This window comes from Ammospiza caudacuta, chromosome 26 (assembly GCF_027887145.1).
Source record: "Ammospiza caudacuta isolate bAmmCau1 chromosome 26, bAmmCau1.pri, whole genome shotgun sequence".
Classification (NCBI taxonomy): Eukaryota; Metazoa; Chordata; class Aves; order Passeriformes; family Passerellidae; genus Ammospiza; species Ammospiza caudacuta.
The window spans coordinates 3,232,261-3,373,956 of record NC_080618.1 but is presented as its reverse complement, the minus strand read 5'-3'; the positions used below and the strand labels follow the sequence as shown (position 1 = coordinate 3,373,956).

At 47.7% G+C, this 141,696-nt stretch overlaps 3 protein-coding genes across 3 annotated transcripts in view; 2 read left to right on the top strand and 1 right to left on the bottom strand.

The window, feature by feature from the left end:
* Positions 1 to 4,702, top strand: part of NEFM (neurofilament medium chain) — a 4,913-nt gene extending 211 nt beyond the window's left edge. The window contains exons 1-3 of the mRNA XM_058820175.1: positions 1 to 851; positions 1,257 to 1,381; positions 2,745 to 4,702. The exon at positions 1 to 851 is cut by the window's left edge and continues 211 nt beyond it. Of these exons, the coding sequence (XP_058676158.1) occupies positions 1 to 851; positions 1,257 to 1,381; positions 2,745 to 4,137 (2,369 nt within the window). The 3' untranslated portion in view covers positions 4,138 to 4,702. The remainder of the gene's footprint in view (positions 852 to 1,256; positions 1,382 to 2,744) is intronic.
* Positions 4,703 to 10,298: 5,596 nt separating this feature from the next.
* NEFL (neurofilament light chain) lies at positions 10,299 to 15,000 on the bottom strand. The gene is made up of 4 exons (XM_058820162.1): positions 13,941 to 15,000; positions 12,588 to 12,712; positions 11,562 to 11,878; positions 10,299 to 10,852 (listed from the first exon to the last, which is right to left on the bottom strand). Exons 1-4 carry the CDS (start codon positions 14,988 to 14,990, stop codon positions 10,665 to 10,667), a joined length of 1,680 nt encoding a protein of 559 aa, XP_058676145.1. The 5' UTR covers positions 14,991 to 15,000; the 3' UTR covers positions 10,299 to 10,664.
* Positions 15,001 to 60,092: 45,092 nt separating this feature from the next.
* On the top strand, positions 60,093 to 140,625 carry DOCK5 (dedicator of cytokinesis 5). Its single transcript, XM_058820236.1, has 49 exons — positions 60,093 to 60,285; positions 76,089 to 76,172; positions 83,469 to 83,509; positions 84,366 to 84,421; positions 85,204 to 85,300; positions 90,000 to 90,148; positions 90,835 to 90,970; positions 91,119 to 91,276; positions 91,918 to 91,999; positions 93,055 to 93,184; positions 94,378 to 94,450; positions 95,979 to 96,121; positions 96,720 to 96,845; positions 97,351 to 97,475; positions 97,565 to 97,663; positions 98,423 to 98,495; positions 99,282 to 99,385; positions 99,661 to 99,853; positions 100,622 to 100,719; positions 101,892 to 101,981; positions 102,340 to 102,440; positions 103,876 to 104,010; positions 104,716 to 104,827; positions 105,227 to 105,297; positions 106,637 to 106,743; positions 107,370 to 107,506; positions 108,166 to 108,261; positions 110,233 to 110,331; positions 112,692 to 112,786; positions 114,724 to 114,802; positions 115,753 to 115,853; positions 117,029 to 117,087; positions 117,538 to 117,692; positions 120,455 to 120,540; positions 122,627 to 122,783; positions 123,739 to 123,779; positions 123,874 to 123,964; positions 124,761 to 124,880; positions 125,877 to 125,966; positions 126,718 to 126,822; positions 128,604 to 128,745; positions 131,816 to 131,897; positions 132,088 to 132,172; positions 133,184 to 133,270; positions 133,707 to 133,883; positions 136,383 to 136,466; positions 136,870 to 137,007; positions 138,581 to 138,747; positions 140,418 to 140,625. The coding sequence occupies exons 1-49, from the start codon at positions 60,243 to 60,245 to the stop codon at positions 140,614 to 140,616; spliced, it is 5,298 nt and encodes a 1,765-aa protein (XP_058676219.1). The 5' UTR covers positions 60,093 to 60,242; the 3' UTR covers positions 140,617 to 140,625.
* Positions 140,626 to 141,696: the final 1,071 nt, after the last annotated feature.

Genomic DNA, 141,696 nt, shown 5'->3' with positions numbered 1-141,696 from the left:
CCGAGAGCCTGGACGTGAGCCAGTCCTCGCTGCTCAACGGCGCGGCCGAGCTCAAGCTGAGCCGCTCCAACGAGAAGGAGCAGCTGCAGGGGCTCAACGACCGCTTCGCCGGCTACATCGAGAAGGTGCATTACCTGGAGCAGCAGAACAAGGAGATCGAGGCGGAGCTGGCGGCGCTGCGGCAGAAGCACGCCGGGCGGGCGCAGCTCAGCGACGCCTACGAGCAGGAGCTGCGGGAGCTGCGCGGGGCGCTGGAGCAGGTGAGCCACGAGAAGGCGCAGATCCAGCTGGACTCGGAGCACATCGAGGAGGACATCCAGCGCCTGCGGGAGCGCTTCGAGGATGAGGCGCGGCTGCGCGACGAGACGGAGGCGACGATCCGCGCCCTGCGCAAGGAGATGGAGGAGGCCTCGCTGATGCGCGCCGAGCTGGACAAGAAGGTGCAGTCGCTGCAGGACGAGGTGGCCTTCCTCAGGGGCAACCACGAGGAGGAGGTGGCCGAGCTGCTGGCGCAGCTGCAGGCGTCCCACGCCACCGTGGAGAGGAAGGACTACCTGAAGACGGACCTGACGACGGCGCTGAAGGAGATCCGCGCCCAGCTCGAGTGCCAGTCCGACCACAACATGCACCAGGCCGAGGAGTGGTTCAAGTGCCGCTACGCCAAGCTCACCGAGGCGGCCGAGCAGAACAAGGAGGCGATCCGCTCCGCCAAGGAGGAGATCGCCGAGTACCGCCGGCAGCTCCAGTCCAAGAGCATCGAGCTCGAGTCGGTGCGCGGCACCAAGGAGTCGCTGGAGAGGCAGCTCAGCGACATCGAGGAGCGCCACAACAACGACCTCACCACCTACCAGGTACCGGGGCGGCGGCGCGGGGCTGTCCCGAGCCCGCCGGGGGAATCGGTGCCGGCTCCGGGGGCGAGGATGCGGGAGGTGCCCGGTGTGGCGGGAGGAGGAAATGTGGGAGGTGCCCGGTGATCCGGGAGGAGGGTGCGGGAGGTGCCCGGTGCCGGCTCCGGGAGCAGGAGATGCGGGAGGGATGCGGGACGCGCCCTGTGCCGGCTCCGCAGCGCGGGATGCAGGGATGCGGAGGTCGGGGGGACGATGCGGTGGGAGCTGGCGGGTCCTGCTCTGGTGGCAGCCCTGCCTCCCCGAGCGGCGGGAAGAGTTTCTCAAAGTGCCCTCAGAGAAGTTGTGCCCGCTCTGTCCCCGCGCGCGGCTCTGCCTGTGTCACAGGGGTTTTCTGCGACTCCCTTGCAGGACACGATTCACCAGCTGGAAAACGAGCTCAGAGGAACCAAGTGGGAAATGGCTCGTCACTTGCGGGAGTACCAGGACCTCCTCAATGTCAAGATGGCCCTGGACATCGAAATTGCTGCATACAGGTACAGTGGGATCTTTGCAGACGCGTCTGGAATATTAATAGCACTGCGGATGCTGCTGGCTCAGGAAGCTTTACCACAGCTAAGCAATATCTGCAGGCAGTGAACACGGGTGAAATGAGAGCTCGGCTGCATCCCTGCAGCCATTAGAGAGCCCAGAAGGTCATTAGGGATCAGCAGAGCTGCCAGCGAGCCCCCGGGCACGGCACAGCGTGACTCAGTGCCGGCTCCCGTGCCGCATCCTGTCCTTGGCTGCAGAGCAGCAGATGCAGCGAAAGACGAGGTTATTTTTAATTCCCGTCTGCTTTGCAGATGCCAGGCATGCAGGGCTTGTCACCAGAGCTCCCTTTTATCGCCTGCGAGAGACAGTGAATTTGCTTGATCATGGTTTGAGGCAGTGAGTGCTGATCTGTCTGTCACAAACACTTTTACTTTTCTTGCTCAACTTTCCTTCAGAGGCATCTGCTCTAATCTCGAGCTGAGCGCTGCTTGCTGTTGCCATCACCTGGCAGGTTTTTTTAGTCTCCTCTGTATCACTTCAGAACTCTCACTGGAGAGCTCCTGATTTTTCTGGGTCACAGGCTTAGATGAAAAACATTTGAACAGAAGAAAAGTAAAAACAACAAAAACCCACCCCCATCTCGAGATCTGTTGAAATTTCTGAGGTTGCTCAGACACACAGACATGCCAGGGGCTGTAGCTGCCTGCTGCCAAAGTCAGCTGAAGCCTCAAGTTCTCATATTCCCACAAAGAAAAGGTGGATGCCCAAATTATGAAATTAGAACACGTGCTCTAATCAGCTGTGACTGTCTCAGACACAATATTTGATTTGGGTCTGTTGGCTGTGTCAAGTTCTGTTTGCCTAAGTCATAATGAATCCTATTAAATTACCTAGTTTGTCCTAATCCCTGCTGATTTACACCACAATGAAGCTTTCTGACAGTAAAGATGAATTTTAACTGATCACTGAAGGAATCACACTAGTCATAAGCAATACCAAGCTAAAACCTGCTGAATGTGAGTTTGCAAAAAGAGCAGATTCAAGGAAAGCTGGGCTGGGGCTGTGAGCAGGGGATGGCCCTGGACAGTTCCAGCACATTCCACAGCAAACTGGTCCCATCCTGCTGGCAGGGGAATAGTACAGCAGGGAAATGTTATAGAATCCTGGAATGGTTTGGGATGGAAGAGACCTTAAAGCCCATCCCAAAGCGGGGACACCTTCCACGATCCCAGGCTGCTCCAAGCCCCGTCCAGCCTGGCCTTGGACACTTCCAAGGATGGGACAGACAAAATTATTCCCATAGCTGTCCCTTATTTTGGTTTTTTATGCTCATTTTCTTTTTTTCTCTCCTCCTGATTCCCTTAGGAAGCTGCTGGAGGGTGAGGAGACAAGATTCAGTGCCTTCTCTGGAAGCATTACTGGTCCCATATTCACACACAGACAACCATCTGTCACAATAGCATCCACCAAAATCCAGAAAACAAAAATCGAACCACCAAAGCTGAAGGTCCAGCACAAGTTTGTAGAAGAAATCATTGAAGAGACGAAGGTGGAGGATGAGAAGTCTGAAATGGAAGATGCCCTGGCAGCCATCGCAGAAGAAATGGCAGCCAAGGCACAGCAAGAGGAACAGGAGGAAGAAAAAGCAGAAGAAGCTGCAGAGGAAGAAGCTCCTGCAGAACAAGAAGCTGCAGCCGAGGAGGAAGAGAAGGAGGAAGAGGAAGCAGAGGAGGAAGAAGAAGCTGCAAAATCTGACGCTGCAGAAGAAGGTGGCTCTGAAAAAGAAGAAATCGAGGAAAAGGAAGAAGGGGAGGAAGCTGAGGAAGAGGAGGAAAAACCTGAGGCCAAGGGCAAAGCTGAAGAGGTACCAGCAAAGGCAGAGAAGGTCAAAACACCTCCCGTAAAGTCCCCCCCCAAATCCCCTGTAACAGAGCCGGCCAAGGCTGCCCCCAAAGAAAAAGCCGCGGAAGCAGCGAAGGAACAGAAGGTGGAGAAAGTGGAGAAGGCGGCCAAGGAGGAGGAGAAAGCTGCATCTCCAGAGAAACCTGCCACACCAAAGGTGACCTCCCCGGAGAAACCTGCCACCCCCGAGAAGGCTGTGACCCCGGAGAAACCTGCCACCCCAGAAAAGGCTGCGACCCCCGAGAAAGCTGCCAGCCCCGAGAAGGCCGTGGCCCCGGAGAAGCTGGCACCCCCGGAGAAGCTGGCACCCCCGGAGAAGCTGGCACCCCCGGAGAAGGCGCGCTCCCCCGAGAAGCCGGCCAGCCCCGAGAAGCCGCGCACCCCTGAGAAAGCCGCAAGCCCCGAGAAGCCGCGGTCCCCGGAGAAACCTCCCTCCCCAGGCAAGGATGCCAAGGCTGTGGTGGAAGAGACCATCACTGTCACCAAGGTCACGAAAGTGAGCGCCGAGGCCGAGAAGGAGTCCAGGAAAGAAGACATCGCGGTCAACGGGGAGGTGGAGGAGAAGAAGGAGGAGGAGTCCAAGGAGAAGGAGGAGGAAGACAAGGGAGTGGTCACTAACGGCCTCGACGTGAGCCCTGTGGATGACAAGGCTGAGAAAATCGTAGTAACCAAAAAGGCAGAGAAAATCACCGGGGAGGGCGGGGACAGCGGCACCACGTTCATCACGAAGTCGGTGACCGTCACTCAGAAGGTGGAGGAGCACGAAGAGAGCTTTGAGGAGAAGTTGGTGTCCACCAAGAAAGTGGAGAAAGTCACTTCACATGCTGTAGTAAAGGAGATTAAAGAGAGCGAATAAAAACAACCATAGCTAAAATTCAAACCAATTCAAGAGCTTGGGTCGGTGCAAAAGGTTAAGCCATAGACAGCTGCAAAATGCATGTGGGTGACGGCTTCAAAGCAGATCGGGTTCTCTCACGGAGGCTCCAGACACACAGTATTTTACTTTTTCGTGCAATATAGGGAAGGGGGGGGGAATGCATGCAGGCTCAAGATGTACTCCCTCCACAGAGCTTGGGGATCTACAAAAAAATACTACTACTACTAGTGCATGAGATGAAATGTGCAGAGGAAGCTTTTCTGAATTTCCTGAGCTGTTGGAGGGACATATCTGAGGAGCGAGTTCAGATGTATTATGCAAAGAACCAACTGAGCCAAAACCAAACTGAAAACAGTCATAGAGTATTCATGAGAACCAGAACTCTCCTAGCCTTAAAAAATAAAAAAAAGCTACTTATAACTAATTATGTTTACCTCACTGGTGCAATTAGGGTGGACTTTTGCTCCTGGGAGAACCTTGTTGACATGCACAGTACGCAACCTTTTGTTGTTTGATGTAAAACAGTCACAGCAGTTCTTGCTCAATAAAGGTCAATATGAAAACATGACTTGTTCTGATGAGTTTTTCCCAGTTTAAACCCCTCCCTAAGCTGGGTGCTCTCTCCTGAATGGGAATGCAGCTGCATGGGTTGGTAATTGGTTGAGGTTCTTTTCCTTGGTGTTCTCTTTTGTCTAGAGTTGGGCTTTGATTGTCCTTGGGGGTCCCATTCAGCTCAGGATGTTCTGTGCCTTGGGAATTGGATATGATGGACAAATTTCCTCTAACAACACAAAGGCTCAATTAGGAAAATAAGAGCTACATCCCAAATTTTCTAGAGGAAAGAGGAATCCATAGAACACCTCTGCCTGGCCTTGAGGTGCTTAGAGGGGTTGCAATTGTTTTTTTTTAGGAAGGGGAAGACTCTAAGCCCCCAGTCCTGTTTGTGCTGAGCCAAAAAATGTTAAAATCTGCTGCAAGTGTTGTTGTCCTCCTTACACCCCAACATCCACACACAGAGAGCCAATTTCCAAATGATTCCTGGATTTTCCTGGGGAGAGAGGCTGGGTGTGGCATCTTCTGTGGCACCAGTTTGTCACTCAGCTGAGCAAAAACCCATTAAGGGACTCAACCAAGCCCTCAGAACAGGCTTGGCACTGGTTATTTTACCCCCTCTTGCCTTAATTTTATTGGAACCTCCTTATTTATTCTCTGGGTCCAATGATCAAAAAGTTTAATTTGCCTCTAAACACAAAATTCTAAAACCAAAAATTAACCCAAGGGGGTTAATTTGTTCTTTTGTTAAGAACAAAGCCAATCAAAAATTGCTCTACGTGGAAAAATAAATGGAAACAAAGGAAAAAAGGGGAGAAGATAAAGCCCCAACTCCAATGTGAGAATTAATTGGTCATTATAGGATTAATTTTGGTTTTGCTTCCCATTTCAAAAGGAAAATGAAGAGTGCAGCTGCTGCCCCACCTCCCACAACTCACAAAGAAATGCAAATAATTTTCATGCCTGGATTCAGGCCGTGGACTACCCTGAAATCTGTTGCCTGACTGAGGGTCTGATCAAAATCTAGAATTTCCACGTGCCTTCACCCCATCAATAATTGAAGATCAAGGAGTTTTTAATTGAAAGTGTTCAGCACATTCTTCACTGGAGAAGTGGTGGAGAGCCTATAGCAGATAAAGCTTCCAAGTGAATCTGGGTGTCTGTGGAGCAAAGCAATGGAAGTTTTCCTGCTGCTATCAATAATGGGAATCTGTGCTCCACAGCTTGGCTGCTGAGTGATGTTTAATTAAAGCAGAGTTAACAAATTAAACAGGAGCTTCTCCATAGTCCTGTGTGGGTGTGACACAAAAATAACTTTACCTTTAGGAACAAGGAGTGTAGTATTCCCCTGTTTTTTGGTATCTACATCAAATTGTGTAAAAGCACAAAGTGCCCAAAGGCTTGTGAGAATCAAAGGTGTTTTCCCCTTAGATTTAAACAGTTTCCAAGAGAACACCGGCACTAAACCAGAGACCAATATTTAATGTGGAATTATGTGTTCCACAACATCCTCATTCCACCCCTTTCACCCTCACAGCTTTCAGTTATTACCCACAAGTGTGTTTTCCCCCTGCTCCAACACATTGGATTTGTGTGTTTAGCCCATTTCCCACTGCAGATGTTCCCAGCAAGTCCTAAGAGGAACAAGCAAGTGGTTAACACATTTCTAAATGTTTATAAAATTGTAAGAACTGATTAATATTTAATGGTGCCAAGAGGTTTTGTCTACTGACATCTGCAATCAAACAGTTTCAAAGGAGAGCCCCATTCCCGGGCAGAGAGGCATAAATAGGATGTTATTTGCCTGTTCTGCACCAATTACTCCTCCAGACTGCACAGAACCAGTGATGGGAATAATTATTTTCAGACAGAGAAGTTCATTAAACAATAGGAAAAAAATCCATGCAGGGAAAAATAATAATTAAAGGAATTTACAGTGAAGATTTCTGCATCTCTTTTAAGGTGGGATATTTAGACCACCATGGCTTCAAGAGCTGGAGGGCTCTAAACCAGGATCTTTTTCCTGTGCTGGCTTGTGGAGATGCCAGAGTTATTTTTCAGCATCCCAGAACAAAATTCCAGGTGGGAACAAGCTGAGAAGCATTACAAAACAAACAGGATGCATTTGTCAGGGAGCTGAGTCAGGCACCAGAATTTTCTCCAGTCATCGGGGTTTGTGCTCTCCCCATCCACACTCGGGCTTTATTGCTGCTTTTTCAGGATTAAAGCATCCCTAACTAATCTGGGTGGCAGGAAATGATGGGCTGTTAATTGTTGAGTTATTAAAGGTGAATTTCTGGGCTGTGGGTGTTCTGTACAGGCGTTCCCCTGTGAGGGGAGAGGGGGTGTGAGGGGCTGTGTGTGCACCTCAGGGAAAGCACCCAGCACTTCCCTGGGGTGAGATCTCAGCCCGATCCAGCCCCAAAGAGCAGGAAAGACCCCCAGGACACTTCTGGCTTCACTTGCAGCTGCAACTGGGGTGAAAGTTTCTCCTAAGGCTCCCTGTGCCAGCTTTTACTGCATTGCGTCAAAGGCAGCCCTGGGTTCTCCCAGGTAAGGAGTGCTGGCAGCAGGATCCATCCCCAGCCCTGGAGCTGCTCGGGCACAGGAGCCCGGCCCAGGCTCCCCACCGGGCTGGGCAGAGGGCAGGAGTGGGGAACCCAGCCTGGTCCCCCTGCAGAGCCAGCCCTGCTGCAGCTCCTGCTCGGCTGACTCAGCCTGCGGAGCTGCAAGGCATTAAAAATAACCCAGGGAGCAGGGACCAGCCTGGGAACGGCTGCAGGAGAGAGGAGAGAGCTGCTGCAGATCTGGGGGCTGCTCTGGAGCTGCCCTGGGTGCACAGGGAGGGCAGAGCTGCTGCAGCTCTGTGTGTGCTGCTCTGAAACAGCCCCGGGTGCACAGGGAGCTTCACTTCCCAAAAGCAAGAGGGATGCAAAGGGCTGAGGGAAGGAAGAGTTAGTCAGCAAAAAAGCATTGTGAAAGGAGATGAAAATTTGGGGTTTGTAGAGTTAAAGGAGCTCAGAGTGCTTGGAGAAAGGCATGGTTTGATAAATCATGGAATGGTTTGGTTGGAAGGGACCTTAAAGCCCCTCCAGTCCCACCTGCCCATGGCAGGGACCCCTCCCACTGTCCCAGGCTGCTCCAAGCCCTGTCCAGCCTGGCCCTGGGCACTGCCAGGGATCCAGGGGCAGCCCCAGCTTCTCTGGGAATTCCATCTCATCCCCTCAAGACCCTCTGAATAAGGAATTCCCTCCCCATATCCCATCTAAAGCTCCTCCCTGCCAGTTTGAAGCCATTTGAAGCCCCTGTCCCGTCCCTCCACCCCTGGTCAGTGCTCTCTCCAGCCGAGCTGTCCAGCTCTGCTCTGCCTCTGATGCTCCTGCTGGGCTCTGCCCAGGGCTGGAACAGCATTTCCCTCCTCAGGAGCAGCCAGCTGAGTGCACTGGGGCAGTTCCCAGAAGCAGCTCCCGTTTCTGAGAAGCAGCTCCCATTCCTTATCTCCGAGCAGCAGCCCCAACAGTCTGCTGGGGCAGCTGGGGCTGTCACACCCCAGAGCAGCTCCCTCCATCCCTCACAGCCCTGAGAGATCTCTGTGAGAGCCCTGCAGGGTCCCCCAGTGCTCCTCGCCCCCTTCCCACAGAGAGAAAATAAAATCTGCTTTGTAGCAATCATAATCAGAATCATGAACAACCCTGCAGGTTCCCCCAGTGCTCCTCACCCCCTTCCCACAAAGGGAAAATAAAATCTGCTTTGTAGCAATGGCTCTGCATAAACACAGGGGGGAAAATATCAGGTAAAAGGGGAGGGAAATGTAAATAGAAGTATTTAAACACAGGGAGAAAAATCTCCATTAAAAGAGGAGGGAAATGTAAAAAAGAAAAATCTCCGTTAAAAGAGGAGGGAAATGTAAAAAGAAATGTTTAAACACAGGGAGAAAAATCTCCATTGAAAGAGGAGGGAAATGTAAAAAAGAAATATTGAATGCTCTGTGAAGAGCACTTCAAGGTCCCCAGGTTCTCCTCACCCCTGTCCTGCAGAGGGAAAATAAAATCTGCTTTGTAGCAATGGCTCTGCATAAACACGGGGAGAAAAATCTCCGTTAAAAGAGGAGGGAAATGTAAAAGGAAATATTTAAACACAGGGAGAAAAATCTCCATTGAAAGAGGAGGGAAATGTAAAAATGAAATGTTTAAACACAGGGAGAAAAATCTCCATTGAAAGAGGAGGGAAATGTAAAAAAGAAATATTTAAACACAGGGAGAAAAATCTCCATTGAAAGAGGAGGGAAATGTAAAAATGAAATGTTTAAACACAGGGAGAAAAATCTCCATTGAAAGAGGAGGGAAATGTAAAAAAGAAATGTTTAAACACAGGGAGAAAAATCTCCATTAAAAGCAGGAGGGAAACGTGAAAATAAATATTTAAGAGGTGTTGCTGAAGAAAGTGAAAATTATTTTACTTCTGGTTCTCAAAAGGGTCAAACTCCTAGGAAAGTAGGGGAAAAAATGATTGGAAATGATACTGGAACTGTGAGTTACTGGCATTACTGCTTTTCTGAATGGTATGACCAAGCTTCTTTTTCTTTCTCTTGCTCCTTTTCTTGGGAATGTGGAAGAAAATAATAATCTGAAGTGCTTGCTTCATCCATGGTAATCTTTTTTTATCACACTTTATACAGGGAGATGCTTTTGGTACCCCCCAAAGACTTGTATAAAAAAAGAGATTTCCTTTCTCTCTGGACAAAGCCATTGAGGAGAACCAATGCAAACCAGCTGATACCACAGCACCAGTGCATAAAATCAAATTACCCCAAAATCCTGTGCAAAAACCCATCCAGAAAACCTTTCTGTAAGGTTTAGTGCAGCCATTAACGGTTGTTTTAACTCAAATTTCCATGGGTTTTGTGTCTTTAAACTGGTTTCATTGGCAGCATTGGCCCAGTGCTTGTCCTTACAAGGTTTAATTTCCTCTATCAGCCTCAGGCAATTGAACATTGACAGGCTCAGAGCACAGGACATGGCTTGTGGAACTGCCAGGCTGTGCTGCTTTGAAATGCTCCTTTTTGTGCCTTTTTTAGCTCAGCCTAAACTTCAAAAGGCCCTGGGAAGTTCTCAGAAGAAAATGAGGCAGGGCTGAGCTCAGACAGCACCTGGGGGAGAGAGGCAGCTCCTTCCCCTGCACCATCCACCCTTCTCACTGCTCATCGTGTTCTGATTTTAATGTGATTTTTGAAGAGTCTTTGCTCCAAGCCTCACCTACATCCTAAATTGTTCTTCGCTCTCCTCAGTGACCCTGCAGACACTGAACAATCCTGCCACAATTTAACAGCCACATTTGCCTTTCCCCTCTGTGTTGGTTTGATAAAATTCCCATTTTTCAGAAGGGAGTTCGTGCTTGTTGCACCCTCAGCCAGTGAGACCCATCCCAGGCACCACCACACCCCAGGGTATTGGTATAAAATGTGTGAAATTTTACACCCAAGAGATTTTCCCCACTTCTCATTCACAAGAAGAGTGGGATAAAGCCCTTTATCAACCTTTTAAGGGCATCAGTGACAGAGGACATGCACGAGGAATCCGTGTAAGCATTTCTGAACTTTATTGACAGCTTTATTGCACGTACTTAATGAAGCCTCCATCACTTCCCCCACCCACCGTTTCCAGAATTAGTTTAAATGCAAGTTAAAGGTAACCTTTCATTCCCAGCACTTCTTTCCCCCCCATTTGAAATGTTAAGGTTCTGGGTCACCCAGGAAGGACAGAAGCCCTGAACTCATACGTGGAACCATGCGGCACTCGGGGAGCAAGCCTTGGGTGCTCTGCAAGCAAACTCAGACTCTGCACAGGGAGAAACATCATAATCATGGACTGGAACTCAGTGGGCACTGAATTAAATAGGTGAGACTGCAGCTGGAGCTCAGTCAGTCGTGGTTCTGATGGAAAGCTGCCCTCAGATCAAGCCTTCTTCTTGCCTTCGCTCTCCTCCTTTCCTGCTGCTTCCTTCTCTTCCTTCTCCTCCTTCTCCTCCTCACCACCTTCCTCAGCAGCTTCCTGGGACTCCTCCCCTTCTTCTGCTGCTGTTTCTTCCCCTTCTCCTTCCTCTTCCTCACCCTCTTTGGCTTCTTCTGATTCCTCCTTGGCACCTTTGAAGGACACAAAGATATTTCACATCCAGGAACAATTCCTGAGGCCAGTTCAGTGGGAATCCCATTCAAGCCCACACATTTTGGCAGCTACAGCAGAACTGCACAAGCAGCTTCTCCTGGATTTCAGGGGGAGTGAAACATTTAATAAAAACAAATCATGGCCTGGAAAAATATCAGTTCTGGACTCAGTGTTTAGAGCCTTATCCAAAGACCTGAATTATCTTTCACTGCTCTCCAATTGGCTCTTTAATTAGCTGTAATTTCACTATAATTAACTTTACAGTAACGAACCCCTCACAGTTCAATGGCCACCAGTGCCTGGCAGAGCAGTGACGGTGCCATGCCCTGAACCCAGTAATTCCAGCCCCACACATCAGCTGATGTTCCCATTATCTCAGGCTGCCCTTTGGGAATTCATATTTAGCTCAGGATGTCCTTGGTCCTTCTTTCTGAGGATGCCTGTAACACCTGAGCATTATCACTGGGGGTTTTGGAAACCTATAATCTGCCTGATTTGAACACTTGACCTTATCTCCCATTCAATATTCAGAAATTCCATGTGCTTAACCCCACCATCCTTTGGCTCATAGGAGCAGAAAGGGAAAGAGCTTTAATCATTAGATTTAATCATTGGGATTTCTGGGGTTTATCCCATAGGAGCACAGTGCCGCATGAATAAAAGGGATTTAAAAGCAACTCTAAGTACCTTCCTCCTCTTCTTCAGCCTCTTCCCCTGCTTCCTCCTCTCCTTCCTCCTTCTCCTCCTCCTCACCCTCTTCTGCAGGGGCTGCCTTGGCCTCTCCTGCTTTAGCAGCCTCGATGGTTTCCTCGATCTCAATCTGCTCCTCCTGCACGTGGCTGGAGTAGTAGGTGGGGAAGGAGCGGGCGCTCATCAGGTAGGAGCTGGCCTGGAGGCCGCTGTAGGCAGACCTGCCGAAGCTGGGGGCGCTCTGGCTGTACCCACTGGTGATGCTGCCCACGCTGGTGAAGCTCAGCCGGGTCTCCTCCCCCTCCAGCAGTTTCCTGGCAGGGAGAAATAAAAGCAGGGGGAAATGAGCTGCTTGTGCTGCAGCAGGAGCCCTGCAGGCTGCACGTGTGGTTGTTAAAGCACATTGTGCCAGTGCCACCCTGTTCGCTTGGAATCATTTATTCAGAAATGATTTTTCATGAATTAACACCTTTCCTTAAAATACCTTTCCTTAAAACCTCTCTAGAACCAGGTCCCCCTGGCAAGTGGAACTAGAGGTGCATTTTGCCACCCTGCAGCTGCAACAATTTGCTGCTGAGCTGTCAGACAAGGCTTGGAGCTGCTCTCTCAGTATTCCCCCTTGTGGCTTCCACTGAAATGCTGTTCAGTATCAGAGATTAAATATCACAGTTATTTAGCAGCAATTCTACTGGAAAATATTTAATTTGTAGATTTACAAGTTAGAAAAAATCCCTGTTCTTGAGGGCATTTGAGGGATTTGCCGTTTTGAGAATGAGCCATTGGTATTGAGGAATTCCACTGATATAAAATCTCTTCCCCAAGTACAGAACATCTGTCAGGATGGAGAACTGAGATCATTTATTGCCAAACTAAAAATCCTGTGTGCACATAGAGAGGAGCTGATTAAACTCTGCCACAGATCCCTGAAAATTTCTGCTGGGGGAATGCTAAATACCCTGAATTCTCCTGAAGAGAATGGGAACTGCTCTGAGCTCTGGCTCTTTAGAACATCGCCCACCATACCTATAAGCTGCAATTTCGATGTCCAGGGCCATTTTCACATTGAGCAGGTCCTGATATTCCTTCAAGTACCGAGCCATCTCACTCTTTGTGGTTCTCAGCTCATTCTCCAATTTGTTGATTGTATCCTGTTGGATGGAACAATATTGACAGCATAAAATTCTGTTCTCAAGTCTAGCAATAATCACAAGGAATTTCTCCAATCCTTTTAATTTCATCCTGCTCTAGCAGACAGAAACTGCACAGCTCGCACTCCACCCTCAGCCAAAAAGCATCATTCCTGGCATGTTTTCTGCTCCACATTATTCCAGTCCTATTTAACACAGAGCCCAATTTTCTGGTACCCAAGTGCTAAAGCATCCATGAAATCTGTGTATTGTTTCATTTTGATTTTGGCCTCTATGAGCTTTTTCTAATTTTAACTTAGGGATATCCATTGATGATCCTTGTGGGTCCTTTCCAACTCAGGATATTCCATGATTTTTTCGTGTAGCTCAGGCTGAATCAGTACATGGACACATGGATATTGGGCTTTATCAGGGGCATTTTGCATTCTGATTTTATAACATCTCATATTTTAGATAAGCAGTGTCCCTGGTAAGATTTTGGTAATTCAGATCCTGATTTGGGTCTGGATTTCCACACCACATCGTGCTCTAGAGCTCTGTGGCATTCTGCAGTGTGATTGCAGGATGCCTTATCTGCAGCACGGGCACAGCACAAACCAGGAGTGATGCCACCGACAACCCCCCAAACCTGATCCCCTCATCTGGGAGACTGCAGACCCCAACTCCTCTCACCTGTAGAACCCAGCAAACCCTGACCCCCCTCACCTTGCAGAAGCCTTCACACCCCATTGTCCATCCCTTCACCTGCAGAGCCCAGAAAACCCTGAAATCCCTCACCTGCAGAACCCTGTAAAACCTGACCCCTGTTGCCTGCAGTGCCCTTCAAACCCCATCATTCCTCACCTGAAGAACCCTTCAAACCCCACCATCCCCACATCTTCTGGACCCTTCAAGCCCCAACTTCTCCTGACCTGCAGAGCCCTTCAAACCCCATCATCCCCGCATCTTCAGAACCTTCCAAACCCCATCATCCCCGCATCTTCAGAACCTTCCAAACCCCGTTATCCCTGCATCTTCAGAACCCTTCAAACCCCAATTTCTCCCGACCTGCAGAACCCTTCAAACCCCATCATCCCTTCATCTTCACAACCTTCCAAACCCCACCATCCCTACATTTACAGAACCCTTCAAACCCCAATTTCTCCCGACCCGCAGAACCCTGCCCATCATCCCCTGAAGGACCCCGACCCTCCTCCCCCGCGGGACCCTTCCAGCCCGCACCCCTCACCTGCAGGGCGGAGATATCCGCGCTCTGCTTCTCTTCCAGCTCCTGCAGCTGCTTCTCCAGCGCCTCGTTCATGCCGCGGGTGGCCTCGATCTCCAGCGTCTTGGCTTTGAGCAGGCGGCGGCTCTCGGACACCTCGTCCTTGGCGGCTCGCACGGCGTCCGTGTTCTTGGCGGCGCTCTCGCTGAGCACGGTGAAGCGGCTGCGGAACCACTCCTCGGCGTTCTGCATGTTGCGCGCCGCCAGCTTCTCGTACTGCGCGCGGATGTCGCGCAGCGCGGCCGACAGGTCGGGCTTGGCCGACACGTCCATCTCCACGGACAGGTGCGCGTACTGGATCTGCGCCTGCAGCTCGGCCAGCTCCTCCTCGTGCACCTTCTTGAGGAAGGCCAGCTCGTCCAGCAGGCTGTCCACGCGCTTCTCCAGCTCCGCCCGCGCCAGCGCCGCCTCGTCCGCGCCCTTGCGCACCTCGAGCAGCCGCGCCTCCGCGTCCTCGCGGCTCAGCACCTCCTCCTCGTAGCGCGCCTGCAGCCCGCGCAGCGTCTCCTCCAGGCTCTCCCGCTCGCCCTGCAGCGCCTGCTTCTCGCTCGTCGCCTCCTCGGCGGCCAGGCGCAGCTCGCGGATCTCCTGCTCGTACAGCGCTCGGAAGCGGGAGGGCTCGGCGTGCTTCTGCCGCAGCACCAGCAGCTCGGCCTCCAGCACCTTGTTCTGCTGCTCCAGCTCGTGGACGCGCTCGATGAAGCAGGCGAAGCGGTCGTTGAGGTCCTGCAGCTGCGCTCGCTCCTGGCTGCGGATGGACTTGAGGTCGTTGCTGATGGCGGCCACCTGGCTCAGGTCCAGGCTGTCCACCGAGTGCAGCAGCGAGCTGGAGGCGCTGGAGGTGGCGTAGCTGCGGCGCACGGACACGGAGGACACGGGCGCGGACAGGCTGGAGTACGCGGAGCGCGCCGAGCCGAAGCCGCCGCCGCTGCGCACCGACACATGGATGCGCGGGCTGTCCGCGTAGCGCCGCTTGTAGGACGGGAAGAACGGGTCGTAGCCGTACGAGCTCATGGCTGCGGCGGCTCCGGCGACGGCTCTGCGGCGGGCGCCGCCCGCAGCCCGGTATTTATGCGCGGGGAGGGCGGGCGGAGCGGGGACGGGGCGGGGCGCGGCGACATCGCCGGGGGAGGCGACGCCCGGAGTGGTCCAGGCTCCGCCGCGGGGAGGGGATGCCCGGAGCGATCCAGCCATTCATGCCCTCCCTCGCTGCTGCGATGCCTCAGCGGCACCGGGCCGGACCACGCCAGCTCCGGGCGTGACCGCAGTGAAGGGATGCCCGGACACTCCGGGTGTCACGGCAGGGATGGCTGGACAGCTCCGGGCATCACGGCAGGGATGGCTGGACAGCTCCGGGCGTCACTGCAGGGATGTCTGCACAACTCCAGGCGTGACAGCAGGGAAGGGATGCCTGGACAGCTCCGGCCATCTCCGGGCTTCACTGCCGTGAAGGGATGCCTGTGCCCGGCCCGCTCTGGAACAGCCCCGGCTCGGCCCCGCCTCACCGGCTCAGCCCTGTCTCAGCCCTCCTCGGGCCGCCCTGGGCCACCTCCCGGCCCCCCTTCGTGCCCACCTCTGCCCTTTCCGATCCAGCTCCCCTCAGGTGTATCTGCACCCCCCGGCTGTGTTTGACACCCCTGCTCTGCCTCTTCACAGCTGCCCTGGCAGAAGCTTCGGGAATGTGCTGCAAGCCCGAGGCTGTGGCTGAGGCTGTGGGACACCCATCCCTGGCTGCAGCTCAGAACCCCCAAATGTGTAAATAGAATATTTTTTTTCCTTCAGTTTGCAGTTAGCACAAGGTATGAGTGCTCTTTGAGCCCCTGCATCCTCCCCATGTCCTTTGTTACAAGTGGTCCCTAATAACTAGGTAATTACAGCATCATGGAATCATGGAATGGTTTGGGTTGGGAGGCACCTTAAAGCCCATCCAGTCCCACCCTGCCATGGGCAGGAACACCTCCCACTGTCCCGGGTTGCTCCAAGCTCCATCCAACCCGGCCTTCAGGGCATGCCTGGCACTGTTATTTGTCCTTTCATTACATGGAAGCAGCAGCAGACACAGGTGGTTCTCAGGCCTGGCAGAACACGCTGATTCCTGGTTCCTTGAGATTCCCTGGAGCCAAGTCTGTCTGAGACATGGATCACAGGGACAGGATATTTATCCTTGTCTAATCTGGCTAATACAGAGATTAAATTGGACAGCTGCATTGCAGCTACCTCTGGGCCAGGCTATTACCACTGGTTGATTAAAACAAAGCAGCATTTATGTAGTAGAGATTTAGCAGAGGTAAATTAGAGATGTGTTGAGCACAGACTGCATGGGAGGCTCCAAAAGACAATGAGAATTCATCTCTAGGAGTCAGAAGGGCAAATATATCACAAAAAAGCTTTCTCAAGGAAGGAATAAAAGTCAGTAAAGATTGGGGGACATCTTAATAGATACCACAAAAGTGCTGAGGTGCTTCCCAAAGAAAGGGGAAGGACTTATTAACGTGTATGAATTAATGTGCCTGTCAGTAATTGCAGTGCTAATTGGGTTTTTCTGGCACAAATGTTTATTTAATATCAGCCTTTTAGGAAAGGTAGAGCAGGGTGGATTTAATGTATTTCCTGCTATTTTCCAGTGACCTCACACAGAACATCACCTGTTGTATGACAGCTTCTCCATAAGTTTCAGGGAATTTAAACACGAGAATCATTGAGCTGTGAAGGGCAAAGCCTCTCAGGTACAAAGCTGCATTCCCTGCTCATTCTGGGTGGAATGAACTGCACCAAGAGCTCATCAAGGCTGAAGTGTCACTTATATCCCAGCAGAGCTGCTGGGAGACTTTATTCTGCAAATCTGCAGAGTCCTCCTGAAGATCAGTGCAGCTGCTCTCAGCAGCCAGCACTGCAAGCTCGGCTTTGCCTGGATTTTTATTCACCATTTGTCTTTAAATTGAGTCCTGGTTGCATTCATGCATGTCAGAGCAGCCATTCATTATTCAGAACATGCAAAGATAGAGTCTTCTGTGCTAATCTGTTTTATCTGTAGCCGAGATTGGGCTTGAAAGGGTGAGAAATGAGGAATAGAGACACTAGAGAGGAGCATTCCCAGCATGTTGGTCAGGGATTCAGGGATTCAGGATATTTTCTGGGATATTTTCTCAGCTCCTGCAAACTGAAATACCTTGTTTCATGCCAATAGATTTATGCTAATCTGCCCTACAGCAACCTGAGCTCAAGATTTAATTATTAATGCTATCATTTCTTATGCCGTGTATTAATAAAGGAATGTACCTCAGCTTGTAAAAACCACTGTGCCTTAGATCCCAGAAAAACAAGCCTTGTAACTGTGGGCTGTTAATATTCCTCCTCACGTTTTTTTGAGTGGAAAATCCTTTGCTGTGTGCCATGAGCACGGGGAGGAGGATGGGTGTCTGCAGCCAGCCCTGCAGTGTGGAACCCCCATGGGACTCAGGGTGAGGATGGATCTTTGGTACGCAAAGGAAAAGAAAGGCATTCCTGAAGGCATCCTGCTCCCCAAACTCTTATTTCCAGGCACAGGGGGTGCTGCCAGATTCCACCATTCCCTTTGTGTCCCTTTTGCTACTTTCTGCCTTAATGCAGAGAATAATCAAGCCCCTGGATGTGTGTTAGAAAAATCAATATTGTGAGCAGAGGGAGGGGATCAAGCAGGGCGGGTTCCAGCCAGGATGGAGTGGCCTGTACCTCTTGTGTCACCTGCAGCAGCTCAGCACTGTCCCCCTTTGCCCTGGTGGAGCTGAAGCTGCTCCCTTACTGCTTGTGAGTGTCCCCAGGCCATCAACAGTTCAGGCAGGGAATCCCAAACCCAGGTTCACCTCTTGAAAACATTCCCTGGGCGACCCAAATAATGCAAATTATTCTGAGGGATGGTGCAGAAATGGATGTGCCCCATCCCTGGAAGTGTCCAAGGCCAGGTTGGAGCAGCCTGAGACAGTGGGAGGATGTCAGAACCCAGGAAATTCCTCTGGCTGCCCTGGGTGATTCCAGACCCTGGCAGGGGGCTCAGAGACCTTGGCACGGAGTCACAAACACCTGAACCTTTGATTTCAGCCCATGGAAACAATTCCCAACTTTGTGTGAAGAGTTACAAGCCACAAGAGTTTGAGTAGAATGACAGTGAATTTGTCACAGGGTGAAAAAGTAGAATTTTGGGGATTTAGAATGGGGGTTCAAGAAGCAAGATGGAGGAATCTGAGCGTGTCCTGTCCTCCTTCTTCTTCCTCTTCCTCTTCCTCTTCCTCTTCCTCTTCCTCTTCCTCTTCTTCTTCTTTTTCTTCCCCTTCTTCTTCTTTTTCTTCCTCTTCCTCTTCTTCTTCTTCTTCTTCCTCTTCTTCTTCTTCTTCTTCTTCTTCTTCTTCTTCTTCTTCTCCTTCTCCTTCTTCTCCTTGTCCTCCATCTTCTGCTGTGATGGTGACACTTTTGGATTGGTTTAGAGTAGAGACAGACTGTCTAACATAGGTGATAGATATTGGAAAATTATTGTAAATAAAGTACAGGAAGTTCTTAGTACAAAAAGCCAACACCACCCCAAGGGCAGGGACTGTGCCACAACCCGACCTGTTGGACAGATCTCAGCAGGTCAGAGACAGAATGGAACAGATAAGAGAAAATAAACAACCTTGAGAAGCAGAAACCAAGAATCTTGACTTCTTTGGTTGCAGGGCTGGGAAAAAGAGACTTTCCAACACCTCAGGAGCCATTTCAACCACAGAAACCTGAGAGGAGGTGTCCCTGCCCATGGCAGGCCATGGCACTGGATTAATTTAGAAGTTCCTCCCAACCCAACCAATTCCATGATTCCAAATCCCACTGCTGCCCAAGGAAAAGCAGCAACTCCCCAGTAAAGCATTCCTGTTCATTCCTCTCCCTCTGCTGCATCCATAAATAACCCATCCCCACCTGCAGCTGCCATTTCCTCAAGGAACAGCTCAGACCTGAGCTCTGGCCTGGGCCTCACTGAGCACCAGGAATTACCTGAATGCCCCCAGTGAACTCTGGGTGGGTTTGCCTTTTTATCCTTTTTTAAACAAAGAATTTCCCATCAGAAACTGCAATGGGGGCATTTCAGGAAGAGTCTTCATTGTCTGCTGCTGAAGCACAGAAGCACAGGAGCTTTGTGCATTGCAGAAGCACAGAAGGAGCTGCGCCTGCTCAGCAGGGATTTACACAGAGATCAAGCAGTCCTGAGTAAAAAATAAAAAAGCAAAAACATTGGTTTTCCTTTTTAAAAAAATAATTTCTACCTCATAAAAGCCCAGCTCTGAGGGAGTGGGGAATCAGGCACTCTCACAGCTAAATATGATCAATAGCTCTGATGTCAGGTCTTATGTATTTATCTAAAATTATATCAAAATGTCTGATGAGTTGAATTAAAACAGGCGAAAGAAAATGCTCTGATCTATTTTGATGAATTGGAACAAAATCTCACATTTTAGGAGCTCCTCTTCCTATATTCCAAGCAGTCCTTTTAATACAAGGCAACACTCACGGGAATTTCCAAACCAAAGCAGAATTTTGTCTGCAAGGACTGAACTACAGTCTCTGGGAGACTCAGAAGAAATGCAAATAAGTGTTTAATTTATCTCCTTTGAACCACTATTTGCTTTGTTGGTGCCAGATATAGCAAGTTCCTGGGCAGCTTTCATTATTTTATTATTATTTACAGCAATTTCTGCACACAGTAGCAGCAATTTGCTCACTTTGAGTTTGTTCTGCCTCTTGATTACAGGAGCTGGAAGAAGCAGGCAGCCAATTCTTTCATCTGAGCTGTATCAGGGAACACTTAATTAGAAGATTCATTAATTAGCTTTGTTTACTTGTTGGATCAGGCCTCCGATCTAGGCCTCAACATCTGATGGCAGCTCCCAGGGCTGGTTCTTATCTCCCAGAATCAATTAAATTGATGTTTTGCTTTTGGTTCCAGCAATTTATCATTCACTGAGAGGGTTTTTGGCCAAATCCTGGAGTGCTTTGGGTGGAAGGGACCTTAAAAAGATCTTTTTTCCACCCCCTGCCATGGGCCCTTCCTGCAGGCCAAGCCCGGCCTTGAGCACTTCCAGGGATGGGGCAGCTCCTCCAGACAAATAAAACTCCTGACAAAACCTTCCCAGCCCATTTGGAATGAGATAATTTGTTAATTTGTAGTCTCCTTGCTTTAATTGCATTTCTGCCCATGTGAGGAAACAGCCCCAGGGCAGCACCAGGAGCTGGGTTTAAGCTGCCCCTGACTTTAGGCCTCACTTCAGGCCCCACTTAGGCCACCTGATGATCTCAGCTGAGCTGAGCTTTGTTGTGCCCTAAAAAGCTGCTCTGGGAACCCTGCAAAGATATAAGTGGTCTTTAACAATAATTCCATTTTTGTGGTGTTGGTTGGGGGCTAGCTGCTGAAGGAACATGTGCTTTAAAAACTACAACTGATTCAACAGGAGAAATTTCATCTCCTTCATGTTTTGGGAGTTGGATCCTCATACCAACAGAAATAGCCAGACTGAAGCAGTGAAATATTTCCCTATTTTCCCATTTTTGCTGTGCCAGCTTAAGTCCTGTTGGTGACAGGGTGAAGAGAGAAACTGCATTTACAACACAGCTGAGAGCACATGAAGGCTCATAATAACTCAATTTCCATCCCAAAACTTTCCAGTATGAATGAAAATAAAGATAAAACACAGGTCCAAAAGAGCATTTATTTGTGGGCTGCATGGACAATTAAAAAGCAGAGAGATTTTAGGGTTGTAGTTTTATCTGCAGAGAGCTGAAGCAGAGAATTCCAGGATGTTCTTCCTTTTGTCACAGAAAGGGGATGAACAGCTCAGGAATTCTTTCCCTATAATTCAGTTATTTCAGTCTTTGGATATTTTTTCCTCTTGCTGCAGAGGCAGCAATAAAATCCACATAGGGTGTTCACAAAGGCACCCTGGAGTGAGTGAATCATATTCCCACAGGCACAAGTGAAAAGCATTTCTTGGGAAGATGTAAAAATCCCTTTATTTCCCAGTCTGGCACGAGCTGCTGCCCATAAAACACAGATCCCAGGGAGAAATAAAGCTGGGGGAGCTGTGCTGCAGTGAGGTGGCTCAAGGCAGCTGAATGTGCTCAGCTCTGCAGTCTGTGAATAAAAATCCCTGAATTCTGCAGCCAAAGCAGCTCACCTCTCACCCCAGCCCTCCCTGCAGGCTGCACACTCCTGTGCTGTCCTCACGGATGGAGCCCAGGATTTTTGTGGGATGGAAGAGGAACCACTCCCACCACTCTGGGTTTATTTTAATAGCATCACTTAATTGGGAGGTTTGCAGAGGTCTGCAAATACTCATCTCCATTTCAGCTATTTCATCCCTGGCACTTCTCCTCCTGGAGAGAAAAGGGCTTTGCACCACTCTGAGGCAGAGATGAAATTATAAAATATATTATAAATTACCCAGCCTGGACAAGAGGTTACTGGGAGAATCAGGGTTTTTATTGCCACTACTGATAAGGAGTTGCTGGTTTTAATTTTTGCAATTTTTTGAGGGAAATATTTTTGTATATTTTTCTCTGTGCAATTTTTTTGATAAATACTTCACTTCCATTGAAACTGCAGCTGGGTTTTCAATTTTTTCCCCCTTTAACATCTCTATCTCTTAGTCCTTTCTATAACCCTCAATAAAACCTTAAATTGTAAAATCTTGAGTATTAAACTTTCTGTTTCAGACATTTTATTTGAATGCTTTAATCATGTTCACATGAATACATCTTTACCAATTCTTTTCAGTTGGTTTCATCATCAAAATAATATTTTTCTGGTTTGTTAAATATACATTTATTATTCTTCCCACAATCTTTCCCTCTATCCAATCCCATTCCCAAGATGTTTCCTCTAGACTTAACTGATACCAAAAGGACTTCAGAGCCTGTTTTTCTGGACAAGACTTTAAGGATATTCAGTATATTTCAGTATTCCAGCACTTGCATTGTGACAATTTCAGAGCCTTTCAAAGCCTTCAGCTTGGTAGAAATTACAGAATTAATATGGCTTTTATAGAAAATATATGTATTATTGAAACTGGCACCAGTAATTAACTAACAGGGAAGTGGGACATTAATTGTGGGACATTTCCCAGGCTGGCCCATGGCAATGGGGTGAAATTCCCCCAGCAGTGCAAGGGCTGCAGTTTTGAGGCCTCCACAGCAAAAAATCAGAGCTAAATCTTCAAGGCTCTGCTGATTCCTAAACAGGGCCATCAGAACTGCCTGGAAATGGCTTTAACTCTGCTTTTCCAGAGCAGCCTTTAACTCTGCTTCTCCAGAACAACCTTTAACTCTGCTTTCCAGAACAACCTTTAACTCTGCTTTTCCAGAACAACCTTTAACTCTGCTTTTCCAGGAGAACAACTTGGCCATTTGTCCTGAAGCAGGACAAGGCACCTGAGCTGGGGCTACAAAGAGCAGGCAGGGGATTGGGAAGGATGATATTTCTCCTTTATTTCCCATTTTCTTGCTTCTCCCCTGGGATTCATGAGAGGCTGTTTGTTCAGCTGTAAAAAGGACATTTCAAAGGCTGAAGGAAGGTCCTGTTTCACCTTCCACTCCACAATAAAGCAGCTGGGCAGCATTGCTGCTTTGCAGGAGAAGTTTTGGGGTGGATTCCCCCTGGTTTGTGCCTGGTGCAGCTGGAATGACCCTTTGGGAAAGCTGGGAGAGCTCCCTGACCAACAGCACTGCTCTGCAGTGTTCCAGTGGCCCTGGAACAAAGCTCTTTTTGTGGGATAAAGGCACCAAAGTGATAAAACAATGGGAACAAGAAATAACCAGGAGAGAAGAGAAGGCAGCAAATGATTTTCAAGTGAGGAATTCGCTGAACCATCAAACCAGGAGTGTTTGTGCCACTGTTTGAAATTCTACATGTGCATTATATATCCAGCCAAGGTCCTCCCTCCCACTTCCATGCTTTGCCCTGGAATTCCTGGAAATCTTCAGTTGGTAGAGGATAAAACACCTGAAGCTCTTTGTGTTGTTGAGAAGGAGAGGATTGCATCTCTTTGTGGCACTACAGAAGGGCTGGGGAGGGTCAGGAGCTGGCTCTGTGTTAGAGGAAATTCCTGTGTGGTTTGAGAAATGTTTCCTTGGTGCTCAGAGGCTCAGCAGGTCTCTCATACCCTGAGAGAAGCAGATGTGAGTTCACAGACACCCCAGAAATGGCTGTCAGGAGATTGAAGGAGGACTTTGGGCGAGTCAGTCACTCCTCACACACCTTCAGAGCTGCTCTGCAAAGCAGCAGTGTCAGAACCCAGGAGATTGCTCTGACTGCCCTGGGTGATTCCAGACCCTGGCAGGGGGCTCAGAGACCTTGGCACAGAGTCACAAACACCTGAGCCTTTGATTTCAGCCCATGGAAACAATTCCCAACTTTGTGTGAGGAGTTACAAGCCACAAGAGTTTGAGTAGAATGATAGTGAATTTGTCACAGGGTGAAAATGTAGAATTTTGGGGCTTTAGAATGGGGGTTCAAGAAGCAAGATGGAGGAATCTGGGTGTGTCCTGTCCTTCTCCTTCTCCTTCTCCTTCTCCTTCTCCTTCTCCTTCTCCTTCTCCTTCTCCTTCTCCTTCTCCTTCTTCTCCTTCTCCTTCTCCTTCTTCTTCTTCTCCTTCTTCTTGTCCTCCATCCTCTGCTGTGATTTTGGATTGGTTTAGTGTAGAGACAGACTGTCTAACATAGGTGATAGGTATTGGAAAATTATTGTAAATAAAGTACAGGTAGTTCTTAGTATAAAAAGCCAACAGCACCCCAAGGGCAGGGACTGTGCCTCAAACTGACCTCCTGGACAGATCTCAGTAGGCCAGAGACAGAATGGAACAGATAAGAGAAAATAAACAACCTTGAAAAGCAGAACCGGTGAATGTCAACTTCTTTTTCGGTCGTGGGGCTGGGGAAAAGAGACTTTCTAATACCTCGGGGTCATCTCAACCACAGAAACCCAAGACAGCAGCTCTGGTGTCTCTGTTTTCTGGTGAACATTTCCCCTTCCCAGCCTGTTTCCCTAATTCCACTGCAGGCTCTCTATCAGAATTTGTGCCCCACAGTCCCCACATGACTGAGGTGGCCCTGCAATGTGTGGCAGTAACAACGAGCCATGGAGATGGCATCCATGGCCAGTTAGGATGGAGGTTTGGCATCCTGAGGGGAAATGGCCCTTAGAGGGTGTCAGGGAAGATTTTGTACAAGCTGCAGTTTTGAAGTACTGGGGAAAAGATTTCAAAATTGCTTCTTATGATCTCAAGCTAAATTTTTAGATTTCAGGAAAAGAGGCTTTGCTTTTTATGCCAGTAGCACATCATGGAAAGCAATTTCTTGAATACTTTTTGGGGGTTGTTTTGCTTGATTTTAATTTGGTTACAAGCAACTTGTTTTCCATCTCCCCTTCTCTTTTCAGAGTGCAGGTGAAGAGAGAAAAGAGGAAGTTTTCCCATTCCCCAGACACATCTCTGTGAGGCTCTGTTGCTCCTTCTGCTGGATTCATTGCTTTGGGAGTGTGGCAGGGCTCCTTCCCAGGGATCCGAGCACACAGGTGGCACAACCTGGACTGCTCCTGTCACTAAAATCACCTTTCATTTTGGGAACACCTGAATGCTTTTAGGACCACAAAGCTGGCTGGAGGCTCTGACTCTGCAGATTTGGCTGCAGAAGGAGGAGGTGTTTTGGCAGCTCCTGCACAGCCAGGAGGGAAAAAAGCCCAGACAGAGGCAGGTGCAGGTGCCTTTTGGGGCTGTGTGTGTGTGGAGGAGCTGGGGGTGAACCAAGGGGAAGGGAGGAGTAATTCCTGACAGAAATGCAGCTGCTGAATAAAACAGGAGGCAGCTACTGAGCTCAGAGGTGGAGAATAAAGCCCAACCAAAAACCTCCTGCAGATTTCATTTGGGCTGGGCAAGAGTGTCCAAATCTGGAGCTGCCATCCCTCTCTCCTGACCCAAGTCAGCCCTCGAGAGCTCCTCACCCCTGGAGCAGCTGCACGGAGCTGGGAGGTGCTGTGGGACAGGAAGGAAAAGGACGCAGCAAGGGTTAATCCTGGGTTTGCAGGTCCCTGGGGAAAAACGTGGGGAATTTGGGGCTCCTCCAGCGCCTCCTTCTGGGAATTCTCTCCCGGCAGCTGCAGTTTGGGGGATAAGGGAGGGCAGGGAGAGCAGAAACTCCTTCTGCTGGACTTTTGGTGGAGGAAACCTCCCGCACGAGGTGCAGGGTGTCAGGAGAGCATCAGCGACAGCCCCAGGGCAAGCCTGGAGCATCTCTGCATCCTTGGGGAGGAGTGGGATGCGGCAGAGAGGGATTTGGCCTTTTCCAGGGCCACAGGAGGGGAAGCTCCCTTGCAGGAGCCCTTGGCAGTGCCCTGTAGATGGAGTGGTGGGACCCAGGGAGCTGTGAATGTTCTGGGGAGGTGGAGAAGGGGCTGTGTGAGCCCTGCTGTCAAGAGGAGCCCAGGGAGAGCATTTACCCCACCTGCCTGCTCCCTCCTCCCTCTGCAAAGCTGCTGCTGCTGCGTCTGCAGCAGGTCCAGCTCCTGGCAAAGGTTCAACGCTGCACCAGCCTGGGAGGAGAGAGGAGAGAGGAGGAGAGTCCCGCAGAAAGGAGGAGCTCCGGGCCACCTTTGGCCAGCAGCAGAACTGCTGCAAGCCAGCCAAGGGCTGCAAAGAGCCCGTTTCCCTTTTCCGTCAGCAATTCCTGCTGTGCCCCAGCTCCCAGAGGGTTAAACAGGCTTTTAGCACCTGCAGGCGTCACCCTGAGAGCTGCAGTTTGTGCTTTACACCACATCAAACTCACCCCAACGAGCCCAAAATGCTGCAGCAAGGAAATTGGGATGTCCATGGGAGCAGAACAGATTTGTCCAGGGAAGGTGGTTTGGTTTTTAATGAGGCCAGGTAAAATTGCATGGGGGGGGGGGGGGGGAAAAGTCCATTTACACCCCAAATCAGCAACAGTCAGGAGAAAGGTGTTAAATAAGGAATAGAGAGAACAGATGGAAACACCCAGGTTTGTAACAGCCTCGGGGCTCTTCTTCCTCACTCCTGCCACCTTTCCCAAGCCCTGGCACATGGCAGAGCCTGTGGGCACCAAGGCCAGTCCTGCAGGAACTGGGGCCAGTCCTGCAGCAGGGGTGGGAAGAGCCCAGGTCCCTGCTGTGGGATTGTGTTCCCCATTGTGGGATTGTGTTCCCCATTGTGGGATTGTGTTCCCCATTGTGGGATTGGGTTCCCCACCTGCCCTCAGCCCCTGACCAAACAAACCCAGGTGTTTGTCCCATGTGCACCTTCCTGTGCAGCAGGAGAGCAGCCTCAGCTCTGTGGGTCTGGCAGTTTGTCCCCCTTCCCCCCTTTTTCTGCTCCCATGACAATTATTAAATCAATTACAGTTCTGGGAGAATTTATAGGGGTTGCAGGGCAAGAGGGATCAGCTGCTCTTGGTGAGTGGGAGGTGAAATGGCAGAGAGGGAGTGAGCAGCAATTCCTGCAGATCCCAGGGAGGGTGGTGGTGGTCTGCCTGGATTGCAGAGGGAGCTGGGAACGTCCCAGCACTGCTGGTGCTGTGCCTGCAGGAATGGGGGAACATCCCAGCTCTGTCCCTGCAGGAATGGGGGAACATCCCAGCTCTGTCCCTGCATGAAGGGGGAACATCCCAGCTCTGTCCCTGCAGGAATGGGGAACATCCCAGCTCTGTCCCTGCAGGAAGAGGGGAACATCCCAGCTCTGTCCCTGCAGGAAGGTGGGACCTTCCCAGCTCTGCTGATGCTCCTCCTGGAACCAGACCCTGGGAAGGGAATTTCGGGGGGTAGGGGTAGTTTTTATGGGTTTTCGTCCATTATGATCACATGGCAAATAATTGTAAAATGCTTAAAATGGTGAAATAGATGCAGAAAGAAACATTTTACCATTTGAGAAAGCATTAACATCCAGTTTGTGGATTTTAAAATCCAGAATCCTCAATTTCAGGACCAGCCAAGGCCGGGGTGGCTTTGGAGGGTGCTGGTTTGGGCAGGGAGGGTTTGGGGCGGGGGAGCAGCTGCAGGGAGGGGTCTGGCATGGTCAGGGTCTGTCCTGCAGGGATTGCTGCTGGAGAGGGGTGCTGAGGAGGAGGAGGATGCTGAGGAGGAGGATGATGATGAGGAGCATGCTGAGGAGGAAGATGCTGAGTCACTCCCCAGCTCCTCCGCCCGAGCCTTTCCCGCAGAGGCAGGGATGGAGGCAGCTCACTCTTTTCCCACAACCTGACTTTTGTTTCTCTTTTCTCTCGTCCTCTCTCGCTTCCCTCCCCTCTCCCAGCCCCAGTCAAAAGAAATCTTTATTTTAAATTGCTTTAAAATAAAGATGCAGGGCTGCAGCTGCCATGAGGCGCTGCTGAATCCTTTCCCATGTGCTCATGGATCTTCCTCCGGGAGCAGCAATAATCTTTGATGCACGCAGAGAATGCTGCAGCAATTTTCTTCTTTAAAGGAGCACTGAGTGAGTCAGCAACGATTCCCCATCACTGGCACTTCTTGGAACAAGGGCTGGGCTGGGGAAAACTCGATTTTTTTTTTCCATTTCTTGCAGGAATTGGCAGCAATAAAAGCTCTTTGCTGCTGCTTTGCACTTCCTGCTGTACAAGCTACTCCTTTAACCTCTTTTTCCTCCGGGATTCCCACAGAGGATCTCAGTAAAACTCTCAGAAATTGTCCAGTGTGCAGCTTTGGGGAATGGGAAGGGGAAAGCTGCAGCAGGGCCAGGCTGGGTGCAGCAGCCTGGCCCAGGGGAAGGTTCCTGCCCATGGCAGGGGCTGGAACGAGGTGGGATCCAAGGTCCCTTCAAACCCAAACCAGCCTGGGATGCTGTGCATCATCCATTGCCTCCAGCTCTTTTTTTTAATCCTACTTTCATTTGTTCAGAATTTTTATATATAATATAATATAATTTATATTTATATAATTTATATATTTATATATATAATTTATATATATAAATATATATAATTTATATATGTAATTCTATATAAATATATATTTATATAAATATATAAATATATTTATATAATATATAGATATATAAATATATTTTTATATAAATATATATATTTATATAACATATATAATTTATATATATAATATAATTTATTAATAAGAAAAAAACCCCAATTCTAACTTTTGCTTTAGAATCTTTTTGCCTTCCCATATTTTATTTTAAAATGCCATAATGGTGAGCATTATTGCACAGTTGCCTTGTTTCCCTATGACAAAGTTTTTAATTAAGTGATAATGCATATTTTTTTCCAGAGTACTTGTAGATTTTTACAATGAGCTGAAGTTTAGATATTGACTTTTTAATCCCCTTTCTGTAATGTTTAACCCCAGTTAAACTCTGTAGTGTTTAGAAAATTCTGTATGTAACCCTTTGAACTTGTATGGGTTTTTTTCCGTTATGATCACACAGTAAATAATTGTAAAATGTTTTAAATGGTGACATAGATGCAAAAAGAAATATTTTTACCATTAAAATTCAGTTTGTCCTCAATTTCAGAACCAGCCAAGGCCACTTGTGGGTAGTCCCACAATGAATCTGCCTCGTTAACAATTCCTGGCCTGAAATCTCCCTACAGAGAGAACAATCCATGGGAGCAGCACATGAAAAATCCCCATCCCTGCTCCTGGCATCTGTAACTCTCTATTTTGGGTTTTATTTCCCTTTGGTGGCCACAAATCCGAATGTCACCCATTGTCCTTGGCTCTAAATCTCACCCAGCCCCACTCCTGACTCCTTTGGGAACACGACTTCCAGAATTTTCTACAAGGACTGAACTTGAAAATTTGTTCCTGAGCCCTGAAATTCTGGATTTTCCTGAGGTGCTGGTGAGGTGGAGGAAAAACCTTTTCCTTTTTCCTTGGAATCTGCTCCAGTAGTCACTGCTCCCTCTTTCACATCCATGCAGACATGCTCAGCTGGGGGATGTGGGGGTGGAGGGTGAACACTGGAGTTCAGAGCCTCAGTGGGGGCTTGGAATTAGGAAATCCCTTTTCTCCAGCCCTGTAATTTGCATCGAGCTGTTTGTGCAGACAGAATTGTCTGTGTGACACCAGGTACAGCAGCGTTTCAGCTGAGCAGCCTGAGGGGGATGGATCCAGCTCCCAAGCAGTGGGAAAGCGCAGGTCCTCCCTTCTCTCCTTCCTCCCACGCTGCTCAGCAAAGTCTCCAGGGCTGACAAACTCCTCGGGAACATTTGGAACTGATCCCCCAGAGCTTCCTCTGCGAGCAGCTCGCTGCTACCACGCTTTGTGCAGCTCCAAAAGGAGCATTAATAACCCAGGCTCCTGAAATGTGAGGGTTCATCAAAGAAACAGAATCAAAGGATGGAGGAAAATGAAGAGGAGAGGAACCATTCAGGTTTTCCCAGTGATTTCATTTCAGGGGGTGTTTCTATAGATGATAATAACAATAATTTATGATAATATTCATTAATATAATATTCATCTATAATAGTAACATTATACAGAATATAACAAAAAATATAATATATACTAGATATAAATATATATTATACATACTATATATACTATTGTATATATAATATATACAATAGATTATAGAATATACAATATACAATATAGAATATACAATATACAATATACAATGTATAATATATACAATACACAATATAATATAGAATATACAATATAGAATATACAATATATTATATATTATGTATTACATATTATATATTATATATTGCATATTATATAGTATATATGGCATATTATACATTATTGATATATAATAATAATAATAATAATAATAATAATAATAATAATAATAATAATAATAATAATAATAATAATAATTTAATAATAATAATACATTTCTATACATTATAATAGCAATAATAATGTCTTGTTCTGGAGTTTTTCATCTGCAGATCTCAAGAAGCATCAAAACCATGAATCAGCTTCAAAGGAGATTTGGATTGTCCTGGCTAAATATGGAGTTTGGATTATTTCAGTGGCCCTGGCAATGGTTCCCAAGGATGTTCCTGTTGCATTTGCTGTGTTTATTGCAGCCTTTTAGGAAAAGCTGGAATTTATATTTTATATTTATATAAATATATATTTTATATTATTTTTATATTATATTTTTATATTATATTCTTTATATTCTCTTGGGGTGTTTTGTGGTACAGGTTATCAATGGTGAGTTTATTAATGAGTTACTTGATTAATCACTGCACTGTGAAGGAGGGAGCATGGGCTGAAATACAGAGTCAGGGCTGGCTATCAGAATGTTAAAGAAAATGTGAAATTTATTAGCATTTAAGGGCACCTCTGTTGTGGACGTGATACTGTCAGTCACTATCTGTGCCTTGCTCAGGGCCATTTTATTTTAAAATAAAATCCCTGGCAGTTTTGAGGTGTCAGAGCAAGTTTGGTGTCCCTGGGGTTTATTTCTGTGGACCAGGCCCTCCCTGGGCAATGTCACAGCTTTGACACAGGAGCAAATCTTCCCCTGCTGCAGAAAACCCAGGCAGGAACAGCTTCAGGAGCAGCACCAGGGATGGCTGAAGGTGATTCCCTGAGCACTTCCACAGCAGGGTGGGGACCTGCATTCAGCCCCACTGCCACCCCAGAAACCCCCAGGTCTCATGGAACATAACCAATGACTCCAATAAAAATGAGAGAGGACAAAAATCTGCCCAGCTGCACCCACAGAGAGCCAGGTCTGTGATTGCCCTGGGTTTATTCCTGTTGTAGGGCAAGGCAGGGGGGCTCTCATGTCACTGCTGAGTCAGGAACAGCAGTGAGGCACACACAGGCTCTGGGTCTCTCCAGCAGGTTAATCTGAGTTTATCAGAAACCCATTCCTTTATACACCCTTCTGATACAGGGGCACCTGATTGGTCATTTAATCAACACCCCAACACCACTGGCTAATTAAGAAAACACCCTTTGTCAAACATGAGAAAACAACTGCTCAAAACACCAGCTGCAAGATTGGTTTAATTCTCTCTCTCAGCCTTCTCAAAGTTCCCCAGAACAATTCCTGGGAAGATTTATCTGGCTTCTCTCTCTGACCAGGCTGTCACATCCACACTCCCATCCACTGCCCCAGAGCTGCACCACTCTGAGATGCACCTGCCTGGAACAGGAATAAAGGAATAAATTACTGCTGAACAGCTGGAGATTCTGTTCCACGTGCAGCTGCTGCAACGTTTTAAATTCAATTTATTAAAGGATATAGACATCAGCTCTATTAAATTACCTGCCCGTAAGGAATGGGGGGATGGAGGGACCATTAGCAAATGCCATTTGCTGACCTCATTGGCCACGGGGGGAATGAATTATGAACAAAGGCACAGCCCCTATTTGTGGTTACCCAGAAGGAAGAGGCTCAAAGGGTCAGCAATCCATTATTGCTGGAGACCAGGGGTGGGCAGATGGGAGATGTGATGGATATTCCTGATTTCAGCCCCAACCAGGGCGAGCAGAGGATCCTGCTGGGGTCACCCTGGGTGCCCTGGGGCTGATCTGCCCCCTTTGCACCAGCAGGAATAGTGGCAGGGTTAGAAGGAGCAGGATAAGGCTGGGTTGGATTTTGGGGGTGCTGTTAAGGAACAGTTTTGGGGCAGAGCCCCAGCCCTGCCTGGGCTCCTGTCACTCCCTGGGGAGGGAGGCACGTTTGGTGCTGAGCAGTGGCAGCCCCACACCTGGACAAAACCCATCAGCTGTCCTGGCTCCAGTTCTCTTCCATCACTCAACCCCTTCCTGCCCAGAGAGCAAAGCACCAACTGAGGCTGCTCTAATTAATCCTTACCTCCCAAAAGCTGGGAGTCAAATCCAGAATTACTGAGAGGTTTTTTTAGATAATTCTGATTTTTTTTACCAGCACACCCATATTCCAGCTATTTGATGATACATTTTCCTCCAAATGCTTTTACTGGAGTGTTTCAGGCCTGCCCAGAGCCCTGACCTTGCTTTGCTTTTCAGAGCTGTTGTGTAGCTCCCATTATGTTTTCCTGGATTAAAACTAAAGCCCAGCGTGCCTCCAGAGGATAAATAATGTATAGAATCAAGCTGGAAGCTGGCTAGAAGATAATTGCCTGCAGTCCAGTCATTTGGAGCCCCATTTAAAGTTCCATTTAAGGAAGCCAATCCACCAGCAGGGCTTTGGGGATCAGATCACTGCTGCTGCTCCCTGCCCATTTTCGGTCCATTGATGGAGTGTGCAGCTGCAGGCCCCAATCAATTGATCAATCAATAGGAGCAGGCCCTGCAGCTGATCAATGCAGCTTTAAAAGCCTGCAGATCACATTACAAGGGCACCTGCTCCTGCAGGCTCAGCAGATGTGGCTGCAGGCTGGGATTTGGCACGGAAATTATCACAGCAAGGCGACCCCCAGGCAAGGAATGAGAGCTTTGAGTCCATGATTTCAGGAGGCTGATCAATTGCTTTATTAAGCTGTGCTATGTTATACTAAACTATCCTAATTCTATATTATACTACTACAGGATATGAAAAAAAAAAAAAAAAACCCTGAGCCCTTACAGACAGTCACAACCCAGCTTTGACATAATTGGTAAATTGTTTCAGTTTGGAGAGCCAGGTGTCTGCTAAGGAAGGCAGGATCCTCCCCTGAGATGCAAAATATAAACTCCTCCCTCCAAATTGTTATAAATTTGAAATGAAAGGGGGCTTTCAGGCAAAAAATATGATGCGCTATTTTCAGGGTCCCCAGGATGAAGGGAGGAATTGGGAATCTGACTCCATGTTCTCAGAAGGCTAATTTATTATTTTATGTATTTATATTATGCTAACGATTACTATACTAAAAATATACTGCAGAATAGAGAAAGGATACAGCAGAAGGCTTAACAAGAATGACAATGAAAAACTCGTGACTGACCCCTCAGAGTCTGACAAAGCTGGCTGTGATTGGTCAATAATTAAAAACAATTCACACGGAACCAATCAAACATGGACCTGCTGGTAAACAATCTCCAGTCACATTCCAAAGCAGCAAAACAGGGAGAAGCAAATGAGATAATATTGTTTTTTCTCTGAGGCTTCTCATCTTCCCAGGAGAAGAAATCCTGGCAAAGGGATTTTTCAGAGAATGTGACAGTGACAGTATGGGAGCAGGGATGACAGTTCTTTATTAGAGAAGAAAATAAAAAATAAAATAAACAATGCAGTGAACTAAACCAACCCTGCCAGAGCCAGAACCCAACCTGACACCCTGTGGGTCAGGGTGTTGGCAGCAGTCCCATTGGAATTGTGGCTCAGCCCTCCTGCAGTGTCAGGGCTGGTTCTGCTGGAGCAGGGATCCTGGACAAGGGTGGAGTCTCCTCTGGAGATCCAGGGGCAGAGGCAGCTGCTGTTCCTCTGGGGAATCCAGTGCAGAAGCCGTGCTGGTGTTCCAGAATCCCCAGATTATATCCAGGCAGGAATGCTTGGCTGGTGTTCCAGAATCCCCAGATTATATCCAGGCAGGAATGCTTGGCTGGTGTTCCAGAATCCCCAGATTATATCCAGGCAGGAATGCTTGGCTGGTGTTCCAGAATCCCCAGATTATATCCAGGCAGGAATGCTTGGCTGGTGTTCCAGAATCCCCAGATTATATCCAGGCAGGAATGCTTGGCTCCTCCCTCTGGGCTCATATCTCCCAATGGGATGCTGTAGTTCTTATCAGCCATGCAGTGACATTCAATGGCCTCTTATCAGCAGTTAAGGAGTGGGTGTGGAAGAGATAAGGAAAACTGCCCACTGAAGAGAAGACAGCTGCCATGCAGATGGGGAATAGAACACAATTTGCTTGGCAGCCCAGGACATCAATCACTCCGAAACACCATCACCAGTGCCCAATTAACAATCACTTTGGGTAAACAATCTCCATAACACATTCCACATGTGCCAAATAACAGATGCAGCAGGTGAAGATAAGAATTGTTTTTCTTCTTCTCTGAGCTTTCTCGCAGACTTTCAGCTTCCCAGGAAAATCCTGGGAGAGAGAATTATGTCATTATGTGAATACCACACAGAAATGGGATTGAAAATGAGCCAGGCTCCCCTGCACCCACCCTGCTCCCTTTTCCTGGGGAGCCTCTGTTTAAAGCCCTTTTTGTGCCCTGGCTCTGGCATAACCAGAATTTTTTTGGGGTTTTGTCCTTCTGTTCTGTTCTTTGCACAAAGCAAGAGGAATTTCACCTTGGAAAAGCTGCTCCAGCCCTGCCTTCACTGATCACATCACTGCCCACAATGGCAATATCCACTGGGAGGAATTAACTCCCATTTTTGTGCCTGACTCCCATCCTGGAGGCACCAAGCAGTGCTGAGGAAATGCAGCTGTGATGGAGCTGAGCAGGTCAGGAGATCTTTTACCAGGATTTATTTATTTCCTTCCATTTCATGTTCAAAAATGTGTGTTTTATTTTTGGCAATCAGCCTTTTGTCACTTATTCCCACTCTCATCCGTGACATTTTGACATATCAATAACATTCTGGAGGCTCATCCCAGTGCAAGATGATATTAAACAGCTGAGGATGAAATATCCAGGTTTGTAGAAGTTTTGGGGGAGAACTCTACAAGCACTGATTCCCCCTGAGATATTAAGAATTTGTGAGGCAAGTAAAGAATGGAGGATTTGCCCAAAGTGACACAAAACAGTGAGGAAGAGCAATGTGAACCTGGGAATCATTCACAGTTATCCATTAATTACTGTCCCTCCTTAAATCCCACATAATAATAAAGGAAATTCCACTCAGGAAAACGTCTCCAGTGCTGTGACCTCACCCAGCAAGTGCTTCTCTCCACCTTTATCCACTGCATGCCCTAATAAATACCCACATCCTAAAGCACCTGAAGAAATTGGGACTCTTTTCTTGAATTCTCTGGACTTTTAATTAGGGACCCATCTTTAATTAGGGACACAAAGGTGCCTGAGTCTGTTACAATTCCAGCCAGTTCAGGAGAATATTCTTGCTCCTGATTTCTCAAGGCAGCAGGAGTTTTCTGTGGGATGGGGAGCCCCCTGTGCACCCCCATCTCCTCTGGGAGGGGCAGAAATGCAGAGAAACTTTTGGGAGTTAATGCCAAGTGCTTTTAAATCCATGACAGCCCCACAGACACTAAAATAACCTAAATATCTGTTCATTTACACCTTGTTTCAGCTCAGAGATCCTTTTTCCTCCAAACCCCAGTGCCCTCCCCCTGTTGCACAGCTGATGTTCCCTCCAGATCCCTCTTGCCCATTTCTAACAAATTTGTTCTTTTGGAATGCAGAACAGAGGCAGTAACTGTGGTAGGGGGAGAATCCTGAGTCTGTGGCTGAGGAATCTTTATTTTAAAACCAGGGGGTTCACAAACATGAAAAGAAAAGCTTTGAGGAAGAGGGGGTGGGAAATTCCTTCCCAGGCTGCTGATAATTCCTGTTCTCACCCAGAACTGCTTGGGGCCATCCCATTCCAGTGTACATTGAATTCCAACCTGATTTTTTATTGATCCTGGGATTAAAGGAAGGGAATAGCAGACCCTGGACCACAGGAACACTGCAAAGCGAGAAAATGTTACAGGAAAAATCAGGAATCCTGGCATGGGTGGGGCTGGAAGGAACCTGAATCCCACCCAGTGCCACCCCACCATGGCAGGGACACCTCCCCCTGTCCCAGATTACCCCAGCCTGGCCTTGGGCACTGCCAGGGATCCAGGGGCAGCCACAGCTCCCTGGGAATTCCATCCCAGCCCTTCCCACCCTCACAGCCAGGAATTTCTTGCAATATAAGAATCATCCTATACAATTAAAATTTTTGTTACCAAGCACCAAATCCTGCTAATTTTCCTTCTATTTTAGCCCCAGCATGTGGTGTAGGGAGAGATTCAGGATGAATTTTGCCTTTTATCTCTCCTGAGACCATTTTTGCCCAGCCTGGCCCAGCTGCACAGTGACAGAGCCTGAGCTGTTTGGAGATCAGCAGTGACAGCAGAACATGGCACAGATCACTGACCCCGGGTATCCTGTGTGGCACTGCCCCAAACCACTCTGTTCTGCTGGCCTTGCCCTGCTTCTCCTCCTCTTCCTCCTTTCCCCCCCCCCCCCACTAATCTTTAAATGTCTTTTATTCCTCTCCAAAATACTCTCAGCAATGATTTATTTAGTGCAGTGCAGATTGACTCTTTCCCTACCACACTGTGTTTTGTCCTTGCCCTGTGTGCTCCACATTCCTGTTCCAGCCACCTCAGGGTCCTGCCCTCACCCAGCTCCCATTTTAAATCAGATTACATCATGCCACGACATTTCTTTGGGAATGTTTTTTATTGGCTCCTTCGGGTACTGGAAGGCCACAATGAGCTCATCCCAAAGCTTCCACCTGAACATTCCCAGCTCTGCCAGCCTGTGCTCCCAGCAGAGCTGTCCCATCCCTCTGATCACGCTGGAGCCTCCTCTGGAGTCTCTGCAGCAGCTCCAGGTCCTTCCTGTCCTTCAATCTCCTTCCAGTTCCTGTGTGCAGGGCTTGGCCAGCCCTGCAGGTGTTTCTCACCTGGGTGGGAGAGGATGGAAGGACCTGGCGATGTTTCCACGGCTCCTCTGGCCTGGCTGGGACATCCCAGCCCCCTGTGCTCCCCTGTCACCCCAGCCTGACTCAGCAGCGACTCCAGGCTCACCCAGGGAGCCAAAACCCCAAAGCCCCAAACCCCTGCCAGGTTCTGTTTCTGCTGCGGGAGCTCCAGGATCTGCTGTGGACCAGCAGAGCTCACACTCACCCAGCTGGCTGCACCAGGCTCCTGAGCCTGCCGGGGCTGGGGGCTCAGGGTCACTCCTGCCCCATCCCGGGGGCTCAGGGTCCCTCCTGCCCCATCCCAGGGGGCTCAGGGTCACTCCTGCCTTGTCCTGGGGGCTCAGGGTCCCTCCTGCCCCATCCCAGGGCATTTGTTGGGCTCTTTCCCCCTCTGGCTGGGGGTGTCTCACCCTGCCCTCACCCTGCCCTGCTCTCCCCCTGGTGCAGCCTCGGGCTGGGAGCAGCAGGGCTGGCACCAGGGGCTGGCTCTGCAGTGCATCCTCCCGGCCCTGCTGCAGAGGCATCAATAATTCCCAGAGCTTCCTCAGCACACCCAGATCTGGGCTGCCCTTCACAGGGCATGAGGAGAATGCTGCTCTGGCTCTTCCCAGATCCCAGCCAGTCCTGACCTCGGGAACTGCTCCCATTTGTGCTCTGGGGCTGCTCTCCTGCACCCCAGTGACACATCAAACGTAGGGGACTGCACAATATCCTGTCCAGGTACTCAGATCCTGGCACTGACGTGTATCCAGGGAAGAGCGGCAATCCAAGTGAAATATTTGTGTGGAACAGATGGATTTATTTGGTGATCTGACACAGATTCTTATCCTGGAAAGAAATTCAGGTCAGTTGTGAAAGGAAAAGTCAAAGACATTCCCTTAGGAGATGTTTCTCTGATTAACTTCAGCAAAGTTCCACTTTTGCTTCATCCTTCTGGCCAAAAATCTTTTCTGAAGCAGAGCTGGATTTACAAATAGCGAATTTTTCACCAAAATCAGAGCCTGTGAGAGAGTTAGTGTGGAGCCTGTGCCTCAGTTTACCAGAAAAACCAGCTGGGTTTGGCAAAACTGCAAAACTGCAGAGTCATTCCTGCCTTGTAGTGCAGCTCTGCAGGGAGGATCCAGGAGCTTGGATTCCCAGGCAGGCACTTCAAACCCTGCTCCTGCAGCAAGGAGAGAAAAAGAACAAACAGAAATATCCTTTCCATGCCCACATGCACAGAAATATCTACTGAGACTTTGTTAGGAGGAAAGGGGCAGCTGCAGCAAACACAGATCACTCCTACCTGGACTTTCTGGCTCCATTTTTCTGCTCTTTTTTTGGTTTTTCTGAGGCAGTTTGTTCTGAAAAGAGTTAAGCTCTGGGTTTGATGCCAGCATTGCAGCAAGGGGATGGAGCAAAGCTGAAGGGCAGCAGGATGGATGTGCTGCATCTTTAACTGGGTGTGCCCAGTTCTTGCTGCAGTCTCTGCTGCAGTGAGGGCTCTGCTGCCTCGTTAACGCTCTGCAGTTAATGACAATCGCAGCTGCTGGCACACTCAGACAGACAGTCTGTCTGCACCTTGATGTGAAACAGAAATTAGCCCGAGAAGGGTGGGAAACCGCCCCCAGCACATCCCCAGCTCCACCAGCCCAGGGGTCTGTCCCTGATCTGTGCTTTGGGGAGTCAAAGGGAGTTGCTGGGCACAAAAAGGAGCCAGGCAGGGATTTCAGCATCTCCCTGTTAGAGCCTCACCCTCACCAAACACTTCTGCAGAACCTGCTGGATGTGGCACACAGAGATCATGGGGCTGCTGAGCTCCCTTTGCAGTTTTAAGTCCCTTAAACTCATCTATGTGTGGCCATGAAATGAAAGGTGCTGGCTTCTAAAACTCCTGAGAAGCAGCTTTTAGAGGATTAGGGCAGAAATTATTTTGAAAGTGTGTGTTATGCCTTCACAACTGCAGTGGCAGCTGGGCTGTGGCCACTGGTGCTGTGAGGGTTGGGGATCCAAAGCTTTCCCTGGGATGTTTGGGGATCCAAAACTTTCCCAGCCTCCTTGAGGGCTTGTTCTCTTTACATAAAACCAGCCATTTGTGACAGAAGTATCGTATTAAAATCCTGGGGAATTTGTTTGTTCTAAACTTGGTAGACAGCGTTTGCAGCTATTTTTAGAGACATTCTCAGCACACCTTGCAGCTCCTCGCTGTGCAGACACAAAGTGCTGCTCTCAGAACAATCCCAGTGTCACAGCTGCACTCCCTGCTCCAAACCTCATCCTTTTTTAATTGAGGTTTTGATCACAAAATGCATCTGAGACCTGATCTTCCTTCTGAGAAGCTGAAGATGTTTTTTTTTATCCTAAATCCGAGAGTGATACTTAACCACAATAAAACTCTAATTTGGCTGCTGCTTTAATAGCAGCTGTCTCACCCAGTCACGTCTGGCCCATGGGTGTGCAGGATGGGTGGGATTCAGATAAAGCTGCCTGCTCCTGGTGGGGCTGATTGAGGGATCCATCCCTGCAATGAGGGCAGGGCAGACACCCCCCTGCCCTCCGAGGAGGGCTCGCTGTGCTTTGGGTACTGCAAACGGCACAAGTTGTTCTGTTCCCACTGATGATGTGAAAATTCCCGATTCTGAAGCCCCGCGGAGGCTCCAGAGGGGCTGCAGGAAGCGGACACCTTTCCCTGGGGATTCCAGGGGAAGCGGACACCTTTCCCTGGGGCTTACACAGCGCTGGCATTTCCCGAGGAGCGGCAGAGCCGGGCTGGGCAGGGCTGGAGCAGAGGGAGCCGCTCCGGAGCCAGGAGCAGCAGCAGCGCCGGAGCTGCTGATTCACCCGAGCCTCCCTCCCTGCCTGCCCTCCGGACGGGCTCTGGTGCCACCAAGTGCCAGCTCCCGGTGCCACCAAGTGCCAGCTGCCGGTGCCACCAAGGCCAGCTCCCAGTGCCACCAGCTCCCGGTGCCACCAGGTGCCAGCTCCCAGTGCCACCAAGTGCCAGCTCCCGGTGCCACCGAGTGCCAGCTCCCGGTGCCACCAAGGCCAGCTCCCAGTGCCACCAGCTCCCGGTGCCACCAGGTGCCAGCGCCCAGTGCCACCAAGTGCCAGCTCCCACTGACACCAGATGCCAGCTCCCAGTGCCTACAGGTGCCAGCTGCCAGTGCCACCAAGTGCCAGCTCCCGGTGCCACCGAGGCCAGCTCCCAGTGCCACCAGCTCCCAGTGCCACCGAGTGCCAGATCCGGGTGCCACCAAGTGCCAGCTACCAGTGCCACCAGCTCCCGGTGCCACCGAGTGCCAGCTCCGAGTGCCACCGAGTGCCAGCTCCCAGTGCCACCAGGTGCCAGCTCCCAGTGCCACCAGCTCCCGGTGCCACCAGGTGCCAGCTCCCCGTGCCACCAAGTGCCAGCTCCCACTGACACCAGATGCCAGCTCCCAGTGCCACCAGGTGCCAGCTCCCAGTGCTACCAAGTGCCAGCTCCGCGTGCCACCAAGCACGACCTCCTGGTGCCACCAAGTGCCAGCTCCCAGTGCCAGCCCTGCCTGCCCCAGCTCCCTCCCATCCTTCCCAGGGAATGCAGTGGGACCATGACGGGGTCTCTGGGGTGACCCCGAGGTGTTAGAAATTCTCTTTTTCCCAGCCCAGAAACCAAAGAAGGAGACAGGATTCCTTGGCTCTGCTTCTCAGGGTTGTTTATTTTCTCTTACATACATTCTGTCTCTGACCTGCTGAGATCTGTCCAGCAGGTCGGGTTGTGGCACAGTCCCTGCCCTTGGGGTGCTGTTGGCTTTTTATACTGAGAACTACCTGTGCTTTATTTACAATAATCTTCCAATACCTATCCCCTGTGTTAGACAGTCTGTCTCTACTCTAAACCAATCCAGAAGTGTCACCATCACAGCAGAGGATGAAGGACAAGAAGAAGAAGGAGGAGGACAGGACATGCCCAGATTCCTCCATCTTGCCTCCTGAACCCCCATTCTAAAGCCCCAAAATTCCACTTTTTCACCCTGTGACAAATTCACTGTCATTCTGCTCAAACTCTTGTGGCTTGTAACTCCTCACACAAAGTTGGGAATTGTTTCCATGGGCTGAAATCAAAGGCACAGGTGGTTTTGGTGTTTGTGACTCCGTGCCAAGGTCTCTGAGCCCCTGCCAGGGTCCTGAGCCCTCCAGGGCAGCCAGAGCAATGTCCTGGGTTCTGACAGGACCAGAGCTCAAATAACCCTGAAGCAGCACGAGAAAGGCTTGAAGTGGACATTTCCACCATGGGCCTTAAACCTGATTGCAAATTTCAAATAAGTGATTTGGCCACGTTCTCAGCTTAAATGTGGTGACTGAAATTGTCCCGTTCTTGGCTGTTTTTTATGGTCTGGAAAGGCTCGGGATGGCCTTTGGCAGCCCGCGCTCCAAAGGACGAAAAGAGTCTTCAGGTTTTTTCTCGGTCTTCAGTGTTTATTAGTTTTTATCTACAAGATTTTCTCTCGGCCCGACAGAGGTCCACACAGCACATCAGCCATGAGCACACTGTGAGCCCCCGGGGCGGTCACTTATCTTTATACCCAAAACTACGTATAAGATATTTACCTATTCTCCCCAATACCTTTCACCCTTATTGACAAGTGCACTTCTAGTAAGAACCAATCCCAAAGTGCCACCACCACCACAGAAGATGGAGGCCAAGAAGAAGAAGAAGAAGAACAGGACACGCCCCAATTCCTCCATCTTACTTCTCTAGACCCCCCCTGTACTGAAATTCTAAACCCTGTGTTTCACACTCTAATTAACCCATCCCTTCACCATTTACCCCAGTGAGATCCTCCCATCCTCATACAGGTGCAGGATCAAAGTCCAGCCACCAGACACTTCTGGCAACATTCCAGGACCTCCGAGCCCCCCAAGGGTGGTCTTGGTGACTCAGCACGTCAGTCCTGAGGTGCTGAGATCCCACATGAAATGTCAGGAACAACAACTCAGGAGCTGACCCAGCAGATGCAGGTCCTGCAGCACAGTTCAGACCCAAAGAAGCGCCAGATGCTTCATTCCTGAGCATGTCCTTCTCCTCCCCTGCTAGAGCCCGGGCTGGTTACTGAGCAAAACGTGCAGGGGTGGCCTGAGAGCCAATCTGGGAGGGCTGGGCTGGGTTTTGCATGCAGGGAAAGGGCTGGGAAAAGATTACTTTGAAAAAGATTATTTATTTTGAAAAATATAATTTCCAGGGGAAAAGGTGGAAAAAGATTATTTGGAAAAGGATTCTTTATTTTGAAAAAAGATAATTTATTTTGAAAAAGATCATTTATTTTGAAAAATATTATTTATTTTCCAGGGAAAGAGCTGGAAAAAGGTTATTTTTTGGCCTCTGAAATCCAAATCAAAACAGAAGGGGAGGGAAGGTACAGCCTTAAACTGTGGCAGCTTTAAAGCTCTGCTGGTGAGACAAAGGCACATCCTGGGGATGCACTGATCTTACATAATGGTAGATGTAAGAGTGCCAGCACTGACGTAAACGGGGAGCTGGGACATTTTTAGGGCTTCATCCTGAGTCTCAGGTGGACTGGCTCTGCCAGCACTCTCTGTGCTGCCTGGCTTTTGTTCTCAGCCACTCAAGGTGATTCATGCTCCTCCTGCATTCCTCCTGGGAAGGGAATAATGCTGGGCTTGAGGGCTCAGCTAACAGAGAAATAGAAACTCCTGCTGCTGCTTCCCCTCACAGAGCTGTGCTGAGCTGCACCATCCCCAGCAGCTGGCTCTTGTTCCAGCCCTTGATTCCTTTACAACAAAATATTTTATATATTTATAATATAAATATATAAAATTTAATATTTATATATTTTTAATATTTATATAAAATATTAAAATATTTTATACTGGCTAAGGATGGTGTACTACTACAGCAGTGCTGTTAAGAAGAGTGGAATGATTTATACTTATAAAATAAATTTATAATTTATAATTCCAATATATGAAATTAAACCTATGTTAGCAGCTAGCTCTGAGTGTTTGCAGCACATCCCTGCTGGAATGGGGACTCAGTGGACAATTTTCCCCCACAGTGGATTTTCTAATCACTATTTTCACTGACATTTCCCCAATCAGTGAAGATGGGAAGCAGCCAGAGGACTGATAAGGAGCTCTGAATTTTCCTTTTCTGCTGTAGAAGAAAGGCCAGAGTCCCTCAGCCTTGGCAAAGTGGATCACGAACCTCCCCAGGAGCTGAGTCAGCTCCTGCAGTGCTGAACAAAACCTTTGCATGTTCCCAGGACTGGGATCATCAAACACCAGCCCCACTCTGCTCTGTCTCCCATCCATTGATGTGCTGAGCTGGGAGCTGAATCCCAGCCCTGAGGGATTTGTGCTTGTGAGGAACGATCAGGAGCACAGAGGTGTCAGAGCAGGCAGGGAGTGGGGCTGACTCACAGCTCCTCCACTCTCCTTGGCTCTCCAGTGCACACTTTGGATCAGTAATTAGGGACTGATGGAAGAAATGTGCTTATTTTCTCCTAGCACAAAAGGCTCCATCCTTCTTGTGCAGTTTTTTCCTCATTTCTGAAGTAGTGTGTCTCTAATTCATCTCTGAGCCCTGAGTTAATATTCTGGGCTGAAAGCTCTCATCTCCTCTCACAGGCATTGAAGGATGCGCCTGGATCTGGAATCTCACAGAGGTTCATCCTCCACCCTGAGAGCTGCTGCTGGGTCAGGCACTTCGGTCTTACACTGATCAGCCTTGGATTAGGAAAGCAATAATAAAATCCAGCCTTCCTGCCTTTGTCTGCAGCTTTGGTGAAATGAGGCTGCTGTGTTAGAGATAAGTCTGATTTGGGCTGAATTACTGGGGCAGGTATTGACAAGCTGCTCCTCATCCATAACTACACTAAACTCATTAATTAAAATCCCAACAAAATAGGAAGACACGGAGAAGCTTTTCCTCACCCACTACAGCGTTACAAGTTGCCAGCAAGTAATTCTATTTTCCTTTGCTTGCTGGGTTGATTCCCTGCTCCAGGCAGTGGGTACAGCTCTGAATGCCTGGCACAGTGAACCCAGCACTCCTGAGCCTCAGGAACTGAGCTTTGTCAGGAATTCTCCTTGGCAGAGCCACATCCAGCCCCTGCAGGCACAGGCTGCTATTGGAAAATCAGGGTGTCCATGACAAAGGAAGTGATTGGAATCTGACTGCAAGGCTTTGGAATGCTGAACACTCGCTTTATTAAAACTATATTATATTACATAATTGTGAAAAATGCATGCATTTTATGATTGACTTTTCGCAAATATTATATATGTTGTGTTAGAAAATAATGCTGTATTAATGTTCTTAAGTACTGTGTTAAATATAGTTTTAGGTTATAAAAATTGTTAAAATAGAAACTATGCTATGTAAGATGCTTTGTTTAACAGAAAGGGCTTGCAGCGAGATAGCAGCCACAGGACACCTAAATCTTTCAGAGAAAGGGAATTTATTGCCTTCTTATGAGAAGAAACGAACTTCTTCCCACCTTGGAGGCTCTGTTGGGATTAGAAGGAAGAAGCTGACACTGACCAGACAGAATCCAGTGTTTGAATGGGATTTATGCATCATGTATGCAGTGTATGAATATTTAACAGGCTATTGTTTTTAAGGGTTAATCCTTTGTTAGCAGGGGTCCTTTTTCGGGCTCATGAAGCCCAGAAAAGGTACCCGGACATCCGTAACTCTTTGTTTTTATTGTCTCATATTGTCCTAATTCAATTTGTCCAAATTGTTATTACTCTAATTGTGTTACTATTCTTTTTAACCATTTTATTACTATTAAACTTGTAAACATTTTAAAAACAAGTGACTGGCGTTTTTCACAATTATACTGCACTATATCTATATACAAAGAACCCCAAAGAATGCTCACTTCTAACTACTGAGAAACTCATGTCTGTCTGCCAATAGCCAGGACACAGCTTGGACTTGTCAGGTTAATTAACATCAATAATTCCACCAGAATCCAACCAAGCAATTCCTCCGGGTAAACAATCTTCCAGCCCGTTCCACACGAGCACAAACAGAGGAGCAGCAAATGAGATAAGAATTTTGGTCATTCTTTTCTCTGTCTCTCTCCCAGTTCCGAGGGGATGTGGGTCCCACAGGCTGAGGGTGGGAGCAGCGTGCTGGCCCTGCCTGCATGGGGGGGATAAATCGCAGCTGCTGCGGGGCTGGGAGCAGCAAGAGGCTCTGCCCTGTCGGGGAAAGCCTCCGCTTGTCGCACGGTGCCACCTTCTGTGCACGGCACAGCGGCACAGCCACTGCTCTCAGACATTCCCAGTCGCTCCCAGCTCCGCAGGACCTATGGAGGGGTGGCCACTCACCCACCCGGCTGGCAGTGCCCCCTCCCACAGGGACTCAGAACAGCTGATTTTACTAAAAAAATCAATAAACATTCCTGTATGACACCCTCAAAGCCAAGCGGGGCTGGGATCGGAGGGGAGCTGTCCAGGGCTGGGAAGTTTGGGGGTTAAAGCCCAGTTTGGGGGTTAAAGCCCAGTTTGGGGGTTAAATCCAGTGTTTTGTCACTCCTAATGCTTCAGACAGGCACTGGAGGCTTGCAGAAGTGAGGGTGCTGGGGTTGCACTCGGTGTCCTCAGCTCTGAAGGGTCGAGACAGAGCGTGACTCTGCAGGGCTGCATTTCCCGCAGGAGAACGCCAAAGCTCCGCTCGTTCTGTTCGCTGCAGAAACCTCCGGGGCCAGCAGAGACTCAGAAACCCCGGCAGGAACCCAAGCACCGCTCCCTGCCCGCAAACTGCTTTTCCCGGGGGCTTACAGAGCTTTCCCCCTGGGATTTACAGAGCCTTTCCCTGGGATTTACAGAGCTTTCCCCCTGGGATTTACAGAGCTTTTCCCGGGGATTAAAGGAGCTTTTCCCGGGGATTCACGGAGCTTTTCCCGGGGATTCACGGAGCTTTTCCCGTGCCCCTGGCGGTGCTGCTGGCAGGGAACCAGCCCGTGCCCCTCAGCCTCCCGTTGGGGTGTGCAGAGCATCCTCTGCTGGACTGGGGATGATGGAGCATCCTCTGCCGGCTGCCCCCGTGTGAGGCAGAGTGGCAATTTTCCAGAGTAAGAAATCCATTTTGATTTAGGTGAAATGTACATCTTTGAGTTAAGTCTGTAGGTTGTTTAGTCTGAAACTGCTTCAGCCGAAGGACAGAGATAAGGGGGTCCTTGAACTCCGCAACAGACAGAGAGGCTGCTAAGCAAAGCAGGGTCAAAATGACCCAGCTATTCTTTCTGATAAAGAAAAATTAGCCGCAAATGTCACACGAAATCAGTGGAATAAATATGTATGAACCTGTCGTGAAATTGCATGCATATGGATTTGAGAGGGAGCTAAAAAAGGATCTGGAGTTCCCAGAGGCACCCATGTCACGTTAGGGGAACGATTCCCACGTGTGTCCAGCGCTGTGACAAACACACCGGGTTTACAGCTCGCACCAAAGTTGTGGAGTTTGTCTGGTTCCCCAATCAGGTGTGTGGAGCATCCTCTGCCCAATGCCAAGCTGCTCCTGGTGGCACCTGGAACCGGCAGCAGCGGCTCCTCCCGCTCTCGGGGCACAGCAAGGGCTGAGATAAAGAGGTTTGGGGCTGTCTGTACAGGGAATATCCAGCCCCACCCGTGGGATGGATAAAACCTCGGGAAAAGCAGCTGAAGGATGAGGGGGAATGGCCCTTATTAGATTTATATAGGATTTAGAGAAGGAATTGCTCCCTGTGAGTGTGGGATGGAATTCCAGAGCAGCTGTGGCTGCCCCTGCATCCCTGGAAGGGCCCAAGGCCAGGTTGGACAGGGTTTGGAGCCTGGGACAGTGGGAGGCATCCCTGCCCATGGCAGGGTGGCACTGGATGGGATTTAAAATCCCTCTCAATCCAACCATTCCCTGATTCCTGATTCTCTTCTCCTCCCTACATCCTCAGTATTTTGGTATTCCATCCTTTGATTTTGGTATTTCGTGAGTCCTTTGTTAAATTCTGTTCATTAATTCTCACTCTCAGGGCTGTGGGATCTCCACTGCCCTCAGCTCTGCTCTCCCCAGCCCCACAGCTGAGATTTCCCTGCCCGATGCAGCTGAAAAAGCTCTGCAGGCAGGGAGCACCAGCATCAGCCAGTACTGCCCAGTATCAGCCAGTACTGCCCAGTATCAGCCAGTACTGCCCAGTATCAGTCAGTACTGCCCAGTATCCTCACCCAGTACTGCCCAGTATCCTCACCCAGTACTGCCCGGTAACACCCAATATCCTCACCCAATATCATCACCCAGTACTGCCCAGTTTCACCTGGTATCACCCTGTATCATCACCCAGTACAGCCCAGTATCACCCAGTACTGCCCAAAATCATCATCCAGTATCACCCAGTATCACCCAATACCACCCAGTATCAACCAGTATTACCCAATATCAGCCAATATCATCACCCAGTACAGCCCAGTATCACCCAGTACTGCCCAATATCATCATCCAGTATCACCCAGTATCATCCAATATCATCACCCAGTACAGCCCAGTATCACCCAGTATCATCATCCAGTATCACCCAGTATCATCCAATATCATCACCCAGTATCACCCAGTATCATCCAATATCATCACCCAGTACAGCCCAGTATCACCCAGTATCATCCAATATCACCCAGTATCATCCAGTATCATCACCCAGTATCACCCAATACCACTCAGTATCAATCAGTATTACCCAATATCAGCCAATATCATCACCCAGTACAGCCCAGTATCACCCAGTACTGCCCAATATCATCATCCAGTATCACCCAGTATCATCCAATATCATCACCCAGTCCAGCCCAGTATCACCCTGTATTGCCCAATATCACCCAGTATCACCCAGTATCATCACCCAGTATCACCCAATACCACCCAGTATCAACCAGTATTACCCAATATCATCATCCAGTATCACCCAGTATTGCTCAATATCATCACCCAGTACAGCCCAGTATCACCCAGTATTGCCCAATATCACCCAGTATCACCACCACTGGTAATGCTCAGTATCTATCCCCCAGTATCGCCCAGTATCACTAAATATCACCCAGAATCACCCAGGATTTCCCAGTATCACCCAATATCCCCCAGTATCACTGGGTATCACCCAATATCATCACCCAGTATTGCCAAATATTGCCTCATGTCAGCCAGTATTGCCCAAAATCAGCCAAAATCACCCAATATCACCCAGTATCACCCAATATCACCTAATATCAGCAAATATCACCCAGTAATTTCCAGTATCACTCAATATCAGCCAATACCACCCAGTACCACCCAATACCACCCAGTACCACCCAATATCACCCAGTAACTTCCAGTATCACTCAATATCAGCCCATATCACCCAGTACCACCCAATATCACTCAAACTTGGAATGCTGGAATGGAGGAGTTCCCATGAGAATCCAGCCTCTGGAGAATCAAACCTGAATGTGCCTGTACAATCAATTTCCTTTAAAATTTAAAGCCTTTCCCAAGCCAGAGGGAACTGATTTATGGAGGACACCGAAAGCTCTCAAGTCTCTTATCAGCAGCACTGCAAGCAGCAGCATCCTGGAAAAGAGATTATTGTTTTGCTTTTGTTTCTCTGTTGTGGTTCTCTGTGTTGGGAATGTGTCTCTTTCCTCTTTCTCAATGGGACAAAAGGGAAATAAAGTTAAATGAAAAAGAATTAGAAAGATAAAACTCATGAAAAGAGCCAGCATTGGATGAATGGAGAAATTCTTAGGGCTCTGAATGTATCATTGATGTGCTCATTTACTCCTATGCAAATGCAGCTGAGTCATAAAAGCAGACAGACTTTATTTTTTTTAATTCTAAAATGTGTTTCTGCTTTTTTTCAGAGCATTTCTTATAAAGATCTCTAAGCTGCTTATTCAAACCAATCAAACCCTGCAAGCAAATAGAGAATTTGTGTTTAGAAAGGATGCAAAGAAGATGCTGCCCTTAAGTTGTAAATTAGAACTTCTGAAGAATTGCACAGAACCACTCTTTATTTGCAGTAAAATCAATCCCATCTGAGGTTTGTAGCTCCATCCCAAGTGGAGATCAGTCTGAGGCACAAAATCTGTTTTTTGATGTTTTTTTGGGTCCTTTATTGTCTGTGATTAGATCTAGAAATTGCTTGAGCTCATCAGCTCTAAGATCTGGATTTTATTTTTCTTTTTATTAGCATTGATTTGTTACTGAAGCAAGAATTAAATGTGACAGCAGAGACATGGAAGCAGCAAATCCTGGGAGAGCACCCAGGTCCTTCCCTGCTTTGCTCTGTCCACGGAATCTAAAATTCCCATCCCAACCCAAAAGTCGGTGACTTTTTGTGAGAAGCAGCCCCTAAACCAAGGCTAAACAATCATTTTTTGGCACAAATTTCCTGAATTCCTTAGGAAAAACACTTTACTCCTGCATGAGGCTGGAGAGGAACTTTGGGGTGCGTGGCAGCGATGGCACTGGATGATATTTAAGGTCCCTTCCATGATCCCAAAAACATTTCCAGTTTAAATGTTGGATTTTGGCTCTCTGCAATCCTGACTGCCAAAATCAGAGGCTTCATTTTATAGCAACGCTTTTCACATAAACCTCCCAGGAGCAGGAGAAATAAAATAAAATAAAATTAAAAAAAATAAAATAAAATATTACTGCTTTTAAAAAAGGGACTCATTAATTGCCATCTGCCAAAGACACGTCCCAAGAATTATTGGGAGCTCATTTCCAGCCTTGGAAATGTTGATTAAATCTGACCACACCACCCCCCTGCTGAGGACACTTTCGGGAACAAGGCATTAAAGATGTAAGAGCTGCATTAAATATAAAATAATCAATATCCAGGGCCCAGCTGTGATGGATGGACACACAGAGGGCTCCTCCTAACAGGCACTTCAGAATTAGCCAGGGGTTATTAATGAAAATCCTGCCAGAACTTCCTCCTTTTAATCTTCCTCGTGGTCTGGGGAGGGAGGGAGGGAGGGAGGGGAGGGAGGAGCAGAGTTACTGGCACAGAAAGGAAAATGTGAATTCAGAGTCTGGAATTCTCATGGCACCCCTGGGTTTAGGGCAGTTCTGTAACCCTGGCTCTGGTTGAGGGTTCAGAGGTGCAGGAATAAGGGGGGAACTGGAAAAACTCCACCTGAATTCACACTGGCGTAAATAAGCAGAGTTTCTGCCTAAGATGCCAAAAATCTCACTGAATTTTCACCTTCTTAGCCCAAACAAACATCACTCATGATCAGCTCAGCTCCTCAAGTGTTGCAAAACACCTTTTTGCTCTTAGTGCCAAACCCACACCGACTCCAGCTCTCCTTGCTGTGCAGTAATTAGGAATTCCCTCATCTTGTCCTTCATCCTTCAGCCTTTTTTCCCAGTGAAATTCCTCCCACAGGTGGGTGAGAAACGCCACAAGAGCAGAGTTTATTCTTCCATCAGGACATGAACTGAGCCCTGTCCTGTGGCCCTGATTACAAATCCAGTTTAATTTCCAAGGTAAATGGGAACAGTAGAACAGAAGAAGCCCCTCACCACTGAAATTCAGTATTTTATCAGCAATACCTTCCTACAGAACATTTATTTCCACAGGAATTACTGAGGCAGAGAGCACAGGTGGCCCAGACCCATTCTCAGTGTCATAAACCTCATCCTGCCCAGGGGACACTTGTGGTATATTCAGGAATATTCCATGGTAGGAAGGAAATGATGAATCTGACTCCATGTTCTTCGAAGGCTCATTTATTATTGAATTATATTGCATTGTATTGCATTATATTATATTATATTGCATTGCATTATATTATATTATATTATATTATATTATATTATATTACATTATGCTATACTAAAGAATAGAGAAAGGATACAGCAGAAGGTTTAACAAGATAATAATGAAAACTCGTGACTCTCCAGAGTCCCAACCCAGCCTGACCATGATTGGTCATTAAGTAAAAACAATTCACGTGTTGGATAAACAATCTCCAGCCACATTCCAAAGCAGCAAAACACAGCAGAAGCAAATGACATAATTATTGTTTTCCTTTTCCTCTGAGGCTTCTCAGCTTCCCAGGAGAGAAATCCTGGCAAAGGGGACTTTTCAGAAAATATGATGGCGACAAATATTCTGCTGCTGTTCCAAACCCAGCAGAATTCCCTGCTTCCTTTGCTTCTGCACAGCTCCAAACCATCCATGGAGCTGCACTGTGGAATTAGCTGCACAGAAGAAAATATTAGCTAATGGGTGAAAGTGGGATTTTTAATATGGTTGGAAACAAGGGGCCAAACCCAAGCCTGTGACCTTTTAGTTCTCTAGAAATTGTGAGCTGGAGGAAAGAAAAGAGGGAAGGGGAAGGGAAGACGTGACAGAGATCTTTGCCTCCAAACATTTTGTAGTAAAAGCTGGGAGTACTAAAAGTCCATATCTGCTCAGTTTGTTCACTCTTTTATTTCCTAGAAATAGTCACAATTTCCAGCTCAAGAGTTTTGATGATGAGATTTTACCCAAGGCCACTGACTTGCAGAACCTTCCATCAAACCCTCAGCAGCCTTCCAGACAGAGGAGCTGCAGCACAGCCTTTGCTGACCTGTCTGGGGGATGCTTGGAAGGAAGATAAAACAATTCTGCTGTAGGGAAGGTTCTCGCCATCACTACATGGAGCTCACGTCACAGCCCTCCCAGCGCTGCTGAGACCAAGGTTTGGTGTGTGGAGTGTGGAAGGGAGGCAGAATGATTCCTTTGAGTGAAGCTGTGCTGATTTCCACCCCCTGATCTGAGGAGCAAAGCCTGGCTTCCATCAGGAGCTCAGGCAGGAGCCCCAGGGCTCCTCTGCTGCTGCTCTGGAGGCTCTTCCCCAGTGCTTGGGGCACAGCACACAGAGAAAATGCACATCTGGATCCCTGCAGGCTCCACCACCTGAGGGATCCTTTCCCATCATGTTTCCCTGTGGCATTCACATTCTCTGAAAAATCCCTTCACCCAGGATTCTTCTCCTGGGAAGCTGAGAAGCCTCAGAGAAAAAGGAAAACAATTCTTACCTCATTTGCTTTTCCTGTGTTGTGCTCCTGTGGAATGTGTTTGGAGATTGTTTACCCACAGGGGATTGTTCCATTGGACTCTGCTGTGAGTTGTTTTCACTCTTTGGCCAATCAGGGTCAGGCTGTGTCAGGACTCTGGAAAGTGTCACAAGTTTTCATTATTATCTTTGTAGCCTTCTGTAAATATCCTTTCTGTATTCTTTAGTATAGTTTACTAAACTATACTAAATATACCAAATATAATAAACTATAAAAACTATAGTATAAAAAACTATAGTATAGTATATATATAGTATAAAAAACTACACTAAATATACTAATATTACCAGTATTCTTTAATATAATATAGTATTACAAAATAATAAATTAGCCTTCTGAGAAGATGGAGTCAGATTCATCATTCCTTCCTTTGTCTGGGGCAACCCAAATACAATATTTCCCTTCAGGAATATTGATTTGGGACTTCACACCTTCCTCCTGTACTCGCTGGTCTCTCCCTGAGGGAAGCTCAGGCATTTATGTGGCTGTCAGTGCAGCACAAGATGTGCTCTGCAGTGCTGCACACGAGCTGGGCCACCTTCAAACACTGCCCAGCCTTGCTGCTAAAGCTAAAGCTGATTTGTGTCATTGATGCTTTGATCTGCACGGCCAGAGCTGCCTGAACAAAGGGAAATCTCCAGCTGGGGCAGTGCTGACTGAACAGGAGCTTCTGCTGTCTCTCCTTAGAGAGAAGCAGATGGAGGAGTGTTGTGTTTGCAGGGTGCCCAGACAAAGGAGGGAATTATGAATCTGATTCCATGTTCTCAGAAGGCTAATTTATTATTTTATGATACTATATTATATTAAAGAATACTAAACTATACTAAAGAATACAGAAAGGGTACAGACAGAAGGCTACAAAGATAATAATGAAAACTCGTGACTCCTTCCAGAGTCTTGACACAGCAATGACCTAATTGCCCATTGGGTCAAAATAATTCACACCAGAATCCAATGAAACAATCACCTGTGGGTAAACAATCTCCAAACACATTCCAAAGCAGCAAAACACAGGAGAAGCAAATGAGGTAAGAATTGTTTTCCTTTTTCGCTGAGGCTTCTCAGCTTCCCAGGAGAAAAATCCTGGGTGAAGGGATTTTTCCAGAGAATGTGAATGCCACAGAGGAGGGGCAGGGAAGCCCCAGGTTTGAAATTTTAATAAAATAGAAAGAAAATTGAAACAGCAACTGAGAGCTTCTCTGACTGCAGGGTACATCAAGGCAGAAACTCCCCAGCTCCCCACGGCTGCTGCAGTCTCCATTCCTGTTCCATGAAGAGGAGGCAGCTTTCAGCAGTCAGGCGGCTCTGAAAAGATTTGCACGGAATCACAGAACAGCAAAGATGACATTGCAGGGAATACTCCTCCAGAGAAAAAGCTATGAACCTGTCTGACAAACCATTGCCCTGCTCAGCTCTGTGTTATCCAATTTAGCAGGGCCACAATTCTCCTGAATCAACAGCTCTGCTATAGGAATGTGCCCTCTGGTGACAGAGTGACAAAACTATCCTTTGTCTTCTTAAAAAGGAAAAAAGCCCAGAAGTTTTTCTCCTCAATTAGCAAAAAGCACCTCATAGGACTTGGGGGACTTCACCTCAAACTTAAGGATAGCCAATTGGACAGGAGTCAAAAAGTCCAGCCTGAGCAATTCACTAGAAAAAGAAGAGAACAAACAAACTTTTGTGAGGTGTTTTACCAGAGACAAGGACCTCTTGCACCTGGCTCGGTTTTTCCCTGTAAAGAGTTTTGTTATTTTGCCTTTCATTAAAACCTTTTTGTTTCCAACACTGCCACAGAAGCCATCCTGCTGATTTTATGCCTTCTGAGGCAGCTGAGCTATCCTGGGTGTGAAATAGAGCTCCAAGAGCTTGTGAGACCTGGCTGGAGGAGACCATATATCACTGTGCCCCACTAGGGCTGAGGGAACGCAGGGCTGATGGGGATCCAGGGAATTCCATGGCACTGGGGCAGAATTCCATGCCAGGTCCTGCTGTTAAAGGGAATTAAAACCCTCTGGACCTCTCCAAGGAGTCTGTGCCTGTCTCTTGTTGGGATGCAGGTCCCAAAGTCACAGGAACTGGGAGGTTTTGGACATTGCTGACCCAGCTGAGTGAGCTGTGGGGGAATCTCCACCCCTGGGACTGTCCAAAGGCAGGATGGGAGCTGGAGATTTGGAGATGTGCTGTGCTAGGCACGCTGGCACTGCCTGGGGTTGGGTTTGGTTGGGTTTTTTTCCCAACTTGGAGGTTTTTCCCAACCTTGGAGGTCTTTCCCAACCTTGGAGCCTCTCCCAACCTTGGAGGTCTTTCCCAACCTTGGAGGTTTTTCCCAACCTTGGAGGTTTTCCCCAACCTTGGAGGTTTTTCCCAACCTTGGAGGTCTTTCCCAACCTTGGAGGCCTCTCCCAACCTTGGAAGCCTCTCCCAACCTTGGAGCTTTTTCCCAACCTTGGAGGTCTTTCCCAACCTTGGAGGCCTCTCCCAACCTTGGAGCTTTTTCCCAACCTTGGAGGTCTCTCCCAACCTTGGAGGTCTCTCCCAACCTTGGAGGCCTCTCCCAACCTTGGAGGTCTTTCCCAACCTTGGAGGTCTTTCCCAACCTTGGAGGTCTTTCCCAACCTTGGAGGTTTTTCCCAGCCTTGGAGGTTTTTCCCAACCTTGGAGGTTTTTCCCAACCTTGGAGGCTTTTTCCCAGCCTTGGAGGTTTTTCCCAACCTTGGAGGCCTTTCCCAACCTTGGAGGCCTCTCCCAACCTTGGAGGCCTTTCCCAACCTTGGAGGTTTTTCCCAGCCTTGGAGGCCTTTCCCAACCTTGGAGGCCTCTCCCAACCTTGGAGGCCTCTCCCAACCTGAGTGGTTCTGTTCCAGGGTCTCTGCAGCTCCTGGCTTTGAGCTGGGAGTGCAAAGCCAGGTCATTACTGACTCTGACACTAACAAACCCAAACCTGAGTGACTCCTGGGGAATTCACTGCTCCTGGACTGAAAGGAGTCAGAGGCACTTTTGGACTCCTACAGGCACCTTTCAGCATCATGAAGCACCTAAACGCCTTTACAGATCTGTCCCCAGGAAATCTCCTGTCCAAATCCTGCAATGTTTGCTGGTTTTATACAAAAGCAACAATTTTTCAGGAGCACAAATCCTATTTCCAGCTGAGGAACAGGCAGAGGACAGTGTAACCCACAGCACTGCTGCAAGGTTCCTGTCTCCTGCAAACCCAGTTCAGGGTGTTTCACCTTCCTGCAGGGATGGAAAGAAATAATTTCTTTACTGGACAAAACAACAATTTTTCTCTCCCCTGTCCAGCTGCAGATGGGAACAAGTTTGTCACACCTTGGCTCCATCAGAGCTGGGTTCTGGTGCTTGTAAATTCAGTTTAATTAATGAACTCTGCCCCTTCTCAGAGCATGGCTGCAGCCACAGGAGTTGGTGGCAGGTGAAGAGTGGTTTTGCTGAAAAAATGTTTAGAAATACACCTGACACCTGAACAGAATACAAAATGAACTGCCAAGAGGGCAAAATGCAAACCAAGGGACAAAATCAACATTATCAGACAACTGGGTACCAAAATGTGCAGTGGAATATTCAGACAGAAGGTGTCTGGGCAATGGGATTGTCAGACAATATCTTAAACATTGTTCCATGCTAAAATATGTTCAGGCAGATGGATAAACCCACTGATTTCCTCCTTTTTGTGGGTTTTTTGCATATTTAATTATCCACCCCACTCTGCTGCTTTTTCTGCATGCTTTCTGCTGGGGACTGAAAATCAAGAGTTCAATTCTTACCAGACCTGATCATTGATCTTCCAGACAGACTGACTTATTACATTAATGAACAGATGGCTTTTGTTGTATGAGGCTTTTTCTTGGCTTCATTACTTTATTTTTTTCCTCCAGTTTCCATGTCCTTTCTCTTGCTAAAATATAACCTGGTTTATTCAAGGGCCCTCTTTGCTGTTTGTACATGCACAGAGAAGATACAGACTGATCTAGGAGAGTTTTTAAGCATTATCCCAGAAAAAAGCCCAACATTTTTTTCTTTCTTTTCCCATCCTTTTAGCTGTAGTAACACTTTAACTGCTGTAGTTTTGATTTGGACACAGGAGGGCACCAGAATTCCATTTCTTAAACTTCAGTTGTGCCACAAAAAAAAAGGAGAGGATTTCAGGAAAGTCTCTGTAAGAACAGGCTTCATTTAATGACTTTAACTTCATATAATAAAACTTAGAGACGTTAGAGACGTTTAGAAATGTAGAGGAAGGTTCTGCTTTTGCAGCCTGGTCGTTTGCAAATGTGCTGCTCTTTCAGCTGTAAAGGGCCCAGGAGTAACATGACTTTTGTAGAGCACTAAAAATGTGGGTGAACCTCAGACGCCCAAATTCTCCCAGCTCTGATCTGTCCCTCAGAATCGGGGGTTTGATGGGGCTGGGAGCTCATTTCTGCTGCAGCCTCAATTAGAATTTAATTATTGATCCTGCTCCTGCTGGGGGCAGAGTAGAACAGGCTGCCCACCAATGGCCCTGTGAAGCAACAGAGAAAATGAGCAGGAAAACATGGATTTGGTGATAAAAAATGAAATAAAAGACTTTCTGAACTCCTCCAGCTTTCAGTGAGAGCTGAGCTCGCTCCCTGACATTTGCAAATCCTGATATTTGATGGAGCATTCCCCAAGTTCCCCATTTGGGTAAAACCAGCGCTCCAGTTGCTACTTGCCTGCCTTTCATGCTTTGCTCTGGTTTTCATTTGCTGCCAAGAATTTGTTTCACCTGGGCTGGGAAAACACTGGCACAGCTCAGGCAGCTTATCTCAAAATCAGGAATCTTACAGTAAAATCAGGGCCTGGGCTGGCAGTTCCACTCCTGAGCAGAAAATTGGCAGCCAGAATTCAGCAGGCCTTGAAAAAGAGTTGGTGTCTCCATGAAAACTTTTCTTCTTCAATGATCTGGCCCAGATCTCAGCAGGTTCCTCAGTCCCCCTCCTGTTCCCTACAGGACACCTCTCATGGAGCTGTTTCTCCTCTTTTTTGGGGGCTTGTGCTGCAGAAATCAGTGCCCAGGCCAAGTAAAATAAAAGAAATAAAGAAATAAATAAAACTGCCTTTCTAAGGAAAGAAACAGCTCGTTTTGCTCTGCTGAGAAAAAACATTTTAACTGATTTTGGGTGTTAGCACACAGAGGACACCTTGAACTTCAGCAAGGAATATTCCATTCAAAGCACTGAAACTTTACAAGATTTAACCATCAGCCCTGGAGGGTGATGGATGGAGCATTCCTAGGATGGAAGGGAATGCAGAGTGACCCAAAACCCCATTCTCCTCTGCTTCTCTTGTTGCCATACACTGCCCAAAAAGGCCACAGAAAAGCCACATCCCAATCCTAGCAGGGAATAGTTTGAAATCCAGGTGGTCCAAAATCACACCTAGAAAATCACAATTAATTGTCTTGACATCCCAGTGACAGTGCTCTTCACATGAAGGCCTCACAGCCCTTTGCAATATGAAGTTCCCATCTATAAAGCCTGGCTGAATCTTTCAGGATTTGCCAAAGCCATGAATATTTTCTGTTCCCACAACTGGGACACCCCACCCACCAGGAGGGCCTCCCTGTGAGCCCCCAGCTCCAGGGAAACCCCACTCAATCCTCAACCAGAGGAACTGCAGCTCTTTCTGCATGAGAACAAGGGGTTTATGTGCCAGAACAACATCTGAGCGAGGCTGGCTGTGCTGAGTTGGTGTTTTATAAATAACAAATCAGTTGAGTTGCTCCAGCTTGCAAATCTCGTCTCCTTTTCCATCTGTGCCTCCCTCCACACTGAGCTGAGGCCTCAGGTGCTGCTGCAGTTCTCAGGAGCACCTTGAGCCCCTGGAGCATCTCCCCAGCAGCAGCCCTTGGACAAGACCCAAACATCATTTCAGGGCAGGGTTTGGGTCAGGGTTATGAATTTTCTATAAACAGGGTTATGAATTTTCTGTCGGTTTTTTGACCTCTGAGCCTCAGGCTCGGTCCTCCCAGGGGCTCCCCTGTTGGGAGAGACCCTCCTGGAGCTGTTTTGTGTCAGGAAAGAGATGCACTGGATTGTTTTGGTCTTCATGTTCTTGTTTATTATTATCTTATCTAAAGGTTTGCACGCTGTCCACACCAGGCTCAGTACACTGGGAAAGCACCACAAAAATGGCCAACAATCTCTTGGTACAAGGTCTGTTAAGACTGAACTATTCAATTAAGGAAGGACACCTAGATTATTTCCCTTTTAACCCAATAACTGATCCCAAAGAGCTGCAATGCAGATTTTTCTGCCCAGTTACAAAATGCCACCCAAAGCCATGGAGAAGAAGGAAGAAGAAGAATGAAGAAGAAACCCAGGACAAAACCCTGTGCTTCCATCCACAACACACTAAAAACCCCAAAACCTCAATTTCTCACCCAGTGATTCACCTACACTGCTGTCTATAATCTATTTCACACTTTTGTGTATTCCAGTCCATCTTGAAGTCCAGGAAACTTTCTCCATGAGTGAGGGGCAAAGTCAGAGCTCCTCTGGGGGTCAGGGTGCCCCAGAGCAGCCACAGAAATATTCCCTGTGGTGCCCTGGGTTTCCACAGTTTTCTGTAAATTCATTTCCCCCATTTGGCTGCCTGCTGCACCCTGGGTGTGACAGGACTGCACATCCTGGGTGAGTAACACTGTGTGTGTGTGACAAACCCAGCTCTGTCCTGGGGGTGCCACATCAGCACCACTGCTACAAAAAGCAGGGCTCTGTGCACTGGGACTGTGCCTAAGTGTGATATTGAGTGTTCTGAGTGCAGCTTTTGGCTTTTGTTTGGGTTCATTTGTTAGAGCAAATTGCTGATCATTAATTCTTATTTATGCTGCTCTGCCCCTTCCAGGCGCCAGTGAAGAGAAAGGAAAACTGAACTTACTGGAAACACAGGTGAGAGAGGAGAGAGTATGGAAAACTCTTCCTGAACACACCAGGCTGGGATCAGAGACCCAAAGTGATCTGCCCAGGGCATCCCGAGAGCTGAGCAATAACTCTACCCTGCTGCCTCTCACTTGCAGTGTAAAATGATCAAAAATGTGATGATCTCTCCAGATCTTTGTGCTTTAATGCAATTAAAGAGCGGTCAGGTGTTAAAATACTCTGAATAATCATTGCTCTCTTTCATGAGGCAGAGGTGTCCTGTCCATGGCAGGGGGCTGGAAGGAGATAAGATTAAAGTTCCCTCCAGCCCCACCATTCCATGAATCCATGGGCTCCACAGGCACTAATACACACCACATCCAGTTACTACAGCCCCGCAGAGATGGGAAGAACCTGGATCTCCTCAGTTTGGCCCTAAGGCTGGGTGAACAATGTGATTTAACACCTCTCTATGTGTTACTAAGCATCCCTGTACCAAGACTTTGCCAGCCCAGCCCACACACCTGCAGGATGCAGCCAGCCCTGCTCTGGCCTTGCAGGACCCAGCTGCTCCCCGTGTCCCCACTGGAGGTGCTTCACCTCCAAGCCCTTGCTGGAGTGGCAGCTCCTGGCCCTGGAGTGGGGCTTGGCGTCACCGAGCGCCGAGTCAATCTCTAGAACATCGAGTCTCCTGTCAAGTGTGGCCCTGTGACATTTCCCAGATGCCTGGAGTGCTTTTCCAGTAACCTCGTTGTTTTCTTAGCTATTAATGAGTTACTCTGAAAGCACAGCAGCCTTGGAGCAGCCTGGGCTGGTGGAAGGGGTTGGGATGAGATGGGCACGAAGGTCCCTTCCCACCCAAACCATGCTGTGATTCTGTAGAACCCCAGAATATCCTGAGCTGGAAAGGACATGTGGGATCACTGATCCAGCTCCTGGTCCTGCACAGACCCCCCAAAATCCCATCCTGGGCACTCCTGGCAGCGGTGTCCAAACTCTCCTGGAGCTCTGGCAGCCTCGGGGCTGTGCCCATTCCCTGGGGAGCCTGGGCAGTGCCAGCACCCTCTGGGGGAAGAGCCTTTCCCAAAATCCAACCTTTCCCTGATCCCCAACCCCTCCCTGATCCCCAACCTCTCCCTGATCCCCAACCTCTCCCTGATCCCCAGGCTCTCCCTGATCCCCAACCTTTCCCTCATGTCCAGCCTCTCCCTGATCCCTAGCCTTTCCCACATGTCCAACTTCTCGCTGACCCCCAGGCTCTGGCTGAATCCCCTCATTCCCAGCGCCAGCGGGGCCATTTCTGCTCGCTCACACCCACCCCCTGAGGCAGCGATACCGAACCCAGTCCCGGCCCAGTCCCGAGCGCTCCGGCCAAGTCCCGGTGCCGGGGCGGGGCCGTGCGGGGCAGGTGATGCCGGGGGCGGGGAGAGCCGCCTCCTTCTCTTCTTCCTCCTCCTCTTTCTCTTCCTCCTCCTCCTCCTCCTCGTCCCGCCGCGCTCTGCCCGCCCTCTCCTCTCTCGGCGCGCCGGGGAGGCTGCGAACTTGGGCGTGTGCGGGGAGTTCGTGGAGCGTGTTTGGGACCGGCTGTGGGCGGCAGGAGCGGGGCCGGGAGCGGGCCAGGAGCGGGGCATGGCTCAGATGCCCGGGGCGCCCGGCCCGCGGCTCCAGCGCGGGGCTGCGGCGGCCGAGGCGCGGCGCTGAGGGAACCCCGGGACCCCCGAACCCCCCGGAGCCGCCGGCATGGCCCGCTGGATCCCCACCAAACGCGAGAAGTACGGGGTCGGTGAGTGATGCCCGCCGGGATGCCCCGGACCTGTGCGCCCCTTCCCATCCCATTCCCTCTGTTCCGTACCTTCTCTCCCACTTCGTCCCATCCCTTCTCTTCCATCCCGTCCCTTTCCCTCCTTTTCCTTCTCTCCTTCCTTTCCTTTCTCTCCCGTCCCTCTCGGGCTCCGGTCCCGGTCCGGCAGTGCTCGCTCCCCGAATCCCTCGGGGTGTGTGTCCAGCGCTGGCTTCCAGGAATCCCTCAAAGTTCAGGGCTGACTTTTATCATTTTGCCTCTCCAGCATGTTTTACACTAAAAAAAGCTCTAGCACAGCAGAAAAAATTTGCCTGCTGGTGTGCCTGGAAGGAGATGTGCTTGGGAAAGGATAGAGGGTGTCATGGGCAGATTGAGGGCTGTGGGTGATGTCTTTGCCAGCGGCTGGAAATCTTGATTTAGGGTGAGGGATGGGGAGAGCTTGAGTGGAAATGTCTCAGGCCAGGCTGGACGGGCTTGGGCAACCTGAGATAGTGGAAGGTGTCCCTGCCCACGGCAGAAGTGAAACTGGAGGAGCTTTAAGGACCTTCTGACCCAAACTATTCCATGATTCTGTGATCCATGATTCCCAGACTGACACCTTGTACCTCCGGCTCTGTGCCCTGTTTAAAAGGATTTTTCTGAGCGCTGGCTCACTTGTGTCTAACAGGAACAGAACTCTGTGGTGTTGCTGATAAAATTCCGCTTTGCTTGAGAGTTTTAAACCCACAGTTTTGAGGTTGGTGGTGAGAACTGGGCAGGGAGCATTTGGCAGGAAGCCACTTATGACGAAGCGAGCTTTTGATAATTTATGTTACTAACAGTGATCTTCTGTGCCACTGGTGCTCAGCACTGGACTTCTCAATGTGAGAAAAATTACTAATTTCGTGCTTGCAAAGTGTTCATCACCCTGGCTCCCCTGAGGGTGTTCAGCCTGCGAGTTTGAAGGTGAAAAACCTCACCCTGCACGATTTTCACAGCAAATTGAGCTGGGTGACCCCTCCACTTGAGAGTGGCTGTGCAGGAGCTGCAGAGACATTTTACAGCCTTATCTGGTTTCTCCAGGTAACTGGCAGGGTGTGGAGTGCTGACACCCTGAACTTTGTTTCTTGCTGTTTATCCGTGGCAGTGTGCACATGAGATTGCTGTGGGCATCTGTAACTTCCAAACTTTGGTGGATGATCAGATAACCCATATCCTGTGGGGTGATGGGCTCTGCTGGTGTTTTCTGAGCACACCTTTGAGCTGTTCCCCAGCTGGAATGGCCTTGGGCAGCAGATGAATCAGAGGCACGCCTCTGACTTCCCTTTTATTTATTACCTTCCGGGGTGAGTTTTCCGTGCTAGCCTCAGCCAGCTGCTCCTTGTGACAGCTCCTCTCCCACAAAGGGCACTGGCCTGAGAGTAAGCAGGGTGGAGGGAAAAAATGCCTCTTCCTGCATGTTTCCACCCAAAACGTGTGTGCTGGACGTACCCTGTGAGTCCTGGGTGATCAGCTGGGTGAAAAAGGTGTTTTCTTTGCCCAGGTGACATGGGGGCTGTCCTGCTGCAGCTCTGGGGTTTCATTTGCAGCCAGGACTGATAAGGTTGATCCACAGGCAGTGCCAGAATTATTGAGGCACTGCCTGGCTTTGACTCACTGCATTGTAATTTTGTCATTTTGGTGTTTGCAGGCTTGATGAGTTTCTTATCTGTGTGTCCTGTGCCCAGCTCTCACTGCTTTGGGGTTACCTGGGAGGGTTGATGGCGTTTGAGAGGGAGATTTGGGCTTCTGGGCTGGGACTGTACCAGTGCTGGAGTGGCTGCAAGGAGGGGAATGCTCTGGGTTGTGTGGGCTGGTGACACATCCCACATGTTACACATGAAGTGTAACAACACAGCTTTTGTTCAGAAGGAAAAGAAGAGACTGAGGGGGGATCCCACCACAATTCATATAAACACCTCCAAAGGGTGCCGGGGTGGTGCCAGAGCCTTCCCAGCCATGGCCATAAAATAAATCACAATTTCCTCCACCTCACCACGAGGAAGAACTTTTTCCATGTTCCGTGGAACAGCTCCAGGGAGGGCCTGGAATGTCCCTCTCTGGAGACATCCCAAACCCACCTGGATGATTCCTGTATCCTCTGCTCCAGCTGGCCCTGCCTGGGCAGGGGCTTGGGCTGGATGAACTCCTGAGTTCCCTTCCACCCCTAAACAGTCTGGGATTCTGCAAAAGAACACCCAGATTGGTGGTCTTTGCTTTGGAAACTTCTGTAGAACTACTTGGATTTATTCAAAACGTGACCCTGGAATCATGGCAGTGTAGTGGGGAATTCCAGGAAGTCAGCTGTGTGATTCAGTGTCACTTGTCTGATTTCTGCCCTTCAGAAGGGTTTCTGTCCTGGGTTCTGTTTTACAGACCCATTCATTGTGAGTTGCAGTGGATTTGCTGGGTTTATTCTGCCCTGAGCTGGTTGAGGCTGGGGAGGGCTCCCTTCCCCACAGATGGCAGAGGGCTGAGTTTGGAGTGGCAGCAGCAGGGAGAGCAAAACTGGGAATTGCAGTTTTTAGGGAAGCAAAAGTGAGAGACAAGCAGCTTGCAGCTCCTCCCCGGCCGTGAATTCCCAAGCAAGTGACAGATGGGCTTTGGGGAGGGACAGAAACACCACGGAGCAGCTCACAGGCAGCATCTCCTGCCTGGCTCTGACAGAGCCTCCTTGCCACAGGTTCACCTCTGGTGGCAGACTGAGGGAGCATTTTCACGGGAAGCTGATCAGTTCTTGGGCCACGCTGAACACAATAACCTATTCTGGTCATGTGCTTCTCTCCAAAAGGAGTTGTCATTTGCAGAAATCCTTTCACAAAGCCTCCTTCCAGTCAAAGAACTCTGCTCTGAGGGAAAGAACACCTTAGTGAATGCCTAAGACTTTTAACTTTTCTTATCTATTTGATTTAAAGTTATTAACTTAGAGCATAAGGAACCAATAATGTAATTACTTTCTTTTTCTGCTGGCAGTAACCTGGATTTGCACTTTACCTCCAACACCTGGGTTGTAAAAGCAATTCTGTCATTGCTCATCAGCTGTGCCTCACTTTGTGGCCCGGAGCCTTAATGGAGGGAGAGAACCTGGAGTCTGTGGAATCCTAAATTAGTCTGTAATAAATCCATTATAAACAAGCAGCCGGGTCCCTTTTCCTGACCCTTTCTTTCACCCAGAGCAGGGCAGGGTGGCAGTGCTGCCCTTGGGCCAGGTGCTTTCCAGTGGCTGCAGTGATGATGGATCAGGCACACCAGGTTCTTGTGGCCCCTCTGACTATGAACCAACAGGATGTGAAGTGTTTATTCATCCTTGTGCAGCCTGAGCTGCAAATGCACCAATTGTTCAGTGAATACACAAATCTGAGCTTCCAGAATCAGGAATTATTAACTCAGGTTTGCTTGGAAGAGCTCTGAGATGTGAAAAGCAGAGTAATTTGCATTTTGGGGAAGGTGGTGGCTTGCACCTGGATGCACTGGGAGGGCTGGGGGGATTCCATTGTCCTGAGGGAACAGCTGGAGCTGTGCCAGGGGGTTTTGGGTTGGATTTTGGGAAAGGCTCTTCCCCCAGAGGTGCTGGCAGTGCCCAGGCTCCCCAGGGAATGGGCACGGCCCCGAGGCTGCCACAGCTCCAGCAGGGTTTGGACAGCCAGGGGTGCCCAGGGTGGGATTCTGGGGTGTCTGTGCAGGGCCTGGGTTGGATCAGTGATCCCAGTGGGTCCCTTCCAGCCCAGGACACTCCATGGTTCCTTGACCCTCATTTCTGGGGCAGTGTGGCTGTTCCACAGAGTGTGTGTGGTGGGACTGGGGAGGGAGCTGGGAGATTATCCTGGCATTGCCCTGCCAGGTTTGGGTGCCCTCTCCCAGCCCTGGCACCTGTCCTGGCTGGCAGGAGCACAGATTAGGCTGCTTTATTTGAGGATAAGCATTGAAGTCTTTCCTTTGTCACATCCCATTGGTGGCTGGTTCCAGTCATGGCTCAGGAGTGGCAGCAGCTCCCAAACCCCAAGCAGGGCCTGGCAGCCCTGGGGGACCGAGGGAGCAGGGAGGGAGCTGCAGGACCAGCTCTGCTCACCGTGCTTTGATTTGTGGTGACTCCTGTGAGGCCTTGGAGTGGCTGCCTAGAACAGGGGCTAGACAGAGTTAGAGAATAAAGTGGGCATTTATTAGTAATAAAAACTATTATTATTATTATTATTATTATTATTATTATTATTATTATTATTATTGATAATAATATAAATTAAGGATGAATAATAGCAAATTAATAAATATTTATTTAATATTAATATTTGTTAATGATATAATAATTAAAATTATCGATTAATTAATAAATATTTATTAATGATATAATAATAAATATTCATTAATGATATAATACATATTTATTTATAAATAGGATTATAAATAGTTATTAATACATTAATAAATATTTATTAATAAGATAATAAATAAATATAAATAACAGCAAATTAATAAATATTAATGATATAATAATTAAAGATAATTAATAACAAATTAATAGATATTTAATAATAATAAATAATATTAAAGGCCTTAAAGGTAGCTACACCTTGGGCAGTCAGCAGCCTCCAAGGTGCACATTGGTCATGAGTTTTTCAGGCAAATATGAGTTTGGTTCATTTACATTTCAGGGGTTAATTGTCCACTTACAGCTCCAGCTAATGAAGCCATTTACCCCCAGTTCACTTTGTTGATGATTTTTGGGGCCTGAGGCAGCTGAGTGTTCCTGGATGTCAGGCCTGGAGGGGTTGTTCTGTGTGCCCAGAATGTGAAGCCAGTAACCAGCACTCTCTGTGGAGTTCAGAGTGATGCACTAAGGCAGGGCAGGATCTGGAAAATAGAAATGCTGAAACTTGAGGCATCACCTGGGGCGCTGGGCCATCAGCTCCTGGCTCCCTGTCCATTGCAGGCACCTGCAGAGCTCTCTCCTCAGTCTGGGATCAAAGCCCTGCTCAGTGCTGGGAGTTTGCATCGTGTCAAATTAGGGCAAAATCCATATTTGTCTCAACTTGCTCCTTGCTTTCCCTCACCATTCCTGTTCTGACTTGGAGCTCACATCCCCTCTTGTGCCTCTGGTTCCTTGCAGGGGCTCCAGAGGCTGGAAAAGCCAATCCCCCATTCCAGCTGCACACCTTCCTTCCTATGCATGCAAACGCTTTGCTCATTTCTCCTGCTTTATTATCATTTATGGCTAAAATTTGGCTGATGGCAATGCCAGCAAAATTCCCAAAGGGGAAAAGCAAACCCTTGGCATTGTTAACAGCAAAGAATTGAATCTTCCCAGCAGATGACACTTCATTTCTGACCTAGTTTCCAACTTTTATTGCTGTGTCTGCAGTTGATTTGATGTGAAATTTGGCTGAGCTGCTTCTTGCTTCCATACTCCTATTTTATTTTTTTTTGATCTATATTAGCCAGGGTCTGTCTTCTCTTATTTTTGGTGATTTCCACTCTATTGCTGAAGTCATTCCCTGTGAAATTAATCCTGTGGACTTCAAAGGCATCTCATTGCCATGAACAAGACTTGTCAATGTTCCTTATCTTACTCTTACTTTGAAAAGAAATATTTCCCCAAGTGTTTTGTGACTTGTGTTGAGTTTGTGACTGACACCACCTTGGTGTTTGGGAACTGTCCCACAGTTCATCTTTTTAACAATTAAATCCCTTTTTGGAGGCTCTAAAGAGGCACCCACAGCTGCTGGGTGCTTCTGGAGCTTGGCCTGAGCTCTGTCCTGCTGATTAGACGGGGGTTAATTGTTCTGAGAGGCCAAGGGATCACAGGAACCAACTTCCCCCAGAGCTGCGTGTGGGACCAGTGCTGAATTTCACACCAGTTCTGGATTGTTCTGGTGCTTCTTCCTCTGGCATAGGGACTGTCTTTGCCAGCGCAACTGCAAGTGGGAGTTATGGAAAAGCAAAATAAACACTCATGAACTGAGAAAAGCGTAAATAGATTGGTCAAGAGACAGTGACAGTGCATAATGTATAATATTCTTTATCATCATGTGTATAATGCTTATCATTCAGCTTTGAAATATGCACACCCCTTCTACCTGCAAACTTGAATTGGAAATCTATATTTTTTGCTCTTCAACTTGCACTTTACTTGACTGGTAGGATATTTCTCTCAACTACTGCTTTTAAAGAAAAAACCTCCTATTTCTGCCAGGACATTAAAGTCACAGCCATGACCAAGCTTAGAACCACGTCAGCCCACAACCATAAACACATTTACCCCCTTGCTGCTGGAGCTGAGGGGATGTTTCAGGTCCAGTGCATTTAACTGCTGATGCCTGAAATCCTGCCATGGACTTGGGTGCATTTGCCAGCAAAGCTGTGCTCATAAAGCCAGCCCATAAATACAAGTTTCTAAACAGCTTTTTGGGCTGCCAGTCTGTGGTTGCCTTCATAAAGTGATGATGTTGCAGAGTTTCAGTTGGAGCAGTTGCTAAAATGATAAAAAAATGTCTTTTTGGTGCAGTACAGGCTGTTCTTCCCAGGGAGGTCTCCCTGGACTAGAGGGGAAAGCTCCATTTACAGGATTCATTCTGTGGCACATTGTCACAGCACACAGCCAAACCCAGCAGTGCTGTGGGAGCACTCTGTGCCCACTGACAATGAATTTTTGGGAGGTGTTGGTGCAATCCAAGTGCCCCTGGTCCTGGAAGTGCTGAGTCTGAGCCAAAAGTTCATTAAGGTGCAGTGGAGATAACAATTCCTGCTCTTGGGAGGACTGGAACTTTGATCCTCCATGGCAATAAAGCCATTTATGGCTTCGGCTCCAAAGTTCTGAGAGTGGCTCAGAATGTCAGGGGCAAGTAGTGGCCAGTTAGTTGTGGAAAAATGCCTTGTTTTGTTTTGGTTTTGTTTTTTTTTTTTTTTTCTTTTTTAGCTTATTTCACCTGATTGTTCCCGCAGTTCCATTCTCCTGCTCTGACAATGCCATGGAGGCTTCAAGCTGCTGAGAGACAGAGTTTGATGTAAAGGAATAAAGTAGGGAAGGCTTCAGTGCTTAATTCATCTCCTGGCATCTCAGGCAGTTTAATTAAAACTTAGTGCAAATTTTGGAGCAGTTTGTTCTTCATTCTTCCTGGCAGCAAAGGGATCAATATTCTTGTTTGGCTTTTTGCTTCTACTTTAAGAGCCAACCCCCATTCCTTGCCAAGATTTCCTGCTCCTCATTTTAACCCTGTTCCCCTATTTCTTGTTACCTGGGATAGCTGGCAAGAGAAAAACACCTTGGAATTCACATTTCTGTGGAAATGAGGAGCTGTGAACCAGTCTGTCTGTGCAGTGCCAGTTCCCTGATGGGCTCTGTTCTGCAGAATGGGATCAGTGAGCCCCAGGCCATTAAGGGAAGGTCAATGTGCCCCAAAGTCCACCTTAGGTGAGCAGAATGGCAATCCCATTGTTGTGCATGTCAGAAATTCTCCTTGTTACCCCTGCCAGCTCCAGAGAGCTCTGGGGTTTCCATGCAGGGGTTTGCCAGTGGAGCTAAAAACTCCCTCAGCACTGAATCCCAAATTTCTCCCAATGGGCTGAGCCATGCTGTGAGTTCTTTCCCCAGACTATGGGAGAGCTGCTCTGTCTCCTCCTGAGCCGTGGCTGGGCAGGGAGGGTGTTGGAGCCCCTGTTACAAATTCCCAGCTGTTACTGAGGTGGGTTTTGTTTGCAGTTTTACCCTGGATTTGCTGTTGGTTGTGCTGAAGTTTGAGCTCAGGGTTCCTTTGTGGTGCAGTTCAGCCCCCAGGCACAGCTGGACCCTGTGCCCAGATGTTTTATAGCTCCTTAACCCCCTCATCTCTGCCCCTGCAAACAGCAGAGCTCAGCCTGGGAGCAGTCACAGCTCTGAGCAGGGCATTTCCAAGTTTTCTTCCTCCTGCTTTTATGTTTTGCCCAGTGAGAACTGGGACAGTCATTTCAGGCCAGTGGCAAATTCAATTAATTCTTTTGAAAGTGCCACACGCTTTCAAGTTGGAAACGAGCTGATCAGTCCAATTTATGGAGTGCTGGGGTCTTGCTTTTACAAATCTGCCTGAAACTATTATTGGGAAAGTTACTGTGTTGTAGTTAAAGTACCAAAGCACAAATTGCACTTTTAGCTTGCAGGAGGAAAGGTAATTACAGCCAGACTTGGTGAAATCCAGTTGCAGTTGTGTGGGTGTTGTAAACAAACACTGCATCTTCACAGGCTGTAAAAATCAGAATTAAATCAGAGGTTGCTTTTGTGGAGTTGGGTTTCAGAGCCCTGCTAGGGCTGTGCAGTTATTAAATCAGAATTAGTGCCACAGTACTGTGGGGTATAAACTCCTTTTTGTGGAGGGCACAGCCCCAAGAATGGCTTTGTGTTCTCCCAGGTCTCTTTGTCCAAAGGAACAAAGGAAAACCATAATATAAAATTGAGGTGTGTTGAGTTGCAGTGAGGCCAGCAGGCTGGGCTGAGCACAAACCAGGCTCTGCCCCTCGTAAACCAGTGGCTAAACCCTTTGTGCTGTGGTCATGTTACAACAATTTCATGGGTCAGGGTGATTATTTTAAATGTTTTAATGTATTTTTGGGAGAATACTGATCCTTCAGTCTGGGTGTTGGTGCTGGGATCCCAAAGAGGCAGAACAAAGCTGCAGGGCTGGGAGGACAATAACATCAGTACCTTTAACCCTGGCAGGGATCACCAGGCCTGGGGCACTGCAGCCTTACAAGCTGTTTGATGCTCAGGCTAAGCTTCATTATTTATCTGCCCTTTTCCTGTGCTGCTCTCACTGGGATGCACTGGAGCAAAGCTGGGGCATTCCCAAACCACAGCCTGGGCAATCACAGCGTCAGGGGAGATCAGGTTGGAGGAGACCTCAAGGATCACCTGGCCCAACCTTTCCTGGCCAAACCCTGAAGAGCACCATAAAGAGATGCCTCAAAGCTGATAAAATGTACAGAGGTGTGAAGAGAGGCCAGGCTGTTTTTCCAGCTGGGTCTCTGCAAAGGGAACATTTCCTGGTGTTCCAAGGGGACTGGAATTGCAGGTCTGGCTGTTTTGGTTGGTTTCTTTTTTCTGAAATCACGGCCTAGATCTGGTTGGGTGCTGTAAATTCAGGAGCAGCCTGGCTCTTCCACTGGCAGCACTGATTTATTTCTCCTCTGGCTCACAGCACTCAGTCCAGACAGAAGCTGAGACAGCTCATGTAGATTAATTCCTTATCTGAGCTTAAAACCCCCAAGGGCCCTTCAGAGTGAAAATAATAAAGGAAATGGAGAGGCCAGTGAAGAAAATGACACAGCAAAAGGTTTGTGTGTGGGCTTTCACTGGGTGAAAATAAAGCAGAGTGTCTGTGAGGGTCAGAGCACAGGAGCAGCTGAAGTTTGGCTCCTTCTGCCCTGAGCACTCTGAGACAAAACAGTTTGTGCTGGGGTGAAATTGTGCTGGGCCCAAATCTGGGTGTTTAGGGTGTATCTGTGTCCTGTGTGCAGTTCAGATGCACTCTGAGAACTGAACATTCCTTATTTTTACCCAGATACCGTGGTGTAAACACTTTGTGACAAATATTTGAGGGGAAGGTGACGGATGGGGATTCTGCAGGCATGAAAATACAGATATTATCTCTTTTTTTCCTTACAATCAGGATATCTCGTGCTTCAGCAGTTCTGAGTGATGTCAGTTTGCCTGATTTGGATCTGAGAAGCTCTAATTAAAATCCAGGGACTCATTTGTCCCTGCTCCAGAGCACTGTTGTGGAGCTGCCTGTGGGTTTGGGGTGTTTAAAGCCATAAGAGGCCATGGGATCATCCCATGGGAGCCTTGTGTAACCTTAGGAAAGCCTCCCCATTCCCATGGGCTGGGCTGTGAGGTTGTTTTTCCTAAAGCAATCCAGGCTTTAGGAGATTAAACCATTGAGGCCAGGATCTGATCCAGCCCCGGATGGCGAGTGAGACAGGATTAGCCCAGAGATGGTGAGGGCACGGCTGAAAGCCTTCCCTGCTCCCACATCTGGGAATCACTTCCATTTGGGCTCTTTGGGCAGGACAGAGTCTGTGAAACCTCTGATCGTTTGCCTGTCTCACTCCAAGGTGATCCATTATTCACAGGAAATCAGGGAATCTTTCAGGCTTTGATCAAGGGTGTATCAAGTCCTTGTCCTGGGCAGGTGGGCAGGGCACACCCTCACTCGGGTCTGGCTCCTGGAGCAGTCTGAGGCTGGAGGTGTTGGAAGCCTCTGGAGGGCAGTGGCTCCTCCTGCTTTTCTCCTGGTTCCCAAGGAGAGGGTGAATGTAGTAGGAGTCCTTGTAAAATATATGTATTGTGTAAGTGGCCTTGCCCTGATCCTAGTTGTTCTAAATGTGCTACAGCTGTGATGTCCTTAATTGGGTGGCAGCTGTGGCTAATGAGGATAACTGGGATAAAAGGGGGTGGGTTGAGAGCCTTGGAGGAGCCCTGATGAAGCCATGAGGAATGGCACTGCTGAGAAGAGCTGCTCATGAAAAAACCACCTAGAAGGTACAGGACTCTAGAAACAGGATAATAACAATGTGAATACAACAGGTGAATGTAAAACCCCACAGTGACAGCATCCAGATTACAAAGGGCGCGTCCCATCCTCCTGCAGAGGCAGCTGATGTCATTGCTCAGATGATTTCATGCTCGTTTCTGAGATAACCCAGTTTAGAAATGTGGAGTGTGATCATTGTGTGAGGTCAGCCTGGACCAGGGAGTGCACAAGGTGCTGAAGTCATAAATCCCCAGAATTCCAGGAGTTTGGGGCTGGAAAGGACCTTAGAGATCCTCTCATTCCCTGGGCAGGGATGGGCCGCCTGCAGCAGCACTCTGCTGTCTAAGGGTGGCTGTCAATGAAAGCATTTCCAGCTGCATAATCCCATGAAATCTGAGTTGCTGACACCCCAAATGCTCAGCACTCAATCAGAACTTTTGGAATTGATCTGAATGGCAGCAACCACCATCCAGGAGTGGGAATTTTCCCATAACAGTGACTAAATGTCCATATTTCCCAGTGTTGAACCATGAATTACTTTTTTTTCTTTTGAAGCAGAAGTAGCCTGACATCTAAATCTTAATTAAGCCATTCTCAGTTTGTCAGACACGAATTCCTGGGAAGTTACCAGAATGTTTTTGCTCCATACATAAAAAAGACTTTGTTCTTGTGAAGAATGAATTCCTTGGGTAGTTCCTTGTTTTTTCAATAAAGCCACTGTGTATTTGGCTGGATCTTGGCACCGGGGACCATCCCGGGCTCCTCCAAGCAGGGCTGTCCTGCAGAAAGGCCATTCCTGGGTGCTGCAGCAGAGCTCAAATCACTCTGGTTCTGGCTCTGGGGTTTGGCTGTGGGGCTGAGGGATGGAATGAGCTGGGGCTGGGCTCCTGAATGGAATCCTTTGTTCTGGGGAGCAGCCCCAGCCTCTGCTGGCAGATGGGGGGCAGGGGGAGCAGGACGTGGCATTTGGACAGGGCTGTTGTGTCTTTGTGCTGGGTGGGGCAGGGGCTTCAGAGCCAACTCACAGATAATGGATCTTGCAGGGGCTCTGTTTTCCGGCCAATAATTCACATTTCAAGTGCCCTCATGGAGGGGAAGATTCCATTTCCTTCTGATTTCACAGAAATTGTGTGTGATGTTTGCTGCTTCGTTCTCTTTGCGTTTTGAGGCATTTCAGCCCAGCTTGGCCTTTAGGGCAGTCTTGGAAAGGAATTAATCTGTGGGAAAAATGGGGTCTAGGAATTAACAGAAACATGGAATCATGGAATGGTTGGGTTGGAAGAGATTTACCAGCTCATCCCATCCCACCCTGCCGTGGCAGGGACACCTTCCCCTGTCCTGGGTGCTCCAGCCTGGCCTTGGGCACTGCCAGGGATCCAGGGGCAGCCCCAGCTGCTCTGGGAATTCCATCCCACCCTCACAGGGAGGAATTCCTTCCCAATATCCCATCTAACCCTCCTCTCTGTCACTTTGAAGCCATTCCCCTGACAATGCCACATCTTTCCCTGGTTCCCTGAGCCCCAGCTCAGGTTCCATGAGCTGCTCACAGACCTCTTGCAGACTGAGGCTTCTCCCTGGGCTCTTGCACACAGAGGAGCTTGGTGGGCTTTTTAAAGTGTGTTTGGGGGTTTTTGCTTGCAGTACAATTGTGCTGTTGTTATTGTACTTGTTGTTTTTGCCTGGTGCTGAGGGCCTGTCCTGTGAGTGCTGCTGGGTGGTCCTGGCTCAGGGCTGTGTGCTGGGGCTGACCTGTGCCCAGAGCTGCTCCCTGTGCCATCCTCCTGAGCCCTGGGGAGCCCAGGCTCTGCCAGGTTTCCTGTGCCACTCCTGCAGTCCCTGCTTTGGGGTGACTTTGGGGCAGAGCAGCCCCCAGGTTGTGCAATGCCCTCAGGGTTCCTCCTCCAGCCCCTCTGAGGAATCACCCTCTGCCCTGGAGCATGAAAATTGCTGCTTATCTTCAATTCTGGCCCTGGCTGTGCCATAAAATCAACTGCTCGTGGAATTATCTGCTGCCCTTTCCAATGCTGATGGATTCCATGGGCTGGGTGCCCTTGGAAAACACGTTCTTCACCTTTTAACCAAACTGAAGCACCAAACCAAACGTGAGACATTGCCTCCAGTCATCCTCAAAGAAATGATCATTAAACAAACCCAGGCTCGTGTTTTCCACCTCTGCCTCCTTATTTGGATTAAATTTCCTCAATTTCAGTGCTGCTTTTCATCTGGGATGATGAAAGGAGCAGGATCAACACTCTGAAGTGAATTTCAAAGGACAAAATCACAGCTGAAGTTTAGCTCGGAGCAAAAAGACTTAACTTCAGATATTGCTGCAAATTTGAATACAAAAGTCTCTGTATTATTTTTCCTTCTTCCTTTCTTGCTGCTCTGTCAGGATTTAAGTGAAGGGGTTTTATTTTTCCACACCATGCCCATGTTTGTGATGTGAAGCTTCCTTTTCCTTTCAAGTCAGTGAGAGGTCACGGAGGGGGCTCCCAGCACAAATCCCTGCAGATGGGATGGCTGGGGACAGCTCTGACTTCCAGCAGCAGGAAACATCCCTTGCAACCAGCAAAGTTCCCAGGGAAAATATGCCAGCAATTTGTCTTTTATAATCTTGTACATAAGCATGAGGGAGGAGGTTTCAGACAGTGACCCTCTGTTCTGGCTTAGTTCAGTCTGGCAGGGCAAGGAAAGATAAAATTGACTTTTTTTGGTTGTTTTTTTTGATGTGGGAGTTCCTCCAGGTTGTAAATGCTGCGTGTTGGGATGTGAAACCTGCCTGGTGGAACAGGCAAGGGGAAGGGATGGGGAGTGCAGGGCTTGGTTCTGTCTTGTGGCTGCTGTGATCTTCAGGAAGGGGAAGGGATGGCTGGGTCCTCCCTGGCGCTATTGGGGCTCAATTAACTCTGTGTTCCCAGCAGGAAGGCTGGGCCTGCGTCCACCCACCTTTCCCTGGGCAGCAGCTGATGGGAAAAATGCAGCCTGGTGTTTGTATAATGGGTGATTGTCCCAGAAAAACCCATGGGGGCATGTGGGGATTGTGTGTGGGAATCCCTGGGTGCAGCAGCCCTGCAGGGGCCAGGCCAGGGGGGAACTGGGGGTGCTCCAGGGCTGGAACCCCTCTGCAGGGCTGGGAGAGATGGGAATGGTCATCTGGGGAAAGGAGAACTGGGAATGCTCATCTGGAGAGGGGAAATTCCAGAGAGAGCTGGGAATGCTCACCTGGAGAAGGGAAATTCCGGGGAGAGCTGGGAATGCTCACCTGGAGAAGGCAAATTCCAGAGAGAGCTGGAAATGCTCACCTGGAGAAGGGAAATTCTGGGGAGAGCTGGGAATGCTCAGCTGGATCCAGGGAAGGGTCCAAGGGGAGCTGGGAATGCTCATCTGGAGAAGAATCCAGGGAGATCTGGGAATGCTCACCTGGGGAAGGGAAGGATCCAAGGAGAGCTCAGGGCCCGAAGGGGCTCCAGGAGAGCTGGAGAAGGGATTTGGACAAGGGATGGAGGGACAGGACACAGGGAATGGCTCCCACTGCCAGAGGGCAGGGATGGATGGGATGTTGGGCAGGAATTTTTCCCTGTGAAGGTGGGGTGGAATTCCCAGGGAGCTGTGGCTGCCCCTGGATCCCTGGCAGTGCCCAAGGCCAGGCTGGAGCACCCTGGGACACTGGGAGGTGTCCCTGCCATGGCAGAGGGTGGCACTGGATGGGATTTAAATCCCCTCCCAACCCAAAACCACTCCACAATTCTCATTCACATTCAGCTTTGGCCACGAGCATTATCCAGATTTTTCTATTAGAATGTGAATGGAATTTTTACTTCTGGGCCAGGTCTGGGGTGTTTAAGGTGTCTGAGCCACACAGCCAGCTCACCAGCCAGCTTTAAAATCCTGATTTGCAGCCCCTTTGTGGGGAGGGAGAGGAAGGTGGGTGTGGAAGCAGCTCTTAGGAGCAGATGTGCAGTAAAATTCCCGTGGTCCTGTGGAAACCATGGATTCGGAGCATTGTCCATGAGTGTGTGGCTCCAGGGAGCAAACCCTGCCTGGGGTCAGGGATCCTGCAGGGATGCCCATCCCCAGGCTGCTCCTGCTGGGGTGTTTGTAGCCACAATATTGTGAGGAAAGCTCTGATCTGGGAGAGAGTTTGTGGTGGTGAAAGCCCCAGGCTGTGCTGGAGCCGTGCCAGGAGGCAGAGCCCCTCACCCCATGGGAATGGGAGGCACTCCATGGGAATTTCCTGGCAGAAGAGCTCTGGTTTTTATTTATTTATTTCATTTCCAGTCCAGAGCTCCTCAAACCCAAACCTTGGGAAGTTTCATGAATTGTCCTCTGAAAATATTTGGCTGGTTTTTTTGACTTCTTTAAAACAAATGTGTTTGTTCACCAATGGATTTCCTTAGGGATACATAAATATGGGAACTTTGTGTTTGGGGAGATTTCATTGCTGAAATTTTGGATTTCATTGCTACATTTAGGATGTGATCTATTCTTAAATCAGTATTTTAAATAAATCAGGGGGTCTGGGTTTGATCTGCTCTGACTTTGCTGACAATTCCTTGATCCACATCAAAGCATTTCACTGATTTTATGTCTTTTTACTTGGTTTGGAAGGAAATTCCATCTAAACTTTCTCACCTGGCCCCAGGGAGGGCTCTGCTTTGCCCGGTCAATCTGCAGCAAGTCCCAGGGAAAAGGCACTCCAGCACTTAATCCTCTTCCCCCTGGAAATCCCATCAGCATCCAGCTTAACTTTGTCTTTGGGAGGGATTAAATTCACACAGAATCCCAAGTTTTGGTGCTAAAATTGGTTCTTGACTGGGGAGAGCCTTTGGCAGCAAACAAGTGTGATTTGGTTTGGGAAGGAGTGGTTTGGTGTGGGATGGGGGGGGTTTTATTACAGCATCCCATTTCTGATGTGTTCTGATGCTGGAGTTACCCTGAGACAGACTGAAAAATGAGAATTGCAGCAGTGATGTGCCTGAGGTGCTGGTGGCTCTGTGGGCAGGTTTTTGGCCAGGTGGGAATGCTCAGCTCCCCAGAAGGTGTCCCAGGCCTGTCTGGAAGGTAAAACCCCTTTTGTTGTCTGTTAGTGATACTTCTCCATGATAAACTCTGGGGATTGGTCCATGATGCCCTTTCCCAGTGGGTCCCATACCCAGGGTGACTCCATCCCTTTGTTCCTTTTCCCAAACCCTGCCCTGCCTTTGGAGAGCCCATTCCCAGAGCTGATTCCCTCATGGTTCTGATTTGTCCCTTTTTCTCCCCATTTTTCAGCCATCTACAACTATGAGGCCGTGCAGGACGTGGAGCTGTCCCTGCAGGTAGGGGACACTGTTCACATCCTGGAGATGTATGAAGGTAGGTGCAGCTCACAGGGGCTTTGAGAGGAAAATAGGGACAAATCAAGATTATTTTTCAAATTTTAGATTGTATTTTCAACTCCTGTTATACCCCAAAGCACAGATTTGTTGTGTAGTGGCTGCTGTTGCCTCTTAATTTTTAAAATAGTGTTAAAATGCAGAAATGCAGAGGGTTTCTCATCTCTGTGCTGTTCCAGGCAGAGTTTATCAAGGTCAGGTTTCACCAGCATCTCAAGGCAGCACTAAAAGGGAAAGAAACATTTAATTCTGGCTGTTCACTGCTGGTTTCACCTCTTTGCTTTGGCTCCTCTTTGGGCCAGGCCAGGCATCTGTGCTCATGGTCCTGCTGGAAAATAAGAATAATAATTTTAAAAAAACCCTTAGTTTTTAACCTGAGTGAGTTCTTGATCTGAGTGGATGGTAGAAAAGGAGAGGGAAGGGCTGATTAGTTCATAGTTCATGTTGTTTGGTGTTGTAATATCACAAACTGGCATTAAATGTTTAAATGCTCCAGTTGTGGAGCTTCCATGCCCTTTTTAGGCTGTTTCTCCTCGTCCTTCACTGGGACATTTTTCATACCTTAATGTAAACCACAGAGTAAACAAAGTTCTTAATTTAAAGATTAAAATGACTCTTGAGTGTTTCAACTCTCCCTATCAAATTTGACTCTTTGACAACGATTTCAATATTGAGACTGGAACAGAGCCATTCAGTCATTTTAAGGAATGCTCTGGTCACTGCTTCCCTCTCCAAAACTCAAAGGTAAAATATAAATCCAATTATTTTCAACAAGCAGCATTGATTTGAATGAAGATTCTGTGCTCAGGATCAGCACTGAGAACAGGGAGCTGCTTCTTTTTCATTTGTTCTTGGCCCTTTGTTCCCTTTCCATGCTCAGAGCTGGGAGCAGCTCCCAGTCCTGGCAGATTCTGTCGTGGTTTTACCCCCTGTGGGTGATCGTGGTGGGGGAGAGGGGAAAAAGGGAAATACCCCATGGAAATCACTGATTTATGACATGGTTCTGCAAAAAGACACAGAAAAGGGGGAGGAGAACTCCCTCAGGAAGAGGAGGCATCTTGGACTTGCCAAAATTTGGGAGATTAACTTCTTTCTCCCTATTTTTAATTTTTTTATAATTGTTTTGCCCCTATTTCTTGTAATCAGTTCAACAGAGACAGGAACAAGGAATGAATACATAAATGGCACCTTTTTTTTGGCCTGAAATCTCCCAGTTTGGAGCTTTGTCAGGAGAAAATTGCCTGTGAATAGTTTGGGAGAGACGTGAATGTTTTCATGTGTGGAGGGGAAAGTGATGGCTCCCAGATGCTGAGCCATCAGTGGGGAGCAGGAATCTGTGGCTGAGGCACCTCAGGGCACCAAAAATTCCCTTTTGTCAGCAAGAGCAGCCAGAAATCCAGGCCAGACAGTTGGGAGTGTACAGGAGGAGATGCAGAGATGGTGACTCTGCTCTAATTTCCCATAAATTCACCTCAAACCCTCCCCATTCTGATATTCTGCCTGCCTGGGAGGAGCTTCTTATTCTTCCTGAATCTCTTTTTTTGGGATATCAGCTCTCAGCTGTGTTCCCAGCTCTCTGGGGGTCTGCTTTGGAGGATAAACATTCTCACAAGAGGCTTTTTCTGCTCCTTTTCATGCTAATGCTGCCTGCTCACCACTAGAGCTGATAAAGACTGGTTTTGTTCCTCTAATCACTGCTCTTATCTGGACACACAAGCCTCGAGTGAGGAGAAGTTTCCATGGAACCAGGGCGGGGGCTCTGTGGGAGGAAAGGCTGGAATTGCCCTGTGGAGGCATTTTTGGGGCTGGGAGATTCCCCATGAAGTCATTTTTTGGAGGGTTGGGACATGCCCTGTGGAGTCATTTTTTAGGGTGGGAGATGCTCTGTGGAGTCATTTTTTGGGGCTGAAGATGCCCTGTGAAATAATGAAATATGTGAATATGGGAAATATGTGAAATAATTTGTGGCGGTTGGGACAAGCCCTGTAAAATCATGTTTTGAGGGGTTGAGAGATGCCCTATAAAATAATTCTTTAGGGTGGGAGGAGGAAGGCCCATGAAGACATTTTTGGGGCTGGGAAATTCCCCGGGTAGTTCTTTTTTGGGGTGGAAGATGCCCTGTGGAATCATTTTTGGGGCTGGGAGATTCCCCATGAAGTCATTTTTTGGGAGGTTGGGAAATGCCCTGTGGAGTAATTTTTTGGGGCTGAAGATGCCCTGTGAAATAATGAAATATGGGAAATAATTTTGGGGGGTTGGAGTAAACCCTGTGAAATCACTTTTGGGGGTTGGGAGATACGCTATAAAAGAATTCTTTAGGGTGGGAGGAGGAAGCCCCATGAAGGCATTTTTGGGGCTGGGAAATTCCCCAGGTAGTTCTTTTTTGGGGTGGAAGATGCCCTGTGGAATCATTTTTGGGGTGGGAGATTCCCCATGAAGTCATTTTTTGGGAGGTTGGGACATGCCCTGTGGTGTAATTTTTTGGGGCTGGAGATGCCCTGTGAAACAGTTTTTGGGGATTGGAGCAAAGCCTGTGAAATCATTTTTGGGGGTTGAGAGATGCCCTATAAAATAATTCTTTGGGGCTTGGAGGAGGAAGCCCTGTGAAGGCATTTTTGGGGACTGGGAGATGCCCCATAAAGTCATTCTTTAAGGGGTTGGGACATGCCCTTAAAATTGGTGTTGGGGGTTTTTTGGGGGTTGAGAGATGCCCTGTGAAATAATTTTGGGGGGTTGGAGCAAACTCTGTGAAATAATCTTTGAGGGTTGGGAGATACCCTATAGAATAATTCTTTAGGGTGGGAGGAGGAAGCCCTGTGAAGGCATTTTGGGGCTGGGAAATTCCCCAGGTAGTTCTTTTTTGGGGCTGGAGATGCCCTGTGAAATAATGAAATATGGGAAATAATTTGGGGGGGTTGGAGCAAACTCTGTGTAATCATCTTTGGGGGTTGAGATAATAATAATTCTTTGGGGTGGGAGGAGGAAGGCCCATGAAGGCATTTTTGGGGCTGGGAAATTCCCCAGGTAGTTCTTTTTTGGGATGGAAGATGGCCTGTGGAGGCATTTTTTGGGGCTGGGAGATTCCCGTGAAGTAATTTTTTAAGGGGTTGGGACATGCCCTTAAAAATGGTGTTGGGGATTTTTTGGGGGTTGAGAGATGCCCTATAAAATAATTCTTTAGGGCTTGGAGGAGGAAGCCATGTGAAGGCATTTTTTGGGAGATTCCCTGAGTAGTTATTTTTTGGGGTTGGGACATGCCCTGTGGAGTCATTTTTGGGGTGGGAGATGCCCTGTGGAGTCATTTTTGGGGTGGAAAATGCCCTGTGGAGTCATTTTTGGGGTGGAAGATGCCCTGTGGAGTCATTTTTGGGGTGGAAGATGCCCTGTGAAGTCATTTTTGGGTCACCTTACCTTGCCCATAGCTGAGGGCATTCCCAGGCTGTCAGTGCCATCCCTTAGGGGTTCAGGGGGGTTTTGGGGCTGTGCAGAGGCTCTGGGTGCAGCAGCAGCCCCTGGGTGTTGTCACTGTCACTGCCCAGCCCGGGATGCTCAGGAGCCCATCCCACCATGGCCCCAGGGCTGGTGCTCCCGGTGTTCCAGAACATTCCTGCATTTCCTGCTGTTGGCAGGCAGCAGCGGTGCCTTCCTCAGCCTCCTGGAGTTCTCTGTGCTCTGGGGTTGTGGCTCTGCAGGGATCCAGGTGGATCCATCCCAGCTGGGCTCTGGTGTTTGCAGTGAGTGTCATCTGGTCCCAGACACAGCCCTGAGAGAGCTGAGCTGCTCTGGGGCTCAGGCCCAGGCAATAAAGGGGATTTTGGGTGCATTTTGGGGCAGCTCTGAGCTCTCAAACCTCTCCTGAAGTGGCTCCCAAGCCCTCTGGGCAGTCCCTGCAATCAGGTGCTGCTCCTGTGCTGCCTCACAGTGCCAGGAAACTTCCGGAAATTGCAAAATCCCTGCTTGATTGTGGTGCAGCTGCAAGGGCTGGAATCACAAAATATCCTGAGTGGAAGGGACCCACAGGGATCATCCAGTCCAACCCCTGGCCCTGCACAGACACCCCAAAATCCCACCCAGACTGGGGCTGAGGCTCTGAACATGCTTGGCCTCTTGTTCTCCAAGCCCCAGTTTCCAAGTTAGGCTGATGCAGTTGGGGTGGGTGGTGAGGGCACTTGGGAAGATTTGGGTGTGATAACAGAGGGGGTGATAAAACAGGGGGTGATAACACAGGGAATGATAACACAGTGGGGATAAAACAGGGGGTGATAACACAATGAGGATAAAACAGGGGGGGATCACACGGGGTGATAACACAGTGGGGATAAAACAGGGGATCACACAGGAGGTGATAATACAGGAGTGCTCACATGGCGGGGATAACACAGAGGGTGATAAAACAGTGGGGATCACACAGGGGGTGATAACACAATGGGGATAAAACAGGGGGGATCACACAGGAGGTGATAACACAATGGGGATAAAACAGGGGGGATCACACAGGCAGTGATAATACAGAAGGGATCACACAGGGGGTGATAACACAGGGGTGGATCACACAGGGAATGATAACACAGGAGGGATCACACAGGGAGTGATAACACAGAAAGGATCACACAAAGGAGATCACGCAGGCAGTGATAACACAGAAGGGATCACACAGGGGTTGATAACAGAGAAGGGATCACACAGGGGTTGATAACACAAGGGGAATCACACAGTGGGATCACACACAGCAGGGATAACAAGGCAGGGAATAACAGAAGGGGATGACCCAGGGAAATGGATTCATTTTTCTGACCTGCAGCTCCCCTGTGCCAGGGATTCATCAGGGGGTGACATCCCTGGAAATTCAGCTCCAGCTTGGATAAGGGACATAGGGAAGGAGGTCAGAGGGAAACCACAGGCTGAGCAGTGTGACTGAAGGTTCCAGATATTTCCAGTACAAGCTGTCCATGGAGTCATTGAATGCTTTGGGTTGGAAGGTTTGTTAAAATCGTTCTGTCCCACCCCCTGCCATCTCCCACTCTCCCAGATTGTTCCATCCTGGCCTTGGGCCCTTCCAGGGATGCGAACACTTGCAGGGATGTTTCTGTGTGCCCGTAACAATCTGGGTAGGACACCTGAGAGCTCTCAGATCTCTTTTCTTGGATCCTTTTTCCTTTTATACATACAGAGCCAAACCCACTGCGGATCCCGGGGCTGTTAGTTCAGGTCCCACACTGCAGAACAAGGTTTTGTTTTCCCCTCGTGTCTCTGCCTGCAGAAGGGCAGGAGCTCTGGACAAGATTTCTCCTTCCCCTGACAAGAAGACACTCAGTGCGTGTTCCTCCTGCCTGCCAGGGGTTCAGCACTGTGCACCTGCTGCACAATACAGGAAAAGCAGGGATTGGAAAAGGAACCTCGCTGCCTCCAGGACTTTGGAGGCTGCTGCAGTGCAGGGAGTCTGTCCTTGAGCAGGGAGCTGGGAGGATGCTTTGCTGTTGAGGGGAACCTCTCCCAGTCTGCAGGATTGATCATGATTGTTGTTAGCTGTAGGATTTCAGGGGAGCTGTGGGTGGAAGGAATGTGTGCTCACATACCGTGACCCCTGGCAGGTTCTGTTCTGCTGGAAAGAAGTTTACCTTGAATTTGTTCCTGCTTTCAGTCAGCCCTGGGGAGGGTGAAGCAATGCCCTGAGTGCTGTGGGACAGGACAGGCCCCCAGGAGGAGGAACAGGGACCTTGTGGTCCCACATGTGACCTGGCCTTGCATCACAGGGGAGAGCTCGATCATCACTGCGGTGTTGTCCTTAGATTTTTTCTTTTCCATACTGCATCAAATCCACTTATTGAAGGGTAAAGTTGAGGACTTGATCAACTAAAAAAACCCAACAAAACAACAACCCCAAACTTTTAGTAATTTCTTTGCAAGTCTGCTGTTTTTTTGTTTTCACTCAGATTTCTGTCTGAGTGTTGGAGCAGCTGAAATTTTTCATGTCATCATCAACTGCAAAACCTTTCTCCATTTTTAGCCCATCTCTGCTTGGGGAAAACACTCAAAACACTTAAACAGATTTAAGATTTAAGCAGATTTTGGGTTTCTTTTTAAGAAGAAATCACGTAATTAATTGACCACTGCCCAAAGACTGATGTTCCTGTTAGTGATGGATAAAGTTATTGAAGGTGGGAGCAGAATTCCGACACAAGTTGCATGAGGTGCTTGCAGAAACAGCTTTGCACAATCTGGCCCAATGTGCTTTTATGCAATGATTGCAAAATATTTTACAGGAATGGGGGGAAGGCCAGGGGGCCCTTTGAATTAGGAGGAAGTTGTGCTGTCAAAGGGCTGAACGTGTTAAATGGGATTGAAATCCCTCCTGGTAAATGCCATGAGCTCTGTCTCCCACCCTGAGTAATTTGTGCTTTCCCCTTCAATTAATGACAACTTAGATAAAAATAGAACCTAAATCTTCTCATCCCTAATCCAGGACATCATCCATGGCTCCATGAGCAATGGATAATCTTGTTTTCCTCCTGTGGAAAGAAATGGAATTTCTTCTTTCCTCCTAACTTGTTACTGGAATATTGGAAGTTTTGAGGTGGAGGTACCTACCGATTGCTGGAGAAAGGGCACAAAGCTGCATTTCAGAAAATAAATAAATAGAAATACAACCACATGCATATAAAAATACTCCAAAAAACCTGAATTAAATCATTCTAAGCTCTAATTTATGGTTGAGGAGTGTCAGATCCATGGTTCTTTATAGAACTTTCTTTGATAAATATAGGAATATTGGAGGGACCAACAATAAAACCACAAAAAAAAAAATCCACAAAAAAAAAATTAAAACCGAACCCAGAGAAACCAGTCTCCCCTCCTCTCTTCTTTGCCTGATTATTCCCTTAAACCCCTTTGCCTTCTTGATGCTGCCACTCAGCTGGACATAATCTCCTTGGATGGGCTTTAATGTCCCTCCCAACCCAAGCCAAGCCATTCCATGGAAATCCTGGGTAAAACCCAGGTGCCAAAGAGAGGAGAAATGTTCTCTCAGAGACATCTGCTCCTGAGGCCTGGGCAGCACAATTGTTGCTTCTGTCTTACAATTTTTAGATCTTATCAAGGTAGGATTGATAAACAGGATTTGTGTCAGGGCAGGGAGCTCAGCTCCTACAAACAGAGCTGTCTTCCCAGGAGTGGATCCCAAATTGGTGTTGTAGAGAGGTGGTGAGAATCACAATTTGTATTTAATTGCTGTCAACAGGAACTAATGAAATACAAATATCTGTGTTTGCTTTGCCAGGCTGGTACCGAGGATACACACTCCGCAATAAATCCAAGAAGGTACGACCTCACTTTTGGGTGGCTCCCATTTTAATTTCTCACCTTGCCAGACCCCATCTGGTGCTGAAAACTCCTGTATTTCTTGTCTTAACCTCAGGCAGGACTCCTGTCCTTAGTGACAGAAATCAATGACCTTGAGCTGAAAGTTCAGAGCCATGTGTTGGGAATTCCTCCATTGGAAGCATGAGGAATGCAGTTGGAGCTTCCAAAATTACCTGTTCCCATCTCCATACAGGAGATTATTGCTTTATCATGATGCTCTGGGACCTGTGCACATCCAGCATTAGTTATGTTTAATGGGAACATCAGACTTTTGACTGGAAAATATTCCAGAAATTACACATCCCTGGCTCTCAGCCAAGCTGCTGGAGCTTGGGCTGGAAGCTGCCTGGAAGTCCAGGTTCCCCCAGGAATGCTGGCACCTCTCCTGTGGTAACATCCCCCACAGCTTCTGCTTTTAGGAATAAAGAGGGGAGAAAAGGGAACAGAAAAGGATTCCAGCATTTCCAGAAGGTTTCTCTGCAACAACAAAAATTTGGGAATTTCTGCAGGTGCTGGTGGTGGGAGCTCTTCTAGGGAGCACAGGGTAGCCTGACTCCAGGAATATTTCATGGCAGTGACTGATAATTTTCAGGAATTTCCAGCATTTTCTGCAGGAAGATGAGGGTCATTGGTGTAAAACAAGGAATCAGCGTCTCTGAGTTGCCCGTGTGGAACCTGCTGCTCCTCTCTGTCCTTTTTTCCTGGCATACTGGGACATTTCTTACTCCTTTCCCCCGTTTTTTGTTAAATGTCTTTCTGTCACATCCTATCCCACAGTAGGATTGATTTATTTAATTTCTCTCTTTATTTTTAGGGCATTTTCCCAGAAACTTACATCCATTTGAAAGAGGCCATCGTGAAGGACCGGGGGTAGGTTGGCACTTCTTTGGCAGCAAAACCCAGGGAATTTCATTCCCTTTAAACCCCAAAAGAACCAATTTATACAGCTGTGGCTGTCACAAAACCAGGGTGTATCTCCTGAGCTGGACTAGCAATGCATAATTCCATTTTTCGGAGCACTGACAAAGCAGAGCAGTGGGGAGTAGGGGCAGCAGGAGATGATTTGCAGGGTTGAGGAAGCTCTGCTGGACAAGTCAGTAGTGGGGAGGGTCAGTCCGGCTCCATCCAGCTCCCCTGGGGACTCCTGGAAGCCACAGCAGACTCCTGCTGGCAGCCAGGGCCCAGCAGGAGCGTGGATTCCTTCCTGTCTTGGAAAACACTGGAGGAAATGACTCCTCCTTGGATTCCTTGAGCTGTATCTGTGCTCGTAAAGTGAGAGCAAAACAGCGGCTGCAAAGGAAGGAACTTTATAAAACACTTCTTTTCAACTCTTATTTTCAAGTAACTGTTACCATTGCATGTGGGGATTCTTCCAAATTTAATTTCTGTCTCTTTATCCTGCGTTTGGAACAAATCCACGGGGAATAAGAGGAGTGAAAGAAGCTTGAAGCATTTTGCATTAAAAATGGATGATGAATGTGGATGTGTGTGTGTTGAGAACAGCTTAAGGGTCTTGATATCATGTGTGAGTGAATTGTGTGAACATCAACTCCTCTGGAATTTCCATTTTTACATTTATCAAAAAAGGGTGTTTTCCATTAAGTTCAAGCCCTGAGTGTGAAAACTCTCTCTGATGTATCCCTTCTCCCCAGGCAGCACGAGACTGTGATTCCCAGTGAGCTGCCCCTCGGCCAGGAGCTGACGGCCACACTGCGGGAGTGGGCAGTGATCTGGCACAGGCTGTACGTGGTGAGTGCTGGGGCTGTGAGGGGAGATCAGCCTGGGGGGAGTGGGCAGTGATCTGGCACAGGCTGTACGTGGTGAGTGCTGGGGCTGTGAGGGGAGATCAGCCTGGGAATCGGGGCTGTGAGGGGAGCTCAGCCTGGGCCTGGTGGCTGTGAAGGGAGCTCAGCCTGGGAATAGTGGCTATGGGGGGAGTAGGCAGTGACCTGGCACAGGCTGTACGTGGTGAGTGCTGGGGCTGTGAGGGGAGCACAGCCTGGTAATGGTGGCTGTGAGGGGAGCTCACCCTCTGAGGGGAGCTCACCTGGGCTGGGGCCTTGGGGGGAGCTCAGCCTGGAGCTGGGGCTGTGAGGGGAGCTCAGCCTGGGGCTGGGGCTGTGAGGGGAGATCAGCCTGTGAGAGGAGCTCAGCTTCTGAGGGAGCTCAGCCTGGGGCTGGGGCTATGAGTGGAGCTCAGCCTGTGAGGGGAGCTCAGCCTGGGGCTTGGGCTGTGAGGGGAGCACAGCCTGGGAATGGTGGCTGTGAGGGGAGCTCACCCTCTGAGGGGAGCTCACCTGGGCTGGGGCCTTGGGGGGAGCTCAGCCTGGGGCTGGGGCTGTGAGGGGAGCTCAGCCTGTGAGGGGAGCTCAGCCTGGGGCTGGGGCTGTGAGGGGAGCTCAGCCTGGGCCTGGTGGCTGTGAAGGGAGCTCAGCCTGGGAATAGTGGCTATGGGGGGAGTAGGCAGTGACCTGGCACAGGCTGTACGTGGTGAGTGCTGGGGCTGTGAGGGGAGCACAGCCTGGTAATGGTGGCTGTGAGGGGAGCTCACCCTCTGAGGGGAGCTCACCTGGGCTGGGGCCTTGGGGGGAGCTCAGCCTGGAGCTGGGGCTGTGAGGGGAGCTCAGCCTGGGGCTGGGGCTGTGAGGGGAGATCAGCCTGTGAGAGGAGCTCAGCTTCTGAGGGAGCTCAGCCTGGGGCTGGGGCTATGAGTGGAGCTCAGCCTGTGAGGGGAGCTCAGCCTGGGGCTTGGGCTGTGAGGGGAGCACAGCCTGGGAATGGTGGCTGTGAGGGGAGCTCACCCTCTGAGGGGAGCTCACCTGGGCTGGGGCCTTGGGGGGAGCTCAGCCTGGGGCTGGGGCTGTGAGGGGAGCTCAGCCTGTGAGGGGAGCTCAGCCTGGGGCTGGGGCTGTGAGGGGAGATCAGCCTGTGAGAGGAGCTCAGCTTCTGAGGGGAGCTCAGCCTGGGGCTGGGGCTATGAGTGGAGCTCAGCCTGTGAGGGGAGCTCAGCCTGGGGCTTGGGCTGTGAGGGGAGATCAGCCTGGGAATGGTGACTATGGGGGGAGTGGGCAGTGATCTGGCACAGGCTGTTCGTGGTGAGTGCCAAGGCCGGGGCTGTGAGGGGAGCTCAGCCTGGGGCTTGGGCTGTGAGGGGAGATCAGCCTGGGAATGGTGGCTATGAGGGGAGATCAGCCTGAGGCTGGGGCTGTGAGGGGAGCTCAGCCTGGGGCTGGGGCTGTGAGGGGAGCTCAGCCTGGGAATGGTGGCTGTGAGGGGAGATCAGCCTGTGAGGGGAGCTCAGCTTCTGAGGGGAGCTCAGCCTAGGGCTGGGACTGTGAAGGGAGCTTGGACTGTGAGGGGAGCTCAGCCTAGGAATGGTGGCTGTGCAGGGAAGCTCAGCCTGGGAATGGTGGCTGTGAGGGGAACTCAGCTAGGGAATGGTGGCTGTGAGGGGAGCTCAATCTGGGAATGGTGGCTGTGAGAGGAGCTCAGCCTGGGAATGGTGGCTGTGAGGGGAGCTCAGCTAGGGAATGGTGGCTGTGAGGGGAACTCAGCTAGGGAATGGTGGCTGTGAGGGGAGCTCAATCTGGGAATGGTGGCTGTGAGGGGAGCTCAGCCTGGGAATGGTGGCTGTGAGGGGAACTCAGCCTGGGAATGGTGGCTGTGAGGGGAGCTCAGCCTGGGCTCTGCAGGGAGCTCTGTGCCTCTGCCTGGGGCAGAACTGAGTGATGGAATGGGGCCTGGGGGTCTCAGAGTGTTCAGCTGTGCCATGTGACAGAGGCAGGGTGACGCTGTGGGTGTCCCTGCCCTGGAGCAGCAGGGCCTGGCACAGGTCACACTGTCACCGTGTCAGGGCTGCCTGGAGGGCCCAGCTCACCTGGGAGATCCAGGCCCTGCTCTGCCTGTCCTTGCCAGCCCTGCACGAGGGCAGGAAAGCCCAGCTGGGCACAGGGCTGGAGTGTGACACAACTGTGGGCAGGGTGGGCTCTGCTGGGCTGGGAGGGCTGTAGGAACCCCATGGACTGGCTGATCCCCACCCAGAGCTCCCCTGGGAAACAGGGACAGGGGAAGGGGCAGAACCAGGGATGTGTCGTGGGGGGAGAGGTGACAGAGCACATCATGGAATGTTCTGGGCTGGAAGGGATCCCTGATCCAGCTTCTGGCCCTGCACAGACACCCCAAAATCCCACCCTGGGCATCCCTGGAGCAGTGTCCAAACCCTCCTGGAGCTGTGGCAGCCTCGGGGCCGTGCTCATTCCCTGGGGAGCCTGGGCAGTGCCAGCACCTCTGGGGGAAGAGCCTTTCCCAAAATCCAGCCTGACCCTCCCTGGCACATTCCCAGCCATCCCTGGTCCTGTCCCTGCCCCACAGAAGGAATTCCTTGGCTGCTCCAAGGTCTCCCCTGTCTGGGGCTCTCAGCAGGGTGGGGAAGGAGCTCTCATGTCCCAAATCCCTGAGCACAGAGTCCCCTCAGCAGTGTCACAAGCTGCCACTGCAGGGATCTGAGGACTGTCCTGCAGCAGGTGCTTCTTGCTCAAAGAAATGAATCCACAGGGAGTTGCTTTATTTTAAAGACACATTAAAGAGCCAAATTTGATTTTTCTTTGAGCAGCAATGAGTTCAGCCTGCACAAAATGTGCTCCAGTACTTTAATTAAGAAGAGGGAGTGAGTTGAAATGAGCTCTAATCACCCAGTGCAAGTTTTCCTATTGGAAATTTCACCCGGCCACAAATAAGTTTTGTTTGTGTGCCACGAAACCACAAGAATTTATTCCACCCTCTCAATTTAATGAGAAGCTCTACGTGATGGTATTACTGTGTGAAAAGAGAGTTTTGTTCCTGGCATTTTTTATTTCTGAATAACTTTCAGATCCCAGCCTCAGAATCTGTTTTTTTAACAAGCAGAAATCTTTCATGTTCCTGTGCTTAACCACAGTCTTAAAATAGGCTTGGAAAATGTTGTGGTTTAAAATGGATTTGAGTTTATTTTATTTTCCCTGCAGTATGTATTAAAATATTTTTTTAAAAAGCTAAAGGAGGAAGGAGGCATTTGAGGAGAAAAAGGAAACATGAGGGGATTTTTTATTTTGGCAGCATTTAATTTCACTTCTTTAATTTCTGTGGGTTTCATTGCAGCAGTGGCTTTATCTCCACTGCAAAATAAATACAAAAATGGGGAGAGTTTTTAATTGGTCTGCTTAATAGGAATTAGCTGTGGAGATAACTCAGGTCAAATTGAGGTCTGCTCTGAAAATTCACACGAATTGCCTTTCTTTGCAAGCTTTTTTATGTAAGAACATGGGGTGGGGATTGTTTATGAAATAAATCTCAAATATCTTTTCTATGGTGCTAAAACCCCAAGCAGCCCCATCAGCACCTTGGTGTTCACCCAAATCACAGGCAGGATTGTTTTCATACCTTTAAATTGGAGGGAAATATGAGTAGTTTATGTCATCCCTGTTCATTGCAGAGATGAGAATGGGGAGATAATTGCAATTAGGTTCTTTTTGTGCTGGGTGGGAGCAGGGGGGTTTGTAGCTCACCATGAACAGCTGCAGCCCCCAGGGAGCACCAGAAGCACCACTGGCTGTGGGGAGATGTGACCCAAACCCAGCTCCTGGCCTTTGGGATCTCAAACCCAGGGAAGGCTCTTAATGCAAAACCAGGCACTGAGTTAGGCTTGAATTTCTCCTTTGGAGCTGAATAACCTCAGCACTGTGCCAGTGACTCAAATCTGTGGCAAAAGAGTCAGAATCCTCCCAGGAGCTGCCCCACTGAGGTGGCAGAGAGAGAGAGGGAAGCCTGGGCTCCCTTTTTAATGGGTTAAATGTCTTCCCTGACACTTTAACAGCTTATTTACTTATCTAAGCACACACTGCCACAAACAGGGTGGGTTACCACATAGCCATGTTTAATTACAGCCTTGCAGCTTGGAGGTGCAGGAACAAGGTGTGGGGATGGGACTGATTTTGTGAGGGTGGAACCAGTGAAGGGCATGGGAAGTATTTTCATTAATTAGAGATGGGAACAGGAATGCAGGAGGGGACTCTTCACCAGGCAGGTTTTGTTCAGTGTCCTTGTTCAGTTGTGCTCCTTTAATATAATTTCTCTGTCCCTTTTATAAAAAACCTCCATCAGAGCAGTCTGGAAGTGCTGGAAATCACCAGAGATCTATTTTTAGTGGGTGAGGTTTTTCTGCAATAATGTCCCAGGGAAAGGTGAAGCCCTTAAAGACACTTAAAAGATCTTAAAGGCACTTAAACCTTGGCAGTGCCAAGTGCTGCAGAATTTACTGGGTGGCTCTGATCTTGTGGTGTCACAAAGTGCCAGGTATTTTTAGTTCAGTAAAACTTGTGTGGCTCTGCAGCTGCACACATTTCAGAAGGGTTGCTGAGCTCAGGTTCCCAGGTTTTCTTTGATTAAAATTGCCCTTTTTTTTTTGCTTCAGAACAACAAAACCACACAGTTCAGGCATGTCCAGCAGCTCACCTACAGCCTGATAGAGTGGAGATCCCAGATCCTCTCTGGGACCCTGCCCAAGGATGAACTGGCTGAGCTGAAGAAAAAAGTCACTGCCAAGATTGACTATGGCAACAGGTGAGCTCCAGACTCCACCTGCAGGGCAGAGGAGGCTCCCAAACCCCAGGGAAGGCTCTTAATGCCGAGCCAGGCTCTGAATCAGGCTGAAGTTAGGTGAAATGGCAGCTTTGACTCCCTCAGACCTCGTGGCCACCTGGCAGGTGGAGATGGAGCAGTTGGTTCTTGGTGTGCCACAGATCTCTGTGCCTTGGCAGGAATTCTCCTCTCTTAATTCTGCTCAAATCCTGGCACAGGGTGTGCCTGGGTTTGGATGTGGTGGGGAGATGCTCTCCTTTCTCAGCAGTGAGGGGCAGGATTCCACAGCCACCCCAGCCCTCAGTGCTTTGCAGTCCCCAGGACTCTCATGTCACATTCAGCTGTGACCCAGGTCCGGTGAGCAAATTAAGAAGAAGCTTATGGCAAAGAATAACAATCAGCTGCAATCTGGGAGCTCTGTATATACTCACCCACCTTTGAAACAAAGCCATTTAAGCAGGAATAAGGGAGATGTCACCTTAGGATTGACTTGCCTGACAAATTCCTTCTCTCTTCAATGGGAAAATGGGAGGGAGGAGTTTTTTGAGACAAGAAAACCAGCAGTGAGTGAGGTTATTCCAAGGAGTTGAGCACTGGCAGTCCAGGCAGTGATTTGATCTTTGCTGCTGCCACATTCTGGCTCTTTTGTGTCTCCTGGGGCTGTCCAGGATCCTGGGTCTGGACCTGGTTGTCCGAGATGACAATGGGAACATCCTGGACCCAGATGAGACCAGCACAATCTCCCTCTTCAAGGCCCATGAAACTGCATCCAAGAGGATTGATGAGAGGATCCAGGAGGAGAAGGTACCTCTGCTGTCCCTGGTTTGCCCTCTGTGCCCACTGAGTTCTTATATTCCTCTTAATGTTGAGCTCCTCTGGCAGCAGAACTGAATTCTCCTGTTTGTTTGTAGTGGAAATATAAAATGTAATGGAAATGTGGAATTCTTTGCAGTCCCTGCAGCAGAGTTTGGATCTCCGGGGACAGCCAATATTCAACTCCACACACACTTACAGCCTCTATGTGAACTTCAAGAACTTTGTCTGCAACATTGGGGAAGATGCAGAGCTGCTGATGAGCCTCTATGACCCTGACCTCTCCAAATTCATCAGGTAGGGCTTTTTTTGGAAATTCTTGAGCAATGCAGTCATCAGGGTGATCATTCATAGAAGTCAGCGGGTTAGAAAGGGAGATCCAGCAGATGTTTTCCAGTTCTGTTGGTTGCTGCCCCAGTGGGGGAAAATTAATTCAAGTTACTTTGGAATGAGTTTCAGAGAGATAGGAATTCCAGGCACTGTCCCTCCTAAAGCTGGGTATTTCTTTGATCCCACATTGTCTTTTTATATTCTTAATTTTCTCTGCTGTGGCTGCAAGCCTTGGTTAAGTATTTTATTAATTGTTTCCCAGTAAATCATGGATTTAAATGATGTTTGCTGTCCAGTCAGTGCCAGTTCACATCTGAAGAGTTGGGAGGATGTGAGGAGCTTTATCAGGGAGGCAGTTCTGTGTCAGGAACCCTCTGTGTCCATCACTGCAGTTATCAGGTGTGGCCATGCAGTGGGAATTGTCCAGGGAAGCAGCTGCCAGGGCTTACCCCATCCTGCCTCCATCAGTGAGTCACTTCAGAGGCATTTTGGGATAAAAGATTGGTCAAATATTCCTTAAAGATTAAAATGCTGTTGGGCTTTTGCCAGGAAAGGAGGATGTCAGGTGTTGATTTGTTCAAATTTACCTTTTCTCCCTTTCTTTGCAGTGAAAATTACCTGGTTCGTTGGGGCAGCAATGGGATGCCTAAAGAAATTGAGAAACTGAACAACCTCCAAGCAGTGTTTACTGTAAGTTCAGAGAATCCCAGAACAGGCTGGGTTGGGAGGGACCTGAATCCCACCCAGTGCCCCCCTGCCATGGGCAGGGACAGCTCCCACTGTCCCAGGCTGCTCCAACCTGGCCTTGGGCACTTGCAGGAATCCAGGGGCAGCTTCTCTGGGAATTCCATCCCAGCCCCTCCCCACCCTCACAGGGAAGGATTTCTCCCCATAATCCCATCTCTCCCTGCCCTCTGGCAGTGGGAAGCCATTCCCTGTGTCCTGGCACTGTCAGTGTGTCCATCCTGTCCATCCCCCTCATGGCCTCCCTCCAGATCCAGAAGGCCACAATTTTTACCTGTGCAGAACCCAACAAAACCCCTCCTGTGGTATTCACATTCCCTGAACAGAGAGAGACACAATTCTCTCTCCCAGGATTTTTCCTGGGGAAGGCACTGAGAAGCTCAGAGAAAAAGAGAAAACAATTCTTACCTCTGCTTGCTGCTCCTGTTTGGCACATGTGGAATGTGTTATGGAGATTGTTTACCCAAAGTGATTTGGTTACTGGACACTGGTGAAGGTTGTTTTGTTTCCTTGGCCAGTTGGGTCAGAGCTGTGTCCTGGCTGTCTCAGACAGTCATGGGTTTTTCTTTAGTATCCCTTTAGGATGTAATATGGTATAGTATGGTATGGTATAGTATAGTATTATCTTGTATTGTATAGTATTGTATAGTATTGTATAGTATAGGATTGTAGTATAGTATTGTATAGTATTGTAGTATAGTATCTATACTATATATATACTATCTATCTATCTATATATAGTGCATATATACACATATATATAGTATATAGTAATTAGTATTATTGCTATTTGGTATAGTATTACTATTTATTATAGTATTATATAGTATAGCTTAATAAAGCAATTGCTCAGCCTTCTGAAATCATGGAGCCAGAGCACATTATGCCCTAGCTGGGGGATTGCCTGTTTCCCCTCCCTTCTTCCCTCCCCCCCCACTCCTTCTTTCTTCTTTTCCCCTCAGAAGGGCATTGATGGAGGTTGATGGGAGCTCTCTTTTCAGGACTTGAGCAGCTCAGACCTGATCAGGCCCAGGATCAGCCTGGTGTGCCAGATCGTGCGTGTGGGGCACATGGAGCTGAAGGATGGCAAGAAGCACACCTGCGGGCTGCGCAGGCCCTTCGGCGTGGCAGGTGGGCACTGCCCCCCTGGGGGCACCTGCAGGGCCCAGTAAACCCCTGGGGGCACTGAGACACGGGGCTGGCAAGAGGAGCTGTGTGCTGTTAGTGCCAGCACGGCCTGGGAGCTGCCAGCACCAGCCTTGCTGCTTCAGGGTGGATAAATTGTCCCTCTGAGATCTTCATCAAGGTGGTAGCTGGAGATCAAACACTGTCACTGCTCACTTTTGTCACCTCCCACAAAGATAACAGGGAATAAATGGGTGGTGAAAGTCTAGGGAGCAAGGTTTAGTGGAGTTTAATCCCTTCCCCAAGCCCAATGGTCTTTGCCATGGTTCTCACTTTGTCCCTGTGTCCCATCACACATGGAGCTGAAATCCAGATAAAACCAGACAAAACTTGCATGAGAACAGCTCCTCCACCTCCTCGCTTGCTAGTCATACGTTTAAGGTCAATATTTTTTAACACCTTTAAAATAAAAGTGTTTTATGGGGGTGAAATATTTGTAAGTGGATGTGGCTGCGTGTCCCAAATGGCTTTGGGGTTAAATCACATTATTCCAGATTTTTCTGGTCTTCTTTGGCTGCAGCAGACTTATCAGGGCCTTATCAGAGTGGGATTTGCTCCTCAGGACTCATAGGATAAAGCTGGAGGTTTTAAAGGAGCCTTGGTGAACCAGACTGCCAATTCTTATTTTATTCGTGGGATTTCTTATGAATGGGCTTGCTTGAAATCCTTGGTGGAAATCAATATCCAAAGGAGCAGCATTTGAATACCAGTGGAATTTCTTTGCCTTGAAATGCCCCAGTGCCACCTGGCTTTCTCAAAGGGTATTTTATAAGAGTATTTTATCAGGGTGTATTCAGTATTTTCACACTCACTGCTATGAGCTGACAATGCACATCAATGTAAATGTGCATTTCAATTTAAAAACACATTTAAATGTGTTTTTAAAAAGGTTAAAATGAGAGTGATGCTCTCCATTGCTGTCACAGAATCCCAGATTTTTTTGGGGTTGGAAATAACCTTAAATCCCATCCAGTTCCACCTGTGCCATGGCCAGGACTCCCTCCACTATCCTAGGTCGCTCAGAGCCCTTGCTTTGAGTGACACTGGCCCAAAGTAACCCCTTGTTGTTTCCATTCTGAGAGGGCAAAGCTCTCTCTGGGCTCTGGGCAGCTCTGAGTGATGCTCTGGTGTCGTTGCAGTGATGGACATCACTGACATCATCCATGGCAAGGTGGACGACGAGGAGAAGCAGCATTTTATCCCCTTCCAGCAGTGAGTACTGGGCTCCAGGGCTCACCCAAAGCAGGCATCCTCTGGGGAGGGACAGATGAAGCCTGGCAGAGCCCCAGGGGCTCTACAAACAGATCAGCTGATAGCAGAGGCAGCTCTGTGCAGGGAGAGGTTCCTGTCACCCTCAGGAGCCTTTGTTCCTTGTGGTTTTCATGGCTCTGTCAGAGACTCAATTGCTTGGGGACTTCAGCCCTGCAGCTGGAATTTCTGGGTACCTGTGGGGTGAGGAAGAGGAGCACAGAGTGAAATAATGTTGTGGGGCTGGGGAGATGGGACTTACAAAATGTTGTGGGGTTGAAAGGCAGTATTTTCAGAGAGGCTGAGCAGAGACACAGCTTTTTGTCACTGCTGTGTGGGACCTTCTGGGCCACTCCCTGCCCACATTTCTTGGTCAGTCATTGGGAAGGGGGTTCTCCCTCTTCTGGGGAAGAAATTCCAGCCCCAATGAGTTCTGCATTTCTGCACTGAGAGTTAGACTTGTGTGTTTGTTCTGCCTGCTCTGATTGCTCCCTTTTTTTGGCACATCGGAGTAATGAAAATGGAGCTTGTTTGGGTAGACCCAGCCTTGTTGTTACAGCCCTAAATAGAGCAAAGCATTGGCTGCAGCCATTTGTTATTACAGGGTATTTTCAGGGGAGATTTGGGTTTGTTTCCCTGCCCTTTCAGGGCCTGGAAGGATGGCTTTCCCTTTGCAGAAAAATATTAGTCTGCTACTTGGGTTTTTTTAGGTTTTTTAGGGTTTGGTTTTTTTTTTTTTTTTGTGAGTTTGATTGCTTATTTTTTATTTGTTTAGGTGTTTTTGTTTTGATTTGGGGTTTTTGTTTGTTTTTTGTTAATTGTTTTTTTTACTTGTTTGTTTGATTAGTTTTTTGTTTTGTTGGTTTGGGATTTTTTCCCATTTTTCTTCTGCTCCAGTGAGGCTGAGTTCAGACTCCCAGCTGGACACCAGGGTGGGCAGCCTGTGGAGACCTCATTTCTCCCTCATTATTGGTGATGTGGGTACAGGAGTGAAGTCAGGCTCAAGATCCAAACCTCACTAGTCTTGTTTGTGACTGGGGATGGGTTCAACCCATAGGTGTTGTCACAGCAGTCAATAATTTATATTAATTTATTATAGTATTATATAGTATAATAGTATAACTATTATACTAATAGTTATACTATTAGTATAACTATTCGTTTACCAGTAGTTAACTATTAACTATATAACTATTAGTTTACCAATAGTTAATCTGCATAGAGACAGCTCTGAGGCAAACCTGAAGTCAGGGCTTAATTCCTGAGGTCAGTGTTACTTACCTTAGGCCTGAGGGATGGACTGTGGTGCATTTCCTAGTGTGAAAGTTTCAATGGATTTTCTGCAGGTGAAGGAATGAAAATCCCCATGGAATCCTTAAAAAGCCCCACATTTATTTGTAAACCAGCCAGCTGTTGGCCAGCCCTCTCCTGTATGTGGTTGGTGTCAGTCTGCCCCAATTCCTGACCCCGTTTTTGTGGTCCCCCTGGCCAGGATTGCCATGGAAACCTACATCAGGCAGCGGCAGCTGATCATGTCCCCCCTGATCGCCTCGCACGTCATCGGCGAGAACGAGCCCCTCACCTCCGTCTTCAACAAAGTCATCGCTGCCAAGGAGGTCAACCACAAGGGCCAAGGTGCAGCCTGGGGAACCCAGCCTGGGGGAGGTTCCAGGGAATAAATGGGTGGTGAAGGTCTAGGAATCAAGGTTTAGTGGAGTTTAATCCCTTCCCCAAGCCCAATGGTCTTTGCCATGGTTCTCGCTTTGTCCCTGTGTCCCATCACACATGGAGCTGAAATCCAGATAAAACCAGACAAAGCTTGCGTGAGAACAGCTCCTCCAGCTCCTCGCTTGCTAGTCATACGTTTAAGGTCAATATTTTTTAACACCTTTAAAATAAAAGTGTTTTATGGGGGTGAAATATTTGTAAGTGGATGTGGCTGTGTGTCCCAAATGGCTTTGGGGTTAAATCACATTATTCCAGATTTTTCTGGTCTTCTTTGGCTCAAAGATACTCAAAATTCATCTCTGAAAGTTCGGGACTTGCTTCAGAGAATCTTCTGGCCCAGAAAAATCTTACTTAGATTCAGGGACAGGAAGGACTGGGCAAGAGAGAACCAGGTGGGGACATGGAATTGTCATGAAATCACAGATTTTTTTGGAAGCACAGGCTTAAATTTCACACGTTTGTACCTGTTTATTTTCAGTAAACAAGTGTCATGTCCCTTTCTTAGGTCTCTGGGTCTCCCTGAAGTTGCTCCCTGGGGATCTGGCTCAGGTTCAGAAGGATTTTTCCCACCTTGTAGACAGATCCACTGCAGTGGCTCGAAAAATGGGGTTCCCTGAGATCATCCTTCCTGGTAGGTCCTGTGTGCTTCTACATTCCATGGGGTGAAAGAACCTGAAATTCTAGAATTTCTGTCACAAAAAGATTTTTTAAAAAAATTATCTGAAAACTTTTTTTTTTCAAATTTCCTGGTTATTTTCTTATATTTTGTCACAAGAAGTTTCAAGCACGAGTTGCCTTTCTTATGGCAAAATGGTGATTTATGGAGCTTTTGGAAGAACATGTCTCTTTAGTCAAAATAATTTTTGTTGCATATGGCTTTGACCCACCCATTCAGATTGGGTTTAACCCTAGAGAGCTCATTAAATTAAAAAGCAAAACAAAAGTACAGAGGTTTGTAGAAAGTTCGTTTTAGAAGATTTTGTGTAATTTGAGACAGAGATGAAAATGGTGTGATGGGAGGTGTTGTTAATTAAAGGCTAAGAGGAAGTTAGGATAAAATGGTACCCAAAGGTGTTAAATTTCAAGCTGTCCCAGTGGGAATGAGAATCCAGCTCATTAAACTCTGGGAATTGCAGGTGATGTCAGGAATGACATCTACGTCACCCTGATCCAGGGGGAGTTTGACAAAGGCAAGAAGAAAACCCCCAAGAACGTCGAGGTCACCATGTCTGTGCATGATGAGGATGGAAACCTGCAGGAGGTAGGACGGCCTCTGACACCCTCTGAAGATTTACACCCAAAATCCTCCATATTTACCTTTTTTCCCCCCTCCCTGTGTTTTGTCCAAAGAAAGCCATCCACCCTGGGGCTGGCTACGAGGGAGTGTCAGAGTACAAGTCTGTGGTTTATTACCAGGTCAAGCAGCCCTGCTGGTACGAGACTGTCAAGGTATGGCTCTGTCATCACTGTGTGTCACCTGAGTCAGGAACAGCAGTGAGGCACACACAGACTCTCTCCAGCTGGTTCATCTGAGTTTATTAGAAACCCATTCCTTTATACACCCTTCTGATATAACCTGATTGGTCTTTTAATCAACACCCCAACACCATTGGTTAATTATGAAAACACCCTTAGGTAAACATGAGAAAACAACTGATCAAAACACCAGCTGCAAGATTGGTTTAATTCTTTCTCTCAGCTTCTCACAGCTTTTCCCAGAACAATTCCTGGGAAAGTGATCTGTTTCTCTGACTAAACTGTCGTATCCACACATCCCCCTTTTTGTTGAGAGGAGGAGGCAGGGTCTGTAATCCCCTGCAGGGCCCCTTGCAGGAAGGAGAACAGACACAGCTCAAGAGTCTCTTCAGCAATTTGCCAGTTGTTAATCAGAACCTCAATCAGATGCTGATTTAGAATCAGAGAGATTTCCAACATAAACCATCAAATTCTTTCCAATCAAGCCTTGCTGTGTATGTTTTCCTTATAAAAAGCCCTTGCTAATTGTCAGGCAGTGGCACACCTCATTAGTCTGCTCAAGGCTCAGGCAGTCTAACCTGTCACAGCCCTTTTCCAGAAACATCAACATCTGTGTTCTGCTCTGTGTGCACACCAGGACTGATGTGGAACAGCAGCTGCATCAGCCCTGGGATGTGCTGCAGAGGGGCTGGGGACAGGGACAATGCTGGTTTTGTGCTGTTCTCCATGCAGGTGGCCATTGCCATAGAAGAAGTCAGTCGCTGCCACCTGAGGTTCACGTTCCGTCACCGCTCGTCCCAGGAGTGTGAGTGCCAGCAAGGGAGCCCTGCAGGACTGCTCTGCTCCTCCCACTCCCACTTTGATTTCTGCTTATTCAGTGTTACAGACATTATTCTTGCTCAGTTTACTGATTCCCAGTTTGTGGCAAGCAAAAAACCAAAAATAATTCAAATTTTTTGCACTCAGAATTTGGTGCTGGTTTTGTCCTGAAACTGAAATTTTGTAAGGAGCAGCAGTTTATCCCCCTGAAAGATAATTGTCAATGTTTGTTATTGCTTTGGCTTCTCAGTGTAGGTTGTTGCTTTTAATTTATTTCCCAAAATTCACTGCAAAGCCTGGTGGGCTTCTAATGATCTTCCTATAGGAGGATTTCTAATTAGGCTAATGAAAGGCTAATGAGAGCATTAGAGCCAGAAGTTCCATCAGATCACTTCAGAGCCCTGAAATGAGATCAATAATGGGAGGCTCAGCCATTAAAGGCTCTCAAAGGCACCTGGTTCTGAGGGCAGTGAGATCCTTCCATATCCACAGCTCACAAACCAAAATCCCAACCAAAAGTATCTGTAGAATTCTATATCAGAGGATCATTGAATTGTTAAGGTTAGAAAAGACCTGGAAGATCAAGGAGTCCAACCATTAATCTGTCCAGACAAACCACTAAAATTGTGTGTGGGAGATGCTCCAGGAGGATGTGTTTGTGTAGCTGCAGTTACCTATTAAATTAAGCTGCTGCTGAGGTTAGAGGGCTGCATTTTGGGTTGTGTGGACATGAATAAGACAATGGCTAATGAAGATTTCTCCTGTTTTGCAGCCAGGGATAGATCTGAGAGGGCTTTTGGCATGGGCTTTGTGAAGCTGATGAATGCGGATGGAACAACACTGCAGGATGGCAAACACAATTTGATTATTTACAAGGTAACCTGGGCATTTCCAGCCTTGTCTCGTGTTTGACTCATCAAAACTCTCTCCTGGCTGATTTTCCAAGCAGTAGAAAGCTACAAAATGTGTGTGTGGGATAGGAAATCCTCTTAAACTCTGTGGCTTTGGAAATAGCTCAGTTCATTGCAGTATGGGCAGTTTATCCCTGAAATTAGGAACTCAAACAATGATAGAAATGAGAAAATGTTTCAAACCCATTCTGGCTGTCACTGTGGGCCATGACCCTTCTCCCTGCTGTGTCCAACCAACAGGGTGACAACAAGAAAATGGAAGATGCCAAGAGTTATTTGACTCTTCCTTGCACCAAAACAGAGATGGAGGAGAAGGAGGCTCCCTCAGGGAAAAACCTGCACTCTCTGGCCAACTTCACCCCCACAAAGGACAGCACAAAGGACAGCTTCCAGATTGCCACTGTCATCTGCTCCACCAAACTCACCCAGAATGGTAGGGCTTGTGCTGGGGCTCTGAATTGCAGAGGGCATTTTCTCCAGGCAGCTTTCTGTGTGTGGCCAGAGAGCTTCAGCTTTCATTTTGCTGCCCATGTGTCAGTGGCAGCCCCGTCCCATCAAGCTCCCAGAATGTGTGTGCAGCCCCCAGAAACCCTTTCACACAAATACTCAATCCAGACTGCCAGTGCTCAACCCAACAAGGTTGTTGGCACATGTGGAAATGTCACCTGTCAGTGACAGTGTCTGTTCTATCAGAATTTGAAGGGTTTGGGGTTAATTGCCTTCTTTCCTCTGCCTGTTCAGAGAGCAGCAGTTGGGGCTGAGCTCTCCAGGGTGAGGATGTGCATTAGCTCTGCCCTGCTGCCAAAGGGGTCAGAATGAAGAGCAGTGTGTGCCTGAGCCAGCCTGGGCTGCCCAGTGATGGGAGACTTCCAGCAGCTCTGGAAGGGCCTGTGCTGAGTCCTGCACTTCAATAAAATTCCTGGCTTGAGATACCTGCTCTTAAAAAAACCTGCAAAATGGTCTCCAAATGTGTTATCAGATGGCAGCCAGGTTATTTATATCCATAGCCAGGTTATATTCATCCATTTATAGCAGAGCTTTGCTGTTTTGCCAAGACAAAAGCAGCACCTCAAGGTAACATTCTGTACCTCAGGGTGATTGTTCTTTGTGAACTGACTAAAAATAGCCCCCAGCCTTGCTGTGGGCTCTGTGCAGCCCTTCAGGCAGCTGCAATTGCTGATTGCTCTTGGTGTCCTTGCAGTTGACCTGCTGGGTTTGCTGAACTGGCGCTCCAACGCCCACAACATCGCCCACAACCTCAGGAAGCTCATGGAGGTGGAAGGAGGAGAAATTGTGAAGGTATTCCCAGGGATCTGAGCCTCCTTGTTGCTCACACTCTCGTGTGTCAGCCTGGTGTTGAACCCAAAAGGTGTCTGGCTAAGCTGGGAGGGCAGGTGTGAGTGCTTAGGAATGGGAGAATCATCAAATCATGGGATGGTTTGGCTTGGAAGGGACCTTAAAATCAGCTTTTTCCACCCCCTGCCATGGACAGGGTCACCTTCCACTGTCTCAGCTTGCTCCAACCTGGCCTTGGACACTTGGACACCAGGGATGGGGTAGCCACAGCTTCTCTGGGAGCCTGTGCTCCACCTCTCATTAGTGGAATTCACCAGAATTACGAAAGTTGAATATTACAGGGATCAGGGAGAGAACAGTGACTTTATTTTCCCCTTTATCCTTATGAAATAAGAGATACATCCAAAGCCTAACTTTTCATTTTCAACTCCTTTGAGAATGAGGAGAGGCTTGCTGTGAATCTGAGAGCAAAGACAGCCCAGAGATCTCACAGAATAATGTGGGGAGTGGACCTGAAATGGGGGAATTCCCACAGAAAACCTGAAGGATTTAGGAGGAAGCCTTACCTGCAGAGAGGGGTCCCAAGAGTGGATGTGCTGGGATTTTGCAAGGTGATGGTTTTATGGAGGAGCTGACCATGACATTAATGTGTCACTGTCACTGCAGACAGGCTGAGTGCAGTGTCCTGCCTGGGACAGGGCCAGGCTGCTTTGGAGAGCTCGGGATTTTCATCCTGTGGGGTGAAACTAGAACAGCAAAGTGGGGCCATTTAGAGCTGAGAAGAAAGATCTTCCTTACTGTAGAGATGATCATGACAATCATGTGCATGAACACAGGGCTGGGATCCTTTCTGAGAGGTTTTCTCATGGGCACAGAGCTGGGAACCCTTCTGAGGTGTTTTGTTATGGACACAGGGCTGGGATCCCTTCTGAGATGTTTTCTCAGGGACACAGGGCTGGGATCCCTTCTGAGATGTTTTCTCAGGGACACAGGGCTGGGATCCCTTTTGAGAGGTTTTCCCAGGGACACAGGGCTGGGATCCCTTCTGAGAGGTTTTCCCAGGGACAGGATTTACAGTTCAGCCAGGCTGGAAGGGGAGGGATGATCCAGCTCATGCTCCTGTGCAGGATGCCAGTTGCCTTTTCCCACCTTTTACTGTTCCTTTCCCCCTCTAGTTTTTGCCAGACACCCTCGATGCACTTTTCAACATCATGATGGAAATGTCAGAAAATGAAACCTATGATTTCCTGGTGTTTGATGCCCTGGTGAGTGAATCTTCTATGGCTGCAGAGTTTGTTTTCAGTCACATTTCCAGTCTGTTCCTGGTGATTCCAATGAGCAATTGGTATTTTGCTTTAGAGATAAATGATATTTAAACACTTCTTAAGGCTTTTCTCAGGAGCCAGGAATGAAATACACATCAGCTTTTTAGTAGCCACAGTGAAAAGAGTAATAAATTGCACACACACAGTATTTAGTGACTGTTGTAACATGAATAACACTCTCTGTAGCATTAATGCTGTTGATAAAACAAAATTATAACCCAGCAAAATAAATTAGAGACCATTCTATTGGAGTTAGTGTGCAGCTCTGTGCATCTGTTTCCTTCCGGACTTTTGGCAGGTATTTATTATTTCTTTGATTGGAGACATCAAGTTCCAGCATTTCAACGCTGTGCTGGAGACTTACATCTACAAACACTTCAGTGCAACCCTGGCCTATGTGTGAGTATTGGCCCAGGCCTCGGGTGTCACCCAGCAGTGGCACTGAGGGCTTTGGGGGTGACATCAGCTCTTGGGGATGGATTTCATTAGGTCATTTTTGATGATGTTAGTGGGATAAAAGCAGCAGAGAGCAGAGTTCCATCCCTTCTCTGTACTCAGGAGAGAAAGAATCCTTCTTATTGCTCCTTTTGCCCTCTAAAAGTTTAGTTGTGAGATTTTTTTTTCTGTGAAATCAGACAGAAAAGACTCTTCTGTCATGGATCTTGGCTTTCCTTGATCAAGCATCCCTCAGCCAAAGGTCACCACCCTTGTGGTAACAGAAGTGAAAAGTTCAAACTGAGGCCAATAGGGAGGGCAAAACCAGAAACCAAACTGCTTTTCCTCTCTGAAAATCTCCCTTTAATTTTTACTGATCCACATGAACTGGCTGTCACCCTAAAATAAACACAACTTGAAGTCCCCCTCTCCTGGAGTGCCTCCTTCCCTGCCCTGCCACACAAGCACTGCTTCCACGTGCTTTCCTTTTCTCCTCCTGCCCCACTCTGGGAGTTCTCACTCAGGGACAGAGCCTCAGTCCCTTCCCCTGGGAGTGGGGTTTGCATCTTCCCGGGCAGCTCCTTTTAGGGCAGAGGAAAAGCAGAGCCAGAGGGTGCAATCTGTAGAGTTTCAGCCCAAGGTTTGAGGAGGAGATGGGCTGTGAGCAGGAGCCCTGGGCTGTTCCTGTGCCTGCAGTTCCCCTCTGGGGTGAGGAAGCTGGGCCTGCACAGGAACTGAGCCGTGCCTGCATTGGTTCCCTGTGGGATCTCAGCACCTCAGGATGGAGGTGCAGAGTGGCCGAGACCACCCTTGGGGGGCTCGGGAGTCCTGGAATGTTGCCAGAAGTGTCTGGTGGCTGCACTTTGATCCTGCACAGGAGACGACACCTGTATGAGGATGGGAGGATCTCACTGGGTGAATGGTGAAGGGATGGGTTAATTAGAGTGTAAAACACAGGGTTTAGGATTTCTGTACAGGGGGGTCTAAAGAAGTAAGATGGAGGAATTGGGGCGTATCCTGTCCTTCTTCTTCTTCTTGGCCTCCATCTTCTGTGGTAGTGGTGGCACTTTGGGATTGGTTCTTACTAAAAGTGCACCGGTTAATAAGGGTAAAAGGTATTGGGGAAAAATGATAAATATTGTACACGTAACTTCGAGTATAAAGATAAGTGACCGCCCCAGGGGCTCTCAGTGTGCCCATGGCTGGCTGCTGAGCAGACCTCTGTTGGGATGAGAGAAAATCTTTTAGATAAACTATTAATAAACACCAAGACCGAGACAAGATCTGAAGTCTCTTCTCGTCCCTTGGAGCACAGGCTGTCCAAGGCCACCCCGGGCCTTTCCAGGTCACCCAAACAGCCGAGAAACCGACAGTTCCCCTTTTTGTTCTATTTCCAAAGGAAACTCACCAAAGTGCTGAACTGCTACGTGGGGAATGCTGAGGACTCCAGCAAGACAGAGCTGCTCTTTGCAGCCCTGAAAGCCCTGAAATACCTGTTCAGGTTCATCGTGCAGTCCCGGGTGCTGTACCTGAGGTGGGTCCAGCCTTCCCTCCCTGGGCCTCCTCTGGGAAACCCACGGGAGTTCCTTCCAGTAAATATCACTAAGGCAGATATTCTTCACCAAATCCTCTATCACTGACTCACTAAGAGGATCTTTCTGCCCTTTGTCTGTGGCTGGAACAAATGAGTTGAGCAAAAATTGAAATACCTGATTAGAAGGGAGAAAAACCTTTTTGTCCCCCATAACGTGCAATAAGCAGCACATGGTAGAGCTGAAAAGGAACACAGTAGTTATTTTTATAAAATAAAACATGGAATTTCCTCCTCATTTTCAGAAACTTTAAAAAAACAATACACAGATACTTCAGTCATTAAGTGAGGTGGGAGATGACACATTCTCCAGTTGGGGTAAAATTAAAGTGGTTTAATTGCAGCTTCAAAAACATCTTTCCAGAGATTCACAGTGAGGGTTTGAAACCCTTTATTCATGTCCATTCTGGATTTTTTTTTCCTGTTCAATACTTGGAACCCAAGCAGAATTTGCTGCAGTGGCAGCCTGAAAAGTGCAGGGTTTCCCCTCTGACAGATCCCAGCAGGAAATGGCTGCAAAATCTCCAATTCCATTTTTACCCCCATGGCTTTGTCAAAGGAGATGGCATGAAGATGTTGTTGTTGCACAGGATGAAATCCTGACTCAGCTGCTGGATTTGTGTGTGTAACTGGCCCTGTTGTTTGCAGTGTGTATGGGAAGAGTGAGGATGGGAATGAATTCAACGATGCAATTCGCCAGCTCTTCCTCTCCTTCAACATCCTCATGGACCGGCCCCTGGAGGAGGCTGTCAAGATCAAGGTGAGCAGAATTTCCAGGGAAAAGTGAAAAACTTCAATTAGATCACCTGGTGCAGTTGGGAAGGGGCTGGGCCAGAAAAAAGAATGAGAGAATTATCCAGGAATCCCTTCTCTTCCATCTTTCCCACTCTGCACTGCAGATCTGGGGTGGCTGGAGGTTCTTTGGATGCATAAATTTGATTTTTTTTATTTTAAACCAGTTCTTTGCAGTTGTCCTCACTGGATTTCCTATGTGTATTTCATATCCTTGGTTTCTTTCTTTCTTCTTTCAGGGGGCAGCTTTAAAATATTGCCAAGCATAAATTTGATTTTTTTTATTTTAAACCAGTTCTCTGCAGTTGTCCTCACTGGATTTCCTATGTGTATTTCATATCCTTGGTTTCTTTCTTTCTTCTTTCAGGGGGCAGCTTTAAAATATTTGCCAAGCATCATAAATGATGTCAAACTGGTATTTGACCCCGTTGAGCTCAGGTAACTGTGTGAAGTTTGTTTGTCCTCTAAACCCAGTTTATCTGGGAGGAAGAATTTTGGAAACTTCATTATAAGCAGCCACTCTGGTTATGATCTGATGGTGCAGATCCTGTGTATGGACTCAAGGAAGTGCTTGCTGAGCTTTAGAGGAAGTCAGTGGAGTTCAAAGGATTCTCTGCATCCCAGTTTTTCATTCTGGGAGTGTCCAAGCCCAGGTTGGATGGGCTTGGAGCAACCTGAGGTAGTGGGAAGTGTCCCTGCCCATGGCAGGGGTGGAGCTGGGTGATTTTAGGGTCCCTTACTACCCAAATCCTTCCAGGATTCTGGGATCCTTACAGGCACCTTGAGATTTTACTGAAAAGCAAAATCCGAGGGCAGTGAGGTGTTGAAATCTCGTGCAAGTTTCCACCAGCCAGTTCTTGGTGAATGCTCCTGAAAAGTGTGCCAAAGGCTGAGCCTTGGCTGGGAACCCAAAAGTTGTGTTTATCCAGGAAATTCTCAGCCCTGTGGGTTCCTGGTTGTGGTGCTCAGAGCTTTGCCCAGAGCTTTGCCCAGAGCTGCCCGGCCCTGTCTCCCTGTCCTGCCACAAGTGATTTGCTGGGAAGCAGCAGACAGGCAGCAAATGGCCGTGGAATTTCATTAAAGGGAATCTGGGGCTGGAGTGAGTCACTGCTGCTGATGGAAGGGGCATCTGGGAGGAGGCTGTGCCTTTGTGCTGGGCATGTGCCAGCTTCCTTCAGGGTGCTGAGTCTGTTCAAATGAGGCTTTCAAACTGTCCCTGGGTGTGACAGCCAGTGGGATTAACCTGTGAGGGCACAGAGCACTGCCTGTTTAGAGGGTTTGGGATGTACCTGGTGTGTCCTGGAATAAAAGTTTCATTTAAAGAGGTTCAAGCCTGCAGTTTCTGAACACTGCTCAGTTTTACTTCCACAGAATTCACAGAATTCTGTAACTAGGTTGGAAGAGACCTTAAAGATCGTGAGTTCAACCCACACCCTAACACCTCAACAGGGCTTTAAATTCTGTGCTGAGTCCCTTGAAAATCACTCAGGGCTCTGTGGCAATGTGCCTGTTGGATGGAATTCCCAGAGGAGCTGTGGCTGTCCCATCCCTGCCAGGCTGGAGCATCCTGGGGCAGTGGGAGGTGTCCCTGCCATGGCAGGGGCTGCAGCTGGGGAGCTTTAAGTCCCTTCCAACCCGTCCCATTGTGGGGTGCTGTGGTTCCATGTGTGGCCCAGGGGCAGGGCAGTGTCTCTGAGGGATGGATGGGCTGGTGCTCATGCTGATGCTGATGCTGGGTGGCAGTGCTGACCCTCTGCTCCCTCTGCCTTGCACACAGTGTCCTCTTCAGCAAGTTCATCCAGAGCATCCCTGACAACCAGCTGGTCCGGCAGAAGCTGAACTGCCTGACCAAGATCGTGGAGAGTGACCTGTTCAAGCAGGCTGGTGAGTGGCACTGGGGAGGCTCTGGGCCTCAAAAGCCTTCAAAATGAGTTCCCTGACAGTCATCAGGGGCCATCCATCATTAAATCTAGCTCTAGAAACATTCCTTGCCATGGAAACTGAGGTTTTTGCTGTCCAGCCTTTATACAATGCCCAGTGTGTGGGATCCTGATCCAGGGTGGGGATTCAGGAGGGAGAAGCTGCAGGTGCTGTTTGATGGAATATACAGAATTTATAAATGAAAGGGTGGGGTTAGATGGGATAGTGGGAAGGAATTCCTTCCTGTGAGGGTGGGGAGGGGCTGGGATGGAATTCCCAGGGAGCTGTGGCTGTCCCTGGATCCCTGAAGTGCCCAAGGCCAGGCTGGAGCACCCTGGGACAGTGGGAGTTGTTCCTGCCATGGCAGGGGTGGGATGAGATGATCTTTTTGGTCCCTTCAACCCAACCCATTCTGGGATTCCATTATTCATATTCCAGATCATTTATGACTCTCCAGTCCGTTTGTCATAGCTCCAGAGGCTTTAAGCAGGTTCTGGTGTCCCAGATGGAATCAGGAGCAGGACTCTCCTGTGAGGTGCCCATCCCCAGGGCATGCTGAGGCTCTGCTCTGTCCCTGTGTCCCTTTGCAGAGTGCAGAGATGCCCTCTTGCCCCTGCTCATCGATCAGCTGAGTGGGCAGCTGGATGACAACTCCAGCAAGCCCGACCACGAGGCCAGCTCCCAGCTCCTGAGCAGTGTCCTGGAGGTCCTGGACCGCAAAGATGTGGTGAGCACGAGCTCTCAGGGCTGCCAGTTCAGCTCAGTTCTTCTTTTGAGAAGTCACAGTAAAGAAACATCCTCTGCTTGTGCTTTAGTGAGTCAGAATTGTGATATTTATAGAAACTGGGATGTCTTGCTGTGCAGTTCTTTGTAAGGGCTCTGTCTGAAGACGAGCCAGGAAAGGTTGAATTAGTTGTTATCACTACTAGAAGCATTTACTTCCCTTTCTAGGGACCAAAATGTCATCTCAGCTGCTTTGGTGGCTTGTTCAGTAATTTGGAGCAAGTCAAAGAAGTATTACATGGTATAAAAATGAGGAGTTATGGAATAGGGACAACAATCACTGTTCAGCCAGAAAAATGTACTTCCCACTCTGTTCATGGGAATTGTTCTGAGTGCCTGTGAGCAGAGTGGTTCGAGCTGTTCAGAGAAGAGCTGTCAAAGCCCCAGCACGAGCTGATGAAGCTGGGGCAGATCCATTAAGGGAATTCTCCACCCAGTGAATCCCAGAGTGTTTGAATCGATCGCTCGTGCACTTAAATCTCCTTTTTCTGCTTCCCCTAATGAAATTCAGCCCTGTCAGGGCAGTCCTCCCACACAGGGAGCTGCCCCTGGCAGGCTGTGCCTGAGGAATGGTCCCCAGTGTCCCTTGCTGGCTGTCCCCAGGGTGCCACTGCTCTGCACATCCAGCAGATGATGGAGCGGCTGCTGCGCCGGATCAACCGCACGGTGATCGGGATGAGCCGCCAGAGCCCGCACATCGTGAGAGCCCTTCCCCCCTTCCCTGCCTTGTCTGAGGGGTTCAGTCCCTGAGAGCCCTTCCCCCCTTCCCCACCTTCCCTGCCTTGTCTGAGGGGTTCAGTCCCTGAGAGCCCTTCCCACATTCCCTGAGGGGTTCAGTCCCTGAGAGCCTTTCCCACATTCCCTGCCTCTGACTGAGGGGTTCAGTCCCTGAGAGCCTTTCCCACATTCCCTGCCTCTGACTGAGGAGTTCCATCCCCTGAGAGCCCTTTCCCACCTTCCCTGCCTCTGACTGAGGAGTTCAGTCCCTGAGAGCCCTTCCCACCTTCCCTGCCTCGTCTGAGGGGTTCAGTCCCTGAGAGCCCTTCCCACCTTCCCTGCCTCGTCTGAGGGGTTCAGTCCCTGAGAGCCTTTCCCACCTTCCCTGCCTTGTCTGAGGGGTTCTACCCCCTGAGAGCCCTTGCCCACCTTCTCTGCCCCTGACTGAGGGGTTCTACCCCCTGAGAGCCCTTCCCCACCTTCTCTGTCCCCTCAGGAGCTCTGACTGAGGGGTTCCATCATCTGGGAGCTGTGCTCCTTCCCCAGCAGCTCTAACTGAGGGGTTCATTCCCTGGGAGCCCTCCCTGATTCCCCAGCACTCCCTGACTGAGGGGTTCATCCCCTGGGAGCCCTTTCCCAGCACCTTTAACTGAGGAGTTAATTCCCTGGGAGCCCTCCCCTCCTTCCCCAGCACTCCCTGCAGTGGGTTCATCCCCTGGGAGCCCTCCTGATTCCCCAGCACTTTTAACTGAGGAGTTCATCCCCTGGGAGCCCTCCCCTCCTTCCCCAGCACTCCCTGCAGAAGTGGGTTCATGCCCTGGGAGCCCTTCCCCAGCACTTTTAACTGAGGGGTTCATCCCCTGGGAGCCTTCCCTGATTCCCCAGCACTCCCTGACTGAGGGGTTCATCCCCTGGGAGCCCTTCCCCAGCACTTTTAACTGAGGAGTTCATTCCCTGGGAGCCCTCCCCTCCTTCCCCAGCACTCCCTGCAGTGGGTTCATGCCCTGGGAGCCCTGCCCTCCTTCCCCAGCACCTTTAACTGAGGGGTTCATCCCCTGGGAGCCCTTCCCCAGCACCTTTAACTGAGGGGTTCATCCCCTGGGAGCCCTCCCTGATTCCCCAGCACCTTTAACTGAGGGGTTCATTCCCTGGGAGCCCTCCCCTCCTTCCCCAGCACTCCCTGCAGTGGGTTCATGCCCTGGGAGCTCTCACTTGCCAGCGGTTCATTCCTGATGAACTCATCTCTCCCTGCCCTGCAGGGCTTCTGTGCCACCCAGCCGTGTCTCCTGGTGTTTTTCTGAGGATTAGGATTCAGGTTATCCCACTCCACTTGGAGCTGAGTCACTGGGGGTGATTTCATTTTCTTTTGGCCCCTGTGCACAGAATTTTGTGTCAGTGCAGTGCCTGACACAGGATCTGTGCTGCATTTTGTCACCTGGGCTCAGCAGGATGAAATGCTGGGGGATGAGACCCTTCAGGGGCATTTCTGACTGAGGGCTGCAGGCAGCTCTGGGGTGCTTTAACTCAACCTGGAGTTCATGTACAGAAGGATGGGAAAGCCAGGAGCTGGGAATTTACCTGATTTTTGATGAGTCTGGGGTCACTTCAGTGTGCCACCCATGAGAATTGCAGCTGGCCCTGCTAAACCTGAAAATCAGAGTCAGCTTGGAAAAGACTTGTAAGATCTGATGGAGTGGATCAATATATATATAAAATAAAATTCTGTGTTGGGAGGATGTGTTTCTCTTGTGATCCATGGGGAGATAGAAAGCAATACCCAGATTTCAAACTTGAATTTTAGGAATTCTTGACTGGTTTGGAGGAGCAGTCTCAGGTTGATGGCAGGACACAGATAAGGAGGATTCTGATCAGTGATATTTGATAGGTCACATTTAGAAGTTACAATGCTTAACCCAGGAGAATAACCAGTGATTTGTGGCTTTCCCTTTGCAGGGTATTTTCGTGGCCTGCATGACAGCCATCCTGAGGCAGATGGATGATTTCCATTACAGCCATTACATCAACACTTTCAAAACCAGGCAGGACATCATTGTAAGTCAGCCTGGCTGGGCAATGAGCTCAGCCCACCCAGCAGCAGCACTCTGCTCTGCAGGCTCATTTCTCTGCTCACTTTGGGGGGAGCAAACCCTCAGCAGTGGCTCCTGGTGCCACAATTTCTGGGAATTCATTCCTGTCACCCTTGCTGGGCACTGGGAGGTTGCTGACTCAGCAGAGCCCAAGAGCAGCGTTTGTGGCATTGAAGAAAAACATCTTTCATGGGTAAAAAATGTTTGATTTGAGTCAGGAACCAGAAGAGGGAATGAAGATGGAAAAGTAAAGCATTTCATGGTCTGGCTCTCACTTTGTGCCCCTGTTCTCTATATCTAATTCTTTCTCCTCCTCTGAAGTTTAATTAAATGCTTCAATCTTGCTTTAGTGGCAGCAATGCAGAAAGTTCTCAGAATGTTAAAAATTCACATCCTCAAAAACTTTGAGTGTGGAACAAGGTGAAAATATTAACATTTCTGAGGGGTTATTCTTCTTAAAACCAGCAGATTTTCCCCCAAACTCCCCAAAGTGACCCAAACTAGAATATTTAGCAGGACTGGTGCACAACAAAAGAACTGTTGGAGCTTTTTTGTCCCTTTATCCCTTATTTTGCAATTGGGAAGTGACAGTTTATTGAAACACCAGCTGGGGAAGGGCCTGGAGTTGTGTTCTTCCTGTTCCAAAACCCACCAGAAGGTTTGGAATTCATTTTGGGGAGCCAAGGTGATCCCTTTTTTCCCTGTGCAGTTGGAATTACAGAATTTCACAGAAAATCACTTGCACAATCAGCTCTTGGGGCAGCGTGGAGCAACACAGCCATCTACAGGTCACTCCCACTTCATGTGGATTTGGGACTGGTTTTATCTTACCCAAGTGAGAAAGGAAAGGGGAAAGGAAAGGGGAAAGGAAAGGGGAAAGGAAAGGAAAGGGGAAAGGAAAGGAAAGGGGAAAGGAAAGGAAAGGGGAAAGGGGAAAAGAAAGGGGAAAGGAAAGGGGAAAGGGGAAAGGAAAGGAAAGGAAAAAGGAAAGGAAAGGGGAAAGGAAAAAGGAAAGGAAAGGGGAAAGGGGAAAGGAAAGGAAAAAGGAAAGGAAAGGGAAAGGGAGCCCAAATCAGGCAAATTCAGAAATTCTGGAAGTGTTCATCCAGTGAGAAGATTTTCAGGATGATCATGGGAAATAATTATTTCTAATCTGATTTTTCTACACCTTTAAATCTACAGGAGCTAACCTGCCTTTGTAGTGGTGTGGCAGTTGTTAATACCAACAGAAAATTTTGTTTTACTGCAATAGCTGCTTTTATTTTTCCTGTTCTTTATCGGGTTTGTTTGTGCTGGTACTTCCAGCCCTGCCTTGGCATCATTCCCTGTTAGTCTGGCACTTTTAGGAGTTAATTCATGACTTCAAGGTGCCCATGTCAAGGCCAACCCTGTCATCAGGCTCTGATTTAATAAAGCCAAAAGGATTTTTACTGAGGCAGCACCAAGTGCTCCATTTCTCCATCAATATCTTGCCAATTCTTCAGCCCAAACTGTTCAGCTCAACAGATTTTTTGCTGGTGATCATTTCAAGGGGATGGCTCCTCCTGTGACCTTCTTTGTGTCCCTCTCACATTTGAATATTAATGTGCTGCTGCAGAGAATAGAATTGATTTAAGAGCTCAGAGTGGCTTTTGGACCTGCAGAGACCACAAGGAGGAGATCAATATTCCTGATACTCCCTTCTTTTGCTCATCTCTGCTCATTTTCCTTTTTTTTTTCTCTCTCATTCTGCAATTCAACCTTGTTTTATTCCAAGTTTGAAGTCTTGTTTGGAGGGTGCTTGTGCAAAAAGTGTCTTTTCTACAATAATGTAGGATAATTCTAAATCACATCTCTGGTGTTATATTCACTGCTTCTCCTTAACTGTTCTTAAACAGGACCAGGAAAGGTTTAACTCTAATTAGTGAGTGAAAATACATTGTAATTTCAGGCTTTCTAGACCATTCTGTTGCATTGTCACCACTCAGAGATTTGGGAACAGGCCCTGCAATATTGGTTTTGCTCTCTAATCCAGCTTGTGCACAGCTCCAGCACAGCTTAATGCAAAACAGCAAAGACAGATCTCATTAAACAGACCAACATTGTGTGCAGTTGTTTCTCCTTGTGCCACTGGATGGATGAAATGTCAGCAATAATTTCATTACTGGGCCGTACCCACAGGATGAGAGCCCCCTGTTAGGCAGGGCCCTGATTGCCAATTAGCATGAGCATTAATCAGTGCAGTCCCAAACATTTGCATTTCCTGAGGCCACAGCAGCATCTCCCTGTGGTCCCACGGACACAACCCCACCACGTGCAGCCTGATGGGTTTTATTTCTCCCACAGGATTTCCTGATGGAAACATTCATCATGTTCAAGGACCTGATTGGGAAGAACGTGTATGCAGCTGACTGGATGGTCATGAACATGATGCAGAGCAGGTACAGCCTTGAGTCTGGGCCAGGTCTGGCTTTGGGGCCTCCCTGGACCTCATGGGAGGGTGATTCACACAAGGCAATTTTCTTGTTCTTTTTTATAATTTTTAAATTTTAATAATTTTTAAATTATTAAAAAATTATTTTTAAAAAAATTATTTATTTCATGTATGCTCTTTTATTTATTTATTTATTGCTATTTTTGTTTATTTATTGTTATTTCTTAAAGCTCAAGTCTGGTTTAAGTCCAGGCTGAAGTCTGGGTTAAAGTCTGGCTTTGGAGCCTGCCTGGACCTGACAGGAGAGTGACTCACATGTGGCAGTTTTCCTGTTATTTTTTTAAATGTATTGATTTTATTTATGTTCTTTTCTTTTCTTTATTTCTTGTTATTTTTATTTATTTATTTTTGTTTCTAAGGCTTTAGTCTGGTTTAAGTACAGGCTTAAGTCTGGGTTAAGTCTGGCTTTGTGGCCTCCCTGGACCTGATGGGAGGGTGATTCACACAAGGCAATTTTCTTGTTTTTTTTAAAAAAATTATTTATTTCATTTATGCTCTTTTATTTATTTATTTATTGCTATTTTTGTTTATTTATTGTTATTTCTTAAAGCTCAAGTCTGGTTTAAGTACAGGCTGAAGTCTGGGTTAAAGTCTGGCTTTGGAGCCTCCCTGGACCTGATGGGAGGGTGACTCCCATGTGGCAATTTTCTTGTTTTTTAAAAAAAAAAAATTATTTTATTTATGCTCATTTATTTATTTCTTGTTATTTTTATTTAGTTATTTTTATTTCTTGGGCTTTAGTCTGGTTTAAGTACAGGCTTAAGTCTGGGTTAAGTCTGGCTTTGGAGCCTGCCTGGACCTGACAGGAGAGTGACTCACACAAGGCAGTTTTCTTGTTTTTTAAAAAAAATTATTTATTTTTATTTATGCTCATTTATTTATTTCTTGTTATTTTTATTTAGTTATTTTTATTTCTTGGGCTTAAGTCTGGTTTAAGTACAGGCTTAAGTCTGGGTTCAAGTCTGGCTTTGGAGCCTCCCTGGACCTGACAGGAGGGCAACTCACACAAGGCAGTTTTCTTGCTATATTTTACAATTATTTTATTTTATTTTATTTTATTTTACTTTATTTTTCTTTATTTATTTTTATTTCTTAGGCTTAAGTCTGGTTTAAGTACAGGCTTAAGTCTGGGTTAAGTCCGGCTTTGGAGCCTCCCTGGACCTGACAGGAGGGCAACTCACACAAGGCAGTTTTCTTGCTATTTTTTACAATGTATTTATTTTATTTATGTTCTTTTCTTTATTTATTTCTTGTTATTTTTATTTATTTATTTTTATTTCTAAGGCTTAAGTCTGGCTTTGGAGCCTCATTGGACCTGACAGGAGGGTGACTCAAATGTGGCAATTTTCCTGTTATTTTTTAAAATTTATTGATTTCATTTATGTTATTTCTTTTCTTTATTTATTTATTGATATTTATATCTTTTCTTCTGATTTTCTTCAGCACTTCAGGTTGATTTCAATCAGATTCCAGCTATTTTTAGTTTCTGTGCATTTCCACTGGTGGAATTGGAAATCTCTGTCGTGCCCAGAAGAATGAAATCAAACCCTGGGTTCTTTTTTCCAGCTTAAACCAGAGAAGCTTTTTGGTCTCAGTTCTGGGGGAATCACATGGGAAACCTAAACCCAGAGCTGGCCAATGCTTAACCACTCTTCCAGAGAGGAAATTTCCCTGATATCCAACCTGAGCCTCCCCAGTGCAGCTTGAGGCTGTTGAACCAAGGGTTGACTTTGCCTGAATGTCCCTGATTTGGAGGAATTCCTGCCTTTTTGGGAGCATCTGTTGCTGTCTGCTGAGCTTGCACAATGGAGCTGTGAGCCCAGAGCTGCAATGTCATTGATTTTGGGTACAGAATCACCTTATTTGATGTTTTTGTCTCTTCAGGGTTTTCCTCCGGGCAGTGAACCAATTCACCTCCGTCCTCAACCGCTTCTTCCTGGATCAGACTCATTTTGAGCTCCAGGTGATTGTCCTGTTTTCTCTGGATTTTCTTATGGGTCCCAGACCTGTTTTCTCTGGATTTTCTTATGGGTCCCAGACCTGCTAGAACAGCTAAACCCCACTGGTAGCAGGCTGTGGCTCACTGAGGTTCCCTCCCTCATGGAGGGGACTCTGCATTTGGGGCTGGGCAGCTCTTTGGTGCCTGTTGTTGCTTTTCCTTTGTTTCCTCCTCTCGGGTCTCTGTGCTTGAGATGACCCTGAGGTGTTGGAAAGTCTCTTTTTCCCAGCCCTGCGACCAAAGAACTCGAGATTGATCGCTTCTGCTTTTCAAGGTTGTTTATTTTCTCTTATCTGTTCCATTCTGTCTCTGACCTGCTGAGATCTGTCCAGCAGGTCGGGTTGTGGCACAGCCCCTGCCCTTGGGGTGCTGTTGGCTTTTTATACTGAGAACTACCTGTGCTTTATTTACAATAATCTTCCAATACCTATCCCCTGTGTTAGACAGTCTGTCTCTACTCTAAACCAATCCAGAAGTGTCACCATCACAGCAGAGGATGGAGGACAAGAAGGAGAAGGGGAAGAAGAAGAAGGAAGGAAGAAAGAAGAAGAAGGAAGAAAGAAGAAGAAGAAGAAGGAAGGAAGAAGAAGAAGAAGGAAAGGAGAAGGAGGGAGGGAGAGGACACACCCAGATTCCTCCATCTTGCCTCCTGAACCCCCATTCTAAAAACCCCAAAATTCTACTTTTTCACCCTGTGACAAATTCACTGTCATTCTACTCAAACTCTTGTGGCTTGTAACTCTTCACACAAAGTTGGGAATTGTTTCCATGGGCTGAAATCAAAGGCACAGGTGTTTGTGACTCCATGCCAAGGTCTCTGAACCCTCTGCCAGGGTCTCGAGTCATCCAGTGCAGCCAGAGGAATGTCCTGGGTTCTGACATCCTCCCATTTTAATCTCCTTTCTCTCCCCCAGCTCTGGAATAACTATTTCCACTTGGCAGTTGCCTTCCTCACTCACGAGTCCCTGCAGCTGGAGACCTTCTCCCAGGCCAAGCGCAACAAAATCATCAAGAAGTGAGTTCCCATTTCCCTTTTGGCTCTCAGGAGGCTCCGTTTGGGCTCTTCAGACACCCCCAGGGTGGGAGGAGGTGCTGTGGAAATGCTGATTAAGGCACTGTGCTAAAGGGGTGAGCAGGACAAGATGTCAGGGCTGCAAATTAGGGCTGGTTGAAGTTTGGTCAGGCAGATCTTGAACTTTGCAGCACCTTGCCAGGGGTCTCTCCACTGGAAGATCTCTAATGGAAAGGTTGGCATGATTCCCAGAGTTCCCTTTTGCAATTCCTCAGCCTTTGTGGAAGGTAGGTCAGAGGAATCCTAAAAGCCCTCCAGCTTTTTAGTCCCCCACCTTTTACTTTTCTTCATTTCAGAGCCATTCATATCCCCAAACCAGCAGTTTTTAGTCAGTGAGCTGCTTTTACCTCTTCATTCCCATGGAATTGGGTGCCTGGATATCTCTGAACATCCTGACACAGGCTTTTGTTAGGATTTTTCATCTTTTCTCTGCAGAAGTGGCTTGAGGAAGCCTGATAGTGAAATCATTTTGCATTGCCTCGATGTCAGAGGTTAAAGCTTCAGGAAAAAACACCCAAACCCAACCAGAGTGGGGTGGAATTGCAGGAAAAAACACCCAAACCCAACCAGAGTGGGGTGGAATTGCAGAATTCCCCTTTTTTCTGCAGGAGTGGCTTGAAGAAGCCTGACAATGAAATCATTTTGCATTGCCTCGATGTCAGAGGTTAAAGCTTCAGGAAAAAACACCCAAACCCAACCAGAGTGGGGTGGAATTGCAGGAAAAAACACCCAAACCCAACCAGAGTGGGGTGGAATTGCAGGAAAAGACACCCAAACCCAGCCAGAATGGGGTGGAATTGCAGAATTCCCCTTTTTTCTTCAGGAGTGGCTTGAAGAAGCCTGACAATGAAATCATTTTGCATTACCTTGATGTCAGAGGTTAAAGCTTCAGGAAAAAAGCTTTGTTTCCACAGAGTGGGGTGGAATTGCAGGAAGCAGAGGGGCTGCAGCTTTCAGGAAATCTGAATTCCCAGGAATTCTGCTCTCAGCAATCTGCAGTGCCCTGTCAGAGTGAGCTGTGGCCATTTGTGGCTTTGCCATTCACTTCTCCAGCAGCATTCCCAGGATCATTGCAGTGCTTGGGCCTCTCTCATCTCTTCTTTCAATGCTTTCTCTAGGTATGGGGACATGAGGAAAGAAATTGGCTTCAAGATCAGGGATATGTGGTATAACCTGGGTGAGTTCCAGCTAAAGAATTATCTTTGCTCCAACTCTCAAGCTGCCTTTCAAATCCTTTATTTCCTTATAAAAGCTGCACGTGTTTCATGTGGGGAAATGCACTTACAGTTCAGCTGTTTCAGCACACAAAAATCTCTTTTTTCTGTGAATAACTTGGAAAAGCTGATTTTTTCCTCACATCATCTGCTGAGATAATTTCTTAGATTCCCTCCAAAGGATGTTCTGCCATGTAAAGGATGAGTGGGATTTTTCAGAGAGCCTTTTTTTGTGATTTACAATTCAGCTCAATTATTTCCTTGGGCTATTCCTGAATTTTGGAGCTGTAACCTGGTAATTCTTAAATAAAATCCACATTCTGAGCAGAGTGGTTGTTGTGTGAATAATGTGCTTAAACACTGGGAAATGCAAATCCTGCCACTGGATGTATTTGACTCTGAATTTCGTGCAGGTCCCCACAAAATCAAATTCATCCCAGCAATGGTGGGGCCAATCCTGGAGGTGACCCTGGTCCCAGAGCCTGAGCTGAGGAAAGCAACAATTCCCATTTTTTTTGACATGATGCAGTGTGAGTTCAACTTCAGTGGGAATGGGAACTTCCACATGGTAAGGGATGCCATATATAACCCATATATATAATAATAAAGTACATAGAGATATTAAATGTAATATAATATAATATAATATAATATAAATTATATATATTATTAATTATTATATATAATGTATATTATATATTATATATAACATATATAATATATAATATATATTATATATATTATATTTATTATATTATGTATTATATATATTATATAATATACTATACTATAGTATAATATAGTATAATATAATATAATATAATATAATATAATATAATATAATATAATATAATATGATATATATGATGAAATATAATATCATAACATGTATAGTAATGAAATATATAATGAATATAATATGAAATATATACACAATATGTAAAAAGACACAATATTTTAATATATAATATTATGTATTCAGTATTATGCATAATGTAATTGTATATTCATTATATAATGATGAAATATAATTATATAATAATATGTAATAATGAAATATATATAATAATGAATATAATATGAAATATATATATGCAATATGTAAAAAACCACAATTATATATTATTAAATTTTCATATATAATATATTCAGTATTATGAATAATGTAATAGTCTATTCATTATATAATGATGAAATAATTATATAATAATGTATAATAATGAAATATTTATATGAGTATAATATGAAATGTATATACAATATGTAAAAAACCACAATTATATATATTATATTTTCATATATAGTATATTCAGTATTATGCATAATGTAATTGTATATTCGTTATCTAATGATGAAATAATTGTATAATAATATATAATAATGAAATATTTATATAATAATGAACATAATATGAAATATATATACAATAGGTAAAAAACCACAATTATATATATTATATTTTCATATATAGTATATTCAATATTATGCATAATGTAATTGTATATTCATTATCTAATGATGAAATAATTGTATAATAATATATAATAATGAAATATTTATATAATAATGAACATAATATGAAATATATATACAATATGTAAAAAAACCACAATTATATATATTATATTTTCATATATAATATATTCAGTATTATGCATAATGTAATTGTATATTCATTATCTAATGATGAAATAATTGTATAATAATATGTAATAATGAAATATTTATATAATAATGAACATAATATGAAATATATATACAATATGTAAAAAGATATTATTTTCATATATAATATATATTCAGTATTATGCACAATGTAATTGCATATTCATTATATAATAATGAAATAATTATATAACATATATAGTAATTAAACATATATAATATTGAATAGAATATGAAATATATATACAATATGTAAAAAAACATAATTTTATATACATTATATTCTGATATATAATATATATACAGTATTATGCACATTGTAATTGTATATTCATTAAATAATAATGAAATAAAATTATATAATAATATATAATAATGAAATATTTATATAGTAATGAACATAATATGAAAAACATATAATATGTAAAAAAACACAGTATTTTAAAATATAATATATATTCAGTATTATGCATAATGTAGTTGTGTATTCATTATATAATAATGAAATATAATTATATAATAATATATAATAATGAATAGAATATGAAATAAATATATACAATATGTAAATAGACATTATTTCAATATATAATATATGTTCAGTATTATGCACAATGTAATTGCATATTCATTATATAATAATGAAATAATTATATAATATATATGTACTAATGAAATATATACATAATGAATATAATATGAAATATATAGAGCATATAAAAGACACCGTTTTTTATATATAAGATTATATACGCAATATTATGCAAAATGTAATTCTATTTTCATTATATAATAATGAAATAATTATATAATATATATAGTAATATATAATATTACTATAAAATATATATACTATAATATATAAAATATATAATAATTATATAATGTATAGTAATTAAATATATATAATAATGAATATAATATGAAATATATATACACTATGTAAAAAGACACAATATATACATATAGTATATATACTGTATTATACACAATGTAATTGTACATTCATTATATATGACTATAAAATGTATATAAAATTATATATATAAATGCACTATAATACGTGTATTTGCAGTGTATACACAATACTGGTATCTTCACTACAACTGTTCTGCATTGTCCCTAGAGCAAAAGAAAAATAGAATACTTGAACAAAACAAAAAATCCCCACCCAGAATTGGGAAGTCCCTGTGGTTTGTAGGGTTCAGGACTTCCCAGTTCTGTCCTGCCTGAGCCTTCCCATGACTTTGATGATCCCTGAATTCCCCTTTTTTCACCCTGCCCTGCATTTGCAGAGCTGTCAATGCTCACCTCTAAACTGGGAAGAGTTTGGAGACCCTCAGAGGGTCTGAAATGTAATTTTAGCTGTTTATTCACCTTTACAAGAAGAGCAGAAATCCCCCACGAGGGACTCTGGCAGTGAGCGAGTGCAGCGAGCGGAGGGCAGTCAGAGATCAGGGTCAGCAGTGTTCCATTGCACCGGAGTGTGGCTGTGTGGGGTCACACAGGGAGCGCTTGATTTCCTTCTCCAGTCCTGGCATTGGGGGTTTTTATCCCTTTATTCTGCCTCAGCCCTGGCAGCAGCCTGGCCCTGCCTGGGGGAGGCTCAGAGCCCCCAGGGGCTCCTCAGAGCTGCTCCGCTCACTGGGGGTTCTGTGCTTGCAGTTTGAGAACGAGCTGATCACCAGGCTGGACCAGGAGGTGGAGGGGGGCCGAGGGGACGAGCAGTACAAGGTCCTGCTGGAGAAACTGTGAGTTTTACTTTATATCTTCAATACTACATATATTATTAATATATTATATATTTCTATATTATTTCATATTTTATATTTTATGTAATTTTATTTTACATTTTATATTACATTTATTATTTTATGTTACATATTCTTTCTATATTCTATTTAAAATATTATTTCATGTTGTATATATCATATATTTTATTATATTTTATATATTATCTATATGCTATATATCTTGACATCATTTGATATAATATCTATTATCTATGTATTATATATTTTTATATTATTTATATATTATATATTTTATGTTATATATTATGTATATTATATGTTATTATATTATATATTATATTTCTATATTGTTTGCAGTAAATATAATATAATAATATTATATATATATGTAATAATAGTAAACAGAATATTATTATGTATTATATATATTATATATTATATATATTATTATATATTATATATAATATATATTATTATATATTATAGATATTATATAGATACTATATATAACATTATATATAGATATAATATATATAATATATATTATATAATAAATAATATATTATTTATATGTTACATATTTTAAATTATGCTATATTTTTATATTATATATGTTCATTTATTTTATTTTTACATTATTTTTATTTTCTATATTATTTATATATGATTTATATATAATATATAATATTATGATATTATTATATATATTATAATAGTATCTATAATATTATTATATATTATATATATTATATATTATATATTATATATATTATATATTGTATATATTATAGATATTATATAGATACTATATATATAATATTATATAGAGATATATATAAGATCATATATATTATATAATAAATAAATATTTTATGTTATGCTATATTTTTATATTATATATGTTCATTAATTTTATTTTATTTTTTACATTATTTTTATTTTCTATATTATATATATTATAATAGTATCTATAATATTATTATATATTATATATCTTATTATATATATTATAGATATTGTATAGATACTATATATATAATATTATATAGAGATATTATATATATAAGATCATATATATTATATAATAAATAACATATTATTTATATGTTACATATTTTTATATTATGTTATATTTTATATTTTTATTTTATTTTGTATTGTGTTATATTTTTATATTTTATGTTATATTTTATTTATATTTATATAACATAATAATTTATATTATGTTACATGTTATATTACATTTATAATGTACATATAACATATATTTTACATATGTTATATGTACATTAATTTTATTTTATTTTTTCTTTTCTATATTATTTATATATGGTTTATATTAATTTATATTATATATATTATTTATTAATTATATATTTTTCATACTTTATTGGGCTGCTTTCCTAATGCAAAGAAGCCCTAATTCATGAATTATTGCAGTGAGCAGGGAGCAATGCAGGTGTTCTGGGGCTGAATGCCCAAAAATGGGGGGTTTATTGTGCACTTTTAACTGGAGATGGAATTCAGAGTCAGCTGCCAGACTGGGGAGGGGCTGCACGTGGAAGTAATTGGGAATTTTGGAAAACTATTGAGTAGTGAATCTGCCATATCTATTTTAAGGTTGCTATAAGAATATTTCCTGTAATTAGCAGACTCATCTAATTCTAATAAAGAATTTTAGTGACAAGAAATGTATGAAATGTCTATTTGAATCCAATCTTTAGTGTAATCTGGTACTTCTGAGACATTTCTTTATGGCCATGAACTGGCTTCATTTCCTGTGTGTGAACCCAGAGCAGTGGTGAGCAAGCAATAAAATCAAGATACAGAACAGATACTTAACTTCAAAGGATTCAAAGACTCAATTAAAGCAAAATTGGAGCTTTTAGCAACAAAGCTTCATTTTTTTTGACCATCAAGTGCTGTCCTGCCCTGCCTGAGTTGGCTGTCTCAGGTGTGGGTGTCCAGCACTGAGTGTCCATCCAGGGAAATTGGGTAATTCACACTCAGATTTGGGTAATTCACCCCAAAATGCCATTTCCCAGTGCTGGGAGGCCCAGCTGAGTGTCCTGCTGTCCTGCAGGCTGCTGGAGCACTGCAGGAAGCACAAGTACCTGGCAGCCCCAGGAGAGGTGTTTGCCCTGCTGGTCAGCAGCCTCCTGGAGAACCTGCTGGACTACAGGACCATCATGCACGACGAGAGCAAGGAGAACCGCATGAGCTGCACCGTCAACGTGCTGGTACGGCTGGGGACATGGCCCTGGCACTCATCACCTGGGCTGGGGACGTGTCCCTTGGACCCCTCTCCCAGGCTGGGGACCTCTCCCCTGGGCTTTGGGAACATCACCTGGGCTTGGAACACCTCCCTGGGCTGGAAACCCCTCTCCCAGGCTGGGGACCTGTCCCCTGGGCTTTGGGCACCTACCCTGGGCTGGGGACAGGTTTCCTGAGCTGGAGACACCTCCTCTGGGCTGGGGACGCCTCCTCTGGGCTGGGGACGCCTCCTCTGGGCTGGGGACGCCTCCTCTGGGCTGGAGACACCTCCTCTGGGCTGGGGACGCCTCCTCTGGGCTGGGAACACCTCCCTGGGCTGGGGATCCCTACCCAGGCTGGAGACAGCTTCCCTGGACTAGGGACACCTCCCCTGGGCAAGGGACTCATCACCTGTGCTGGGGATGCCTCCCCGAGCTTTGGGTGCCTCCCCCGGGCTTGGAGGCTCATCCCCTGGGCTTTGGGCACCTCCCCTGGGCTTTTCTAGACCCCCCTGGAATTATTTTTAATCTAGGGAAGGATTTTAATGAATTCCTCATGCCATTTTTGGTTAATGTTGTGCTCAAGTCAGGCTCTGGAGCCATAATCGCAGAAAGATGGACAGTCCAGAATCAAGGCCTTGGCTGATCCTCCCAGTCTGGAGCCCTGGAGCACAGGCAGAGGAGGTGCCTGGCTGATGGCTGGGATCCCTGCTCCCCTGCAAAGAGCCTGTGTCCCTTCAGACAAGTGATTTCTCTGATTTGTCCCCTTTTGGAGGTGCTGGTGCCCCTCTGGTATGAAGGGATGGTCTCAGGGCTGAGCAGCCAGAATGAGCAAATATCCCTGAAATGTCTAAAACTGCTGCTCAGGTTACTTTTGTGGAGATGATTCTGCAAATCTGGGCTGCTCTGCATTGCCAGTGTTTGACTTTTCTCTTGTTGGCAGAATTTCTACAAGGAGAAGAAGCGAGAGGACATTTACATCAGGTAGGCTGTTCCTGCACGAGCCTTTGTTCCCCCGCAGCTCCCTTGGACACAGGAGTCCTTCACAGCAGGGAATTGTTTGTTTTGCTTTGCCCAGGTATCTGTACAAGCTCAGGGACCTGCACACAGACTGTGAGAACTTCACAGAGGCTGCCTACACCCTGCTCCTGCACGCTGAGCTGCTCCAGGTATGCCAGGCTTGGGGTTTGGTGAGGCACAGACTGCTCAGAGCAACCAAAGCACTTTGTTTTCTGATTTAATGGGACTTTGAATCATGTAGGTACCAGTGGTCATTGAGGGCTTCACAATCTTACAGATTCCACAGCAAAACTTGGGGTTTGGTGAGGCACAAACTGCTCAGAACAACCAAAGCACTTTGTTTCTGGTTTTAATGGGACTTTCAATCGTGTATGTACCAGTGGTCATTGAGGGGCTTCACAAGCTTGCAGATTACACAGCAATGGAATATGATATATATAAAATTATTACTATGATATATATAAAATTATATAGTTATATATATAATGATATATTGTTATAAATAATCATATATTATATGAATAAATAATAATTGTATATTATAAAATATATATTAATTTGATATATATTTATATTTATATTTTTATTTTTATCTATAAATATAAATATATATTATTATATTATACATATAATTTAATAATTATTATATATAATGTATCCTATTATATATTATATTTATATATATTTATATTTATATTTATATATTTATATAAGAATATATATAAAATAAAAATAAGTGATTTAATTAAATAATAATGAAAGAAAAATCATGATTAGCATCATTATTAGCATCCTCCTACTGCAGTGAGCTGGGAGAGAATGTCTCAGGTTTATGTCCCTGCCAAACTTCCTTTGCCTCCATGAGGGGTTTGTTTTGAGTCAGCCTGTCAGGATTTCTCTGGAAGTGTTGCAGTTGTTTCAGCTTTGCCTTTTTTCCTGTCCCAGTGGTCAGAGAAGCCCTGTGCCCCTCACCTGCTGCAGAGGGACTCCTTCTGTGTGTACTCCCAGCAGGAGCTCAAGGAGAAACTCTACCAGGAGATCATCTCCTTCTTTGATAGGGGCAAGGTGAGTGTTCACCCTGATCCTGCAGCAAACCCTGCCCTGGCAGATTCCCTTTGGTGTGGATTTAGGATTTCCTTACTGGTCAGTTCTTGCCTCAGTGCTTGGGGCAGGCTGGGGTTGGTTAAAAGGTAAAAGCAGATGTGGTTCCACACCAGGCTGGGGTTTTGGGACTGCCATCAGTCCCCCAACACTGCCATCAGCAGGGCACCTGCTTCTCTGGAGACATTTAAACCCTATTTCTGTGTTGGCCAAAGAGGTCTGGAGGGTGAAGCTGTTCAAGGTTCTGGGTGGATGGCAGCAGGGCAGGTGTTCCCCTTCCTTCCCCTGGGAGGGTTCCTGTCAGGTTTTGGGCTTGCAGGGAGAGAGGTTCCCTGGCTACTGCACCTTGGAGAGAGGGTTCTGCCAGGACTGAAAGGCTTTGAGCTGAAATAAGGGAATTTAGATGGAATTTGGGACTGAATTCCTCCCTGGGAGGGGCTGGGATGGAATTCCCAGGGAGCTGTGGCTCCCCTGGATCCCTGGCTGTGCCCAAGGCCAGGCTGGAGCCCCCTGGGACAGTGGAGGTGTCCCTGCCCTGGCAGGGGTGGCACTGGGCTTTGAGGTCCCTTTCCACCCACATTCCATGATCCCATGATGAGACAAACCCCAGGAGCCCCTGTCCCAGTGCTGCAGGAGGAGGAGACCCCCATGGCTTCTCTCTCTGCTGTTCAGACCTGTCCTTCCTCCTCCCAGTTTGTCCTGTCAGGATCTCAGTGGAGACCTGGCTTTGTAAATCACTCTCAGATCTCCAGATCACAAGATCTGTATGACTGTAATAACCCCTGCAAAACCAAAAATGCACAGAGGAGTCTGAGGGAAACCTGGCAGAGCATGAAAGTAGTGCCTGAATGAAAATCAGCTGCATTTTTGTTTACCTATCTTTGCTAATGAAGGATTTTAACTGAGTCTTTCATGTTGCTTGTGCTCTTCCCCCTGCTGCCCGTCCTCCCCCTCGTGGAGATGTGGGAAAAAGCCATTCAGCTGAGCAAGGAGCTGGCTGACATGTATGAGAACAAGGTCTTTGACTACGAGGGACTTGGCAATCTCCTGGTGAGGCTTTTCCCTCCCTTTTTTATCCAGCAGGCTGCTGACTGCTTCACTTAATACTGTTCAAGCAGGATAAGCCTAAAATAAATGTATGTTAAAGACAAACAAACCAACTTAACCCCATGGCTTTGTAAAGGTTAGTAGTAGAATAAATATTTGCATAGTGTCTTTTCACCTCCTAATTAGCATGATAATACCATGTGCAGATGTTTAGAATTCTTGGTCTTAAGCAAATGAAGTAACAAGCAGAGTGTATTTTCAGGCTCCATAAATCTCATCACCTTGTTATTTCTGTGGTGAAAGTGCTGGGCATGAACACAGAGCTAGAGCATTCTCTTGGCTCAGAATTCTGCTTTCTAGTGGTTAAGGATGGAACCAGATGGTCTTTATGTTCTTTCACAGCAGAATCATCTGCCCAGTTTTATTTCTGCCAGTTCTCTGACATTTGTCACCATTTGTGTCTTCTCCCTTGCAGAATATATTTGTATTTCATTTGTTTTCCCACAGTGAAGGATTTCAAATTTCCTTCTGGAATCCTAAAGCCATGGCATTGTTCTCATGTCTGCAGAGCAGGAAATGAAGTTGGTTCTGGCCCAGACAAAGCAAATATTTAATCAAGTAAATGGATAAGGATGAGAGACTGCATCAAAAAGCAGTTGTGGAGTGTGTTCTGAGGGCAGAGATCAGGAATTGTCCCTGGGAATGTGTCCTGCAGCATTCCAAAGTGAAAGTGTGCTGTTGTTTTCTTTTCCAGAAAAAAAGAGCCACTTTTTATGAGAACATCATGAAGGCCATGAGACCTCAGCCTGAGTACTTTGCTGTTGGCTACTATGGACAGGGTTTTCCCTCTTTCCTCAGGGTAAGGATCCTTCTCCACTCAACTTCTGCACTGCTGGAGACCCTGAAGGTCACAACTTCTGCAGAGCTCCCACGAAAATTGGGTGCCAAACTCCTTTTCCTTTCAGTGGCACTGACAGCTCTAAATCCCAGGAGTGTCTAAAAAGAGTCAAGTCAGAGATGAAATTTTGTGTGTTACCAGCTCAAGTGGGGTCTGGGTGTTACAGTAGGTTTTTTAGTTGATTGATAAGTTCTTCTATGGATTTAAGCAGAATTCACCTTTTGTGTTTGTGCTCCCATTGTGATTGTTGCTGTTAGGAAATGTTCAGCCTGTAAAGAATTTATCCCATTGCTTTTCAGCCTCAATCAGCCAGATTTTCAGGACAGGGATTATTTCAGTGATCAGGGAGAGTTTGTCCCACACAGAAGAATTCAAATGCAAAGGTGCTTCTTATTCCAGCTGCTGAGCACTGCTGGATCTGTGTGGAGGACAGGAGTGACTCAGATCCAGGGTCAGCAAGGCTGAGAATATTCCTGTTATTTAAAATTCAGGGCCATTTTACCTCCTCAGACTGGAGCTGTTTGAAGCTCTGGAAAGGAGGAAGTGAAGCCAAGCTCAAAAAAAGAGAAGAATGTGAATTTAGAACTGTGTGTGAGGAGATGGCATGGAGGGCTTTCAACTCCAGGCCATGTTTGGGCATCCCTCCCCTCCTGAAACCACTGCCAGGTGACAATGACTGGCCATGCTCTGGTGTGGGTGTGTGGGACAGACCTGCCAGGGGTGACATTGTGGGGGGTGATGGCCAGGAATGAGGCTGAGGTGAAACTGCCACCTGTGCCCAGGGACATCCCTCAGGCAACTCACAGCAGGGCCCTGTAATGAAGAATTTCCTGGCACATTTATTCTGTTACAAAAATCAGCTCCTGGCTGAGATCCCTGTGCTGAAGCTGGGAGTGCTGGGAGGTGTGAGCAGGGCAGTGACTCTGGGATGTGTTTGTGTGGACAGCCCCACCTGTTTGAGGGTGTCCCTGCTCTCATTGCAGGTGGCTTTAAAAGCTCCTTTCCAGCCCTGTTTGATTATTCTCTGTGCAGCAATGGATTTTTTTAGACAAATCTGAGGTTCCCACTGCCAGGCCTGGCTCCCAGGAGCTGCTGTGCCCTCATTTGTCACAGACATCTTTTATGAAAAATCTTTTCCTTAAGATTTTATCTCCTGAGAAGCTGAGAGGCCTCAGGAACAAAATGTAAACAATGGTTATCTGCTGCTGTGGAATGCAACAGGAGGATTTTTCCTCCTTAAGGAAAAATGTTTTCCTTAAGATTTTTCCTCCTGAGAGGCCTCAGGAACAAAATGTAAACAATGGTTATCTGCTGCTGTGGGGTGCACCAGGTGGATCTTTGATTAGCCCATGTTAGATGTTTCTAATTAATAGCCAGTCACAGCCCAGCTAGCTCAGACAGAGAGTCTGAGACAGCTGCCTTTGTTATCATTCCTTCCTATTCTATTCTAAGCCAGCCTTCTGATGAAATCCTTTCTTCTGTTATTTTAGTATAGTTTTAATATAATATATATCATAAAATAATAAATCAAGCCTTCTGAAACATGGAGTCAGATCCACATCTCTTCCCTCATCCCAAAACCCCTGTGAACACTCACACTCATTTCAACCTGTGTTCCTTCCCTCACCTCTTCTGTCTAGCTGGGATCTTCCCTTCCCGTAAACCAGCTCTGGGGGGGTTTGGGGAGCTCTGTCCCTCTGCTTTGCTGAATTTTAATTCCCTTTTTCTCCTCCTGCCCCCAGAACAAGATTTTCATCTACCGTGGCAAGGAGTACGAGCGCAGGGAGGATTTCAACCTGAAGCTGCTGACCCAGTTCCCCAATGCTGAGAAGATGACCAGCACAGCCCCTCCAGCAGAGGAGATCAAGGCTTCCCCCAAACAGTGTATCTTTTGGGTTTGGGGCATCTTGGCACCCCCAGAGCTCCCTGTTCCCTCCAGCAGTGATGGGAATGAGGGGGTTCCTGCTCCTGGGGATGTGAGGGCAGACACTGGGCATAAAAATGTGAAAATGGGGCTATCCAGAGCTGTAAGGGTGGGTTTAACAAACAAGTTGCTGTCAGGGTGAGGAGCACACTGCAGGGAGGGTTTCCTGTGTTTCACTCAGGGGCTGCTGGCTGCTCTGCCATGGGGGGACCGGTTGGGTATTTCTGGGTGAAAGATGGGGGAAATGCAGGATGTGAAAAGTGAGGGTACTCCCTTCTTCCTTGCAGTCCATTAGCATTTATGAAGTGCTGGGGTTTGTGTGTTTTTCCCCTTTGTAAGAAGTGTGAAGGGATTATGACACTAAAAGTTTTTGGGGGCAGAGCCCTTACTATTTTTAATTCTTATTTTTCCCCTTGCTGGTGGGACTTCAGGCTGTGTCCCAAGCTCCCCACCAGGCTCAAGATGCTCTGAATTGGGAGTGTGAGCCAGTGGAGATGCTCCAGATTGCTGCCAGTGACTTCAGTCAGTGCTCCTGGAGGATGCACGCCAGGAAAACCAAATCCTGGGCTTCCAGCCTGTGCTCAGCAGGCCAGGCTGGAGAATCTGAAGGTCCATTTTGGCCCTCAAACCCTGTGCACAGAGGCCCAGGCCAGGCAGTGACAGCAGATGCTTCCTGTGCAATCCTCCTGCCAAGCACTGAATCCACAGAGGAAATTCAAATCCATTCAAGATCAAACTTGGTATCAAAAATGCCTCTTCTGTTGCTGCTTTGTTTCAGCTGCTTCCTCTGCATCTGTTTGTGTTTGTGCTGATGTTCCTGGCTGGGGATGAAGCCGAGCTGCAGAGTTTGGAGGCAGATCTGAGCCATCCCCAGGGTTTGGGGGTGTTGGGTTCCGGGGCTCTGGCACAGCCCTGGGATGAAGGGAGCAGCTGCAGGGCTTGGATGTGGGACAGATCTCCCTGCACTCCCACAAACACCTCCTGACACCAGCAGTGCCCAGATCTCTGTTGTCTTAGGCAGACCTTGCTGCTCCTGGGGCTGCTTTTGCTTTCAGGCTCCTTTAACCTCCTTTGCCTCAGGCTCTTTTTTATTTCTTTAGGCTGTTTTTGCTCTTTTATGACAAAACACCTTGTTCTTCTTTTGGTAGGGATGTGCTGGGGCCCCCAGGTGAGCTGTGCTGAGCCTCAGGGTTCACTGCAGCCCAGAGCAGCCCAGGGAGCTGAGCAGGGCTCAGGGCAGGCTCAGGAGCTCTGCTGGGACACACAGCTCTATGGATTTAAGCAGAATTCACCTTTTGTGTTTGTGCTCCCAATGTGATTGTTGCTGTTAGGAAATGTTCAGCCTGTAAAGAATTTATCCCATTGCTTTTCAGCCTCAATCAGCCAAATTTTCAGGACAGGGATTATTTCAGTGGTCAGGGAGAGTTTGTCCCACACAGAATTCAAGTGCAAAGGTGCTTCTTATTCCAGCTGCTGAGCACTGCTGGATCTGTGTGGAGGACAGGAGTGACTCAGATCCAGGGTCAGCAAGGCTGAGAATATTCCTGTTATTTAAAATTCAGGGCCATTTTACCTCCTCAGACTGGAGCTGTTTGAAGCTCTGGGCTCAGGGGCTCTGCTGGGACACACAGCTCACCAGCTGGGCTCAGAGCCTCAGCCAGCCTGGCTCTGTGCTCCTGGGCTCAGCTCTGCCTGTGGCTCCTCACCCAGGCAGGGTGGCTTTGCTCTGCCTCTCAGAATGCCCTTCAGAGCTGCCTCAGTGGGTTGAAGGATGTGTGGGGTTGCCTTAACCCCCCACTGGAACACTGCTGGAATCTGGGTCTCCTCCAGCCAGGTCTCAGAAGCTCCTGGAGATCTGTTTCACACCCAGGATAGCTCAGCTGCCTCAGAAGGCATCAAGTCAGCAGGATGGCTTCTGTGGCAGTGTTGGAAACAAAAAGGTTTTAATAAAATGCAAAATAACAAACTCTTTATAGAGAAAAACCGAGCCAGGTGCAAGAGGTTCTTGCCCCTGGTAAAACACCTCACAAAAGTGATTAGTTCCTTTGTTCTCTTTTTTTTTCTAGTAAATTGCTTAGGTGGGACTTTTTAGCTCTTTTCCAATTGGCTATCCTTAAGTTTGAGGTGAAGTCCCCCAAGTCCTGTGAAGTGTCTTTTTGGCTAACTGAGAAGAGAAATTTTTAGGCTTATTTCCATTTTAAAGGAACAAAAGATAATTTTGTCACTCTGTCAACAAGGAGCACATTCCTATACACTGCCACTTCAGACAGCAGGGATTCACAGAAGCCATCTCCTCATGGGGCCAGGTTGGCTAAGCCTTGCTTTTCCAGCCAGCTTTTTGCTCCTGTAAAGCCCCAGCACAGTCCTCAAAGCAGAATTTTAGAGGAACACGATAGGCTGTTGTGCTTGGGGATACAATTACTAACATCTCTTTAATGTCTGTCATTATTCCCAGGTACAAAAGCTGAGTGTGAAGCCATTCCTTTGTTCAGTTGGCTTCATGAATCTAAAAGGTGGGAGGGAAGGAGCCGCAGCCTCTGATAAATAACTGTGGGGTGAGAGAAGGGCCAGATGCAGCCACAGAACCTCTGCAGAGCCCTGCTGCCCTCTTCTTGTCTCCCAAAGGAGAAATCAGTGGTGCCAAGGACCCCCAAGCATTTTCAGGGAATTTCAGCACCTGGAAGTGTCCAAGGCCAGGCTGGAGCACCCTGGGGCAGTGGGAGGTGGCCCTGTCCATGGCAGGGGTGGCACTGCATGAATCTCAAGGTCCTTTCTAACCCAAACCATTCTGGGATTATTATTTGTAAAGTCTTTTTCCTTTTGGGTTTTTAATTCACAAGGAACCTACAAACAGCAAGATGCAAGATAACGCCTGTGATTTGTGATGAATTAGTCAGGTTTGAAGAAAAGTCCTTAATGAGAGCACAGGGATTTGTGGAAAAGTCTGACAATGGAAACAGGGTTTTTCTCTCCCTCTGCTGTTTTCCCAAAAGGGTTCCTGGTTTTTCATCCTTAACCAGAGCTGCTCAGATGTGCAGTGCTTCACTGTGAAACCTGTGATGAACCTGCCACCTAACTACAAAGACAAACCTGTTCCTGAACAGATCTTAAAGTAATTTATTTTTCTTTTCCCTCAATATTTTGTGTGTGTTTTCCCCACTAACTTGGGCACAAGGTGCTGTGCCTTGGTATTTTGTGTCAATTGTGTAAATTCCTCCCCACAAAGTGTGAGGAAACACTTGAACATTTGAGTGAGGAGGATGGGAGTGAGGAAATCACCTTTTTACTCTGCTTCTTCCCAGCTACTACAGAGCCAACGAGGTGCAGCAGTTCACTCACTCCAGACCTGTCAGGAAAGGAGAGAAGGACCCAGACAATGAGTTTGCTGTGAGTCCTTTGCCTTTGGTTTGGTTTCTTGGTGGCATTTGGACCAAACTGTCACCTTTTCCCTCTCCCTGTGGCCAGAGAGGTTGGGAATGAAAAAGCAGGAGACACAAAGGGCATTGTGAAGCTGGGGGAGATGTCAAGGGGCTCCACAGCTGGAGTTTGGGCATTCAGCATCCTCAGAATCCATAAATTGGTGCTGTGAGCACCCAGGCTCAGCAGAGCCCAGCGTGGGGCTCTGTCCCAGTGAGGGGAGGCGGGGATGGCTGAGGGGAGGTGGGAATGTGGGCATGGCTGAGGGGAGGTGGGCATGGCTGTGGGGAGATGGGCATGGCTGTAGGGAGGTAGGAATGTGGGCATGGCTGTAGGGAGGTAGCCATGGCTGAGGGGAGGTGGGCATGGCTCTGAGGAGCTGGGAATGGCCGTGGGGAGATGGCCATGGCCGTGAGGAGGTGGCCATGGCTGTGGGGAGAGGTGGGCATGGCCGTGGGGAGGTGGAAATGTGGCCATAGCCTGGGGAGATGGGAGTGGCTGTGGGGATGTGGGTATGGCTGTAGGGTGAGGTAGGAATGGCCGTGGGGAGGTGGGAATAGCTGTGAGGAGGTTGGAATGGCCATGGCTGTGGGAAGGTGGGGATGGCTGAGGGGAGGTGGGGATGTGGGAATGGCTGTGGGGAGCTGGGAATGGCTGTGGGGAGCTGGGAATGGCTGTGGGGAGGTGGGGATGTGGGAATGGCTGTGGGGAGGTGGGCATGGCTGTAGGGAGGTTGGAATGGCTGTGGGGAGGTGTGCATGTGGGCATGGCTGTGAGGAGGTGGGGATGGCTGTGGGGAGGTGGGCATGGCTGTGGGGAGGTGGGCATGGCTGTGGGGCCATGGCCATGGCTGTAGGGAGCTGGTAATGGCTGTGGAGCTCTGCCAGCTCCTTCTGGAAGCCTCACTCCACGCAGGAGTTCAGTATCAAGGCCAATATTTGCCTTACACCTCAGATATCTTTTTTTTCCTTCTCTACCCAGAACATGTGGATAGAGAGGACAACCTACACGACAGCTTATTCCTTTCCAGGCATCCTCAAGTGGTTTGAGGTCAAACAGGTCACAACGGTGAGTTCTCCATGGGGGCTGCATCTCCTCCTCCTCAGTCCCTCATGGAATAAAGCCTTGAGCACTTGGGAGTGCCACTCCTTCCACTGCTGGATGTGGCACACATAAAAGCAAATTATTTAGTTGCTTACTCAGGGGAGAGAAATGAATCACAGAGCATGGAATCCCAGGATGGTCTGGGTTAGGATTTACTTCAAATCATCCAGTGTCACCCCCTGCCATGGCAGGGACACCTCCCACTGTCCCAGGCTGCTCCTTGGACACTTCCAGGGATCCTGGGGCAGCCACAGCTCCCTGGGAATTCCTTCCTCGGAATTCCCTCCCAGCTCCTCCCCACCCTCACAGAGAGGAATTTCTCCCTAAAAACTGCATGAAGGTTTGAAAGGTTTATTGTGTGGCTCTAAAGCAAGTTCATTCTGTTTCCTCTGTCCCTCAGGAGGAGATCAGCCCCCTGGAGAATGCCATAGAAACCATGGAGCTGACCAATGAGAGGATCACCAACGTGGTGCAGCAGCAGGGCTGGGACCGCAGCCTGCCCGTGCACCCCCTGTCCATGCTGCTCAGTGGCATCGTGGACCCCGCTGTCATGGGGGGCTACACCAACTATGAGAAGGTCCTGCCACATCCATGGAGCCCCTCTGCAGGGCTGGGACACCTGGGGGTGCTCACCTGGAGCAGGGAAAGCTCCAGAGAGAGCTCCTGAAGGGGCTCCAGGAGAGCTGGAGAGGGGCTGGGGACAAGGATGGAGGGACAGGACACAGGGAATGGCTCCCACTGCCAGAGGGCAGGGATGGATGGGATACTGGGAATTGGGAATTCCTGGCTGTGAGGGTGAGGAGGGGCTGGGATGGAATTCCCAGGGAGCTGTGGCTGCCCCTGGATCCCTGGCAGTGCCCAAGGCCAGGCTGGAGCCCCCTGGGACAGTGGGAGCTGTCCCTGCCATGGCAGGGGTGGCACTGGGTGACTTTTAAGGTCCCTTCCCACACAAATCCTTTCAGAATTCCCTGGAGAGGGACTGGGGACAAGGATGGGGGGACAGTACACAGGGAATGGCTCCCACTGCCAGAGGGCAGGGATGGATGGGATGTTGGGCAGGAATTGTTCCCTGGGATGGAATTCCCAGAGCAGCTGGGGCTGGCCCTGGATCCCTGGCAGTGCCCAAGGCCAGGCTGGGCAGGGCCCTGATCCCTGAAGTCCCTTCCAGCCCAAGCTCTGCAGACTCTGGGAGCTGCCCCTGGGCCCCTGCAGTGTGCAAGGACCTGGCAGGTGCTGTTCCATCTCCAGCTGTCCCAGCCCCTGTGTGGGGCTCTGTGTGTGCAGAGCTCAGACAGGAGCACAAAGAGCAGAGCTTTGCACTGACTGCAGGGTGGAAATGCTCAGCTTTAGTGCCCTCAGGGCAGGGTCCAGCTCTTCTGGGCCTCCTTTGCAGTGGGATGAGAGCCTGCTCCTGCCCTGTGGGGCACAGAGGTGCTCAGGTAGCAGAGAAAAGCCCAGACCTGCCCTTTCTGCCCTGGATTAATGGGGAATGAGAAGGCTGAAGAGGCTTTCTCTTGCCAGCAGCCTCTGTGTCTTTGGAGTCTTGCAACAGAGCAAATGACTCAGGAAAAAAGCAGCATTTCCTGTGCAGGTTTACTCAGCTGACTTCACTTGAGCAGTGTAGGTTGTTCTTTTTTGTGATGTTTAACTTAAGCTGTTGATTCCCTCCACCTAATGATGAAATGCCCAGCACAGAATGCACTGCTTGTTTCCACAAAGGGGGTGGGATGTGGTAAAACACATTTAATTCTCCTCAGCTGTGTCCCAGCCCCATGAAATGAGGTGCACACGTTAATTGGGAGAGGGGCTGATTGATCTGGGTCTGACTCTGCTGATTCCAGAGGAGTTTGGGTGCTTTGCCAGGCCTGAATTTGGCCCTGAACCCTCCCATTTTATGATTTGAGGTTGACATCAAGTTTAGAATTACAGCAGTGGGAAAGCAGTTAAAACTAGAAAACACAAAATCTCTGCAGCCACATCTGGAAATACTCATTTCTGGTTCATATTTTCCTATTTCAGCTGCAGCTCAGTGCAGAACATTTGGCTTTTGTGGGCGGCTAAAATCTGAGTTTTAATTGTTTCATTATAGCCAAACCCAAAGTTGGGGGTTTTAAACATCTTTCCTCTTGCAATAATTAAGCACTTTCAAGGAAAATCCTCTGGGACCAACCCAGCAGCCCTTTCCCAGGCTCACCTCCATCCTGTTCAGGATCAAACCCCCAGCCCTACAAACCTGTACCACAGTCCAGTCTAACAGAAGTAAAAAAAAAAATACATTCAGAGGCTGAAGTAGCTCAGAGAAACAAATGAAAAACTTATTAGGGGGTTTATCTAGGAAAAAAAAAATATTCTGAGCAGGAACTGGGATCCGTTTTAATGGGATACATCATGGGAATTGGCACAAATTTCAGTTTTCAGTCCAGGAAAGTGGATTTGTGTTTGTTCAACTTCAAACCAAGAGCAGCTTGTGCTGATTAAAGGTAAACCCAGGAGAGGTGGAGACTAAAGGTGCTTTGTTGAAGGGAGCTGGGAGCCCAAATCCCAGCATGGTCTTTATTTCTGCTGAATCTTTGTAACCAGCCCCAGGTGAAAACGAGGGATTTGGGGGCTGAAATAAGGAAATTGCAGCAGGAGGTGCTGTGCTCTCCTTGGGGCAGCTGTGCTCTGGGGCACTGGCTGCTGGGAAAGAAAGAGGCTTTTTGAAGTCACAACTTGAGGTTTTGGGCCTGTCACTCCCATTTAAGTGAGAAGTAGAAGTGATGGAAGCTCAATTATTCAAATCAGTGCTGGTTTGTGAGAAGGGGATCAGGACTGAGCACAACCTGTCTGATGCAGTAACTGTTTTTCCATGTGTCTCACTAGAAAAAAACATTACTTTTTTAAAATTAAAAGTGAGGCTTGTTCTCTGTTCCTAACAAATAACCTTGGTTCTTTGTCCCTCAGCTTGGTGCCAGCATAATTTGGGTTTAATATGAGGAATAATGGCAGTGAATTGCTCTTAAAGGATCTTCCCCTCAGAGCTGCATGAGGAGGAAGTGTGTGTGTCACCTGTGTCACCTTCTCCCTGTGCTTCCAGGCCTTCTTCACAGAGAAATATCTCCAAGAACATCCTGAAGATCAAGACAAAATTGAGTTGCTCAAGCAACAAATTGCAATACAGGTATGGAATTGGGAGAGGTGGAGGCACTGGTGGAGTGAGGGAATGGGGAACAAGGAATCCTGGAGTGCTTTGTGTGGGCAGGGACCTTAAAGCCCATCCTGCCATGGGCAGGGACACCTCCCACCATCCCAGGCTGCTCCAAATCTGCTCCAAATGCTGCTCCAAATCCCATCCAGCCTGGGGAAAATGTTGGTGTTTGTTCAACACCTGGAGCTGCAGCACTGAAGGTCCCTCACTGGCAGCAGCTCAGCTCCCTTGCTGTGTTTATCTCCCCCTCTGCAAACACAAAACACATTGATTTAAATCCTTTAATTTAATCTGGGCTGCTGAACTCAGCCTCTGGGGAGCAGGAGGGCTGGTTTGTGCTCCTGCAGCTCATTCTGCTCCTGCCTCCCTGCCTCAGATGCCTCTCCTGGCAGAGGGGATCCGGATCCACGGCGAGAAGCTGACGGAGCAGCTGAAGCCGCTGCACGAGAGGCTCACAGCCTGCTTCAGGGAGCTCAGGAGGAAGGTGGAGAAGCAGTACGGGGTCATAACTCTGGTGAGGGAACCTGCTTCTTCCATGTTTTGCCCCAGAGGAACCAAAGTCCACCTTTTCCACCCGTGAGTGCATGTGAGGTGGTGTCACAGAATCCCAGAATCATCAGGGTTGGGAAAGAGCTTTGAGACCAGGGAGTCCCAGCTGTGCCCAGTGCTCACCCTGTCCCCAGCCCAGAGCTCTGAGTGCCACCTCCAGGTGCCCCCTCCAGGGATGGGCACTCCAACCCTCCCTGGGCAGTTCCAGTGCCTGAGCCCCCTTTCCATGGGGAAATTCCTGCTGTGCCCACCCTGAACTGCCCTGAGCCCCCTTTCCAGGGGGAAATTCCTGCTGTGCCCACCCTGAGCTGCCCTGAGCCCCCTTTCCATGGGGAAATTCCTGCTGTGCCCACCCTGAGCTGCCCTGAGCCCCCTTTCCATGGGGAAATTCCTGCTGTGCCCACCCTGAGCCTGCCCTGAGCCCCCTTTCCATGGGGAAATTCCTGCTGTGCCCACCCTGAGCTGCCCTGGCCCAGCCTGAGGCCGTTCCCTCTGCTCCTGTCCCTGTGCCCTCCTGGCAGGAGCTGGGCAGAGCCACAAGGGCCCCCTGAGCCTCCTTTGCTCCAGGCTGAGCCCCTGCCCAGCTCCCTCAGCCTCTCCCAGGGCTCCAGCCCCTTCCCAGCTCCGTTCCCTTCCCTGGATCCCCCCCAGCCCCTCCAGGTCCTTCCTGAACTGGGGGGGCCTAGAACTGGACACAGCCCTCGAGGTGTGGCCTCCCCCATTGCCCTGGGGACAGTCCCTGCCCTGGGGACAGTCCCTGCCCTGCTCCTGCTGCCCACTCTGATCCCACCCAGGTGCCTTTGGCCTTTTTGGCCACCTGGGCACACCTGGGCTCATGTCCAGCTGCGTCCATCGGTCCCCCCAGGTCCTTTTGTGTCCAGCAGCTCTGTCCCCAAGGTGAGGGTTGTGGCCAAGTGCAGGGCTCTTGGTGGTGTTAACCCTTGTGTCCCCGGGGTTCAGGCCCTGGGCCAGCCTGCCCAGCCCAGTGCAGAGCCAGCCCTGCTGCTGTGCCCAGCCCAATGCAGAGCCAGCCCTGCTGCTGTGCCCAGTGCAGAGCCAGCCCTGCTGCTGTGCCCAGCCCAGTGCAGAGCCAGCCCTGCTGCTGTGCCCAGTGCAGAGCCAGCCCTGCTGCTGTGCCCAGCCCAGTGCAGAGCCAGCCCTGCTGCTGTGCCCAGCCCCAATGCAGAGCCAGCCCTGCTGCTGTGCCCAGCCCAGTGCAGAGCCAGCCCTGCTGCTGTGCCCAGTGCAGAGCCAGCCCTGCTGCTGTGCCCAGCCCAGTGCAGAGCCAGCCCTGCTGCTGTGCCCAGTGCAGAGCCAGCCTTGCTGCTGTGCCCAGCCCAGTGCAGAGCCAGCCCTGCTGCTGTGCCCAGCCCAGTGCAGAGCCAGCCCTGCTGCTGTGCCCAGCCCAGTGCAGAGCCAGCCCTGCTGCTGTGCCCAGCCCAGTGCAGAGCCAGCCCTGCTGCTGTGCCCAGCCCAGTGCAGAGCCAGCCCTGCTGCCGATCTCCTGCTTGCTCACAGTGTTCCCTCTGTTCCTGCAGCCCCCGGTGCTGACGGGCAGGAAGCCGAGCCGCTCGGGCTCCATGGTGCTGCCCTACATCATGTCCTCCACCCTCAGGAGGCTCTCGGTCACCTCCGTGGCCTCCTCTGTGGCCTCCACCTCGTCCACCTCATCCGACAGCGCTTCCTCCAGGCCGGGCTCCGACGGGTCAGTGAGGGCAGGGATGGAAATGATTGGCAGTGACTGGCAGTGATTGGCAGGGATGGCAGTGACTGGCAGTGATTGACAGTGGCTGCAGTGATTACAGTGATTGGCAGTGACTGCAGTGATGGCAGTGCCTGGCAATAATGGCAGTGATGGCAGTGACTGGCAATAATGGCAGTGATGGCAGTGCCTGACTATAGTACTTGCAGGGATCCCTGTGGCAGGGAGGAATGATGAGGAGGACTCCATCTTATCAGAAGGCTAATTAATTACTTTATTACACTATATTATTCTATACTAATATACTGTATTATTCTATGTTCTGTTCCACTACATCTAAACTGAATCTGCCGAGCACTCAGCTCTGCTCACACTGCACAGAATCTCATGACTGTCAGCCCACAGTCCCAAAACACACACACACACACACCTGGCCCTGACAGGCCAAGGAACCAAACACCATCACTGTGGGTAAACAATCTCCATATTGCCTTCTACTTTGGCACAAACACAGGCACAGTAAATTATAAGATTTGTTTTTCCTTTCTCTGAGGTTCAGAGAATGTGAAACCCAGAAATATTCTTGAGAAGAATTGTGCCTTGCTTTTCTCTGTGAGGAGAAATGTGGCTACACCTGACAGTGCCTGACAGCAGGGGGAGGTGCCTTACACAGGATCAGGAGGTGCCTTACACAGGATCAGGAGTCACCTGAGTCAGGAACAGCAGTGAGGCACACACAGGCTCTGGGTCTCTCCAGCAGGTTCATCTGAGTTTGTCAGAAACCCATTCCTTTATACACCCTTCTGATACAGGGGCACCTGGTTGGTCATCTAATCAACACCCAGCACCACTGGCTAATTAAGAAAACGCCCTTTGGTAAACATCTAATGAGAAAACGACTGTTCAAAACACCAGCTACAAAATGGTTTCAATTCTTTCTCTCAGCCTTCTCAAAACTCCCCAGAACAATTCCTAGGAAGGTTTATCTGGCTTCTCTCTCTCTCTGACTAACTGTCACATCCACAATCAGGTGCTCTGAAAATCAAGATTTACTCCATGGAAATACATTTAGAAATGTTCCTGGAGGTCAGTGGTGTTGTTCCATTTTACAGAAGGGGCTTTGGAGCACAAACAGTGGGAACTGACCCCCAGCTGCTGCCTCTGTTGTCCCCAGTGCATTCCAGGTGCCCCCTGCCTCAGTTTCCCAGGAAAACGGGGCTGTGAGGCACCACCAAGGGGTTTATTTTGGTCAGCCAAGAAGGGAATAAGGCACACAGCACTTGTTTCACCCTGTTTGCAGCTGCATGCAGGGTGTGGAAAGGAGCTGCCACACCTGGGGACATCTCTGATGTCCCTTGTGTGTACATTGCCTTTCCACTGGGATAAGCAGAGTTCAGGTGATGTGGTGCAGCTCAGTGAGACTCATGGCTGAGCAGGAACTGCAGCTCTGGCTCCCTCTGCAAGCAGATCACACTTTCCCTTGGACAAAAACCACATCACACTCAGAATTCCAGGGGTAACAGCACAAATCCCACTGAAAAATCCATGGTCCTGCCTCACTTTTTCACAGTAATCCCTTCCACAAACTGAGAGATCACAGCTTTTTAACAGCCAGCCCTTGCCATGTCTGATGGATTCATGTTTCATGTTTTTCTCGCTCTTTTGGGCCACAGATCTACCCTGGAGCCTCTCCTGGAGAGGAGAATATCCACATCTTCCAGAGCTGAGGAGCTGCCTGTGAAAGAAGATGGTGACAACAGGATTAGCAAACTCAAGAGGAAGGAGTGGAGCATTAGCAAGTCTCAGGTTATTGTGGAGAAGGAGCCAGAAACAGAAGTGACTTCCAAAATGGTAAAAGCCCCATGCCAGTAATGACAGCAGTAATAAACCCCAGCAGGAGCTGAGAGTTTCCATTGCCCTCAGCCCTGCTGCTCAGGAGGAGCTCAGCAAACACTGGGAGGGGCTCAAATACCAGCAAGGCTCAATCATCTGAGCAATTCTCTTCTTTAATTTGGAAAATTCCTGTCACAGGCCCAAGTGCAGCTTGGCTGGAGGTGCAGCCTGGGAGCAGGAGGTGCTGAGCTGAGCCCTGGGTGCCCTCAGCACCGTGGCCAAGCCCTGTTGGGGTTGGGGCAAGGAGCCCCTGCCCAGCCAGGCAGGATCCAGCTGCCAGCCAGATGTGGAGCTGCTCTCAGGCAGCAGCACTGCACAAATGCAGTGTGCTGGGAGGTGCAGAGCCCTGGGGTGGGTCAGGCTGTTGGGAGAAGATGCTCTGGGGGTTCTGTCAGCAGCTCTGGAAGGCTGGAGCTGCCAGGCTGGGCTCTGCTGCAGCCCCTGGGAGGGCAGGGTGGTCATTGATGAGGAATAAAAACCAGAGTGTGCAGCCCCAGAGGGGGCTGGGGTGAGGAGCAGAGCAGAGGCTGCTGGGCTTTAGGGCTCCCAGAGGGGTCAGAGGGCCCACAGGGAGGAGTTTCAGCCCACAGGCAGAGCTGTACAACCTTGGGACATTGTCCTGATGGACATAAAAACTGTTACACCTTGAAATATTGTCCTGGTGGACATAAAAACTGTGTTACATCCTAGGATAATGTCCTGGTGGACATAAAAAACTGTGCTACACCTTGAAATATTGTCCTGGTGACCATAAAAACTGTGCTACACCTTGAAATATTGTCCTGATGGACTTAAAAACTGTGTTACACCCTAGGATATTGTCCCAATGGACATAAAAACTGTGTTACACCCTGGGACATTGTCCTGATGGACATAAAACTGTGCTACACCTTAAAATATTGTCCTGAAGGACAAAAACTGTACTACACCTTGAAATAATGTCCTGATAGATGTAAAAACTGTTTTGCACTCTGGGATATTGTCCTGATGGATGTAAAAACTGTTACACCTTGAAATATTGTCCTGATGGACATAAAAACTGTTACACCCTAGGATATT

Coding starts and splice junctions, on each gene's coding strand:
- DOCK5 (XM_058820236.1), top strand. CDS start 60,243: ATGGCCCGCTGGATCCCCACCAAACGCGAGAAGTACGGGGTCG. Junction 98,496..99,281: donor TCACCGCTCGTCCCAGGAGT/GTGAGTGCCAGC, acceptor CCTGTTTTGCAG/CCAGGGATAGATCTGAGAGG. Junction 117,088..117,537: donor GGATATGTGGTATAACCTGG/GTGAGTTCCAGC, acceptor AATTTCGTGCAG/GTCCCCACAAAATCAAATTC.
- NEFL (XM_058820162.1), bottom strand. CDS start 14,990: ATGAGCTCGTACGGCTACGACCCGTTCTTCCCGTCCTACAAGCGGCGC. Junction 11,879..12,587: donor ATCGAAATTGCAGCTTATAG/GTATGGTGGGCG, acceptor TCTCCCTGCCAG/GAAACTGCTGGAGGGGGAGG. Junction 10,853..11,561: donor GGCTGAAGAAGAGGAGGAAG/GTACTTAGAGTT, acceptor TGTCCTTCAAAG/GTGCCAAGGAGGAATCAGAA.